The sequence below is a fragment of the Topomyia yanbarensis genome, chromosome 2 (genome assembly GCF_030247195.1).
Source record: "Topomyia yanbarensis strain Yona2022 chromosome 2, ASM3024719v1, whole genome shotgun sequence".
Classification (NCBI taxonomy): domain Eukaryota; kingdom Metazoa; phylum Arthropoda; class Insecta; order Diptera; family Culicidae; genus Topomyia; species Topomyia yanbarensis.
This window is the reverse complement of record NC_080671.1, coordinates 121,304,659-121,433,674: the sequence shown is the minus strand read 5'-3', so window position 1 is coordinate 121,433,674 and position 129,016 is coordinate 121,304,659. Positions and strand designations below refer to the sequence as shown.

Here is a 129,016-nt window from a genome sequence, read left to right as displayed (position 1 = left end):
TGTGCTGGAAACGACTACAACACAAAAGAAAGCATAGCACTAGATAGCGTACCTTCACAAGCAGTGTAACGGACTTCTCACTCAGCTACACTGGCTGTGAAAACACAGCGCAGTGATCTGCTCCGCCTGCCGTTCAACAGGCAACTGAGCTTGTTCGGCCAAATTTGTTCTTTAAATAGTCGATGATAACGTTATTCATAGAAGCGTAGCGCGCTAGGTACACAAATCTGTCGTACCGGGCTTGGGAAGCGCTATCTTCTGTGTGTAATTGTACGATATTTTGACAAGGTTGTATATTAGTTAAATTTTTAATGTCATGATATCAAAAATCTTTGGGTTTATCTATTGAAATCCATTCTTTAAAGTATTTCGGGGCGATTCGCGCAAAAAATTTGAAAATTTATCGGGAGATGGCTGAATTATTTGCGTTCAAAATTGGACCACTTTTCGTTACATACCATTTTTGTAGAATTTGCAAAGTGCACCCCAATATCGATAACAAAGATGTAGTCCTACGTCAAAAAATTGCCGATTCTTGAAATAAATCTTCATGACCGTATAACAGTATATCGCATCGTAGCTGATCTCTTGTTTTGCGGCAGCTTATTTTTTGCTTATATGACCAATTTTGGGGTTTGTAATCAACTAATTCTCAACGGCGTAAACTTATTCAAGTTCTTTCATGTACTAGCCAACGAGTTATTTCTAAGCGCTACTCAATCCCACTCGTGTTCAGTGCTAGTCCATAGCGGCATTAGGTAACGCACAGCTTTCATATTTCTTATTCGCGCACGTTGGCTGCCCCTATTTTTTGTCTGCAGCTGAAGTCATTTGTCTGCTCCGCTCACTGACAGACAGAATTATTAAGAAACTAAATAAAGTTGTGTGTGTTGTGACGCTCCGGGATCAAATTATCAGATAGTCCCATGACGATTGTTAACAATCTCTGTGGCAAACCTAAGAATTTGGACATCCATATTGCTAGGATTCTTTGAAATTTACAAATAGTATTTCAAAGCTGGGACACACCTCCAGGACCGGGTGTCCGGAAGCAAGATCTCATACGATTCCTTATAGCAGGTTTGAAAAAGTACATGACTTCCTGATTCCAAACCAGCTACAAATATTTGAATAAGTTTAAAATTATAATAGTAATGACCATTACCCTGTCAGTCTGCTATGCGGTAGAAACGACCAAAACGTTCGCTCAGGTCTACATCTTCAATTTCATCTCCCTAAAATTTATGCCTAGTGATGTACTACGATGTCACCAAGTTTCAGGTTCTAGTTATGGAAAGCACATTGTAATTTTAATTGAAATCTGGAAAGGTACTCGCGTACTATGTCGTTACCTAACGGTTAAACACTCAACTCCGCTTAATAATTCAACGTTTTCAATGTGGGTTTCCGTGTATAATAGAACTGTATGAAGATGACTTTCGCAAGCTTCAGTTTCAATATCATCTTCCGCTAGCATACGGGCGGATACGACAATATTTAAAATCAACAAATAGTGTATTTAACCGAAGTTTGCCTCCCTTTTGCTACGAAGCTTCACTCATCTCAGAACAAACAGACAAACGATCATCGCAAAAAAATCGGCAATTTATTATCACTCACCATAGATCGTGGCGACTGTTACGTTTGCTTAACTTATAGCACTAGCTTGAGCAGAGATAGAATATACACTAGTGTCCTTTTTTGTGTGCTGCTATTGCCAGATTGCATTAAAAATCGCTTTATTAATTTATTTGTTTGTATTTATTATATTCCAAGATGGAATTTTCAACTGACCTTTTCACTGCCGTTCAACGCATAATTGTCTTATGTATAGAGGGAATCTCATAGAACATGGGACGAATACGATCTTAACGGCAGTTTAGAGGGTACTTAATTTCTGAAATGACGAATTGGTGGGAAGAATCATAAGCAGGCAAATGAGAGACTAAAAAACTGTTTGTCTCAAATCACAAGTAAACTTACCAAAAACCGGTTTCTATAATTTGTTCGCAGACCTGTCTGTGTTTTCTTGTGATTATTCGACATTTTCTTGAATTATGCCCCTACTTTAAAGTTGTGAAAAAGTGCTGGATGATTTTGTATCAACAACACAATCATTATTAACCTTCCGAAAATCGCGCAAATGGCCCACTGAACGAGCAACCGCTGGTGCGCTCAGACGATTTCACTAGATTTTCCGAGCAGCGTGCACTCAGTGCACTAGCGTGACTTCCGGAAGGTTAAAAAGAAGAATCCAAATCTAACCAGAACATAAAAAGCGGATTATTACTGCACAGAAGTGGTTAAAACCGCTTCTGTAAACAATCTTCTTAGTCCATATTCTGGGATACCTTCCTGTTGGTATGAAGTTTTTACTGGTTCACCCACTATTGCAGAAGACCTGCTTAACCAAATATTTCTTGAGAAATTTAGACTTCTCTATCGTTCAGAATTATTTTAATACTTCATTTCGTTACATACCATGAAGCATGGTATTCTACGTCCAAGTTTTGTAATCCATTGCCACATTTTCGAAGAAGTGTTTAGCGCTCATATTCTGCCTATCACTATAATTCGGAATAATCAATACCTTCAATGACTTCGTTCCTTAATGATGCTTCGAATTATACACAAACACATTTGACATTTTTATTTTATTATTATTTTATTAGTGTACGAGCAGAATGTTTGTCTCACTATCGATTCCATTTCGTCGTTTCTTAAGATTGTATTTTGCATTTCTTTTATATGTAGCTGATGGCAATCGAGTATTAGACGTTTTGGAAACGCTGTGAACAGAGCTTGCCGATTAGCCAAGCTTTTTAGAACTATTCCAATGAGATATCTTTTGATTTCCGTTTGGACCGCACATATTATTTCTAATTCGCATTTCTTTTGACCCATTTTTGAAAGCGCATTTAACATGTCAACGAATTATGTATTTTTGGATAAAAAAGACATACGTCCATATTTGTAAAAAAAATCATTTTTGGTTGAATATATCAAGAGATCTATGTGTTTTTAGGTTTCCATATTTTGTCGCGAACAAACTTTACATTGGAAATTGACCTAAGAATGGGTTACGACCACCTTCAAGTGTGTTTGGAATATAATAAAGTCTGTTAAAACGGTGCCTACTTAACCCTCCGGAAGTCGCGCATGACACTGAATGAGCAGCCGCAGTTGCCCAAAGACAATTCGCTAGCTTTTCAGAGCAGCGCGCACTCAGTGCACCAGCGCGACTGCCGGAAGACTAACGGAAGATCCCAGACTCATCACCATTTCCACACAGACTAAAATACATAACACTATGAGGAAATTCATCCCCAAAATGTCAATCCGCTCATTTTTCCAGAACACTAGCTCCTCCTTTTATACACGGCCTCATACACTCATTTGCTTGTCGGTCATCCCTCGAGCCTGGTAACCATTTTTCAGATTTGGAAATATTTGAATTACATGACATTTAAAAGACCAAAAGTGGTTTAATTGAAATGAAAGATACAAAAAGTTTAAAACTAACTAAAAATGAATAAATAGTGTAAGCTCAAACGATAGACATTGAAAAATGTTAATTTAATTTGATTTGTTTGAGCACTCTGGAAAATTTATAAAAAGGTCTGGAAAAACCTGGAAAATCAGGGAATTTCATTTTCAGAAATGAGTCGACACCCTGTTCTAGTTACCTCATACAAAAGATATTACATTTTTAATTACATTCTCAAATAAATTTTTGTCGAAAAAGTGTCAAAATGTTTGTTTCTGTTAAAAATCCGGGCCCCCCTTCAGAACACCGGGCCCGGAGCGAAACACCCCCCCCCCTCCTCTCGGCGGTCCTGATACACCGCTAAGGAATTTACGTTCAGGTCATAATGACATCTGCAATAGCTGCATCCAGTACCTCAAAATCAACAGAAAGCAACAAGAATGCAAACAAGGCAGCATTAATGATGGCAACATAAACGCTTATCAAGGCTGCATAAATGATTCGATATTAACGTGTATGCTATCTCCCGTCGTGAAAAAGGGCTCCAATTGTAATGGTAAGTCACGCGCAAGGGGTTCTGATGGACAACCACTAATTTTCGTTTATTTATTTTTGTTTTTCGTCTATCAAATGAATAAAAGACACACGACTCTGGTCACTTGACGCATTAGGGCGTGTCAAAAAATTATAATTATAAAAAAATAGTTTGAATTAAAAGGTACAATAGCCTAATGGCTATTCAAATAAGAAGTCATATATAGTAGGGCCCGTCAGTAGTTTTAGTCCTAGGGGCCCGGCGCGGCTCTCGACGGCCCTGGGTGTATGAACATGGTTTCCGTAATGTGCCGTCTGATCACTGAATTAATACGTAATAAATAGTCCTTTAAATGTGCAAAGAGGTGTCTGTTTCGTTGTACCGCATTGTGTTTCATTTTTCTAGGGTCTCGTAGGAAGAAATGGGTCCAACCGAATTCTTACAACCAAAACATCATTGAGAATGTCTGAGTAGTAGTTTCTCTATGTATCCGCCCTAACCTCTCAGAATTACGACGTAAACTTCTTAATGGCAACATTTCACTTAGGCGATGCTAGATAGTGTAGCCGTACCTCGATTTTTCCATGATCCATATACAGGGGGATTTCGATTCGAGCGCTATTTCATTACATTTTCATCATCAAAAATTTCTCCACATCATGAATACTCGAGCTAATACGACCATACCTAAAGTCAACTATCACCGTATTTATACGGAGCACCATATTTTGCTGCTGCTGATTATTTATGTTGATCGATTCCCATGAGGTGAATAAACGATTCTTTGTTCTTCAGACAATGCACAAAAGATAAAAGTAACTGTTTTTGTCGTTCGATTTACGCTGGCTCAGTAGAAACAGAAAAAGTAGTCCTAATAAACTGCCGAAAACAGTAACTGCCAAGGATCTTTCATATAAATGGTGTTATGATTTTAAGACAGAAGGGGCAAATTTATGTTGAGGTAACACAAAAAACCTGTTATGGTTAGTGCTAGAAGTTGTTCAAGTTTTGTCTTCCGTTGCTCATTATTATCCTCCTGAAATACTTACAATTGTCCAACTGCATGGGAAAGACGTTTAATTGATGAATTTAAACAGTTTTCAGTATTATTTCAAGATAACGCAGATATATCCAAATTTCAACTTTCACCGTTAATTTAAACTATCCATGACAACATTACTCAAAGGACATAGAATCAGACTAATTGAAATAACTTCAGTTCTACAGTTAATAATTATGACTATTAGTGCTCAAATGCAGAGGCGACGCGTCGGTACGTTCAACCTGTTCATTGAACAGGTAAACCAAATCAGATGAACCGAAACCCATTTTGAATTTAAATTAACTGCAGTACCTCGCAAAATATTTTCAATGCAGGAAAAAAATTCAAACACTAAAGTACATTCAGCTTGGAACGATAAACCAATCCTAGCGTCTCCAGCAGAATTTCGGAAATATTCCGCCTTCATGGTTTCACTGGTTCAACCTCATACATGCACGCATCTCGTACTCTCACCACAACATTTGTAGCAGCATTGGTAAGGGCTGGAACAGAAACGTGAGCGCCATGAGCGACGGCTTTTGCTATTCTCTTTTGCACTGGTTCAATTCAAATTTTGAACCAGCGAGCATTGTAGCGATGTCCATATGTACGTTAGAGCTGTGTGCGAATCGAGAGCGCTTTTTAATTTTCAAACACGTTTCGGAGCTGTGTCGTACGTTCACAGATGTCGGTCGAACGCTTGTTTTCTTGGATAGTCTAACCAGAGTTTTCTGCCGTTATTATAAGCGCGTATGCATTTTGTTGGTACAACGATAATAATGAACCAACAATTTTTGCTTCGAGGAAATCTCCTATTTGATAGAATTAATGGATGATTTTAAACAGGTTGATACATGTTTCAACCTATCTTATACAGATGGACGAATAATTCTCGGTGTAAAAAAAGAGTCTACATTGCAAGTTAATTCAAATAATAGCATGATTTATGAATATTCAATAGTGCCTTTGGTCATGGTTGTGTTAAGTTGAGAAATCTTTTTCAGTACCCAGTACGGAAGTTATATATTTTTTACCTTTTTCTATGAAATTTCTGAATTAGATATTCTACAAGACGTTTGTTTGAAAATTGACCGATGAGTTTTGACAACACATTTGTTTCGCTCAACTCCTGCCATCAGAAAAACCCGTCGGAGGAATATCTTTTGTTGATTTTATTCGGTAGATGTTTGATCGAATCCACAAATTTGAGTATGTTGAACAGGTTTATATTGAACCCACGCGTCGCCTCTGCTCAAATGAATGGCAATAGCCACGGCACGGCAATAGTTATTAACTTTCCGTGTTTCTGTTAGCAAATCTTCCCAAAATCGAAAGTTGTGGCTGTTTAAATACGCTGTAGTTTATAAACAACATGGGTATGGAGGGGTTAACAATTTCAGTCATTTTAAAACAATTATAGCACGTTTTTGCTTCACTCACAGATTTGTTTAAAATAATCAATAATTATATTGATTTTCAAAAAAAACTCAGGCAACAAATTTTGCTAATTTTATTAAATGGTATTTGGTAGATGCATTCAAAAGTTCCAATTCAATCAAATGATTTCCTCGATTGAAAATAAATTAATTCATTAATAATTTTTGTGTGAAACAAGCACATGTTATTTGAATAAAAGAAATTGATTAATTGATTAAATCAAACATTTTAATTTAAATCAAAGAGTCAATTTATTTTATTCTAACGGGCCTCATTTCTCGTGATGTACTATATAGCAACAAAATATATTTTGTAACCATTTGGAGCATTCAATCTTGTAATATTGGGCTCATCACAAAACATCTTTTTAGAGGATATGACTATACCCTTTATTTTAACTAAAGAAACATATCAAGAAGGTACCAGCATTCACATAATTAGTTCAACCTTCAATATTTTCTTTTTCAATTCGCTTCACTTTTTAAATGAGGCATATAAATATAATATTGCAATTAAGTATTGTTTTTTAGTATTTAGAAGATACTCATTAGGGTGGGGCAAAATGATCCTTTTTTCAGCACAGCACTTTTTTGGTTCCTTTTGGGGTCCCAAATAACTGTGCAAAATTTGGGGTCGATTGGTGTTGACCCGGCGTAGCGCATTGCGTTTGAAATTTGTATGGAGATTAGTATGGGAAAACCTACTTTTTTGCATTTTAAATTCTACAGATTACAATTCTTCCTGCAGTATGCTAACAAATAGATAGAAGTAAATTCCAGGATATGCTGAACAACTTTGCCGAAGGATGTATGGTATTAGAATGTCTCTAAACCAAGTTATAGCTGTTCAAAGTTCGATACCTCGAATTAAATGCCAAAAATCAGTTTTATTGCCAACACTGCGGGTGTACCAATGATATTTCATATAGCATTCCAAAATAACATAATATATTTTAGATTCACCACATTGGTATGTTTGGATGAATTGTTCAAAAGCCTTAGCTCAATTTCATGAGCGTAGGTAGTTGAGCGACAGGGCGTAGTGAGGGCAGAGGAGGGGGGGGGGGACTTTAATATGCAGAAATTCAAAGAACTATACAGATAATGATAACATGCATATTTCAGATCTAGCGATGCATAAAATATTAGGCGGAGAAAAAAAGTTTCATTCCTTTCACATTTCTATTCTATCGATTGATGAAGATTTATTTTGTTACACGCCATCTTCTGACGAGAGTTTCGTTGACACGTTGACACATTTTAAGTGGACTGTCGCTTTATCCAATTGAGTTATCTCCATAATATTGCAAGACGAGGAGTTTAATCATGTTAATCTACAGGTTTTTGGAGCAGCGTAAACAGATATTCATATAACAAAGAACACCAGAGCAATGTAAACCTTCGGCGTAAAAGTACAATGTGGTTTACAAATCTCTAATATAGGACACACGGAATGTATTGGAAATGGTAAATGAGTATGGTTAGTATAATAGTTAAATTATAATGGTGGAATATATCAATAGTATTCCCAACATGGTGAGTATTATATGAAAGGTTTGGAAATGGTTCCAAAGATATCTGGAATGGTATTTATTTATACGGGACATCAGTTATAATATCCATTCGATTTTCAGGTCCATATATTTTGGTCTGGAGGATCCGCATTCCCCGCCATCGCTACTGCCTTTTCTTTGTTTCTATTTCTTTTTGTTTCAGCACTGCTGTTCGAAAACAACATGGCGTCGTGACGCCCTCAGGACCACTTCCAAGATATTCCTGATTTTTCACAGATTTCTACTGCTTTTCTTCTCTTTTTTCACGTTATGCGCTTATTCAATACTCCTTCTTTAAAACGACACTACTTTTCCTATTAAAGTACACGACCGCAAAAAAAATTCCTTTACAAGGGACCATTAATAAATTACGTAACGCAAACATTGCCCACAATTGACTTCCCCCAAATTGTCGCAAATGTCATCCTCCTCCCCTCTTCTATTACGTAACAAATTCATTGAAAAAAAATTGTTTTCTTCGGTGAAAACATGTTACATAACGATCTAGCTTACTTCTCCTCCCCCTATGCCACAGCTTGTTGTACCCCCTCCCCCCTAAAAGCGTTACGTAATTTATGAATCGTTCCTGAAACCTTCGCCAAATCGAAGTTCAACTTAACGCTTCGAAACGAAACCGAACAATGCAGTTTCGCTTCAAGCAAAAACGACATGAGAATACGAGCGATAAAGTTTGCAATGGCAGTAATGTAATGGCATTCTTATTCTGACTTGTTTTTTAAAACAAGTGTTATGAATCATTTTCTATGAATGCGATTTTTATTTTAGATAGCTCAAAATGATTGAATTTACTCCTATATACAGCAGCACTGAGAATATGTTTCAAATAACGTCAACTATTTGGTTAGGTTTATTCCAATAAATATATTTTATTCAACTTGTTTCTGCTCCATAAGTTTACACTGTCATTTACGTTATGTCAACTAGTCTGTTATACATACAGTTATGTCAGGATTATATGTGCTTTCTATTATTTATGCTTGAATCGTTTATCAACAAATGTGCTTGATCTGCTAGTTTATTTTCAATTTGTTTATCTTGCATTGCTAGTTTATTATCTAGAAGCAACGACTGAACGCAAGATACCAAGGTTTTTGCACATTTGACCGCGTTTCTATTATAACATAACATACAATTAGAAATGGGAGAATAATAAATTCTGGTCTATTATCTCAGCAATTGCGACTACGATAAGTTTTTTTTCGAAAAATATAGACGAAGGCTAGTCTTAAAGTATAACTTCTCATGTAATTATTGTAAATCGACAATGGTACAACTTTAAGGTCATAACTTAGGTCGCTTTTTGAATTCGATCAACGTTTCAAACCTTGAGCAAATTTGAAAATTGTTGATTTATGCCACACCTCTCTTCTCCCCACATATATTTACAAACACATACTAAAGAGACTTGTTTAAAAATATTCGCCATTAAATTAAATAATTTAATTAAAAATATAGTGCATACGCATAAGAGTAAAAGAGCGAGAATCGTGTGTTTACTTGCTTGCTCGTAACTCTGTCTTCACAACGGCTAACTGGCTTTGCTGCTGAGAGGTTTGTGTACCGATGGTAGTCGTTCCTGGTTGATAGGAGTGTAGTTGAACGTTACAGCAACTGTCGCCACTGCCGATGGAATTGAGCGATATATTACTATCGGCAGGTGTCCCACCCGTGGTCAAGACTGGTGAACTCTGCTGGTGTTGGGAATGATGATGCTGCAACTGATGATTCAAATGGGTGTGCCGATGACTTGTACTCGAAGCAACATGCGAACGAGATGAAGGTTTACGAATTTTCCAGGCCTTGAGTTTAGCTTCCATATTATCAAGCCGTCGAAGCAGATCAGCAACAATGCTCAAAGTGGAAACACGGTCGCTCGGAGCCATCGGAGCATTCAATGCACTCGGAATAAGAGCTGATGCAGTAGTGATGTTTCCATTTCGTTCAATTATCAATTTTTGCTGCAGTGCATCTTCGTCAAGTTGAGATACTACATTATCCAGGGATCCCCGTGTGGATTCCAAGTCAAGTTTACTAGTTGATTTCGTAAGGGCTACGATGGTGGAGTCTGTCTTTTTGCTGCTATTGATGTTATTATTGATATTTTCGAGTTTACTGCTGAGGCATAGATTTGCGGTGGTATTGGTGTTAGATGCCAAAGGTCTTGTATCGTTTGGAACCTCTAGCGTTTTTTGATCTGTGGTATTATCTGCAGCAGCCTGTGGCATTTCGTCTTCTTCTTCTAGCTTTGTAAAGTTTCTAACTTTCAGTTCCTGCTTAAGATCCCGTGCTTCATCCATTAAACGCTGAAGCTTGATTTGCATGCGTTCTTTTTCATCTACTTCAAGCTCCAGTAACGCGTTTTTCTCATACGCCTGGTTAAGCATCGATTCAAATTCGGCCACACTTTCACTTGCTACTCGATTAGCTCGCTCTAAATCGTCGTTCTTTTGCTCTAGTTCCCGGATATATACCTTGAACTTCTCGTTTTCCTTTGCCAGCTGTTTATAATCAGCGTCAATCTTATTAGACTCGTTTTCGCTGTTCGTAACTTTTCGTTTGTACGACTCACATTCAATTCGAAGTTGGCTCACGAGTTGGTTAAAGTCACGGATCTTTTTCTCCTGTTGTTCGACTGTCATTTCCAGCTCAGCTTCCAGTTGCCGCGATTCCTCCGTGAAATCATCAAATTCTCTTTGTACATCGTTCCGTTCCTGCTTGAGTTTCAAGCATCTTTCCTTCCAATATAAACATTCCTCTTCTACGCTAGTGAAGAGTTTTTCCTGGTCCATTTTTGACCAGGTATGTCCGAATTATACTGACAGCGTACAGTCGTAACTATAATCTTATGATTATTCCCTGAAAAAGAAAACAGAATATTGTGCAATTTACTGCTACTTATATGTAGAAAAACGCACTATGACAAATCAGTTACCTTCAAAAATTGTTTTCGAGAAAGATGTGTGCGACGCTCGGTAATCTACTATTCACAACAATGATCTATCTTAAAGATTACTTCTATTGAAATAATAATTATTTATGTATTTTTGATGCATTTTCTTAACTTTACGGTTCAAACACGCAGAAAGCCACTGAACAGAGGACACAAAAGCAGTCAATAATTTATTGACACTAATTTGACAATTGCTTTGCTGCCCTGCCAGAATGTGTGCTTTCAATTCAATGCAAGATGTAAATAGAAAGGTGCACATGTGAAGATTTGTCGTAATTCTGGATAAAGATATGAAAAGGGCATAACGCAAATGAGAACCTCTGTTTACTTTCTCTTTTGATCACAGTCGTGATTCGCTGCATCGGCCACAGCCTTGTCCAACTAACGAATTTTATTCACTACCCGAACAGAAAGTAATATCGAAATTGATCGTAGAAACGTTGAATTTACAACAGTTTTATTTGTTAACAACAACTTTTTTTGTAACATCAATGTACTTATGATGCAGTCCTTCATTCCTCCAAAATCTACAAGGGAAAAACAATGTAAATCGATGTTTTTAATTTCACAATGTATGGGAAAAGATCAATTTTTTTATTGTTATATCCCTTAACGACCCCCCTTTTCCCATGTAAAAATCGGTTTCATAATGAAATTGGATGTAGAAACAACAAATGTGATAATATTTTCATTGTAAATTTTCCAGAATAACATTGTTTTTCGTTGTACTGTAACAATAAAAAATGCTGTAATCCTGTTGTGCATTTCTATTCGGGTAGTTGGACCGACTGCCAAATGTCAAAAACTCTTCAAAGGCAGTGTAAATGCATCTGTTCAAATTAAAGTAAATTTGACATGAGATTTTGGCGTTCAGATGCTTTTTAGTTGGACAATGGTCCAACGAAAAAGCGGTCCAGTTAAAAAATATCCAACCAGCGAATCACGACTGTATTACGACTGTAACTTTTCAACATTGTTTCAATAAATATCGAAAGACTCTGATGTCGTCTAGTATATTACCCGCTCGGACGTGCCTGGCAGGATTCCCCCCAGATAGCCGGCAGCGAAATAAAAACTCTGGCAGAATTTCTGGGGGTCTGGCTGGCAGAGCGCTGCCCAGGCGGCCGGCTCAAATGCAACAACCGTTTCTGGCAGAATTTTTCGCCTTACGGTTATTAACGGTTTTTTCTGCCGGATTTCTGCCAGGCACGCACCGGCAGGACCGGTTTTGTACCGCTTCAGGTTTTGCTTGTATTTTTTCTTAATTTATTAATTTTATGTAAATTTATAATAAAAACATGTCTGGAGACAAACAAAACAGAACCGGTGAGGCGAATCTGCCTGCCATAACTGGAAGGAGTATAGCTGAATTCTGACAGCGCCATTTTGATAATTTTGACAGCTGAATTCTGGCAGCGCCATTTTGATAATTTTGACAGCTGCCGGAATCCTGACGGATTTTTGCTGGCTGCCCGTTTTTCTTCCAAGCGGGTATATGCTAAGAGTTAAGGAGCAAACGTAAAAGCGGTCTAGTTATTGACTGAACAGAAAGTAAACAAAGAGAGACTCTCATTTGCGTTATGCCCTTTTGTTTAAGTGGCGGTGGTAACAATTTGTTTGCTGATTTTCAGTGAAACATTTTCCGAGTCTCAACGGCACTTTTAATTATATCTCATCAAACAAATTGTTTGTTGAGATCTCAGCTGTTGAGATTTCGGCAAAAGATGCGAAAAAAGCTGAGATTCGGCAGAAAAAATTAAGTGTTTACGGCGTAAAAGCCAACTGTAAAAATTCTCTTTGAAAGGAAATTTCGGACAAACCGTTAGGCATAAGCAAAACACAGTTCACACCATGAAAGAGAAAACTTTTCTCTTTCTGTGATTGGCGAGTAACGGTTTGTTCAGAATTTCCGCGCAAAGCTATAATTGTAACAATTGGCTTTTACACCGTAATCACATGTTTGTCGAGATATATACATTACTGAAGTCAAGTAGGAAGAAAAGGCTAGTTTACAGTTCGGGAAATGGATCATGGGATTTCGCACGAGATTTGTGTCGGGGATTGATCAGGGAAAATTTTCCGCCGAGATCTCTCCAAACGGTCAAACCAAAAACTCTGCTCCTCCAAAAAATACCAACAGTATCAACCCTAATAAACATCGCATGATTTAAGGGGTTATATATGTTGAGGTCGGCCTAAAATCGATTTTTTTATTCTTCTATCGTAAAGTTCAGATTCTCAAGAATGTCACCTCAAATTTTTATAGAAATCGGAGCAGTAGACACAAAGTTATAGCGTTTTTCATCTTGCTCCCTTATGGAGGTGTTGCTTATACTTGAAACTTTAAATGCGATTATCTCGAAATCATTTTTCCCAAAATCAACTTTGCGGTGATTACGATTGACGAAAAAGTTTTCAACCGATCTGAAAACTTCTTTTTTTGCTTGTTCGTAATTCAACTGCCGTGTCCTTGAACGATTTCATGTTTTTCGTCAAAATTTTCATATTAATGTTATTATTTTTTTTAATAATTTTTTTCAGGTGAAAATAGTGATTTTTTTTTTGGAAAAAATCGTCCCGGTTTCCAAAAAAAGGATTTTTTTTTAATCGATCGTTCAAGGATACCACAGGTACATATACTAATGATTTTTTTTAGTTTGATGATTTCAGTTGAGCTGTTGGACAGGAATCGTAGTCACGGCAAACCTTTTTGAAAAAAAAACGCGTTTTGCGGATATTGTTCTAATTTTGACAATTATTAATATTTTTTTATATTCTCAAGCGGATTTTGTAAATTGAACATTGTACTACGCTGAAAGTATAACAAGAATTTCATAAAAATAGGACTACATATGTTTATACAAATTCAAACTTTTCTTTTTTTCTCGCATCTCAACATATATAACCCCTTAAGAGCCTAACGACATGTTCAGGGTATCATCCAAACAATATATGGAATCGTTGGACTATATGGGTTAAAATTCGTGTATAATACTTTAACAAAAGCACTGTTTTGAGCGACTTAGTGGAATGTATAATATTTTTTTATTAGGGAAACTTGCACCGAATTTTAAACCATATAAAAATACTATTTTCCTCGTCGGAAAAAAATTATGTTGAATTGTCCCGGCCGGATTTTTGTGTGGAGAATTTTAAAATCCTATGATGTTTCCCGCGGTTGGGTTTACACTTCATGAAAACTGTCATTTTTGTGTAGTATCATTTCCCGCCACGGGATTTGAAATCCTGAGCTCCATTTGAAATACACAGGGACACAAATACCGTGACACGTTTTCCGAACTATAAACTACACCGAGCAAAATTTACATTGAATTTCCATAAAAATGTCTTATGACTTTCAGACATAAGGATTTTAAATGGATTTTATAAGTCTGTCTTATGATTTGGAGGGGAAATTTTCCGAATCCATCTCTTATTATTTTCATAAGACAGTCTTATGAAATTTATGAAAATGTCCGATTGAACGGCATAGAGGCCCATTTATGAAAATTGCTGACATTTATAAGCAGAAAATATAGTAGAAATAATGATTTTCATAGAACAGTCTTATGAAATTCATCACAATGTTCGAATGAATGCCATAAGTTTTTTTTTTATGGATATTATTGTGCATTTTTACATAAAAAATAGAACATGGCTGACATTTCTCGATCGTTTTAGTAGACAAAAAATCAACAGTAAAAACAACCTTGAGAGGATATTAGGTTTTACACCAACCGACATAACCCCACAAAATGAGCCGGGTGAACTTCGTTTGACAATTCTCGGTGGTTTGTTTACATGGGAGTTACGTGAGTTTGAATGTAACAGATGGACACCAGTTGCACTCGAACTCACGCAACTGACAAAGTAAACAAACCACCGAGAATTTTCAAATATGAACGTCATTCATCATGAGTTCATTAGTGTGCTCATCTTGTAGAACTCAATTCGGGACAAATGAACCGCCAAGTGTAGATTCCTTCAGAAGATTGAAGAGAAAACTCTCATTAAATATTAAAATTTGTAAATTTGCAACGCTTCGTCAATATTTCCTGTCAAACTGGGCTTAGACAACTGGGAAACTGGACTTGACAACTTGGATAATGAGATGGACTTGAAGGATAATGAATGTTACTTCTCAAATGATTTTGATAATTATAAAATACGCGCCAGACACTAATGCACAACTTATTTCATTTCAAATAATCGGATATCTTCTGTAAAAATCATAGCCACGTAAACTGATTTAATGCTCACAATAATTTATTGAATAACATAAAAACAATTATTTAAAATTTTGCTGCAATTTGACTAAAAATCTCACTTCTTTTGTTTTAAACAGTGGTAACCGAAAAGTGCTGGACTGAAACTATTAGCTCCTGGTTGATCGTCCAAGCTAGCACTGAATTCATAAGACACAATTATGAACTTTTCACAAAAGAGACGTTTATGAAAAACAAAATATAATTTTATAGAATCAATAACAGATCCCATATGGGTTTCATGAGAAAAACTTATGAAATTCTTAAACGCATATATTGTAGCGAAAGCATAAGACTGTTTTATGAAATACATTATTTGTGCGTCTATGGAATGCATGAATAAAGATAAATGAATTCATAAGCCTGTCTATGACATTCGAAAGCGTTCAATGGCATCGTCAGAAGGCTGGCTCATATTCCGAGACTTATGAAATTCTCAGATGCTTTTTGCTCAGTGTAGTCAAAAAGGGGATAACGCACATTTTGCATTTTTCAAAGGAAATGGAAAAAAAGAACTATGCTAACTGCGGAAATCTCAACATTCAGAGAAAGCTTGCCATTGCCACAAATCACGCTGCTTGTAGTGTTCTTTGCCAGGTCTACACTAAACACCTAGAAAAGAGGAAATACATGATTGATTATTCAAAGTAGCAATCATTGTACAGTTCAAAAGATCGTTCCATCAACGACGTTCATCTGCTTCCTACGGAACTTGCATGACATGTCAGCTGCCTTTTCCGGTCAGGTAAAGCTAAGAAGGGTATGTGTCCTCCCGAAGCTACTCAAGATACTGCGCACCTTAAACTAGATCCACAATTGCAGCATCTCGACAGGTGTAATCAGTCCGATTCCATCGACGACGTTCATCTGCTTTCTACGGAACTTGTATGTTATGGCAGCGAACTTTCCCTGCCAGGGAAATGCAATTAATGTATATGTTCTTCCGAGGTAGGACATACAGATGTTGCCTCCACTGAAAACCCACCCCCATCACGGACACCATCGCCCCTCATCTTTCTACCGCTCAACCGTCAGGACATTACTTGCAGGAACATCTTAGTATCTACTATCAGAACGTAAGAGGACTACGCACCACAATTGACGAGTTGTTTCACACGCCGCTGTTTCACACGCCGAAACCGTAATGTGGCTGAATGATCAAATCAATTCACTCCACTTATTCGGCTCAAAGTACACGGCTTCCCGTAACGATCGCGATCCAGTAGTACAGGAAAAAAACGCGGTGGTGGTGTGCTTATCGCAGTATTCAACCGGCTCTCGTCCAAACATAAAACTGATAGAACCGATCTCGAACAACTATGGGTAGATATCCGCGGTCGCGATACTACATTGTAAAAACTTATCACGTTAACATCGTGTGGAAATCTATTGAATTATTTCAATCCACAAACACATGAAATGCACATGGTTTTGCCACTTGATTATCCATTCGAGTGTGAGAAATATGGTTTTCAAATGAAATTCATGCGAACAAGGTGTGAAAAGCACTTCAGAATCATAAGAAATACCATTGACACGTGGAATTTGCTTGAAGTTAATTTGAAACACCATATGAAATGCTTTTTAATGGCTTTTCATGTGAAATTCAAAGGGAAATCATTTCTTTTTCTTTTTAACATGAGAACGCACATGAAAGTGATGTTTAATTGCATATGGTTTTATCGTGTCGATTGTTTTCAGTGTAATAGTTGTGAGGGTCTTCCGATTTTCGATAACCCTAATATTGGAATTAGAGCAGAAAAAAATTATAAGCGATGACATCCAGGCGATTTCCTGAAGAATACCTAGTACTGGTTAGACACAAAACCATAATTATTGGCAGTATTGGGAAAGAATTCCCAAAATTCCTGACAATGACGATTTCTGAGTTTGTCTTTGAAAATCATTAAGTTTGATACCCATATTGGCAGTATTCGTGTTTTGTGTATAGCCAGTATTCCGGTTTCCCCGGGGAACTGTACCCAGGATGACAGATATTTCCAAAATTACTTACAATGACTATTTCTGAACTTATCTTCGAAAATCATGAAGTTTGATTCCCATATTGGCAGCATTTGTGTCTGATCAGTACTAGAGTCCCCCTGGGGATATCCGGAACTGACCCAGAATGGCCAGTGACCCCAAAATCACTTTTAAATTCCTTTTAGGAGTCTGATTCCAAAAACAAAGCAATTTAATATCCATATGGCCACTATTGAAAAAAGGTAATTGGCCACTTTCGAACCGGTTCCAGCAGTAACCCTCTTCAGGAACTTGCCTGGATATCAATACTTATGATTTTTTGTCTAATTTGTATGGTATATAATGTCTATAATCAGGGCTACATGAATATCTTTAATTGTTACGAAATTGATAACGTTTAATTATATATACTTTGTTGTAAAACGAAGTTGGTGTCATTTTTACCCGATCTGACCCAGTGACCCACCGGAATAGTTCCGGCTATGTAGACATTTCTGGAAATGTCAATAAATAAATCAAATCTAGAAATCCGTACGAGTCCAATAAAGTTAGAAGTAAGTCAATACATTTAAAAACGAATGAATGGCACCAGCTTGATTTTTTTCTTTCACTCAGGCCGATCTTATTGGTCATTCACCTTATAAACTACACATTCGTATGTAATGCCAAACGACTTTCAGTGAGATCACTTGGCAAAATTATGCCAAATTTCCGTCATGCCAAATGACCGGGTCTGGGTCAATTGGCATAAGGTCATTTGGCATAACGGTCATTTGGCATAACGGTTATTTGGCATAATGGTCATTTGGCATAATTTTGAGAATTGATTACACTGAAGGTCATTTGGCATAATGGTCATTTAACATAATTTTGAGAATTGATCACACCGCAGATCATTTGGCATAACGGACATTTGGCATAATTTTTAGAATTGATCACACTGAATGTCATTTGGCATAACGGACATTTGGCGTAAGAGTCATTTGGCATGTCGGGCATTTGGCATAATTTTGAGAAGTAATCACACTGGAGGGCATTTGCCATTTTTTCAACTACAGGGGAAACACATAATTTAAAACTGTTCGAGCAGGCAGGTAATTCGGAATAATTTTAAGCCGTGCTACTGCTGAAGGTCTTTCCGTACAAATATTCTTATGTTAAGAAAAACAGTAATTTAGCATAACGTTCGCTTGGCATAGGTATATGTAGTGATAAAGTTATTGATTACCAGGATGTTTTTTGAGTATATCCTTTCTTGTATATATTATGTATTTTGATTGTATGTTGACAATAACGTTCATAGTTCGAGGGAAAGTTAGTTATGCGGTTGTAAGCAGCTGACATGTTGATCACAAGTTTGTGCATAACGGCAACTACCTAAATATTCAAATGACTTTAAATGAGTTGGCTTACCAACTACTAAAATTGAACTTAAACCAAAATTAATTATATTTTTCTTTACCAATTAATTTACGACTAATGTGGCTACGCCACATCGCTTCAAGTCGTGTGCTGTCCGACATCGCTGTCGCTCCGTCGGACATAAACTAATTTATAGCTAATGTTTGAGTAATACGGGGAAACGAGTGCATCACAGGTTTGCTTGCGAGGGGCCGCCGCTTCCGACGGCGGGTCGGCGGCCACCTCGTCCAGCGTATCATCAACGGCTTTGCGCCGTTTCGGATCCTTGGTCTTGGTTATGCCGCATTGCACTGGCTTCGTCCCAAGCGCTAGAGCAGTGTAACAACCGATGGTTGAATATATGTAAGTTCAATCAATAAATTATCGTTTGAAAAACATGACGACATCCACAAGTGATAAAGTAAATAATTCGAAAGAACAGCTTATGATATAAAGAAAGATAATTGGCGATTCTACGTTGAAACCGCTCGCAGATAGCGCTAGAAGGAAAGTGTTGCTGATTTTATTCTGTTCTGTCATAGTGCATATATTTTATGTAAACATTGGTAAAAAATGACTTTTAAACACCAAATTACCGATCAATTTGTTGATAATTGTTTATGAAAATGAAGGAAAACCATCATTTTATAAGATGATGAGTAAACATCTTGCGAAAAGAGTGTAAAACATAGTGGTTTCTAACATTATTCGCAGAGCTATATGCGCGCTGTTTTGAAATGTAATTTGTTGAGCACCGTAGCCACCGCAACAGCATTTCCCGTTCGTCCTAAGTTAAGCTAAACCTTCATGAGATGGTGTAAATTCATGAAACTCTCCAGATCAGGCGAGGAAAGAATATATCCGGCTAATAGGAAAGTGTCAGCTTTGTATCATGCACAGCCGATCCTTCTCTCCGATAGTCTTCACTGAATCTCCTACGTAGTTCAAAATATGAAGGAGTTTGACATTGGTATTGATTGGGTCTCGGTTTCGAGTTGGAACTTTATTTATGGAACGATTTTTTATAACCACAATAATACCTCGATTACATTTCGAAGAAATATATGAGTGAAATAGTTGCAAATGGCTGTAATTTCAGAATAATTGCAAATAAAACTAAATTTCTTACTCGTTTCATTCATATTTTGGCAGTGGTAAGCTTTTTCCGAGAAGATAATGAAGATTTTGTTGTAAGCTACGACTCACTTACGGGTGAAAAAAAGCAAACTGTATCACTTTGCCAGTTCATGAGCTGAATCATAGGTGTCGCATGACTAATTTTGGCTTTGCCGCAAATCGCCAATAAGGATAAATTTAATTATTGTTACATTGTATGGAAAACCAAAACTCATTGGCGATCATAATAATAATAGCCAAAACAAAACATACGTCAGGTGGATCGCAGTTCTACACTATACTTTATTAAAACGTATGTCATAGTATAAAAATTTTAAAAATGAAACTCAAAAGAACTGCTCATATTTGAGAGAAGGCAAAATCGGTTATAAAATGTTAAAAATTGACTCGAAATATAATCAATATTAGGTCAACGACATTGATTTGGTAATAGTGATAACAACACGTTATTATTATTATTGCCCTTCAGTGAGATCAATTCTCAAAATTATGCCAAATGACCGTTATGCCAAATGATCTTCAGTGTAATCAATTCTCAAAATTATGCCAAATGACCATTATGCCAAATAACCATTATGCCAAATGTCCATTATGCCAAATGACCTTCAGTGTGATCAATTCTCCTAATTATGCCAAATGACCATTATGCCAAATAACCGTTATGCCAAATGGCCCGCTCCCCAAATGACCGTTATGCCAAATGGGAGCACGTCGTTTGGCATAAGTTCGTTTGGCATAAGTTCATTTGGCATAAGTTCATTTGGCATAATGTTCATTTGGCATAACCGTAGGTGACACATACGGTCGTTTGGCATAATGTTCATTTGGCATAATGGTCATTTGGCATAATGGTCATTTGGCATAATGGTCGTTTGGCATAATGGTCATTTGGCATAATGGTCGTTTGGCATAATTTGAAATATACATTCTGTGGAATCTGTGATCCACTCGTTTGCCCGGATTACTTAAACTTAGGAGTTGACTCCTTCTTTCAAACATGAGCAGTTATTTGAATCTGTATACCCCCGTCGGAACGGCAGCCCCTTGCAAGCGAATCTGTGATCCACTCGTTTGCCCGGATTACTTAAACTTAGGAGTTGACTCCTTCTTTCAAACATGAGCAGTTATTTGAATCTGTATACCCCCGTCGGAACGGCAGCCCCTTGCAAGCGAATCTGTGATCCACTCGTTTGCCCGGATTACTTAAACTTAGGAGTTGACTCCTTCTTTCAAACATGAGCAGTTATTTGAATCTGTATACCCCCGTCGGAACGGCAGCCCCTTGCAAGCGAATCTGTGATCCACTCGTTTGCCCGGATTACTTAAACTTAGGAGTTGACTCCTTCTTTCAAACATGAGCAGTTATTTGAATCTGTATACCCCCGTCGGAACGGCAGCCCCTTGCAAGCGAATCTGTGATCCACTCGTTTGCCCGGATTACTTAAACTTAGGAGTTGACTCCTTCTTTCAAACATGAGCAGTTCTTTGAATCTGTATACCCCCGTCGGAACGGCAGCCCCTTGCAAGCAAATCTGTGATCCACTCGTTTGCCCGGATTACTTAAACATAGGGGCTATCAGCTAGTTTAAGCACAGACTAACAGACATAACACTATGAGGGAATTCCCTCAAGAAACAGCGATCCGACAATTTTCCCAGAACATTAGCTCCACCTTTTATTCACAGTCCCAAACACTCATTTACTAGTGGGTTACCCCTCAGGTTTGGGAACAATTTTTCACTAATGGTCTATCCCCCATATGCTTGTTCATATGTCAGTGGCGCCATAATTTCAAATGTGGCCACAGTCCCAACTACAAATATATTTAAAAGGACTGTTAAAGCGGGCGAAGCTTTGTTTTTGAGTGTTATGTCTGTTAGTCTGTGGTTTAAGTCCGACGGAGCGGAGCGATGTCGGACAGCACCACGTTTAAAGCGATGTGGCGTAGCCACATTAGGCATCGTCAACGCCTAATATAACAGAGATTTCAATGTATATTTCAAATTATGCCAAACGACCATTATGCCAAATGACCATTATGCCAAACGACCATTATGCCAAATGACCATTATGCCAAATGACCATTACGCCAAATGAACATTATGCCAAACGACCGTATGTGTCACCTACGGTTATGCCAAATGAACATTATGCCAAATGAACTTATGCCAAATGAACTTATGCCAAACGAACTTATGCCAAACGACGTGCTCCCATGCCAAATGTCGGTTATGCCAAATGACTTTCAGTGTGATCAATTCTCAAAATTATGCCAAGTGATCATTATGCCAAATTCCTTTATACCAAATTACCATTATGTCAAATAACCGTTATGCCAAATGTCCATTATGCCAAATGACCTGCTCCCTTGAGCTTCCTACCTTCCTTCACTCAACCAAAATATCACTTACATTTCATATATGCAAAAACATGTAAATATTTTCCATAATACTTTTCACATGAATGTTATTATTTTCACACATAATCTGTTCTCTCTTCCGCCCTATAAAAACTAGTGTTGATTACAGATATATCTTACGTGAGGTTCAGTTACTTGCTATCGGAATGCCACATATTTTCTATTTGAAACTTATATACCTTTTATATGATATTCAGATGATTGTTAACTGAATGTATGTAGCAATCATGTTACGTGAAGTGGGTTTATCTGATATTCATGTGATTGTTAGTTGCTTGTATAATAGTATTCAAATGTTTTGTTAGGTAATGTAGCTTGGTTGAATAAATGTGCGGATAATCCTAGTAAAGTCCAGCTGGAAATTGAGCCGGTAATCTGACTGGCTCTAGTTAATAACCGATTTCAGTTACAAAACAATCACTGGAACCAGCTACTAACTAGAGCCAGCCAGAACTTTGGCACATTTTCCGGCTGGACTTACAGGTCTGTGTTGATCATTGATTTGTAATGCATTCTATACCATCTTGGAATCTTCAATCTGGAGCAGTTATAGCGGATATATATGTATTTCTAACGTCTTCACGTTTAATTAGAAAAATCACAAGTCCAGGAGCAATGTATTCGCCGCCGTACTGTTCCTTGACGCCATGTTGAATGTGTATGATTTTTTTCACATTATATATTCCCGTAATAATAATGTGTTTTACACATAAACCTAGAAGTATGTGAAGACACATAACATGTATGTGGGCCACGCTTGAAAGTTATTCATTTTGTATTTGAAATTCATCGGTGACTGTATAAGTTTTATTTGATGCATATGGATTTAATGTGCATAATCGTTTTTAAAATTTAGGTGTTTTTTCACATGAAACGTATGTGATTTTTTGGCTCAGTGTTCGATAGAGGCGCTGTAACCTTTTTCGCTTCCTGTTTGTGTGGGGGAAGAAAAGAGATATCAGTCGTCTTAATATGTAGGCTTCGATTGGAAGCTATTTTGAAATCTGATACACGTAGGGTTGCCACCTCTGGAGAGGCTTTGACCCGGAGATTTTCACTGACCTGGGGGGTGGTGGATTTTGAGTGGACTAGACGGAAAGCGATTGCTCGGCATTTTAGAGCACTTTAATCGCTATTTATTACTACGTTAAAGTAAAGCTGTAAATTTTAACGTTTAAGAACGGTTTTATCGATTTAATCTGGTGTAGCATTTCACTTTCCCGACTGAGTGTTAAGAATACAAAAGCACCAGCTACTCTCGCTGTGCAGGATAAGTCGAACGAGAATTGCTCTCCAACAGGAAAAGTAGAACAAATGATGCAGGGCTACGGCATCACATGGGAAGCACTATGTGGTGTCGGTTATTTATCACCAGAGGTCGCAACAAAGGGGCAAAACCTACCTCCCTAGCCAACAGTTAAGGGTCGCTGCAGGAGTAGCAACAACACCGGAAGAACTCGTTTGATGTTCAGCTAGTCAGTTGGATTAGAACAAAGCTGCCATACCTTGGTGTAACAGTGAAGTAATTTGGTAAAATTGCAACAAAATAACTTTTTACACCATTTTGAGCGACTTAGTGGGATGCAACATTTCAATTGGTCGGTGTTAAGTCAGACCGGACTAAGTCGCAAAACATCAAAAAAATGAGATAATGACAGCACTAGATAGAGAATATCGTCAGCTACATTGGACTTTTGCAAGATTTGAAATATGTAACAATAAACTAGTGTTATGGCAATAATTAATTTCCAATCATGTAAAGGATTCTGCGATTCAAACTTTAAACCTGTTTTTCTCGAAATCAATATTTTGTCACTTAGTCCGGTCTGACTTAACACCGACCAATTGTAACATATAGCGAAATATTACTTTTTCTTAATTGATAGTAAATTTGATTTGTTTTTCATTTTCATTGCTTTGTGAAAGAAGTAAAAAATGAAATTATGCTTCTTCCCACCAAACCCGGAGAAATTTATGTAAAATCCGGAGGCCCGGAGATTGCTCCCGAGGGGCGGCAACCCTAGATACACGTGATCGCTATACAGTTTGTAAGGGACGAATTCTTTTTTAATCTATTATAAGAAACACAACGTTATTTTTTACTCATTGATTGAACATCTAACGGGGCGATTCCCCAAATTCATTTATTAAATATTTTCCATTATGTTTGAAAAAAGGGTTGTATAAATATATAGCATGTGTATATGTTTTTAGTATTTTTCTGTTTTCATGTAGTTTAACGTCCACTTTTTACTTGCTACTAATGTTTTAAATCTTCGGTATATTGTTATTTCTCATACATCGTCATCGATGTCTAATCAAACTAATGATATTCCTACTGTATCTAACGTTGTTTCTTGCTTTTTGCGTATTTCTTTCTATACAGAAGTTTGTTCCCCGTAACTGGGGACTGTTATGTTTTTTTTCTGGCTAAAATTTCTTTGTTCATTTAGAACAGTAAATCTGTTTTTTTTTTATTTTCTGTGATAGTGTTGTAATTGGAGTTTTCGTTATTGCATTTTTAAACTGCTGAATTTACACTCCCAGAAAAACATTTGGTTTCACAAAACCTTTTATCCGTTCTAGTTATTTGCAAATTGCTGCTATTGTAACTGACTAGTATCTATATACGTTTTCTGTGTTATTTGGAAGGTCGTCTATTTTGTTTGGGAGCCAAGTATTGCAATTGGTGGTAGAGAAATGGAACCCAGAATTCTGAACGTAACCCAACAAATTCAGATTAGTGGCTTACTTCAGCTAAAAAGCTTTGGTTTCGAATCAAGCCAAAAGTCAATTGTTACTGGTTGTTGAATATTTCTACGATAGTAGCGATTGAGAATTTAAGAGCTCTCAAGGGCCAATGACCCATCAAGGCTAAAGCCCCAATAAACAATACAATACAATTTAAGAGCTGTAGAGCAATGTTGAAGAAAATAGAATATCTAGAGAAAGATATCTACCCTTCTTATCAAGCAATCGTTTTCGTTCAATAGTTATTCTGATATAACGTGTTCTATTAACAAAAACAGGGAGAGCGAATCCAATACCGTTTGATCTAAGATTGATGCATTTCCTATGCATAATATTAGTTACATAAGATGTAAATTAATGCGTGGCATAATGTAGTAGCATGAATATGAACATAACCTCACAGCGCACATACACGTCATGCAAAATGACGCCTCAAGATGCTTTTTTATAGTCAAATTTGTTTGGACCATACTTAACGTACCGTGAAAGGTGATCGCAAAAGTATTGCGTGTGGAAATTCTATAATCCAAAGCGACTCTAACGGTTGGTTAACTGGCACAGAGTCTGGTAGTGTGTTGCATTTAAATGCCAGTTTTACTTGCAAGAAATATAATAAAGAACGTTTCTTTCATATTAAACATTTGGCATGGTATTAAATGACGAACTTACGACAAAATAGTATAAAAAAATAAAATTTGACATGGCAGACATTAAACAAGACGTTCTATAAATAGTTGAAAAGTCTATCGGAATTTACATCTACGCAAATACTTCCGAATAACTCGAGACATTCAATAAGAGGCTCAAAAAACTTTGGAATGTTTATGTTTTATTTTTGAATAATCCCTTTAGACCATCATTGGGATACCTAGTATAGTGAAAACTTTTTGCCGCATCAGAATTAATTTTTTCAACGCTCTACAGATTGTTACATAAAAATCACGTTTCCCTCAAGTAATATTCGTCCAGAGCTCCAGTCGTTACACGAAAATTCGATTTATCTAGAAACAAATATGGGTAACACCATTGGAAAATTTACTACCTTACTCGGATTAACTCAAATTCAAAAATATGGCAGTGAGTGTTATTTGCTACTTTTTTTTTAAATGTTGTCTTAGTTTCGACTCGCTGATAAAATGAAAATTGATGTCCAGCTTATATCACCAATAGATAAAAAAGGTTCTTTTAGTTATCTCGCATTTTTCCTACAATACGCATTACCTTGAGCGTGAAGATTTATTCCAAGTGTAATTCCTACGGTATGATATAGCGTGCCGTTTGTTACTAGTTTGAAAACATGACCGTTTAATCACATCGAAAACATACATCTCATTCTGTTGTAACTACTACACTCAAAGCTTCAGTTAAGTTTACTTATGTCAGCTTTTTTGTATTGGCGGCTGAATTGGCGTATTTATTTTCTGCAATTTAGGGGATATCATTGACGGGAGATTTAACGCAGTGCTCAAAACAAAGGGAGGGTGTGATAGCAGCATATTTGTGAATTTTGTTACATTAACCACGGAGTTTTAATAACCATAGATAGTTTTGATTTTTTTTCAAACTAACGGAAAAGCTTCAGGCTTTAATCCAAAATTATTCTGTGTGTTGAACATAGTAGAATATTGGATTATGTAGATAAAGCTTATAGATAAATGATATGCCCAGAAATATACGATGTTAGCAGCAAATTGGACATTATTTAAATCGAGGCTAGGAAGTCGATAGCGCCTTAAGCAGTGTTAAACCTAAAAGAACATTTCCATTTTATTCGTTTCGTATCGTACATCACTTGAACAAAATATATTAACAATATACACAATTCGCTTATTATGTTTAGAGATAATCTTATTCGTGCTGCGTGTTCAAGAGTTACGACAAACACGCTAGCGAAAACAGTTATCTTTGCAAATCACAGCTTAAGCATACACAATCCATCAATCCGTTTTTCGTTTTCTCGTGATAAGCGGATATCGTAAAATTTGGAATCTATTGAAATAGCGGACACAAATGTTAGCTAGTCACAACTACCAGTTTCTAAGAAAAGCCATAACAAACTCTTTAGTAAATTCTATCGTTTTCAAATCTTAGTTATATTTTCCATAATCGTACATACAGAATGAACGCTATACTATGTATAGTGTTGTTAGTGACGAGTTGAGAAATTGTGTTCCAAACTAAAGAAAATAATTTTTCAAACCATTATTATTAACAAAAGAATTCATAACAAATTATAATGAGATAAAAAATCAGTGCAATAAAATAAACGTGGTCCATCGTTGGTTTTCTGATTCGCAAACACTATTCATTGAACAAATCACCAATTTCCTTGCTGTGATGTACAGTAAACACGACAATCGATGGACTCATAATCACAATAGCAACGAATGAATGCAGGGAACAAATGATACCACAAATTAAAAATTTTGAAAACGAAAAATTTTCAAATATGAATTGGTGCTAAAATAAAATAGAATGAAACGGACAACATCACTTTCCTACTGTTTGTCCACTCTCAGGCTAAACTTGGGATTTTCCGGTACGATTGTGACCACCTTCAACTCATTTGGGGCCTCCAGGAGATTTTTCCCGTGTGCTGCCGCAGTATCACAGTCGGTACGCCGGGATATCAACAGGCGAATGTCGGTGTGTAGCGACAGTTTACCGGAACGAGATGTTTGAAATCTGAAAAAGAACAAGGAAGTATGCATCAGTTATTTTGATTTTATTTTATAATAATTCATTATTGTATGGCTTTACACCAACATAGTTACATAGAAAAAAAACTAGAACAATTTATAGATCAATCGCTCTACTTTTGTATGGTGTGTTAGCGCTAATAACAATCCCTGTTTATGCACGGAACTAACATTTTTCTTTTCGTCGGTTGATCAAAATGAATTTTGAGCAACACATCACTCAAGTGTCATGGGCCTTAAATCTTAAATTATGCAAGAATATTCTTCAATACCGCTGTAAATAATAAAATGTTCTGAACTCATTTCTAAAAAAGCTCCAATATATACAAAACGAGCTCATAGTTTCATGACTATTTTAAGCGTCAGTCGTATGTAAATGATTGAAGAAATAGCACGTTGAGAGAGTGTCACTGAGCACTGCGCAGCGTGGCTCATAATTAGACTTTGCTGTTGTCTGCTTGCACGTGTTTAGAGTTATTCTATTCTATTCTAAACCTTACACAGCCAGTATTGAAAAGCATCCTGGAAAACCCTGCAGTTATTCTGTAGTGTTTTCCTTGTCAATATTAATTTTTCAACCTATTTTCATAAGTCGTAAATATTAAAACGGCCAGGCCTACTGCGCAGAGTTGGGTTAGAAGATGTTTCAAAATTAGACAGCAATTAAATTATTCAATTAATGAATAATTTAATTAACGAATTGTTTTGAATCCTAAAGAAGGAAGAAATGAGGACAACCGTAACGACCGTTTCAGTTCGAAGGGGGGAATAATAAATCGTTGGGAGTGACTTGGCTAAGAAGGTTTGTCACTCCTCGTGTCCTTTGGGATGGGACAGAGGTATTTACACCCTGCCCTGGCTAATAAGCCTAGGTTAAAGCGCCTTTGCTCGCTCTCATTATTGACCAGAGAGTGTCACTGTACACTGAACAGCGTGGATCATAATTAGACTTTGCTGTTGTCTGCTTGCACGTTTTTAGAGTAAGGAAACAAAATTAAGAATTAGATAATGTGACGAAACAGCTCTTACTGGGACTAAGAAAAAGTCGAATAAATCATTAAAAATCTGAAATAAATTTATCCGGAGGCATAAAAAATCTGAAATAAATTTATCCGGAGGGCAATCTTTCAAATACCATTTGACCCAGTTCGTCCGATTCGGCAAACGTCTGTGTGTGTGCGTATGTATGCGTGTGTGTATGTATGTATGCATGTGACCAAAAATATGCACATCGGTTACTCGGAAATGGCTGAGCCGATTTCATCAAACTTAGTCTCAAATGAAAGGTACAATGTTCCCATAGGCTACTATTGAATTTCATTAAATTCAGAGTTCTGGTTCCGGAGTTACGGGTTGAAGAGTGTGGACACACAACAAATTCACATTTTTACCTTTCTCCTATAGAAAGGTTATGCAATCACTCTGAACATAATCCCGTTTTTTTTACTTACATAGGTTTTCAGTGTTTTAACAGAGGCCGTAGTTAGGTGGATACGGTGAGGGGTACCCCCCACATCACTCACCACCCTTCACTCATCATGTACCCCCCTACCCGAATAAAATTTTCTAGTTCCTCCAGAATAAATTTTCCTAGTGGGTCTGTAAAACCATTGAAAAAATTGGTTTGAAATGATTTTCGGTTGAGAAACTAATTTAAAATTTCTTAACAAGTTGACAAGTAGCAACTCAAGTTCGTAGCTGTCGATTCATTTACGTATGTGTAAATCGCACTGAATATGTAATAGACATTTCCACCATTATATTAAACATAACCAGCCATGGAATCGTAGTTTGGATAAATGAGAAAGGCACAATTGCACCACTAGGTGGATTAAAACCGTTTTTTTAAACTAGCCTTATGTAACGCTACTGTTGTTATTGCGCTATAATTTGTAGGCAGTCAAATGGTGAGATAACAGAGTACTCTCAAGTTTCCTATCTCATGCCTCCACGTGAGTCCAACGATGACATTTGGTGGTTAGACCGGCGTCAGCTGGGTGCTATCAACTTTCCATAATTTTAGTAGCTGTAGCAGCGGGATGAGAGGGTGCCAACGGGCGGGCCTCAAAATCCGTACCGTAAAATTTATGACCCAATCCATGGTATGACGCGACTCGTGCCGAGGGATGATTGGGGGGGGGGGTGAGGGGGGGGGAGTTCTCAACATTTCAAATCTTAGTCCTACAAAAACTAGAACTGGGGTTCGAAGTGATTACAAATACCAAGCCACGCACGGAGCCTGTGGGGCACCAGAGCGCACCCCACAGTATTTTGCCCTCTGACAGGGTTGACTTTCTTTTCCTAGCTATTCGTGGGAACAAAACGGAAAGAACTATGCACACTGTATACATGAGTTTAAAGGAGAGTGCGGCGATAGAGGTGGAAGAAAAGAAGGATCGCGTGGAAAGCAAACTCGGAGAACTACGTAATAGTGGCTCGTTGGAGGAGTTGTGTCCTGCACTTCGTCCATTCTCAACTCTTCAGCTAGAGACGAGGATCGGACAGTGGCCTCGGAGGACACAGACCAGTCCGATGGAGCTACCGGTTGATCGGAGGACTCCGAGAATGACACAAGAGGAACACGGGGAGCTCGTCACAGCGAAGCGACGAAGAAACACTGTGGGTGTCTGCTGAGAAACGGTAACAAACCTGCTGAAGCGCTAGATTTGACAAATATTCCAATAACCAAAAGGCATCAGCCAACCGACAGCGTTCGACGGACACTGAGTCGCCCGAACCGAAAAAGATCACGGGACAGGATCCTAGACAGACACTAAAAACTTAGTAGCGCCCAACATTCAACAAAATGGCCAAGCCATACTCGATGACCATCATTCCGGTTATGTACTTTTCGAATAGCCTCAGGCATGAACAGCTGAAGATTTGGGTTAAGATTTGGGAGGAGGAGATTTTACCGGAGGAGTGGATGGAAGGTGTCGTGTGTCCTATCTACAAAAAGGGCGACAAGCTGGATTGCTGTAATTACCGAGCAATCACCCTGCTGAACGCCGCCTACAAGGTACTCTCCCAAATACTATGCCGTCGACTATCACCAATTGCAAGAGAGTTCGTGGGGCAGTACCAGGCGGGTTTCATGAGCGAACGATCTACCACGGACCAGGTGTTCGCTCTTCGTCAAGTACTGCAGAAATGCCGCGAGTACAATGTGCCCACACATCATTTGTTCATCGACTTCAAAGCCGCATACGACACTATCGATCGAGATCAGCTATGGCAGATTATGCACGAGTACGGATTCCCGGACAAACTGACGCGATTAGTGAAGGCGACGATGGATCGGGTGATGTGCGTAGTACGTGTCTCAGGGACGCTCTCGAGTCCCTTCGAATCACGCAGAGGGTTACGGCAAGGTGATGGTCTCTCGTGTCTGTTATTCAACATCGCGCTGGAAGGTGTAATAAGAAGAGCAGGGATCGACACGAGTGGTACGATTTTCACAAAGTCCGTTCAGCTACTTGGCTTCGCCGATGACGTTGATATTATTGCACGAAACTTTGAGAAGATGGAGGAAGCCTACATCAGACTGAAAAGAGAAGCCAAGCGCGTCGGAGACAAAGTACATGATAGGAAGAGGCTCACGAGAAGAAACTGAGAACCGCCCGCTTCGAGTTTGCATCGGTGGCGACGAAATCGAGGTGGTTGAAGAGTTCGTGTACTTGGGCTCACTGGTGACTGCCGACAATGATACCAGCAGAGAGATTCGTAGACGCATCGTGGCAGGAAATATTGCTTACTTTGGCCTCCGCAAGACACTTCGGTCGAACAGAGTTCGCCGTCGTACGAAGTTGACCATCTACAAGACGCTGATTAGACCGGTAGTTCTCTACGGGCACGAGACCTGGACCATGCTCGTGGAGGACCAACGCGCACTTGGTGTCTTCGAACGGAAAGTGCTGCGTACCATCTACGGTGGAGTGCAGATGGAAGACGGCACATGGAGACGGCGAATGAACCATGAGTTGCATCAGCTGTTGGGGGAGCCGCCCATCTGTCATACCGCGAAAATCGGACGACTACGGTGGGCCGGGCACGTAGCCAGAATGTCGGACAATAACCCGGTGAAAACGGATCTCAATTGCAATCCGACCGGTACAAGAAGACGTGGCGCGCAGCGAGCACGATGGATCGACCAGGTGGAAGACGATTTGCGGACCCTTCGCAGACTGCGTGGCTGGCGACGCGCGGCCATGGACCGAATGGAATGGAGGAATCTTTTGTATACGGCACAGGCCACTTCGGCCTTAATCTGTTAATAAATAAATAAATAAATGAACAGCTGAATGCTACTCGATGCCCGCTGATCGATAGCATCATGGAGCAAAGCCCAAGCAATATGAGACTCAAGTTTAGAAAGTACACATACGATCAAAGGTATCTCGAAATCACCTGTGCAGACAAAGATACAGCTAAGTGGTTGCAGGAAAACAAGCGTTTTACATCAGGTATTTTGCCCACAGCATCGACAGGTCCGATGGGAACATTTTCCGCCTGGTGCAGAATCAGAACGACAGTCTATGCACAGAACGTTGGGTGGTCATAACGAGAAGCACGGTTCTCAAAACGGTAGAGCTCCTGTTGGCGGTAGATAAGGCTTTAGTGAAACTGATAACTTCCCGACACAACCAGCTGAACTATGTAATTCGAAAGGCTAGAATGCGCCAGCCCGGTTTTCGCTGAACGTAGAAGTGCTAGGCAAGCACGTACGGAAAAAGCTCCTGTGGGTAGCCCAACACGGAACATTTCACGATGGATTATAGCTCATACGCTTTACTCTTCGACATCTCCCATAGCGAAACAAATTTCAACTGTCAAGATACGAAAACTGTTTCCAGAATAATACACCTCGACACATTCAGCATCCGGAGCGACTGCTCTTGCGGCTAATTTATCTCGAACTTGCTGTCTGCAAGAGTTGAGTGCTCTATAATTTTAGAACGCGAGGATCTTCAAGCCCGCATTCGAACACTACGTAATAACTCTTTCGTTCGACTATCTTTCATGGGAACCAACTACGGTTGCTACAGCGCTGTCACTGTAATTCAGCGAATTTTCAATACAGTTGCCAGAGCATTTGACTTCCACTTGGGGATGATCCATAAATGACGTAGCATTTTTTGAGTGATTTTTAACGGGAGCACGTCGTTTGGCATAAGTTCGTTTGGCATAAATTCATTTGGCATAAGTTCATTTGGCATAATGTTCATTTGGCATAACCGTAGGTGACACATACGGTCGTTTGGCATAATGTTCATTTGGCATAATGGTCATTTGGCATAATGCTCATTTGGCATAATGGTCGTTTGGCATAATGGTCATTTGGCATAATGGTCGTTTGGCATAATTTGAAACATACATTAAAATCTCCATTATATTAGGCGTTGACGATGCCTAATGTGGCTACGCCACATCGCTTTAAACGTGGTGCTGTCCGACATCGCTCCGCTCCGTCGGACTTAAACTAGCTGATAGCCCCTATGTTTAAGTAATCCGGGCCAGAGTTAAAAATATTCAAATTCATTGAATGAAAATTGATCATATTCAGCCGCATTCATTTTCAATATTCAGCGACGCAGCTGAAAACGTCAAACGAACAAACCGCCCATTCATCCATGCAGATTTTCATTCGTTTCCGATTATTACACGAAGCAACCGTGCAGTAACGAATCAAACGCATCAAAGTAGGCCCTGGCACAATGTAAGCGATGATGATTGTTGTTTCAGTTGCTTTACCGGCATTTGAAAACATTTTCCTAGATAATTAGTGAATGAATATATTGTACGATATTCAACAGAATGATTAACATGGATATTTGAATGAATATTTTTTCTATTCACCGCGAGTCGCATCAGGTTCATTTTCAGTCGTCAAAAACAGATTCGATTATTTTTAACTCTGATCCGGGCAAACGAGTGGATCACAGATTTGCTTGCAAGGGGCTGCCGTTCCGACGGGGGTATACAGATTCAAAGAACTGCTCATGTTTGAAAGAAGGAGTCAACTCCTAAGTTTAAGTAATCCGGGCAAACGAGTGGATCACACATTCGCTTGCAAGGGGCTGCCGTTCCGACGGGGGTATACAGATTCAAATAACTGCTCATGTTTGAAAGAAGGAGTCAACTCCTAAGTTTAAGTAATCCGGGCAAACGAGTGGATCACAGATTCGCTTGCAAGGGGCTGCCGTTCCGACGGGGGTATACAGATTCAAAGAACTGCAATATATATATATATATATATATATATATATATATATATATATATATATATATATATATATATATATATATATATATATATATATATATATATATATATATATATATATATATATATATATATATATATATATATGTATATATATATATATATATATATATGTATATATATATATATATATATATATATATATATATATATATATATATATATATATATATATATATATATATATATATATATATATATATATATATATATATATATATATATATATATATATATATTGCAGTTCTTTGAATCTGTATACCCCCGTCGGCACGGCAGCCCCTTGCAAGCGAATCTGTGATCTACTCGTTTGCCCGGATTACTTAAACTTAGGAGTTGACTCCTTCTTTCAAACATGAGCAGTTATTTGAATCTGTATACCCCCGTCGGAACGGCAGCCCCTTGCAAGCGAATCTGTGATCTACTCGTTTGCCCGGATTACATAAACTTAGGAGTTGACCCCTTCTTTCAAACATGAGCAGTTATTTGAATCTGTATACCCCCGTCGGAACGGCAGCCCCTTGCAAGCGAATCTGTGATCCACTCGTTTGCCCGGATTACTTAAACTTAGGAGTTGACCCCTTCTTTCAAACATTAGCAGTTATTTGAAACTGTATACCCCCGTCGGAACGGCAGCCCCTTGCAAGCGAATCTGTGATCCACTCGTTTGCCCGGATTACTTAAACTTAGGAGTTGACTCCTTCTTTCAAACATGAGCAGTTCTTTGAATCTGTATACCCCCGTCGGAATGGCAGCCCCTTGCAAGCGAATCTGTGATCCACTCGTTTGCCCGGATTACTTAAACTTAGGAGTTGACCCCTTCTTTCAAACATTAGCAGTTATTTGAAACTGTATACCCCCGTCGGAACGGCAGCCCCTTGCAAGCGAATCTGTGATCCACTCGTTTGCCCGGATTACTTAAACTTAGGAGTTGACTCCTTCTTTCAAACATGAGCAGTTCTTTGAATCTGTATACCCCCGTCGGAATGGCAGCCCCTTGCAAGCGAATCTGTGATCCACTCGTTTGCCCGGATTACTTAAACATAGGGGCTATCAGCTAGTTTAAGTCCGACGGAGCGGAGCGATGTCGGACAGCACCACGCTTAAAGCGATGTGGCGTAGCCACATTAGGCATCGTCAACGCCTAATATAACAGAGATTTCAATGTATATTTCAAATTATGCCAAACGACCATTATGCCAAATGACCATTAACCAAACGACCATTATGCCAAATGAACATTATGCCAAATGACCATTATGCCAAATGAACATTATGCCAAACGACCGTATGTGTCACCTACGGTTATGCCAAATGAACATTATGCCAAATGAACTTATGCCAAACGAACTTATGCCAAACGACGTGCTCCCATTTTTAACACCCCCCTCCCCCATCGTAGCATTTCGTCACAAACCTCTAAATACCCCCCCCCCTGGTACTTACGTAGCTTGACGGTAACTCTGCCCCCCCTTTTCCCCGTAAATTTTTTAAAAATTCTATTCTATTCTCCTTTAAAAAAGCTACGTAGCATGACATGACCCCCTACCCCCCCCCCCCTGTCGTCACACATCATCACAAAATACAAAACTCCCCCCTCCCCCATATCATGCTACGTCATTTATGGATGATCCCTTGACGAAAAATACGATTAAAAATAAATTCTATCCTTAAATGTAACTAGTCTAACTAGTAATCACCACTGCGACCAAGGGATCTTTTGGTGTAAATAGAAATAATCAAAGTACTAAGAACTGTCCAAGACGGGTGTCGACAAGTTAAATAATCGACTAATCAAAACAAAAGTTCAATGCTTCTTTTCACGACTTGCAGTTTTTTTACTTTGAGTTACTGTGTGCGGAACTTTCAGGAAAACTTGCGAGTCTCAAACCCATCTATCAAATTTTTACGAAAAGTTTGTGTCCAAATCAGTCCCATGTAGATAGGGAATTCCATACGTAGTTGTTTGGCTATATGGAGAGACAAGCGCAAATGACCCGTTACTCTGACGGCTCTCTGATGGAGGGACGTGATGATTCTGGTGTCTATTGTCATGAAATAAGATTGGAAGATTTGAATAAATTTAAGACTGTGAGATAGAACGCTGATTAGTTGGGAAATTGCACTCTAATTTTCAAATAGTTTCTTGTAGAAGAATTTACTACATTTTCGGTCATAAACATCTATGCATGCTCTATGCATAATTATAAAAAAATAATTCCGCATCACACTTTTAGCGACATTAACCATTAAACCTGGTCCATAGAATACATTGTCATTAAAAATTAGTCTAGTCGCATAATTTCAGATCGATCCAATGCTTCAAAGTTCGACAATCAGCTGTCTACTGCTTTTGGGCAACTAGACACATCGAGATTGTTATCTAGTTACTGCAAATTGTGTTGGATAAAAAATGAAGTACATACTTCCCTTATCAACTGCCCTGTTTTGTCTGCCAAAATGTTTCAGTTCGTTGATACAAACTGCTCAATACTTCTATCGAGTTTTAGAACTGATACGATACAATCATACATGCGATACAACCTGCAATCCAATTCGGATTTCATATCAACAAAGAATCTAACTCACCTCAGATGGATTGCATAACGTAACAACTTCATTTGTTCAGCATTACTGAGCTCTTCTACGCTTTTAACAGACACTAGTGGATCCTTGCTGTTATCGTCGTAGGATAGTATACGCTGGCGGATGAAAGTTGTCGACATCGCTGGCATATCCCGAAAGTCGTACGGTATCACGAACATTCTGACCACGGTTCCCAGAGGATTGAGCAACGTGACCTGTACTGTTCCCTGACGTGGAACCGAGTATCCTTTCCTTGGAAGACGTAATTCGCACTGTAACGAAAAGTTTACCATTAAGTGTACCTCTATTTTAAGATTTCAAAGAAATGATCACTTACTACATATGGTGTTGTGAGGTGCTGTCCCGGTAATTCGTAGAAATACGAAACTGCCGGGATGGTTTGCTGAGTCGGACAGAAGCTTCCTGATGCCCCCAGAAGTACTTTGAAATCGGCTACCTGGAATTTGGGAGCAATGCGACGTTGTAGCAGTGATTCCTCTAATGTACCCAGCAGTGGAAGACGTCCAAATTTAAAGAGATTTTTGCTAAACGACTTGATGAATGGACGCTGTACTACACCAAACTTCAGTGGTGACGACGGAACAATGTTTGCACCAAGGGAAGCGTGACCTGTACTGCTAGTGGTGATGGAATCCGATAGATAAGGGAATTCATCATCCGATAGGTGCTCGTCGGAACCAACCGATGAACGTTCGGAGAAGGAACTGCGTTCCGAAAGATGGCGGGTTCGTTGATTTTTGTAACTATGTCGAATAAATCGAGGCGACAGTGAACCGGGTGAAAGATGGTTTGTTGGGGCAGAATTAGATTTACGCACGTTCAACCGATCGATCGATCCAGTAAAGTTAAATACACTACCATCAATTGGAATCGGACTTGAGCTACTAGCAAAACCGGAATCTTCACGCGCTAAAGGCGATACGTTGAAAATATTGCTGAGATTTATTTTCGGGATGGTGAAGTACGTCGGAGATGATGGTTTGTTCTGAGATGCGTTTCCCGTGCCAGCCGTACAGCTCAGGATTTGTTTTTTATGGGGTGACACACTGCTTGCTGTGCTAACGGAACAATCGTTTTCAGTACAGCTCACGTACAGTGGGAATTTGCTTGTACTATTGGCTGGTGTTGACGTTTGAAGACGATCAGAATCTGGTGTGACGAATGGTGTTCGGCTAGGGAAGTCAAGTAACACTGGCCGGGAAAATTTTATCTGTGGAATACAAAACGGTGAGACATGAAATCGCTGAAACTTAAATGTAATTTAGGGTAGTAATTTTGAGGCATTACAGATCCATTAATTCTTTTATTTTCATTCAAATGACAACATGTAACGCTTAACTTACCGGGCATTTGCACTTTTGAAACGTATCATCATCCTCATCTTCCTCTTGATCATCACCGTCATCGACAATTAGAGTGGACTCAATACCATTTTTTGAATTGATCGTGTCTATGACATCTTCGGAGAAAGCACGTCGGTAACTTTTCAACTGCTCGAATGAAAAGGCTCCATTTCCAATTGCACCCGTCGAGCTACTGAGTGCAGCGCTGAGATCATTAACATCCTTCCGTGCACTGTGACCATTACTGTTGCCTACATTAGTGCTTGTCTCGTCGTAATGCGGGGACGATGGTATGGTAAAATGGCCCACCAAACTCTCAGACAACGTCCGACGGCAGCCGGGAGGACTGTTGTTGGTGCTACTGCTTGTGCTACTGCTCTCCGACTCGTTGAGAGCTAACTTAAAATTATGCTTCGTTTTTTGTCGTTTGCATAAACGACAGTCACCTAAATCTAGCGCGTTTTTATTGAAAGTAAAAGTATCACATTCGCTTCGCTCGCACTTTGCTGTATCACTACCAATATTGTTATTATCATTGTAACTACCACTATAGTAATTATTGTTTTTGAAATGTGCCACTTCAGGCTGCTGGTGGTCGTTGATGATTGCCGTCCGCTGGATGGCCTGCAGAAGCAGTTCGGCCTTTCGAAGACCTTTTAAATTCTCGCGTTGATGCTTTTCGCGGACCACAACGTCAGCCTCAGGCTGGCTTGTATCACAGTCATCACTAGGGTAATCACGATTATAATTACTATTATTATATTGCATTTGACTATCACTGTTTGTGCTCATCAGTTTACCAGGTTCCGACATCGGCTGCTCTTTAGAACAGAGACAACAACACCCACTCGCATCTGTCTGGGTGGCTACAGTCGTGACATTGCTACCGGTGGACATACTTGAAAAGACGGCAGTTTGTGTAGCTTTAGTGTTGTTGGCACACGGGGCTGTCTGATAAAGATCATCGCAATTCGAGTACAGTGGCGGTTGGATCAAATTGATGGACGAAGTGTATGGCGGTACGCAACAGTTACTGTTATGGTTCACGGTAGGGATATTCAGCGCTGGTGATTTACAAACCGGAGGTGTTATTACCATTGGAATCGATTCGGCTGGTCCTGACGCAAGTTCGCTAGACGCAGTTTTTTTCTTTTTCTCACGTTTCATCATTCGCTTCTTGTACTTGATAAGCTGTTTTTCTCGGTGACTAACAGCGGCCGACGAAAGATCATCGTCCCCCATTTGAGGATCTTCTTCCTCCTCTTCTCGGAAAGCACAACGATGCTTTCCTTTCTCATGACACGGTAAATCGATTCGATCGCTGACCAAGCTTTCGTTCATTTTGGCATCCATCTCATCATTTATTCTTGGAATTCGTTCTAACCGGGGCAAGCTTTTCAGGCTAACTTCTATGACGTAGTTGCCCGCAATCATGGCATCTGGGAAATTGTGAACGTTAGGTGTCTCATTAAAGCAAGCAGTGTTGTCATAACCCCGAATGCGAAAAAGAATATCCAATTTTGCTTCTGGTAATATTGGTGGGGATACTTCACCGCTGCCGCTGCTACTACTCATCGAACCTGAGGGTGCTCCCGAGGAAGATTTTTTTATGCGTGGATTGTTGAAAATTTCTGGTTCAAGCGAATTCCTGATTAGGTCGGTCCAGGCGGATATTTGCGAGAAGTATAATTGACTACGTATGGCAGCACAGAGAGATTGTAGTGTCATTGTTGATTCAGAAGATCTACGAAAAAGTGAAATCAATTGGACACTGCATAAGCAGTCGAATTTATAAAACAACTTACTTTATTTTTAATTTTAAAATCCATTGTTCTAGTAGAATAGCATGATTTTCGGGTCCAAGAAACACTTCTATGCAAATTGCATCGCCACTTGTTAAAATTGATGAGAGCTGTTTGAAATAAGCTTGCCAACGTAGACACTAAGAAGAAAAAAAATGTATATTGGATATAAAAATTATTTTCAAAGAAAACATACGAATTCATTTCGATAACTGCAGCTATGCTCTGCTTCCTCTATTGGATCCGTTTTAATGACACCGATTTTTTTCAAAAACTGTTCGCAATGAGGTCCCTCGCGAGAACGTGGTTTGGTAGTCACCGTATTACTAATGCCAGCATCGGATTTCTTCTTTGAGTTTACATTTGGGGAGAAGTTGATAAATGGTGTGGCTGCCGCTTTGATCGGTGAAACCGCACTCAGAAGTTTCATCTTTTCAAACCCACTGTAAATATGATCTCTGCTCCAAGCTTTGGCACTAAAAACCAGTGAACTTGCTTCACCGCGAGCTTCACTCACATACGTCTCCACTCCGTAACCGTCGTACTCGTCTTGATCGCCAACGGCACCGCGACGTGCGCCACTTCCAGACGCTTGAACGGTTACCATATTCTCTACTATATCCTTGCTCGAGCCAGGACATGAACGTATCTGCTGGAGTTTTAGATTGATCCGTTGAGCTGCATCAGACATGAAGGACTTGTGACATTCGGCCATCTGCAGGGGACTCTCTCGAGTGGCCCTTTCGGACGATGCATATCGTTTGCCATGATCCGTTGCTGTTCCATAAAACCCACCATCTTCATCGGATGCACCTCCACCGCCTCCCCCACCCGGACCACAACCTGGTGATGCACTGTCGCCAGAGGAAGCCCCACCTTCATCGAGGATTGCTGGTCGGCCCTCGAGAACGATCGATGCAATGCCGATCGATACCGGTATGGCCGGATGTTTGGGCGAGATGAAACTACCGCTGTGCATCTGGAAAATAGACAAAAAGATGAACTGTAGCGATTACAACAATTTCTTTATTGGCACACATGCATTAAGTTTAACCGTACACCTTGGACAAGCAATAATTATTACAACATACGATGGCCGTATACAACTTCCCAAGCGAAAGTCGAAATTAAACGAAATTAAAATTTCAATGCGCATTTTTATGTTTTTGCATATTGTTTGTAGATACGCATCATACAATTTGCAAAATGTAGATTCTTTTGCAGCAGACCCGCAATAAACAATTCGATCATCGAGCTTACTGGAAGATTTATTTACATATCAAACACATTCCCCATCCGAGAATATCTACGACTGATTTGGACCCATTATACTTATTAACTGGTAATTAATATTCAATACAATATACCAACGGAAGACTCCAATGACTATCACTACTTATTATCTAAGCTTATGTTGCTCTATGGGTCTTAGTGACTATCACACTGATGGGAAAAATGGTCATGTCACGCAAACACAAAGCGACGAAGATTTTCCCTTTCTTTCAACGGTTCGCAAGCCTTATGTGCCTCTAACCGTCAACACATATATGTATCAATTTTCTTTCTCCCCATACATAGAAAAAACGGTTTAGGTTGGGAGGCGAATGGGGTTGATATGACGTCTCCACTTTCGTACATTCTGCACTTGCCACTGCTGGTGCCGTTCTTCTGCTTTCACGCTTTTCTTCTAGTGATTTGACTAAGTAGGTCACTCCAAATTCTGCCGTATGTACAGTTCACCTTTACTGAATATTCACGACAGCACACTAAGTTTGGTTTGTGGTAGTGAAGATTCATTTGTATATTTGCAATTTCAATATGCAAGGTTTAATAAGTGTACTTGAGGAAAAACGTTATGATTTCTAAGTACTATTACGTCACACATGTGCAAAGTTTTCATTTTCTCTCTTTTCGCCGACTAAGTTCGCAACATTCCAAACACCCCTACCAGATGATTGTGACTTTTTCAACGAATCGATATTGCGCTTTCATGCTCATAATGGCTACTTTATGCTGGATAAATTATTTAATTGATTAATGGGTTTTTCCAGTTACTGAGGATTTTCTTGGAATCGATTTTTAGTGACAAAAATTAATTCTTAATTCATATGGAGAAGCTTAGATCAATACTGCAATGTCTGCGACATTGTGCATTGCTTTGATATTATGAAGTTTGCAAAAAAGCTTAACCAAACAATACCTAAAGCGAAATAAACGAACACAAAGTAATGGGTATTTTAGTTTGCTTTTTCATATCTGTTTCTTCTATGAATCTCCCACAAATAAAAAAAAAACTTTCTGGTAACACATACGATCAAAAAGTCGACCTCTACCACTACTATTCTCCGTCGTCATGGATTTTAAGTTTAGCAATCGTTTTGTCTGCAGCTGATAGTCAAGTCAGTGAAGGTGTCGAAAGGACGAAGTAGGTTGAAGGGGCATATGAAACTTGCTGCTGTGTGTCTGGTACTTTTCGCTGATAAATAACAAACCACAGTCACCTGCAGTGTTACCAAAAAAACCAAAATAATCTGCATTTATACAAACTTTTGAAATATGTTCGAAATAACTTTGTATTACAGATATACATATTTTTTGCTTAGAAAATAAATATGCATACATGTAAAAATATTTTGAGATATAATTATTATTGAATTACTTTTCCTCTGGAAGTCTGTCGAGTTCTGTAATACACAGAAACTGTGCAGTAGAAGACCGCTAACTGGGTTACGTTGTAGTTGAGGGTGATTGAGTTGATTTGAAAACAGTCGACCGACAAAATTTAATGCCTAGACCGACTAACGTTTCAATGTCGTTTTTACCATTGAATCAAACTTCCCAACTATTGGACACTTATGATAACGCTTATCAGGGCTAATTGGGTTGTAGTCGTCCTCCAATTAGTGACAGTACACCTAGGACGAAATCACAATAAAACTATATAATGATAAATTAGTTGTTTTGTCGTTTCTAAATAATCTCACCTACACACCAAAAAAATATGAATTTTATCGTTGACGTAATTGCAAGCACTATTTGTCGAAAAGAACGATGAAAATTATTTCCGAACGAAAATACAGTTTTACTTTCGGCAACCCTGGTCGCCTGATTGAACAGATCGCGATCGTTGGTTAAACAAGCTTTTTTTGAAAGGGTTTAACATATTGATGTTGTAAAAATCATGCTTGGCCTACATAAAAAGTAGAGTAGTGTGTAATTTTATTTACGCTTATTTCGATTATCTCATCAAGTTATAGTTGATCGTGCAGGTTGCAGCCAAAGGTTAACTGGTACACGCCTAACTCTCTTGATGGCTGGTCGATCGAGATAATGAGCACAAAACTGCAAGCTATGAACGCATAAATCGATCATGTATTCCCACATTTTGATGCGTAATAAGAGCCTCACTTTAAAATATTACGGTGTCATTGCAAAACTTCCCTATATTTGTCCGGTACAGATCGAGGGAAGACGAAATTGCATATTAGGCAAGAATTAAGGAAATGTGCAAATGTTAACAGTCACCAAGATATTCAGCATTATTCTACATTGAGGAATTCCACGAAGTACCATCCGAAAATCTCTCAAATGGTTACCGACCATCATAGGTTTCGATGAAACTTTACACGTTGCACCGGCCTGTAAGACTAAACATTTTCCACAGTCAATTAGATTATTTTGATTCAGAGCAATTTTTGAAAAGAGCGTAAAGGTTTCTACATGTAGCATTTTCCAAAAAAAATAATTGTTCGATTTCAACAAACCTATCTGATAACGAGTTACATGGAATGAATAGTTCTGTACGAAGAATTTTGACGGATTGCACACTGACTTCATCATGTTTGACTGCTGATTATCTAATAAGGGTTGCTTAGGAAGTGCTAAGTAGGAATTCATACCAATCCGACCCATATTCAAACCTCAACAGCATGATAGCCATCATTGCCCCCATCTCCATCGTTCACGGGGAAGGATGAAGGATAGGGTAGACGGGAAGTGTGGATGCTCCACCTACTTAACGGAAGGTAGACGACTCATCAGACTCTTCCATAGCACAGTGGTCGGAAACGCCAAAAACGGGAACTTAATTCACTAGAGGCCAAACCATCGAATATATTCACAGGGTGTCTTTGGAGGAATTGTTCGTATGAATATTCCCCACAATATGATAAGAATTGAAATTGGGCATGGCTTACTATGATCGAACTAAAAAAATTAACTTTTTATACTGACGAGATAGAAAGTTGGTGTCTTCGACAAAGTTTTAGGAATGCTCATGGTGAAGAATTTTGTTGAAGAACTTGAGCTTGTAGGAGTAAAGTTTATCGATTTATAAGACGTTTTCTATGACAACCCCCTTAAATCTAGTTTTCTTAATATAACTTTTTTCATTGTGACTTTTCGTGCAAACTATGTTCTAGACAAATGTGTAGGTAACAAAACTACATAATATTGTCGAAGACTGTATGTAAAAATACTCATTTGTTTCAAAGTTATTGAAGATTTTTACATTTTTTACACCAACTTCAACTACGTATAAAAAAGAAAGGTGCAAACCAAAATTCATGAACAGGCACTTTTTTAACTCTCTAAACTATGCACAATAAAGCTAAGAAGGTTTGGTGCGTGGCACTTTAGAATCCTATGAATAGGGTAAGCTTACTTTATCATGTTTTTTGAATTTTTCCATACAAAAATCTGCAAAAAAAAATTTCGATTTTTTCCGCAAAATTTAATAAATAATGGTATGACATTCTTTTGTAAGCATTAAATTCATTATGACATGTCTATTTGAGTCTATATTAGTTTGGAATCTCCAATGATATTAAAAACTTTACATTTTTGCTCCCACGTTTATAAAATCTGAAATATTCAGGTATAAGTGAAAATAATACTTGTAATTGAACATTCAACCAAGAATTTTAAATTTGGGGCAAAAAAATTTTTTGCTGATTTTTGTATGGAAAAAGTCAAAAAACATGATAAAGTAAGCTTACCCTATTCATAGGGTGCCAGAGTGCCACGCACCAAATATGTGGGGAATATGCATACGAACGATTCCTCCAAAGACATCATGTGAATATATTCGATGGTTTGGCCTCTAGTGAATTAAGTTCACGTTTTTGGCGTTTCCGACCACTGTGCATAGGTGTCGCGGAGTTGGTGATTTGGAACGGTATAAGGTCTAGGATTCGCTCCAAGCAAGCGATGCGACCTGTAAAGCATGGTTTATTGGGTAGTAGTTCAGTTGGTTTTTGAGAACACGATCACTCGAAAAAGAAAAGATCTTGTTTAGTTTTTGATTCTGTTTAAACTCTGGATAGCCGGCTACCGAGAGTATCTTATGTTTCCTTATCAAAAGCAATTTGAACTCCACACAGCCGACCGTGGGAGTATTGCCTGGAAAAGCTAGTCTTATTTGCATAATAGGCCGGATCACTATTTATTGAGACAGTATTCTGACAAATTTCGCTAATCCTTCTCTACGATCACTGAAAAAATGTTTCACAAAAACAAAAATTTATATTAAAAATTAAAATTGCAATAATCTGTGACGCACGGAAAATACGGTAAAGCAGCGGTTTCGTACCACGGACCCTCTAGAAATCACCCTGGGTTGCTGCGGACCCCCACGGATGAACATCAATGTTGTATGCTATCAATATGTTATTTTCAGTTTGTTAGGAAACAAGACTTGAAATTTCAATATACACTCGGAAAATATATTTTTCTTCGCGGACCCCCACAAACGACTTCACAGCCCCCCAGGGCTCCGCGGACCCCAGGTTGAGAATCACTGCGGTAAAGCACAGAATCGAGAACAATGAGATTTGGGGATGCTTTTCGTGGAATGGCGCAGGTCCTAATTTTTGCAACACCACTATAGTGGCAAGATTCGCATGCAAGGCTAAAGGATGGACATCCTAAAGGATGTCATGCAGTTCTATGCCAAAAATAACGTGCCTTCATATGGCAATTTCAGCTAGATATTAATCGGAAAGACACATCGAATTTGTGATAGAATGATTTCGGGATAATAAAGTGGCCCTACCAATCTCCTAACATGAATCGTATAGAAAATCTACGGAATGTACTTAAAAAGAAGTTATCCAGTCAAAATTTCACAAATAAGGATAGTTTGTGGGAAGCAGCTTAAAAGGAATGGTACACTATACCAACGCAAACTTATCAGCGTTTGAATGACTCAATGCCAAGACGAATGGATAAAATTTGGTTGAATGATGGAGGTTACACAGGCTACTAGTTGTTAAAAATATTAAATATTATTGGTAGGGATAAGCAGTTTTGGAAAGGAGATTATGGCCGGGAACGTTTTTTATGGACCTGGGATCGATGATAAAGTGTAAATCACAAAAAAATGTTCCGAACTTGTTAGGAAAAAGAATTAAGGGGTTATATATGTTGAGATGCGAGGAAAACGGGAAAAGTTTGAATTTTTGTAAAGGTATGTAGCCATATTCTTATAAAATACTTGTTGTACGTCTAGCCTAGTACGATGTCCAATTTGCAAAGTCCACTTGAGAACATAAAAAATAATAATAATTGTCGAAGTTATAGCAATTTCCGCAAAACACGTTTTTTTCAAAGAGGTTTGTCGTGACTACGATTCCAGTCCAACAGCTCAACTGAAAACATAAAACTAAAAAAATCATTAGTATATGTACTTGTGGTGTCCTTGAACGATCGATTAAAAAAAATCTTCTTTTTGGAAACGGGGACGACTTTTCTAAAAAAAACACTATTTTCACCAGAAAAAAATTAAAAAAATCATAACAATAATATGAAAGTTTTTACAAAAAAATGGAATGATTCAAGGACACGACAGTTAACATTCCGGCAGTTGCGCTAGTGCACTGAGTGCACGCTGCTCTGAAAATCTAAGCGAAATCGTCTTAGGACCATAAGCGCGACTTCCGAAGGGTTAAATTACGAACAAGCTAAAAAAAAGTTTTAAGATCGGTTGAACACTTTTTCGGCAATCGTAGTCACCGCAAAGACGTTTTTGGGAAAACATGATTTCGGAATAATCGCGTTTAAAGTTTCAAGTATAAGCCACGCCTCCGTAAGGGAGTAAGATGAAAAACGCTATAACTTTGCGTCTACTACTCCGATCTCTATAAAAATTTGAGATAACATTCTCACACCTAGAACATATTGTACATATTGTCGATCGAAAAGTGCTCAAAATAAGTCAGTTTGTTGAGTACAACAGAAATTACTTTCATTAAAACTCTTATTTTTAGAGGCCAAAATTTTGAAAAGTTAGAAATATTCTCCTTTAAAAATACTGCTGTCGACTATTAACAAATGTCAACAAATCAAATAATTTAATCCTAAACTGTTCCATTACTGCACATCCAGCTCGATGAATATAATTCTTAATATGATGGTAACCCATTTTCACCCTAACTCTATCGTTGTTCTATCTCTTTGAGCATGTCAATGAGACTTCTGTTCAACGTCTTGTCTCGAATGTTAAGTTGAAAGCTGATGCTATCGATTTGAATTTTCATTACGCATAAGCATACGTATTTCAATTTTCACACTTTTTTATTGTAAGTAAATTTGCTACTTATGAATGAAGCAAAGATATTGATAGTTATGTAAACCAATCTATCAGCTGTAGGTCAAGTAGTTAATGGCACTTAGCCTAATTGTTTTAAAATAGGCAAACTACCGTATGTTAAATCATAATTCTTAAATAGTGTTTTTTGAAAAGGGCCCATAAGCAACGGACGAAAGAGAAAACTTTTCTTTTTCATTATTAAGTTACCATCCGTTCTCGGTAAATTACGGTAAAGTTTTTTTTTCAAGGTGGAATTTTGACAGTATACTTTTTAGGCCTTTTCAACAACACGCGAAAATAGGTTGTAGAAATAATTTATGTTTATGTTGCTTGAACACATACCATAACAGCTCCATTCTAAAATCGGGGTTTTCTTTATTTTACACTTCTTCCCAGCTGAGAATTCCATTTCCCGAAGAACCTAATTATTTCGACCAATTCGCCTGTAATGAATCATGATGAGTGGTTCGATTCACTTTGCGGGTGAAGGATACGTATGAAGATGATAAATAGGGTACCTCTGCGTATTTCGGACCAACAAAAAATAAAATATAAAAACACTTTACACGGGAACACTTTATCGCAACCTTATCTTGTTTGAATACTCAAAGGATAGGAGGAAATTCTGACTATGTATTTGAAAAGCTATATGAATCCGCTAGCTATTACCAGGGCAGGAAATATTCGAACCGAACCTATGTTCGAATACTTTCAAAGCGCGAAGCTTTGCGTTACTGGTTCGTATTCACAAGCTTCGCATCACAATCGCTTACCATCGTAATTGCGGACATTTGGGCGATACTTTTGCATGCTCTTCGGCGAGGACAAAGGAAGCTTCTTGTTTATTTCATTGATGTTCGGAAAGATATGTAAAAGCTTTTGCGTAGTTTTCGACGAACACGAGCTAAGCTCTTGGTTCGTGTGATCGATATTTTTGAAACAGTTACACGGAGCTTCGAAGCGATGTTCGCGAACACATAAGAAAGATTACCTCGAAGTATTTCAGAATCGCGAACACCGAAGGATTATATCAATTTAGCATCGCGAGGGCCATCGCTAACATGTTCGCCGGACGATATTAGTTTTCTTTATTCAAATACCTACCTACTAGTTATGCAAAAAAAGTATATTCTAGACAGAGGCCTTGTATTAAGTGTGGAACAGGTGAAAAATAATTGTGACAATGTATAGCTTATGGAAGCTGGGGTTAACTGAAAAGTGACGTAACAAGTTTATTTAAGATACCCTACTGATATATTACCAGTAGGGATAAAATCAAGATTTCGTGACAGGGCGGGGATAAATTTTCAAATGAAATAAATTAGGGCTAGAAAATGAAGTTAAACACAATGTACACAACGTATTGAGTTGCTCGCTTATCTTAGTCATGTTCCTATGTCAGTTTCTTGAGGATCCAGTTATGTCAGTTTCTTGAGGATAAAGATGTCGATATCCATTCAAAGGAAAAAATCGATTATCAGTTAAATAAATAACGTCATGATGTGTATGATGAATCCTAGAAATAAATAGGGAATGTCAATAAACTCGACCATTCCCGATTCATATTTGGCAGTTCTGGTCGTTTTGTAAATCTTGTTTTCGACTAACAGTAAAACCATTTTGATTCAGAAGTATGTTTTAGAAGGGCGCATGTTTTTTCGTGCACTTATTTAAAAAAAACGCTTTGAATCCATCTACACTGAAGTCTTTTTTTATGCGGTTTTTTTTTATGCGGATTTTTTTTATGCGACTTTTTTTATGCGGATTTTCAAAGTTATGCGGTTTTTTTTTATGCGGATTTTCAAAGTTATGCGGTTTTTTTAATGCGGATTTTCAAAGTTATGCGATTCTTTTTATGCAGCTTCCTTTTAATTTCTAGGGCATCACCTGAAGCGACTTTTATCGAAAGATAGATCCTCGTGAATGCACATGCTTAAACAAAAGACATAAAATATTCATATTTTTATTTTAGGTTATAAATTACTAGTCTTTGGGTTAAGGATATGAGAAGTATTCTTGATGCAGTGAAAATAAAAACAGAAAATGACTGAATACCTTTTTACCTTTCTCATAATAAAACTTATGCAATCGGTCGGAATTTACACTTTTTAACCGAGGCCCGCAGAGCCGAATCTCTTATACCATTCGACTCAGTTCGGCGAGATCGGAAAAAAAGTCTCTGAGCGTGTATCTTTTTTTTACTTGGTGATAAAGCTTTTACGCCGACCCGGCACACGTTCAGTAGTTAGACCATACGACTGATTTCGTCCATCATGTGCCAGAGTGAGGGACTCTGAACAGAGAAGATAACTCTCTATTCCTCTAAACTCCACCAAGAAGTCCGACATTTGCCTGATCCCCCGGATTCCATTTGAAATGACTACTTTGGGGGGAGGCGTGTTAATGCACTTCACTTGATTCCAGGTCTAGCTGGTCGTGCTAGATTTCCCTTGTCTCGTAACCGCCATATCAGTCCTGCACGGCATGATATTCTACATGCCTTCCTCTCTACGTTGACCAGTTGGATGCCGTGGTCGATCTGGCGATTCCGATTGGAGGGTGGCTTCCGGTTCACTGGTGCCCCAACGACCAGGGTCTGTCGCGTTCGGTGCTACTCGGCGTAGCTCCCGACGGTGGAGCTAGCCTACCTCGGCGGAGAGTTCCTCGACGAAAGAATGTCTCCTGCAACCGTTGATGGACACGTTATTCTTCCTTAGATGCAGTCCGGCAGAATGCCGAGGTTAGTCCAGCGATTCCCGGTGGAGGATTGCGTCCGGTTCACTGGCGCCCCGATGATTCAAGCCGGCGATTCGCTACGGACTACTCGGAATAGTCCCCGACGGTGGATCTTTCCTACTCCGACGAAAAGTTCCCCGGCAGTGGAAGATCTTCCAAAACCGATACGAACTGCGATTCGGGGTGGAGTGACTTCCAGTTGTCAGGCGCCTCGACGAGCATCTGCCGGCGCTACTTCCCGATCTATTCGAATTAGTCCCCGGCGGGGGCCTAGTCTACTCCGACGGAGAAATTTCCCGACGTTGAAATTTCTCTCGAAATCGTTATCTCGATGCTGGTCGGTTAGGTGCCGAGGTCAGTCTTGCGATTCCAAGAAGTCAAGGTTCCGACAGCATAAGTCATTAAGTGACTTTACGCTTGTCTGGACATGCCGCAGACTCAGGTGATTCGCATTTAATGCCAAAAGATCCTGACTCCTGCGTTGCAGAAGAAAAAGAGCTAAGTAGCCGGAAAACTCTAAGCTTGCTCATATGACCCTACTCCACGCTTTTTTCTAAACTTTTTTACTTCAAATCCTTGCTTTTCCTTGAGTACTATGGCTCTTAATATTGAAAAATATTTCACACCTTATGTGTTTTTTTATGCGGATTTTCAAAGTTATGCGGTTTTATTTTATGCGGATTTTCAAAGTTACGCGGTTTTTTTTATGCGGATTCTCAAAGTTATGCGGTTTTTTTTTATGCGGATTTTCAAAGTTATGCGGTTTTTTTTTATGCGGATTTTTTTTATGCGGTACGTATCCCCCGCATAAAAAAAAACTTCAGTGTACCAGTGTGATGAGACATTTTTATAACTGTTTTCGAATATTATATCGGTTGAGAACTTTTAGAACATGATATTTCGAGAAATTTTGAAAGTGAAATTAAATCAATTGTAAAGTTATAGAAAATAGCCTTTTAAAATGAACGGACAATCGAATTATTACTAATACTTTATGAATACATTATCTAAGTTCTTCATTCAATGCAATATGTATGCAAAAAGTTAAAAACTGGATTTCCCTTGAGAACTGGGCCAAAAAATCGAAAAAAATGTGTTGGCGATCCGAGAACTAGAACAGAAATTGTAACCCTTGGACCTCTGAAGTGCATGCGTACAAAATGCTATAGTCTAATGTTTGTTTTCATTCATTTCATTTAATAATTTTCAGTTGAGCAATTCTGTCGCAAACTGCCTTGTGGAGCGAGGGTCATAACTTCCTAAATTTAAGTGTTCCTATTAATTTAGTACACTCTCTGTAACATAAACTACTCTAACGAATGAACGAATGGGAGTAGGTTCGATAAATTTTGAAAGAAGCCGTTAAATCAACCACTTAAGGGATTACACCACCGCAAAATTAAAAAAAAAAATCGAAATTGATCTTGATTGATTTTATTATTCCATATCAACATTTGAATAGGGCTAATAAGATTTGTGAACAAACTTTTGTTTTGCTGATTTCTCTTAATTTGTTATCATTTCAACACAGAAAACATTTGAAATCGATTCTACCAAGGGCAAAGATGTTGATTCATGTGTATTTTTCATAAAATTCAACTCTGTAGCGGAAAAATGAGCGAAATAAGTTTGTTTACAAAAGTCTCATTAGCCCTTTTGAAGAATTACTATTGTATTGATCTTAAATATGGGTCTTCAAAATAATATATCAAAATATGGAATGCGACAAAAAGCGAATAATAATGGAAAGACAGTATTCGAAAAAGTTCGAGTTTAGAACGACTTTCATTCTACTTGGAGTTATTTATTTCGCTTCTCATTTTCCGAGATTTCCCTTACATAAAGCATTTCGGCTATAACTGATTCAAAAAAAAAAAAAAATACGTGGGACCCTAAAGATTTCTTTCTTTTATTTTTTATTAGTAAAAGTCAAATAAGGGAAGATTACATCATGGAGAAGATAAACCAAATTTTGCCCTTTTCAGAATTGTTTTTGGATTTCCAACAAAAAAAAATCACTAGAACATTGTTTGTAAGTTCTTTGCGTTTCTCCATCAGTAATTAGTTAACAAATACAATACAAACAAGTTGGAATATCCTTCTCATTATTTATCACAAAACACATGTACAGGAGTCAGGAAATAAATTTCATAAAAGTGGAACATGTAATAAGTTTGACACTTCATTTATTAAGTGAACAGATTCTGTCGAAAATGTTTGAAAATAAATATTTTGTCTCTTGTGATTAGGTAATCAACCAATAAACTTATAAAACAATATTATAAAAATCATTTGGAAGCTTTCCTCTTGGTTTGGTACAGATGCCAAGAAATTATAATTCAATTAATGACAATAATAATGGATTCAAGTATGTAGGTTAATAATTTGTTAATAAATTCATTTGGTAAAATTAAAAATAACGTTTAACACCCAATTCATCGCATATTATTGAGTGAATATGACTAGCCGATTTAGGAATGTTGCGCAAGAACGTTAGAAACCGCAACAAGTTGAAAACAAAGGCCAACGGACTACGCCTAACTACCCCTCAGTGGATGCAAATAACTGAAGTTCGCCGTCTAACTGAACTCGGACGTCAGCAGTGAGATTCCATCCGAAAATTGTTCTTTTTCGGAAGAATTTGTTTTAGATAGGGAGATTATTAAGAGAGGGGTAATGGTTTTAGCGTTAAAAAACACTATTTGCGATTTTTTTTAGAAATTTGGGCGAAGCGAATTGATCAAAACTTTTGTACATTATAATGTATCATTTCATCCAAAAGAGTCATTTCACCAAAAAACATTTTTTCACGCTGAAACCCTTACCCCCTTAAACATACTTTATTCATCTTCACCTAAACTCCTTGGCAGGGAAAATATACTCCGATTGAAGAAGAAAAGACGAGTTTGCAATCAAAGTAGCTAGTAAACATAATTGTATTCCGAAAAAAAGAATTTGAATTTCACTACCACTACGCTCATTCAAACTCGTGGCTCATAAATTGGTAAGGTATGCGACGCACCTAATCCCTAAATCCTAAATTATAATCTTAAAATAATCCATTTTATTTATACTCAAAATAAGATTTACAGTTTATGATTTTAAGACAGATAGTCACGTAGCGAACATGTTCGCGGTGGCCTCATGATGCTGATGCTTGAAGCGATACAAAACTTCGATGTTCGCGATTCTCAAATAAACGAGGCATTCGCTTTATATGTGTTCACCGAATATCGCTTCGAAACTCTGTGGAAATGTTCCAAAAACGCAAAAACCACGAGCCAAGAGCTTACCTCGTGTTCGACGATGTGTGCTTCTAAGGTTAATGTGAACTTTTTCGAACATTGTAAAGAGCGAACTAGATGCGAAGCTCGCTTCGTCCGAGCAGAGATAAGTTTTACCCCTAAATGTTCGCAGCGATTGTGTCAAACTCATCGATTGCATGTGGTATGCTTGAGAAGGTGCTTCGTGAAGCTTCGAACAGCAATCAATTCATTTTTCGAAATTTTCCTGCCCTGGCTATTACTGAAAATACATATTTTGTTTCCCATAGCTTGCCTACCTCAACAAAAGATAATGGGATATTATATGGTTGGAAACGTAAATGATGATCAGATGGTTGCACTCGATGGTGTGTGTGCTTTGCTGCTGATATGGGAAAATGATGTTGGTAGTCAACAACGGATGGTGAGGGTAGTAATGAATGATGATTGTTGGTTGGATTGCTGGCTTAATCTGATATTCGGCTCAAATATTAACAGTAGCATTTTCGTTCCGAGCTACGAAGAAGATAAATTAGGAAGAGAAAGATGATGAACAAACGACAAAGAAAAGGCAACATGAAACACATATAATGTAAAAGTAGGAAATAACTCCGGCCTGATGACGTCGGTATTGTTGAGCCTTGCTTATCACGCATAATACCAGTCGGTGTAATTGTTTGCACACGCATTGTATATACCTAATAATATTTCTGGATTTCTAGCAAAGCGCCCAGCTGTGCAAAAATTAGGTTACCTTATTCGTAACATTCTGCTATTACAGTACTCAAATAATTATATGTTCAATATTTAACGCCTTCATGCCCATGTTGTTCATAAACAAAGTTTTTAAATAGGTGTAACTTTTGCTTTCAAAAAGTTTTTCTTGCTAAAATAAGTAACGCTGATAACTATGGGTATTATCTTTTATTCCAGCAGTAAAAATTATTGGTATTATTCGTAGAACACATGCTATTGCAATTAGGTTGGTTGGACTTCGCTGGAGCAGTGCTGCCAAAAACAATTTCAAAATAACTATTAAAAATAAAATTTGATATATCGTCATTGTCTTATAACTGATAAATCCTACCAACTTAGCCTACCATGGACTACCTGTTCAGAGCAATTTGGCTATTGGAAATATTGTAGCCGAATTGTATTGAGTATCGAAGGTGAAAATTGGGTAGTTTTGTACACTGCGACAGAAAACTATTTTGATCAAAACTAATATTTTTGCGTTTCTTGACCTCAGCATCTTCAAAAAAAATAGTTGTAGAATCCTATATACGCTCTACGTTTCTGTATATTACAAAATACCTTTATTTAAAGGGTTGGCCAATTCTAGAATCCAATGCTAAGCTGCTTTTCGCATATTTAAAGGTAAAAAAACTTGTCTTGTTTCGTTAATTTTAATTTTCTACGTTACCAAATCGCTAGTCCAATAAGTGGATCCCCTCGTTACTACAGCATCGAGCTAGCTAACGGAAAATGTGTTTTTGAGTTCATATCACCGTTGACTGTGAAAAATTTTCGATTGAAATTTTATGACAAGCTATACTGCCCATGATCGCATATTTGTCTCATCTTCTATGGGATTTCCTATCTTTATGGGACTGATTTGCGATCGTGGGCAGTATATTGATTAGAGAAATTTATGAAAATGCCGACCCGTCAACACCGCTTGCCGACTTGCAATTTTTTCATCATAGTCAGTTGAAAATAAGCGTAAATCAACCATAATTCAACTAATTTAGCAACCAAAACACACCACGACCATTACTTGTTGTAAGTGTCGTTTGGGCAAACGATTCGCAACATATTTAACCCCCTTCAAGAGGTTGTGTTTTTATGCAGGAATATAAAAAACTCGAAATTTTTAAAGGTATGGAGCAATAATTGCATTCAAGTATTAATTGGCTATGGCCCTTTCCCCCAAACACTCATTTTGATTAGGTTTGCAGTGATCACGATGGAAATGCTGATATCATAGAACTGAAAAAACATTAGTATAATGGCTTTCCTAGTTCTTGAACGTTTATTTGTATAAATGTATTGTTTTCTTCAAAAAGGAACGTACTCCTCAAAAACTTAATTATCTTCACAATAAAAATTTAAACGACGAATCATTGAAGTGCTAACAATATTAATTACAAAAAACTTAAAAATAAACAGTTTTTCGGAAATTGTGGTCACGGCAAAGCCAGTGATTAGAAAACACTATTCCGAGATAATCGAGTTAAAAGATTCAAGTGTAGTGTATGTGGCTGCGACGAGGCACGCTTCACAATTCTGTAACCTTCTCGGATCTCTATCAAGTTTTGGGAAAATGTTTTTTAAGGAATTATTATCATTCTCATCATCATCGTGGCCGAACAATCTGGATGTTCCGAATTATGAGCGAATATGTTATACATTTCCCGACTACTTCATCTTGGGCCGCCATTTTTACAGGTTACGAACTGAGCATAACTTTAGCTAGTCTCTCTTCCGGTATTCGCGCTACATGCCAAGCCCACTGTAGTCTGCAGTGTTTTATTAGATTTCCGGTGTTAGTGTATTTCTACACTTGAGACAAATCGTAGTTCGTAGGTTGACAATTTGATCAACGAGTTTTATTTTCAAATAAAGCCATAAAATTGTAAATAGATATGTAGAGTAAAGAGCCTATTTTGGCCTACAATCGGTGGATTGTGAATAATTTCGCATCAGCACCTTTGCTTAAAAAAAATTAGTTTTTAGCGTTTCGAATTCTCCTCATCAGTAACTAGCACCGGTCTTTGGGCTAGTTAGATGATAAGTCTAGGCTAGCAACAAAGCTGGCACTAGTTGGACGCTCAATCCTAAATCCAAAAAGTCATACGTTTTGCACGAACTAAGCAACTGGCATGTTCTGAGTGATGTCTCGGAAATACAAGCACAGAAGCTTTGGTTGCTGATGAGAATGCGGAATCCAAAACAGTTTTTTGGCTTGTGAACCAAAACGCCTGGCACTATGCAAAAAATGGTTTTTTTCGTGCAAGAGGGTACAATACCTAACTTAAAAATTAAACCTTTGCTTCGTTCCTAAGAACAAATATGGTGACAAAAATGCCCTGAGAATGGAGTAACTCGAATCGAATGACCCAAATGCATCTTTTGGATCAATGCATTGAACAAAGATGGCAGACGCTGTTCTAACCAATGGCTTCAAATGAACAGGATGATAATGGAAATAGCGCTAAAGGAGGCTCATTAGGCTATTCTTTTAAGAAGGCTAAAAACATTCGAAAATATCATCGCATTGAATTGAGCTCAACTGAGCCGAAAGCTGAAAATGCAGAACACAAAAACTAAAAGGCAAACATTTGTGAATTTTGGCTGTTATTTAAATTTAACTTTTTTCATTTTTCTTGTAGCTTCTGACATTACTACGAGATGCCAATCAATACGAAATGAATGTGGAGAAAGTAACCTCGGAACAGAGCTTCTAGCTTGCGACAGGTTTGCTTGAATTTGAAGAAGGAACGAATCTCAAATTATATCCTACTATGGTCAAACCGTAGTTGTTAGTTGTATCATTCATTTCAACAGCCCAGCCGCAACATCATTTTCCATGTATTTTCAATTTCATTGGTCCTGTGAATATTAACAAGAAATTTCAACATCGCAATAAGTTTTAAATTTGCTCTCATTAACAGCAAAAATAGGTCTCTGCGTTATGTCTCAGGACAATTTTTCTGCTCTCGATTCGCATCTATTAACGGTTAAAATGACAAAAACGATAACAACCTGAGCAATCATTACGTGCAACATAATAGCATCAAGTTATGTCTTGAACTTGATGTCAGACTGCTCAGAATGAACGCTTGGGTGGCTTTTTCGTTGTCTCTAGTTACCGGGGGAACTCTGTTTGGTACTTTATTTAGGAAAAGGTTTATGACTAATGAAAACTCAAATAACTAACATTTACTTTTCAATTAGATAACTACTGAAGTTTATACCCATAAAAACATGAACACAACTCTCTCCATTACCTTCTTACGGCTTTGCCCTGCTGATACATGTTCGTCGCAAATCAACATCGCTAACATAAATTACACAAGTAAAATTACTGATGTTGACTAACCCTGAAAATAGGCTACGTGATAGTTTAATGTTTAGTTTTACACCGGCTGACAACATGAATAATATACATTCACTATGCCCTTTCAACTTGTGCGCCACACGCGTAAGTACTTACAATCTGAAATCACATGTACAACTGACTGGTTTGGCCGCCCGCAGATAACCTTCCTCCTCATTACTCGCTCATTCTGATCTACGAGAAAGAACCTGAGAGAAAGCATTGCTCAAGCTTGGTGATGTATGTACAGCAGCATAGCCGAACATGTAGCAGCATTGATTTTCACCGAGTGCCCCCTCTGAACAGAAGAGCTACACAATCACATACATTCGTTATCACTCATCGACGGACGGGATTAACGTATCGCGGTTATTTTACGTTATTAGTGCAAATTTTTGCTGATAACACGCAGCTGATCACGCTGGTCGGTCACAGTCCATCTGATCGGATCCGGATTACGCTAGTTATTATGAACTCCGATCCTGATCTTGGACCTACACCGATCATGATGCCCTTTTGGTGCAGCGTACCGTATGCCTGATATATCTTGCACCACAATACAAAAAAAGGTTCCTTTATGCTTCACCTGTGCATACAATACAATACCCTGTTTTTGGATGCGTTTATGCTATAACTCATAGCATTGAAGGCTGTTAAAAAAAGAAACCGATTTTCTTAGTTTGACAGTTGCACCATGACGAAGTATTTTTTTTTCCGCGCAAATGTAGCAAAAGCACGTTCCAATCCCCGTAGAAGTTTCCCGATGCACCGTAAGAAGGGTTTTACATCGGGAAAAGAAAAGATAACTATTCGCAAAGGTGTCCATAAGTCGTCCGCTCTCAGTTCAGGGGTGGTATATGTCCCCATTACTGTAATACTGTGCGATAGATCTCTATAGGCTTCCAGTGCTCATCAGGTATGAGCTACACGCAACAAAATCATGTATAAAGAGTCTGATCGATTAAAGAACTCTACAAACCGTTTTTTCTGCTCTCAAATTTCAAGTTTTTTTTTGAAAAAGCCATCATTACATTTTCCGTATATGAATTTGTATTATACTACGTCGTTCTACTGATGAGTCTCTCAAAAAACTCAGAACTAAATTTTTTTAGATTGCTTTCAATTTTTACTTCACTAAACGGCGCAAACATTATCACGCATACGGTACAACCTAAAGATCATGCAACACAAAAGTTGTCGGACTTGTGTGCACACAATGTCTAGAATGATAAGCGTGATCTTGCCGTTGATCACATTATGTTATGAAACAAAGTTTAAAACAATGATTGCGGCGTTGATGTTGAAACTACATAAATAGAATAAAAATAGCATTTGGGCGAAAATAGGCGCGTCGCCCTACAAACTACGCCTGATCTAAATCTCTAAAGCCAAATCTAGCCAACAGGCATTAATACAATAATACAAGATGCATGTTTGCAATCGTCGTTCTAATGTCTGTGACGAAAAAAAAGTTACTCTCTGCTAAGACAAGGTGATAAGATAACGTCGTAGAATCCAATAAAGGTGCATCGTGAGCTCCTTTTTTAACACAATTAGAGCGGGATCATGCGAAGCGCTGCTGATCGTTGCTGTTAAATTGCCTCTAATTGAAATTTACTAGTGACATGGGTTACACATAGCTGCTCTGTTTTATGGCACATTTGGATAAACTATTCCAAATTACATCAACGATTTGAATTGTTTATTTTTGGTATGGGAATTGTTCCATTGTTCATCCCAGTCCCTATGTTTATCTCATTCTCGGCTGATTGAACTTCAAACAAGCACTATCTAAGCAGGAAAATACAGGATTCTTATGAGATTGATAAATGCTTCAGCCTTTATCTAACTATTTAAATATTCACAGTAAAGTTGCTTTTAAACATTCTTTTTTTTTAAATATACAGGGTGTTTGATTCATTGCCAAGAATCTCTTGAGAAGTGACAGAGAATCACACTGGGGGAAATTGTTCTACATATAGGGTGATGAGCCCATCTTGGCCATGTTTTTATTACCACCCTACTCATTTGAAGCCGTTGGTTTCAACGTTTTCAGGGCATTTGTGTTATTATCTTGGTTCTTAACAACGAAGCAAAGCTGTTGATACCAATTTATACGCATTCCATTGATTGTAGGCCGAGTAATTAATTAATTAATGAGGCACCCTTCTTAGCATGGTGAAAATGGGCACTTTACCCTACCATCAAATCTTAACATTACCTGAGATGTTGAACTGTTATAAACTTATATGTTTAAAAATGCCATTAACTCAAAAAGTATACTTTGTACCAGTAGTTTTTTTTCAAGAGCTGGTCTCGACAGGGTTCCCCATCAGAATCACTCACTACAATTGCAAAAGAGACGGGAAATGTTTGTCAGTTATTGGAACTAAATAACCTGTTAGAGGTGAAGTAGCCAAAAGCTAGTTTTTTTGATAGTGTGTTGACTAATTTTCTCAAAATAACAAATAACTCCACTTCCTACTATCCACTGGTTTCGATCCTACCTCACAGACCGAGATATAGAGGTTGTCATAGGAGATTGGCAGACCCCCACTTTCATATCTACGTCAGGAATACCACAAGGAAGCCAGCTGGAACCGTTAATGTTTTTGCTATACTTCAATTATGTTCGTCTAGCTCTGAAGATCCCATAATTGTCCTTCGCGGATAATCAAGAGTTTTCGCCTAATTCGTTCAGTTGAAGATTGTAGATTTCTCTAACAGATTTGTAGATACCTAATTTTGAAGAAAGTTTTTAAAAAAGCACCTAAAATTGCACCAAAAGTTTTAATGACTCTGCCGCTCTTATAACCCCAGAATTGTACAAACTAACTCACCAAACTTCTCCATTTGGATCTCCAGGAAAATTAAAACAAGTGCTGAAAAAACTAGGACAGTTCAGGAGAACTTCAACAGCCATGAATTTTACCCAAAATCGGCCCATTTAAAAAAATCAATTGTCGCCACCAGTAGGGGGCGTTTTAGCAAATTCATTTCGAAGAAGAAAAAGGTCCTAATACTCTGACCATTCATTTAATAAGTGAGCCCGATGACATTTTACACATGATGTCATATAGGGGAGACCGGGGCTAGTTGGCGGTGTTTTCAGTTTAAAATTTTTACCGCTTTGATGTAGGTAGATCTCGCAAAATAGAACATGTGGCATGAAAGAGCAGACTGTTGGCAACATCTCTGATTTCCTTCAAAAGTGTTTGATGCATTTTCTCCTTTTTTAGAGACACAAATATGTGACGTGGAAAACCCGCCAACTTACCCCGGCCCAGGGGTAAGTTTGCGGTATGTGAGGATATGCCAAAAACTAAGCAATCAAATGGAGATTCAATTACCTAAAGGGTCCTTTCGGAACGTGCTGATGACTTTTTTGCACTGTAAATAGTACCGCCAACTTGCCCCGCGTGCAACACCGCCAACTTACCCCAACCGCATATTTTATTAAAAACTATTTAAAAAATAACTTATTTGTGGATAGATGTAATATCTATATGGATACTGAAAGCTCTTTTCACGTTCTATCGAAAAATATAATCATTCGGGAAAGAGATTGAAAATCACCCTAAATACCGCAAAGTATTTAAAATTTAGAAAATTTACTTGGTATGCTCGAAGACACAATATCGCCCACAATTTCAACAAAACAAAATATTTTGCAACAAAAACACATCGGATAATATGTTTCACATTACTTGAGGTGCACAACGAGAGGCAACGCTTTATGTCTAATAGAAACGGAGAAAAGGGGCTTCCGCCAACTTACCCCAACCGCCAACTAGCCCCGGGCTCCCCTAATAAAACCTCCTTATCACCCGTCAGGAGCTGACTGATTTCAGTCGGTTTTGCAACATGCTTATATATTCCCAATCACTCGCTATCATCCTTCATCAAGTAAATGCACTCAAACAACAACAGGGGCCATCCATATACCACTTGAACAATTTAGGGCAGGGTAGGGATCACAAGAAAATCCACGCTTGTTCATGGAGGTGGGGGTGTGGGAAATGTCCCCATGAACTTTTCATTATATTATTATAGGAAATGAAACAAATTTGTTTCGTCATTGATGTTAGCGCTTACCTTTAATTTTTTCAAGATTTTGTAATAGTCAAAGTGCTTATAATAGCATAGTGAGTGAGTATACATTAGGGCATTGCAAAAAAAAATTTTTTTTTGAATTCTCAAAAGCCCCCCCTCTCATATTGTGACAAATGTCAAAGTAAGCTCAGATGCCAAATTTCACATCATTTGTACAATTTCAAACCCCCGCCCACTTCGCTTGAAATTTTCGAAATTGGTAATATGGGAAAATATGGAGGAAAAATATATTAAATGCTATAACTTTTGAAGTAGCAATCAGAAAATTACAATTTATACCTCTCTTTAAAGTAAATAACCTTAGTATTTGAAGGAAGACATTCCTGTTTCTAGACAAATAAAGGAAAGTGGGGTACTGGGTTATTTTGGCCTCAAAATTCCCTATTTTTAATAATTTTTCTGCTTTGTGATGCAAATCATAAAAATTTTGGAGTTTTTCTAATGTGAAAAAATCTCAGAAATCGAACGGAACCTTTTTGACTTTTGTCCGAATACGGGAAGTTGGGGTTATAGGGCCTTTTGTCATTAATATTAAATTTTATCATTTTCTCGTGAATATATCTCCATTATTCTTCAATCAAATCTCATGAAATGTACCTTGTTAAACGTTAAAAATCCTTAGGAACACAATAAAAATAGATTCGTTATCGGTAAAATTCAGAAACATCAAATTATCTGATATATAGTCTCGATTTCACATTTTTATCATAAAATTGCACATATTAACTCCGTTTAACAACAAAATTCTTATTAAATTTACTACTTTTATTGTAAAACACGCTTGAGGATCGCATGAGAAAAGTTTCCATCCTGGAAAAATAGGGGAAGTTGAGGTATTAGGACATTTAACGAAAAAAATGTGATTTGTAGAGTTAATGTCCAAAAATTTTATGTTTCTGAATTTTACCGCCAACGAATTCATTTTTGTTGTATTCATAAGAATTTCCCGCGTTCAACAAGCTACATTTCATGAAAATTGATTGAAGAATAATAGATATATGCACGAAAAAATTATAAAATTTAATATTAATGACAAAAGGTCCTATAACCCCAACTTCCCGTATTCGGACACGAGTCAAAAAGGTTCCGTTCGATTTCTGAGATTTGTTTACATTAGAAAAACTCCAAAATATGTATGATTTGCATCACAAAGTAGAAAAATTATGAAAAATACGGGATTTTGGGGCCAAAATGACCCAGTACCCCACTTTCCCCTATTTTTCTAGATAGAGGAATATCTCCTTTCAATAACTTAGGTCATTTCCTTTAAAAAGAGGTATAAATTGTAATTTTCTGATAGCTACTTCAAAAATTATAGTATTTAGTATATTTTTCCACTATATTTTCCCATAGTACCAATTTCAAAAATTTCAAGCGAAGTGGGCGGGGGTCTAAAACTGTCCAAATGATCTGAAATTTGGCATCTAAGGTTACTTCGACATTTGTCACAATATAGGAGGGGGGGCCTTTGAGAATTCAAAAAAAGTTTTTTTTTGCAATGCCCTAGTATACATTCATCTGTGAAAATTGAAAACATCGATGGCAACTATAATCAAAAAATCAGAAGAAATAGTACGAAACCATACCCGACAGAAAAAAAATTCTGCCTGAATCACTAGACTCGATATTTTGTAACTTGGTCTAATCCAAAATTAGTGGATTTGAATGCTTGCGATTGAAATTACGAGTCAATTCAAGAATCCATAGGTTACTTCAATTTTGTGTTATTAAGATGAATCTTTAAACCGTAAATATGTCGTTCAGAAAGGAGATATTTACATAGAAATTTCACAAAAAAACTAAAGAAGTGTTTGACATTCTGTGGTTGAAGTTTGAACGATTTTCATAAAGTCCTTCAGCATCGTAGTAGTCTAACACATTGGTAAATTTTCTTAAAACTTATTTTTTACGAAACTATCCAAAAATATCTTAGAAAGTCCACGTGGATATAGCAGGAACGGAGTAGGGGTGCAAGAAATGTATAGAAACTCGCGCTTTTCACGTTAGATTACTTCCTTAGTTGTAAACCAAATCTCATCCATTCTTCGGGCGACAATTTTTAACACGGACGTCCGTTGCAAATTTATAATAAGATTGTGTTTGAAGTAGTATGGGTACAAGAAATGTATAGAAACTCGCACTTTTCACGTTAGATTACTTCCTTAGTTGTAAACCAAATCTCATCCATTCCTCAGGCGACTATTTTTAACAACGACGTCCGTTGCAAATTTATAATAAGATTGTGTTTGAAGTAGTTTAAATATAATAGAATATGCAACCGTTGAATACAATACGTAAGAGACCATTCATAAATTACGTAACGCAAAAATTGCTCAAAATTGACTCCTCCCTCCCTCCATGTAACAAATTGTCACAAATTTCTTCATTCCCCCTCCCTTACTACGTAACAAATTTCATGAAAAAAAATTTCTTCGGTGAAAACATGTTACGTAATGATCTAGCTTACTCCCCTTCCCCCTATGTCACAATATGTAACAACCTGTCGAGCCCCCCCCCCCCCTAAAAGCGTTACGTAATTTATGAATGGTCCCTAATCAAACTAACATATATTAGGTTGTGTTGGTTCGTACGATTTTAAGTGTTGATTGTCAATTAAAAAAAAACACAACAACTAGTCATTGCATTTGTGATAATTATTTACGAGTCAAAATGACTGCTATACTGCGTCACAGTGATTTCGTTATCTCGCTAACCAGTTACGGCTATCTTTCTACGATGAACCATTAGTTAGGCTATACATACAGATGGCTAGACTCACTTTCTCTACACTCCTGATGGTTCAGCCCTCAGGCTATCATCTTGGCGACTCCCTACTACTTTTGCTAACCAAACTAGCTTTCGCAATAAACTTGTCTTCAGTCAGTACGTGGAATACTGAAGATGCTTTTGTGTGGTTACCTCAAGTTTGGTCGTAATTAGCTCGGCTTACCTGTAACGGTACAAAGAAAGAAAGGAAAATTTCAATTATTGAGGTTATACATATTCGCGAAAAAGTAGAACTCAAACAACAATTGTCATCTGTTTATGGTTTTGTTTTTATAGCGCGCAAATTTCTGCTCAAGAAGAGAGGAAACGCAATTTGAGTGACACATATGACGGATTCAGTGAACGTTGGGGTTAAACAAACAGTGAAGCACGTTTGTACGATAAAAGCGATACGCAGATGAAATCGAATTTGCCTGCTATTGTATTTAATATGCCAGACGCATGTCTAGAAAGGGCCGGGCACCTGAATAAGTAGAGCATCACCTCAAGCATTATTAAAAACAAGAATAGTAATTAACTAATTATAGGTAGTGACATAGCTAACCATTTCAATTTTTAATAAATGTTTCAACAAGCAGCAGAACATATGCTATACACTAGAGTACCTGAGTAAACTTGGATGACGCTGCGATTGGACAACCTCTATTCATACGGTTGACTATAATACAAAGAGACGTAATATAAACGAATGCTGGATGATATAACTCCTCTATAATTTCAGGAAACACGTTCCATGTAATCTATCATTTCTTTTTTTATTTCAATAAAAGTAAAATGCCGCAGAATGCACTAAAACTACCACATAATGCACATAAAATACCGACCCGATTGAACTTTAAAATAGCGTTCCAATCACTGATTTGTTTTGTGTATAAAGTACGATTTACACGATACATTAGTTTCCGTCAACGGAACAGAATCTCAACGTGACGTCACCTTTCCGTCAGGATAAATTGAATGTATCTGTAGGACGCGCATTCACACATTTCGTGCGTCTAAACTTTCCGTGCCGTTGGTGTTGTGTGTAAGCGTCTCTAAGGGATGTAATCAATTTTGATGGGGCTGTGTCGATGACTGAAGACTGGCGGGTCGTGCAAATGGAGCTTAAGTCGCCATGATTAATTGTGATAGGTATCGACCGTATAAACTTCCCATCGGAGTATCTGGTACCCACAATTGTTTCGACATATACAAGCGAGTGGCCATCCCTAGTATGACTCCGTTGTGTCTACTCGAATTTTAGTCCCACTCTTTGTGTTACGCTCAGATAATTGTGAAAATGTGTGTGTGTGTGTTCGCGGGTAAGCTATCCGAATAATGTGTATTCTATATTGTTCAAATTGAAGCTACAACAAGCTTGTTCGCAAAATAAAAAAATACGTTCTTTAAATAATTCAGTAAATTAGGAAATACTATGAAGAACTGGAAATTAATTAGGAAACAAATAAAATTAACCATAAGATACGTAATTATACGGTAGGATGTTGAGACAAATTTTTCCCACGAGTATGTTAACCTTTGTGACTAAATTTTCCCGGTCCTCGTAGTGAACGGATAGGAAGAGAAGAAACAGAAGTAACACATTTTTTTCACGAGTTACAACAATATGTTGATAATGTGATTAAACGCAAATCACAGCTAGGAGAAGTACTCTCGATAACTGGAATGGTGTCTCAAAGTTAAAAACGATGTTTATCGACTACTAAGGGTTGATATTACTTTTCAATATTCCACTCGAATTCCCTTCGCCAATTATGACCGGATGTGACGGTTTTTAACGCACGACTTGCATCTAAGCTACAGTTATGCAACCAAAATTCCTGCTAAAAGCAGCACACTTAGCTGACGAATCTTGAATAGATTATTTTGAGACTTGGAAGGCCGAACATGTGCCATTTTTTCTCAGTTCATCAAGATCGGAAAAATGTCTGTGTATTGAATAATGTCACTCATTTTTCTCAGGAATAACAGAATTGCTTTCCATAATTTTAGATTCTAATGGAAGACATAATACCGCTTTTGGCTGCTCTTTAATATTTGTTTATCGGATCACCGGTTTCAGAGATATGGGTTAATGAATGCTGTCATGTGTAACATTCCAATATAAAACGGCAACATCGTGATATAAAAATGATGTGAACATTTTCAATTGATATACCATTCTACTCAGTTACTCGAGATCGGAAAATCTGTGTGTAAGTATGTGTGCGCGCACGCATGTGTGTTTGCATGTATGTGCATGTGTGTATGTGTCAAATGTCAGATGACTGAACCGATTTGCACAAACTTAGTTTCTAACGAACGTTATAACGTACAGGCTACTATTGATTTTTTTGTCGATCGGAGTTCAGGTTTCGGAGTTATAGATTGAAGTTGATTAAAAAAATGGATGCAACATTCTTTGGATTTTCAGTTCTAATGACTAACCAAAGTCACTTTGGCCACCTACGACTGTTCTTGTGTTGATGCTATCATATAAAGAAAAGTTATGCAATCATACTGAAAATTTTATCCGGGGTGTATCTATGGGGTGCTGTTGGAGAGTTACACTTCCGCTTTTAATTCTCCCCTTACACCTCCCCTACATCCCATCACACTCCTCTCAGAATCGCCCTCCCCAACGCCCCCACACCCTTCACCAACCATGCATACCAAAATAAGTTAAGGGATTCTGTTGGGAGTTACACTCTCACTTTTACAGCCTCTTTCCATCACAGTTCCCCCTCATACTGCTACACCGCCAACCTCCCCGCATTCTCACAGATCCCCTTCACGTGTCGTAGTTAGTTAGCATGAAGACTTCGGTGAACTAATGCTGATTAAACTAATTCAATACTTTTCTATGTTTCAAGTGTTTCAGCGTCGAAGCGTAGCTCATCAGGTCCGTGGCTACCTAGCACTACTATATACGTGCCAAGTGTAGTAACAACAGGGATACCAGGTGTACCGATTAATCTGTATTTCAGAGATTTTGGTGCACATATTTCTACAGTTTTCTGTTATAATGCACAGATTTCCACAGTTATTTGTCGTATTGCACAGACTTGCGGAGATTTTCCAATTTTTTGCCCTCATAGTAAATATTTTTGTGTTGTTTTGAGACAAAACTTAAGTTTTTGTTAACCCTCCGGAAAGTCGCGCAAATGTTTCACTGAACGAGCAGCCGCTGGTGCTTTAGGACGATTTCACAACATTTTTAGAGCAGCGTGCACTCAATGCACTAGCGCGAGTGACAGAAGGTTAAGTACAGATTTTTATATATGCAGCGCACGGATTTCAAAAATTATTACTTGACGTCCCTGAATAGCAATGTATTAGACACATTCACAATTATATTTAACATAAGCCATCAATCATCCAATCAAAGCTCGTATAAAGGGGAATTTGATACGGCTATATACGATAGCATAACTGTGTTCTTTTATGTTTTAGAATATGTAAAAATTAAAAGGCCTTGGTGTTGGATTTTGTTGACGCAGTTCGCTACTGCGTGTTGAAATCTTCTTCCTTGGCGGTGAAATGTCAGCTGCGCAATACGCCGCAATTCGGGAGCCATTTGTTCGGCCTTCACTTGCGTTAAAATTCTCGTCCCTGTGGTCATTGAATGCTTACTGCTCTCGGTATAATGTTCTTACTTGTTTCCTTACAGGTCACTGTTGTTAATCTGGCTTCATCATTATATGCTTCACTTTTGGTGGTGCTGGTTATTGGTTTGGAGGTAGTACACGTTGTCGTCGCTAGTTCGTTATCGGTTGATTGGGCAGTTATTCCTACATTAGAGCTTGGTTTTCTGTAATTGCTGGATTTTCACTCGTTGGCTTTGGCGCATGTTTTCCCGGTATGTACCGCTTGGTTACATAACTGACATGCTTATAGGTTGTGCCTTTTAAGGAATACTGTTTAACTATTATCTAGGATGGATTGGCTCAATGGTCTTATAAATATTATTTGCAAGAAAGGCTACATATTCGATAGGCTAAACGATCGAGGCATTAAACTTCCCAATATAGGGCACTCTTCAGTGTTCAGTTTATGTCGTGATTCCATCTTTACTGGAAATCACCAAAGCGAAGGGCGATCAAACGGACGGATGAGATATTTATTCTATGACAAATCGTTAGTGCGAATACCGCTACCGAACTTATAATTTTTTTTGGGAATTGGCAGGCAAAATACGATTCAGTGAAAGGAGACATGGCTGACAATGCTAAAACATGGCTTTTCAATAGGGGTGATATAGCTGCTTCGTTTAACGCTCGCGAATCACAATCACATAAACCGGCAGGGTTGCCACTATTTTTCAAAGAAAATCTGGCAGTTCAAATAAAATTGTATGGCAAAATCTGTCACTTGACAGCGACCTCAAAGTCATCGAAATTTGGTATACATTTTGGTCTTCATAGAACATTAATCGATTTTTGTTTGGGAAAATATGATTTCCAAAATTTTTGTGCTACAATCTTTATAATTTAAAAATCTGGTAGAATAAGAGGTTTGTAGTTTTGCTAGAGGCTCAAAAAAAAACTCCAGCTGTGCCAGATAAATCTGGAATAATAGTATACCTTCTGGGGTGTAACGTAGAATTCAGAATATCTGGAAAAATCTGACAAAATTTAAAAAATCTGGCAAATTGTCTGGTTTGAACAAATGTCTGTTCAATTGAGAAAAATCTGGAAGATTCCAGATAAATCTGGAACATTGGCAACGCTCCGGAGAGATATCCGGTGGTTTATGACACTATGTGGATTGAATTTGGGCTAAGCGTTTAAAGATGTTAGAAAGATTCAAAGGAATGGGGCAAGCTACTTGCTTCGCGGATTATTTTGGTATTATTGGAGTCGAACACAGTGCAGTGGGAGAGGTCTTTATTATGTTTCAAAAGGGAGGCTGTAAGAATAAAACTGACTTTAAGATCTGCCATAGAACGAGAATGACTGAGGTAGAACTGGAAGGGGCACAGTACGACATAGTTCATATGTCGTACAAATCTGGTGATATGTGATCATTATGTTACTCACAAGGTAAAATAGGTAAACTGAATTACTAGCTTCTTTCGTTTTATGATGCATAGCTCATCGGCCTTTTAAATGTAACGCTTGTACGAAAAAAAACGCACATAAGAAGCCTATCCACAACTGGTTTATTTTTTTTCGAAATATTGTTACAGGATTGGATTCACTAGTAGAAATCGTAAACAAATGTAATACACCTTATATAAAACGGAAAAATTACTATGTGCTCCAAAAATAATACTTGAAAATCTTATCAAGTCTCAATTTATTTATCTATCCAGTTGCCGTTGTTATGAAATTTTATCGACTGAGGCTATAAAATAATGATACTGTAATAGACTGATCGCAGCAGCTACCCAGCGGTATGAATTTGATGATCGGATAGTATAACGCATATACATATGTAAACTACCATCATATAACCAAACTCGAGAAGCATGGTTACGTACGGTATTTTCTGCTCATTTTGTTACCCTTTTCCATTACAACTAATAGCCCATTCACTGGTCATTATTCTCTTACTGCTGTTCAGTGCAATCATGATTTTTATTCACCAGAGCGTTTGCAAGTGCATGGGCTTCCTGATTTCGCAGCAAATATCATGCATTTGCAACAACGTGGGGTGTTTCTTAACGTCAAAAATTTACATTACTTAATAAATAAATCAATAAATAAATAAATGGAATATCAAAACAGCATCCTGATTTATTGTCGGTTTACGCATAATTGTACCACATATAGGGAATTCCACAGAACGTAAGACAACTATGCGTATAACGGCAGTATCGGTCATGCTTAAAACTTGTATCGTAAGTGAAACACGTTACGAAACACAACGATTTATTTTGCAATTCAAGAGCCACTCTATTGGACCAATAAATTCGCCAAAACTATTGCACTCCACCTAACAATGAGGTACCGTTGCATACTGTGAAATGTTTAACCCACCTGAATGTGTATTAACGTGAAGCGCGAAAACATACTTTCAATTTCTATTGAGGTTACTCGTGCCTCGAGCATTGGAGCAGCATTGCTCTGCGAAACATGTATGTGGAGAGAGAGCTTGGGAAGAACGTGTCCACTAGGCCACACGAGACTGTCGGCCGGATCATGCAAAATGAACCATGGAATAGAAGAAACAATAAAAGCACGAAGTCACTAGGATAGTGCGAGTTAAAAATAAAACACTACATACTATATGTTAACAGGAAACACTGTGAGAGCATCTGATTTTTAGTTCAACTGTCCGATTGGCAGATTTAACCATCGCCAACCCCGACTAATGTTTTCACTTCGAAATTTTCGGTATTATTCTCTGGAATACACGATATGCTGGGTATTTTCAATTCAAGCTATATAGCTTGAAGTAGAATGTTTCGTGACACGTAAAAGTTTCATGGCTATTCAAGGTGTAACGGATTCCTTTAGTCACAAATGCAACCCTAGCTTTTGTGCAAAATAGTAACTTTTATGTATTCTGTCGAGTCTGTATTTTGAATAGTTATTGGCAGTAACATCTATAAATAAAATAACTTCATTGCGTTTGGACGTAGTAAGAACTACACTCAAATGTTACACGAAGTTTGACGCACCTTAAAAGCGGCTCTACAATCTCAAATTTTGTTCTACTCCAAAAGAAACAGATAGATCGCTTAATATTTATAAACATCACGTTACTTGTATAGCAAGTAAAATTTGCCTTGTTCCAACTCCGAGTTACGTTTGTATACAAATATCTTGACGCTGGGAGCAGTAGCTAGAAGCAAATTGCGAGTTAGAGGATGGGTCAACTTGAGCAGATGTACTATGAACCGAAATAGTCTCGGCTAGTTGTAATCGTTACATCACCACATTACAACTACATCATGAGGTTTTTTTTATAAATTTCTTTAATTATCTATACAAAAAATGTTAACATTGGAATCCATACCAATTTTTAGAGTCCATCGCATTAAAATTTAAATTATCTAAATTGCGTACTTATCAATGTTGAGGTCGTACATTAATGTGAGCGAGTTAAAAAATCTTTCAAAAGTCACTTTTGGCGACCAAGACGGGTTTTTATGGATGGATCAATGACAGAGTTTGGCCTCGAAAAATAAAAGCATATGCGTTTGAAAACAACCTTCACGGTTCTATTAATGTGTTCGTTTCCAATCGAGCATAGCTGCTATTAGAGCGAACGTACAACAACGAAAAATTGAATGTAAATTTTTGTATTAAAAAAAGATTAAGTTAACAATACTAACAACATTGACATTATATGTAATAAGTGAAGGATTACTGCGTCTTTTGCTTTTTCTGATTTGCCACCAAGTAACCTCGAAAACGTGAATATAATCAACGTAATAGAGAAAACGAGTTGGCATACATTGCACGACTGGCTGGGTCTATATGTATGTGTTTTTATTTCACCACCGATGATGGTTGGTTAGTCTGACTTTGATTTCCTTCTTGCCTAAGTCAATTTACGTTTTCGGTACAGTCGTACGGGGCCAACGAGAATGTGTGTATCAACATAGGGTAAAATCGTTTTTCAATGCCTGAAGCAACCTTGGTGTATTGAACAATCGAAAACGGACAGTTGATATCCGACAAAGTAGGAGTATAAAACTGGCTCAACGTTATATGTGAAAACTATGGTGTAGGTACCTAATAAGATCTCCGAAAATGCTCATATAGTTAACGTAAAGTAGTTTCGCAAACAACTCAAAACTGATTTGAAACCATTACGGTAAATCAGTCATCTAAATTAGACCTTATTTTGCGATGTGTAATTTTGTCATGACAGTATGCGAATTGCTGACCTTGATTTTGTCGAAAAAAAAAATACTTTGAAACTCTCTAGCATCTCATCTGAGCTACAGAGTGAATGTCAAAAATATCAGACAAAAAACCTAAAATTTCAGCGCTTGATTGCCGAATTTAGTCATTCAAAACTCGAGACCTAGGGTAATGAGCATATTTTGGCTCTAATGAGGACGCACTATCTTCGTTCCTTCATTCTTAAGATACAGTATAATAATAAAAATGATCTGAAAATGATTCGTGTTTGAGCGGAATGAAGTTCAAAACTCAAAAACACTTTCGTAGAAAGAACCGCCAAATTTTGTTTGAATTTAGTGTCTAACTGGCGCCAATTTTGATGTTAGTTTGAATATATTTTCTGTCAGCAAGTTGGTGTCAGCTACTGACGAGTGGAACACGAAACATTCATATCCAACTACTCTAAGTTAGATCTTGTGCCCTTATACGCAAATTAGTTCATCCATTTTTTTCCTTTGGGCAAAACGTAACTTAACCAACATATGACTTAATTAAGGGGACCTCCTCATCAGTGACACATGAAAAAGCTGATTTTTACGATTTTTGAGCATGAAAACATCAACAGAAGCGTGTTTTTGAACATGTAAAAAGAATTTTTTTTTACTCAATAAAAAATAGTTTCTTGAATGTCAAAAAAAAGGGCGGATTCACGATCTCGCGGAGCAGCTCGTCGCGGACAACTCAAATTCCGTGCACGATTCAGACTATAATTTTCACCACGAACAATAAAGGGCAATACTTCCTTATCCGGAATGCTTTTCTACACAGTTTAGACTATTATGGTGATTGCAGGTTGGAATTTTAGTTATTCAAGTCATTTTTTAAATAAATCATCGATTTTCGGCTTTTTTAACAGTAAGTGCGGCAACAACATTGTAAAATGATTTTTTTCAAATTCATTAGTTCAGACTGGGCACAATTCAATAAGTGTTTTACATGTATACATGTATACATAGCTGTTATGAGGTATCCACTAGTAGGTCAATAGCACTGTTATCTTGCACCGGACAAGCCCAACCCAGAGATCGTGTGGAATTCGGCGAAAGAAGTTTCCTGGTTGTATGTTATAAGAAGCGACAACAACATGACCCTCTTCTTCATTTCCTGCAACTCATATATTTTTAGTTCTTATCATCCTTCTTATCCATTTGTAATAAGCCTGCTTGCTTCTTTTTCTGGTAGTTAAAAAAATAACGAACGACGCGCCTGTGCGATTACTAGTATGTTCGTCATGCAAAGCAATGTTTTCACTTATAGTTAATGCTTATTTTGGGCCACTCGAAACTGAAATGTTCTCGTCGCAAATACAATCGATACCTTTTTAGTTGTAGCCTATGTTTGTTTACTATTTTTAGTTATTTTTTTTAAGATTAGTTGGTCCTTTTTTTGCTTGTTTTTTTTCTCTATCAATAATATTTAAATTACGTATATTGCTAGACATTTTCTCGCTATGATATTCCTAAACGTATTGCTAGGTACCTAATGAGTCCCCGACCAGAGACTCCTAAAGCCTCGAAACGCGCGCGAATTTCAGCACAATCGTATACCTATACCTACCCTCAAACTCCTTTCTCCCATGACACTTGTGGATTGCGCAGGGGAGTGGATTGAAGTCCTTGTAGCGGAGAGGGATCAAGCTAGAACGTGACGCAGTATGTTTTATTTAAAAAAAACCATTTTTAAAAATTACTTCGTTGCGTACTAGGGGAGGGGGGTAACAAATATTTGTGACATGGGCACAGGGGAAATTCAATTTTGAACAATTTTACGTTACGCAATTTATGAATAATCCCTTATTGTCACGGAGCCACTGTAGAATCTTTTTCAAGAATTATTTAAAAAAAAGTTATTTAGTCTTCATTCTAGTACCCACTCACACACCCTAGATACACATCTCAGAAAATTTTCAAAACGATCGCTCAACTATAGCGCCTTGGAAGATGTCCGAAAGTTTAAAAAATGTGAATTGGGCCCCCTGCCTACTTCAATACATTTACAATCAGACTTTCAATAGCTTTTTTTTAAATTAAACAATGTGAGTTTTACGGCCCGACACAGTAGAAACCTCCCTTAATACGTATATTTTCAGCACATGTATGAGTTTTAATACAAAATAATAAAAAATAATGGTTAAAAATCTTATTTGGTTGTTGTGATAATAAATACTAACTAAGAGTAGATACAAAAGAATGAATATTCGAGGAAATAAACAGGAATTACATACATTTTTTACAAAATTCAAGACTATTTGAGTGAAATGTCACAATTAATCTTCTTAAGAAAGATGTATTTCGTTTAAATTCACTATAATAATGAAAAATAGTTGCTTTTTACCATCAATCAGATACTAGTATTTTTAACTAACTAACACTGAAGAAGACTATAAGTAGGTAATAGTTGGAATAATAGTAGGGTAAGGTGGGACAAATCCGACTTAGTAAATGGTTTTGGCTGTAAAATGCTCATTGACAACATTGATATTAGTTCGCGTAGTGCTTCTGATTTTCGGTAACAGAGGGGGGTCAGCTTTACCCAACGGTCGGATTTGCCCCACCTTACCCTATCTGATTAATGGTGAAAAGCAACTATTTATCATTATTATTATTATAGTGGAATTAAACGGAGGCCATCTTCTGTCTTAAGAGGATTAAAAGGAATTACATAGTTTTCCGATATATTATTTCCACGAAAAATCTACTGACACTGGGAAAATCGAGACATGTCCTGAACTTGTACTAGCGTTTTCAGTTGGAAATTTTATAAAAAAAATAACTCAAACAAGCTATTCCACCCTACATTTTTAAAGTCCATATGAAGCAATATCGCACAAAATTTTTTTGTAGTACTGTAATGTTCTTCCACATTTTTTACGTTCACAACTCCGCACAGCAAAAGTTGCAAAAAACAGACAGAAGAGAGGATACGTATGGGGCATTTCATGCAAAATTCACCACCCCAAATTTGTATTCCTAAATAATATTCGAGTCGAATATTTTTGACAGCTAAACCGAAAAATAATAGGAAAGTAATTCGAGGTGATAAATTTTGCCTGGAATAGACCTTATGCAAAAACGCGCTTTTTGCAACATATTCTAAAGGTAATAGACGTACTGAAAGTTTGAATTTATAACTTCGTCAGTAAAAGTGTAGTTCTAAATGGGTTAAGAGATAGTATAACGATTCCTATATAGAAAACCTCAAAATTCTCAAGACGAAGCAATACGTCCAATCAATGATCTTGATTCTGACCATAGCATTTCAGCGAATACATTGAACAAACAAAGTAGGCGCTCAGTGGTGTAATAAGGTCTGGTGTCAATATGAAAATGGGCCCACAACCTTTTCTGAGTAACACACGCGCCCCTCACTTTGGTTAAGGTTGAATAGAGAATGGGTAAAAATCGAAAACGAAAAAAAGAAGCTTTTTCCATATCGTGTGTTAAATATTCATAAAAATCAATCAGCTGTACTGTAACAACATTCTATATACGCTGATTGATTTTTATGAAGAACTAACACACGGTATCGAAAAAACTGCTTTTTTCGTTTTTGATTTTTGCACATTCTCTGTCCAACCTTAAGTTGGCAAAAGCTAGCCGATTGAAAATTGAACCGTTGGCAAATACAATTGGCATAACAATCAACTTAATTTTCAGAAAAAAAAATATGCCTCATGTTCATAATTGTCTGCATTCGTTGAGTTTCACATTATAACCTCTACTGTACAAAGAAACGAAAAAGCCCCTTCCCCAAACTTGTTCCAAGGGCAATAAGAGACACGCAAGAAATAAAATGAAAAGCGAACGAAATAGGCTCTGTTGATGTCTGACCTTAAACAGTTTGAACACCTTTCGCACCGTCAAAACTGGACATCGGCCCTGACTGTGCCAACAGCTCTAATACAGTTCAGCTCGGAAGTTCCACTACGGCACGTTGTTATCGTATCGAATTAAAAACAAAGGTCAATCACGAAGTTCGATGCCAGTACCATAATGGCAGTAGCAGTAAAATACACTTATGTTCAGTTCATTGCACACATCTGGTATCTCTCCGCTCCAGATTAACCACATAATTTTTTTAACACAATGGTTGCCTCACATTCAACAAAAGTATGCTCAACCACAATTCGTATCACGTCACCACCTCACTTCGTCCAGCGATATTGCGTATCCACTATTTGAAATTAAGTATCAAGTAATCATGTCTCTATCTACTTTCCGAACCGAATCAAGTATCATAACAATAGTAGATCGTACGGACAGCTGTTAGCTATAAACTGCGCTGCTAGTACTGCTAGTTCTAGATCACTAGCAGTTGTCGCAGAAACATGTCCGGGTTTACACTTCGACCGCACGAGCCTGACTGACTGGCGTACATCGTATGCTCTGTTCGACCGTCTGCTGCTGAAATTACCGAAGGAGGAGGGGGTGCGAACTGTGAGGCAGTAAAGTAAACGAAATCGAAAAACCTAGCGCAAATACATATCAACATCAACTCACCGCAGAACGGCAAACCAGCTGAGAGACGGAATGGTTGCGGAACAGTCCTGGGGGTTAGCAGAACTTGCTGGGCATTCAATACAGAACCACTACTTACAGCAGCGTCTTGTGCGATACGATACGAAACTATACATGTGGGCATACATACGTTTTTCCATAAATCCATGACCATAGGCATTTTTTTTTTTCTTCGAATGTTTGTTGGTATAGGTGAACGGCAATGGAATCGCGACCAAAATGGTACAAATTTTATTTTGGCTCAAATCTATTCTTAACGTATTGAATATAATGACCTCTCAGGTGTCTTCAGGCCTTCTATTATTTTTCGTTTCATTGTTGCAGTTGAAAGTGGATTAATTGAAAACAAAATTATTCGAAAATATTACATCTTAAGACTTTCAATAAATCCTTAAAGAGAGTGTGTAAGAGTTTCAGCGTGAAAAAAACACTTTCTTTGCAATTTTTTTAGAACTTTGCCTGAAGCGAATTAATCAAAACTTTTGTACATTATAGTGTATCATTTCAATAACATGCAGTAATTTTTCTATACAAAAATATCGACAAAGGACTTGGTGACGAAGCTTTTTGTAGAACGTTTCTGGAAAAACATGATTTGCAGTGTTACCTGCCATTCACAAACTACTTAACCGATTTCTGTCAAACTTTGCATACACATTCTATGTAAAAAACACCTAACCCCTACGTTGTTAGGTTTTTTTTACATAGAATGTATGCAATTTATTTCTGGCAAGTTAAACTCCATTTTCTGTAAAGTTCCTGAACCTTTCTCTTTGACATCAAGGCGATATTGTAAGCCATTTGAATGCTACGCGAAAGCAACCAAAATATTATTCAATAATAATCATAAACTATATAGTTGAATCAATTTAGGCCTTCTATAAAACCGCGAATAACTTATGAAAAGGTCGTAATAAAACAAAATAATTGTTATTAAAACAAAATTTGAAATATCTCGAGAGCTACTACATTGCAGAAAATTTTTATTGCGAGCATTTTGATTTTAAATGTCGTTTAGAATCATATTCAATAGAAAAATTGTATTTTTGGCAGCAAATATTATAAAAATATGTCAAAAATTATAAATATTAGATTGTTGAAATTTAATGATGGGGAAACACGAAGAACTTTTGAAAAGGGTATAATTACACAAATTAATCGTTTTTGTTGTAGCAAAATTCCACATATCTTGACAACTATTTCATTTTGAGATTTTTTTTTTAAATGCTTATTGATTTGAAATTATATTTAGAATCATATTCTGGATTAAAATTACAGTTTTGTGTGTAAGTTAGTATGGATTTTAAAAACATGTACTAAGTTATCGTTAAAAAACTTTTACCAATAAGTTCCCCATCATGCAATCACATTCAAAATGTTTATTTTCTCTTTAGGTTTTTATCGACAAAATTGAAAAAAAAAATGTTTCTTTTTTTTGCAATTTAAATTTTTAACATACATTTTTGGTATTGTGAAAAAAGACAATATTTTTTTCAATGCAGGTATATAGGGGAGAGAGGGTAACAATGAAACACATTTTTTCTACAATTTAATTTTGATGATAATACATGTTATTTGTGTAATCAAAAGTGATACATAGTGCCACTATGTTGTTAACTAATACATATATTTTTTCCTGCTGGTAAAATTCACGGGAAATAACATTTTTTGGATAATAAACAGTTGGTGGTAAAATGTATCAGTGTGCCCCATGGGTAGGAACTATGAAACACGATGTCGTCTATAGTGAAATATTCTACTTATAAATTTTATTCTTTTGTTTTGACGAAGAATGATCCTAACGCTTTGAATTAAAGTTATATTGAGGCGAAAATCGTTTGTTTACGAAAGAATCCACTATATCATCGCGTAACATCGAACCACCATATATGCATTAGGGTGGGGCATTGTTATATGGAAAAACGTAATCATAACCTCATCAACCGAGCACAGCACTTCTTTGGTTTCATTTGGGGTCCCAAACAACTGTGCAAAATTTGGGGTCGATTGGATTTGACCCGGCGTAGCGCATTGCGTTTGAAATTTGTATGGAAATTAGTATGGGAAAACCTACTTTTTTCCATTTTCAATTTTACAGACTACAATTCTCCCTGCAGTATACCAACAATTAGATAGAAGTGTAGTCCAGGATATGCTGAACAACTTTGCCGAAGGATGAATGGTGCTAGAATGTCTCTACAAGTTATAGCTGTTCAAAGTTCGATAGATCGAATTAATTGCAAAAAATCATTTTTTTTGCCAACACTGCGGGTGTGCCAATTACTTTTCATATAGCATACCAAAATAACATCATATACTTTAGATTTACCATATTGGTATGTCTTGATGAATTATTCAAAAACCTTAGCTCAATTTCATGGGCGCAGGGGGGGAGGCTTCTACATATAGAAATTCTAACTGAAATATCTGAAATCTTGTCGAGTTGAAATGTTAAGATGTATTATTTCAGAACATTTGCGCAATGTCCTATGCATAATAATAACGATGAAACGAAACATACTGTATCCCTCTGAATTGACTTGACATTGGCTATATCATTTGAAGTAAAGTTGTAGACTGAATCAACTGATGTCGAGTTGATATGTCAGAGGAATGCATTGATTATATTTCAGTTTAATAACACTATGATTTGATAGGATGCTCTTTTCGATGTTGTTCGATCACCTGAAGTAAAAATTGCTGTTGAACTGGGGCTCTTGTGGATTGTATAAGTGTTGCAAAATAATTCATCTGAACATTCCAATTCAATAAGATTTCAGTTATTTCAGTTAGAATTTCCATATTTAAAAGTCTCCCTCCCTCTCCCCTCACTACGCCCTATTGCGAAACTACCTATGTCCATGAAATTGATCTAAGGCTTATGATTAATTCATCCAAACATACCAATGTTGTAAATCTAATGTATATGATGTTATTTTGGTATGCTATATGAAATGTCATTGGCACAGCCGCAGTGTTGGCAAAAAAAATGATTTTTGGCAATTAATTCGATCTATCGAACTTTGAACAGCTATAACATGTTGTAGAGACATTCTAGCACCATTCATCCTTCGGCAAAGTTGTTCAGCATATCCTGGACTACACTTCTATCTAATTGTTGGTATACTGCAGGAAGAATTGTTGTCTGTAAAATTGAAAATGCAAAAAAGTAGGTTTTCCCATACTAATTTCCATACAAATTTCAAACGCAATGCGCTACGCCGGGTCAAATCCAATCGACCCCAAATTTTGCACAGTTGTTTGGGACCCCAAATGAAACCAAAAAAGTGCTGTGCTGAAAAAACGATCATTTTGCCCCACCCTAATATGCATATTAGCTGCAATCCTGAAATAAGAGACAATTTCTACAAAATTTGGCCAAATTTACTAATTTTGCACTATATGAGTAGTATTTAGTGTGGAAAATCGGAACCCATTGACATTTTGAGACAGACCACAAAAACAAACAAAAATCACTGTTCCCCACACGCCATCGTTTCACAGTTACCCAATGGGTCTATTCATGAAAATTGTGAAATCACACAGAACCATCAGTAGTTACCAAAAAACTTTGTTCGCGGCAAATGTTGAGCATAAAATTTGCAATAAATAGCAATAGACTAAACATTTATTCAATGAATGGTAATTCATAAAGATGGAATAATCTTTATCATTGCAAATTTACTCTGGCTATCACAAAACAAACAAATATCCATTAAAAGAGATAGAGTTATCAGATCTCTTCCAAAATATAGCAACACGTGTAAATAATTATAAATTGTGAAATATGAGGGAATTAGACGATTCCGATCATGCATTGTGATTTTATTGCGAATGTTTCATAGTTCCTGCTGATCCACTGTTACCCTCTCTCCCCTACTTTCGTGCAGAAGTATTCAGGAGTATATAAAATACGGTAATCGTACTTTTTTTTGGAAAATGCTACATGTAGCAACTTTTAAGCCCTGTTAAAAAAATATCTTGAATAAAAATAATCTTATTGACTGTGAAAAATGTTTAGTCTTCCATGCCGGTGAAACGTGTGAAGTTTCATCGGCATCTAAGATGGATTTCGAATTCAAAATAGATGGTGGAGAAAAGTCAATGGCTACCCCGCTCATGAACGATTCTCCCACATCACAAATGTAAAGAAATGAAGACTAAAGAAAATGAAGATTAAAATCAAAAATAAGTAAACTAAAGTATTGATTCTGAAATCGGATCTAAAAACATTATACAGAATATCGAATTCTGACGAGTCTTTAAAAAAGATCTATGAACCAAAAACAAGTATTAATTTCTTAACTCGCATTTTTATTAGAAAGCACTTTGTTTAAAAGAGAAATTTAGGGAAAACATTTAATTCCGCATCAAACGTCCTATTTAAGATAAAAATCGGTTGAAAAATGACAATTATTATTTTTTTTTTCCAAATTAGAAACCTACTCGCATGAACTTTTAAGGGGACCGTCTCATATAAAATTTTCAAAAAAAAAAATTATTGTTTTGCTCGATTGCGTATACATTCAAAAGTATGTGTGCAAACTTTGAGCTTGAGATTGGAAAAAAACGGAAGATATAAATATCGTATCGTATACTGCCCATGGTCGCATATTTGTTCCGTTTTCTATGGGATTTCTTAACTTTATGGGACTCATTGCGCTTAGAATTTTTTTAATGCCGAAAGTCCCGAAAAATAGATCAAATCAAGATTTTGAGGGTATACAAGATTTTTCAAACATTGTTTTGTGTTGCATTCGGCGAGATCTACAACCGATACTAGGTCACTTGGAAAGTAAAATATCCCTGTAGCACCGTTTTATTATTCTGACTAGTACGATATGTTCCGTAAAAAGGTTTGAATGATCATAATGGACAACTTTCTATACTACAACAATGGCTTATCTCGTGTTTTTCATAGTAATTTGACAATTTTTGAAATATGTAGTGTTATATATATTTTGGGACCACTCAGCCAAAATAACAAGGTTTGTCACTTGCTGCTATAGTTTTCGTGGTTAATCCTCCTATAAGTAAGATATTAACGAATTACTTTTCTCTTCTCAAGTATTTGTGAATTTATTGGATACGGTGTAGACCCGTTTTTATCATCCCCTTGGTGAATTTTAGGCTGATAAAACGGGGACATTGATAAAATCGGAACATATATTTTTCTTTCAACAAATTGAAGCACTTAAAATATTCTTCTTTGGTTCCTTGATATAGCCTCATAGCATTTCCTGATTATTTACCTTAAACTTCCCTTAAGGGGGTCTGACAGTGCAAAATAAAATTTAAAAAAAATACATATTTAGGATCTCTAAGATAAGAAAAATATGCCCAAGAAACGATTTACTCGATCAAAGGTTCGTCTGCTAGAGCCCATCAAACTACCAACTATCAATTTTCATATGAAGCTGACAAAATTGGGTCAAAGAGCTGATAAAATCGGGGAAGATAAAATCGGGTCTTTACTGTATTTCTTTTTGAAAAACAATAGTTTTTTTTTCAAATCACCTATAACTTTACTGGAGACAACCAGAGACTAGTGAACTTTATGGAGTTTATAGCTGTATAGTATTTCTAATTACAACTAGAACTGGAGGCCGTTTTTGCCCCTTCAAAATTTAATACTTTTAAAACGTTTGCTATCCAATAACTTCTAAGTCACAAGAGATAGACCGATGGTCTCTTCAGAAAAGATACGTGTTGATAAGTCGAACAACTTTCTGGAACATGCTGAAGCTTCATCTTCCATAATTAATAAGTTTTTAAAGGGTTCGGGTTTTTTTTATTTCGTTTATTTGACACGGCTCATAGCGGTAGCTTAACAGAGCCGTGGATCTTAAATAAAAACAATTATTATTGATTGTCCGTTGGATCACGTGCGCGCAACTTTTTATTATACCTTCTTTCGCAGCTCGTCTACTGCTTCATGGGGACCAATTAATTCTCTCCTGTCCTCCACATCAAGGTCACCATCGTTAAAAGTGCCTTTGTGCTCGCGACCAGATGTTCATTCCTGCTTCTTGCACTTACGGGTGACCAATGTAAATCCGTCGTCATTCTTATTATCTTCATCACCGATGTTCCTTACAGTGGTTTCTGGGGTGGTGGATGCTATTTTGGCAGTTGTCAATATGGACTGAACAGCTGCCACAAATTTGGCAACCGTTTGTGGTATTGGAATTGAAAACTCTTTTTTAGGTTGGTTTATCGTGAATTCGTTGGCAATCGGTAGAGATGCATTCTCCTCTGTATCTTCCGCGCAAGGTTGTCCGTGGTGTGCTGTTTGATTACAATACTTGCACGTGGGAGTCTGCCCCTCATGGGTGCATAACGTAGTTTGATTAATAGTTGCTTCGTGGGTTTTGAGTTTTATTGTCAAGTGGGAGGGGATAGGTCTTTCGATCCGCATCCTCACCATAAGAACACCGTTAGGTGTACCCGAGAAGAAATGTCTCCACGTATCACGTGTAACTGATTCTACTTCTCCGGATTGCGACATGTATTTTGCGATTAGATCAGGAGGGGTACGTGGTGATAGGTCATGTAACTTTACATCTACATAGTCTTTTTCTATATACACGGGAATCTTAATTCCAACTTTATCACTTTGAGCCACGTGCTTCAAGTTATTCAATTCAATCTTATTGAACAGAATTTAAAGTCAACGACCGCTGTGTTGGGTCGTAGCAGAGATTTTTCGTCAATATTACTCATGATGGCAAGAATAAATTAAATGTTTCCTTTGTTCTCGAGACAATGCACACTAGATCGAGAGGTTGCTAGTTTTTGTTCACTTGGTTCGATTGTACGTCTGACTTGGGCAGAAGTAGAAAGTAGACTCCTGGGTTCGGGTTTTGACAAACAACGGCCAATAACTTCGTGTGTACTATAAATAAAGATTTTTGGTCTTCAGTAAAGCTGTTCGCAAAAACAAGTTCTTTAACATTTCTGAAGATTTTATCTCGTGTTTCATACTTTGAAATTTTTTTAGCAAATATATTTTTTCAAGGAGAAATAATCAATTTAATTATATTATCAAAATGAAGATTCTGAATAATCACAAAACATCTCAGAAGACAACATTGCTTTAGGCTTCTCCGATTTCGCGTGAATAATCTCTTACTTTTCCAATAAATTTGAACAGTCAGTTAATGGAATTTCCACGCCCAAGCTCTTACTGCATGCATACCGCTTTGTAACTTAGAAATCGTTAACTGCCGGGCCTGGAAGACACGCGTGCCTTTTTGAAAGTTAAAATCGGAGTGAAACAATTAAAAAAAAACTCTTAAATCCTTAAAAAAAGAGATAGCAAGTACAAACGTTCCGCAAAAAGTGGGTTTTTGATGAAACTACAACTTTTCAATAAATTGCAAATGTTTTAAATCAAATAAAAAAGTTTAGCAAAAAACTATTTTTAAGTTAGTATCTCGATATGTACCTCTGTTTTACTTTCAGTTCTTTCTATTAAGAGATAGATATTTTACATGTTCGACAGTTTCTAAAAATAAGTTCCTCTACAAACTTTCCATATATCCCTTACCATTTAAACAATAAATGATTTGTTTTTATATTTGAATATATATCCCCTTAAATAAAAAGTTTGTACCATTATAATTAAGTACTCAAAAATGAAGAAACCTTTCCGAAGACATCAGGGTGTTATATCCAATAGTTTCATCGCAAATATCAATGTCCAGCTCTTTTTATTTCGTCCCACTGTGCGGCGCGCAAAAAATAAACTTCATCAATCTATAGAATTGAATATATGAAAGTGAAGAATTTTTTTTCTTATGCGATTTTTTTTCTCCACCATTCTGTTCTAGGCATCGCTAGCACTAAAATATGTATGTCAGCATATACTACATGGTTCTTGAATAGGTATGTTGTCAAAATTTGTGTGGAAAAGAGCATATTTTGATATGGTATCCATACCCGATCAAACAACCCGTTGTTTGTTTGATCGGGTACATGGAAAAATCATAATGGTTATGTTCGAGATATTATACTAGGCAATGGTATGGTATTATTGAACGAACCATATTGGAAACCAGGAAGGAAGGTTCTTCCCAGATTGATTTGACAACTTTCGCAATCGATTTTTAACTTATACGAAAGTGACACTAAAAATCATCCCTAGTTAAAAGGTCAACATACAACGATTTGATTATGTGATCAACGTCTCATATCAATAGACCAAATAGATAATTTGTTAATCATATCTCCCAATTAATACCATTGACAATTAATTCGAAAAGATTATTGCTCAGACACATCCAGACAATCGGTGTCTTTAAAGGACGTTGTCATAGAACTGGTCATACCAAGTGCACCGACCACAAATATTACGAGTCCGGTTAAGATTATCAGAGTTTTAAGAATTCCGTAACATTTATATACAACATAAGAGAGACAAGCATAAATCAATTAACAGTAAACATCAGCACTGAAAGGGTAAAAATGTTACCATTTCCACTACAGCTCTATCGAAGCTGCCTCGTGTCGACAGTTGCTATATCTTTATACAATGAAAACCAGCCACAATCGAAATAATTATGGTGCGGTATACAACACAGCCGTAACTACAACTGAAAAAGACTATGGACAGCTGAGCAACCTGCTAATAGTTGTTTGGCGATATATGTAGTAGCGTAGGTTCCACTTGAACACAGAATAAGTCTCAAGGATACACTGATAAATAATTTTCCATTCTTGGAAGCGGATTTCCCGTCTATACATAGGAAGTAGTTTGTTTCGTAGAATAGGTGATAAATAATCTATAGAATGTTTTTTTGCTAGCGTAGGAAATAACGAACAACCTTTAATGTTTTTGCGATCTATTAACAGTAAGTTGATTTTTCTCCGCATCGAACAGTTAAAGATTTGTTCTTTGTTTCTGGTAAAAAATGGAAATGTAAAAATGTTTTTATTTATTCTTATTATCCTTCGTAGACTTCCATTGGTGAATATAATGTAATACATTAGACGGCCCCGAAAAAACGAATTTTTGATTTTAAAAAATAATTGACCCACCGCTGAATCGATTTACAGTGTTTGCTCCAAATTTGAACTAAATTAGGTATGTCCAACTACCAAATTAATGTGCTATAATTTGCATGGAATTTACTTGGAGAAAAGGAGTTTGACAGCGAACTACAAATTTGCGGTGTTGTAACTATAAAGCCCCAAACAAACAATTGTTTCAGCCAACCCACTGTCATGGAAGACATCTATGTACAGTCGCCATCATTGCCATAAAAATCGAAACAATGAAATGGAAATTTTGATCGAATTATTAAATGCTGTATATGCTTATGGAGTGCCAATTTTTTCTGGTTCGTGCGGTATCTAATTATCCCGAAAAATACGAAACGTCATTAGGAACGCTTGAATATTGTGTATTTTTCCCTCATATTTTCCCATAGTGCCAAGGGCAAAAGTTTCAATCGAAATGAGTGGAGGCCAAAAATTGTCCAAATGATATACAATTTTGCATCTGAAGTTACGTTGATATTTGTCACAATATGAGGGTGGCTTTGAGAATTAAAAATGAGTTTTTTACAGGACCCTAATATATAACATTTAATGATTTGATCGAAATTATCATTTCATTGGAGAAAAGTATACTGCCCATAAAAGCATAAGGGTTCCATATGGATTTTTGTCGAAATTGAGTTATCTGTTGGATTGTTGCCTGTATCATTACTGAATCATAATGCACTAATAAGATTACCAGGTTTGTTTAGAAAATATCGAAAAAAAATACCAAAACATGGTTGTCCCATCCATAAGTCTCAACGAAAATGCAAATCTTAAACAGCGTTTTTCTCGGCTTGCTGTTTTTCCATATGGGACTCTTATGCTTTTATGGGCAGTATAGCAGGGAATTAGGGCCATTTGTCTCTTTTTCGGGTTAGAGAAATTTCTTTAGAAAAATCTCTAAGCCTATATGCGGTGTTGGGAATCGAACACACGTGAGCTGCGTACAAGGCATTCGATTTACCTATTACCTAGCCCCTTATTCCAATATTTTTATATGGACTAGGTAGTAAACTAGCTGTTATTAAGAGCTTGTAAACTTAGCGGTAAGAAATTATTTTGCAGCTGATGGGTGGTAGCTATCTCACGTCACGCATATCCGTTGTCATGGTCCATACGGAGCAGTGGACTAGTCTTGTTCATGCATGGCAAATTTTTTGAACTTTTTTTTCGGAACACTGCCGAATCAAGTGGTAATTAAATCTACAAACCATATGCAAAATATGAGTTTTTTAGAAGTTTCTATAGTGAAATATATCCCACAGTTACTCTGCAAACCTCAAAACTTCAGATATTGTAGCTTTTGTAATAGCGAACAACTTTATTGAAAGTTGCATAATGAATGGAGGTTACCGGACAAAGTTATTTACTTTCGAAAATCAAAAGAATTTTTAAATATGTCTTATTCGAAACATGTGCGAAGAAGAGAGGCAGCATATAACGTTATATTAGAATATCTTTTTACCACAAAATCGGATCAACTTGCACCCTTCTGCAATGCTGATCCTTACATCATCAGCTATACATAAATGCTATATGTGGATTTTAGGATACATAAGATGATGCTGGCATTTTTTACTGAATTTATCGTTTTCCTTTGCCGATATTTCATATATTTTCACAAATAAATTTAAAAATTCTTGTGAGTAAACCCCAGAAGCATCCAAATAAGTTTGTATTTGGAATAGAGCTTCTGTAGCCAATTATCATTCGATTGAGTGATGTTCCGAAAAAAAGGAAAATTTTGTGCAGGTATAATTACTATACTTTCAGCTACATCCAGTTTCCAGAGTTTGGAGAAGTGCCGTCGTCGGGAATCATCACTGTTATTGGCGTTTCGTCTCATTGATATTACGCATAATGCGAGGAAATTTACAAATTTCTTCAGAACCACATTCGAATAAAACATCGAATGAGTTGCAACAATCAATTGGATTTTCGGATGGGGAAGTTACCTTTTTTGTTACTTTTTAATATTTGGCTCACGATATTTCTGGAAGGACCCAAACATGTTGGAAGAATTAAATATTTCTTTAGGCTGAATTATTGTTGAAAAACGTTTCAGTCTTAAAAAATACTAATTTAGTAGAAAATGTAGGAAGTCTCGAAAAAGACATTGTTGAAAATATATAGGTACTCTTGAGAAAGACTGAATCAAGGTGCTTAGAGTTCATTAATTTTTCTCAACAAGTTATCCGCGACAAGGTTCCATAGAAGTGGTTACAGCACACGACCTGGAGAAAATTTGCAGATACTCAGTTTCCTTATCTCTACCTTTCTTAGCAACGAGCACACATGTCGGTTGCTAAGCATTGCGTGTATCCAGTTCGTAATATATGAAGGTACTGCATGACCTGGATTCGAAAGGCACCTAAACTTGACTGATTTTGCGAAACTGCTTTGTAGACAGCATAGTGTAACAGGGTGGTAGTAAACTTTCGTATTCCTGAATGTCATGTAAACAAGCTTTCTATATTTTTGCACAACAGGAGGCATGAAATGAAAATTTATGAAAATTCGATTACATATCAGCCTAAAATCTTCAATTCGAGTTGAGATTCAATTGTGAGCTACAAGCAGTGATGCCACAAGTACAGAATTATGTAGAAAGGTACCGATTTTTTTGAGTATTTTTGGTACAGATTCTATACGGTACAGATTACAGATTTTTGTAAAAAGTTAGATTTTTTAACGTGACACAACAACGTAAAATAATTAAAAATAATTAAACACTGCAAACCCAGTAAACAGCCGGTAAATATTGTGTTTAGCCGCTGACAAAATGGCGGCGGGAAGCTGAGCTGGAGCTGTCGCCATTAGGATGCGCGATATGAGGAATATGTCTGTAGCAAATCAAATAGTGCATGCCAGAGTAAACAATTCAGCAGATTTTCTCGGCTATCATAAAGAAATCATCCCTTTGATTTGCTACAAGCAGGATACTCGCATATCGCATCTTAATGTCAGTTTCAGCTCGCCGGCCCAAATTTAAAATATGTGCATCAAATGATTTTATTTTTCAAATAAAATTGTTATTGTTTTAGTACAAAATCCAGCACAGATTTTTCCATATTAAAATACAGATAGAAAAGACTTTTCAACTCCCGGTACCGATTTAACTATGGCAACACTGGTTTGAAGGTTTCCTAGTGCAAAAACATTAAAACTAGCGCTTGTGTAATACAAACAGAACAATTGTCCTCTGTGTATCCCAGTAGTGTCTTTTCAGCAAACGAATATTCACTATTTTGCTTTTTGGGCAATTATCTGCCCATCAACGATTTCGACAGCGCCGGTGGTTGAGTTGTAAGCGTGACCACCACTCATTTCAGTTGGTCTGGGTTCAATGCCAACCGAGAGATTTTTCTGAGGTGAAAAAACCTGTGGTCACGTCCTCCTTCGGAAGAGAAGTAAAGCCGTTGGTCCTCGGTCTATGAGTAGATGGGTCGATATCTAGTTCAGATAGTGGAGTCACCTCTCTGGCGTCGGTAATGAAGAAGTAGAATCCAACTTCTATACTTACTAACAAATATCCTTCTCCCGTGATACTTGTGGAGTGTACAGTAGTATATACGGCCTCTAGCAAAAGCAAGTATTGGACTAACAGTCCTTCCCTTTCCTTCCGCGATCTACGTTCGAGCCTTGCCGGCGCCAGTATTGATCAATAAACACTTTAGGGTTACTAGGAGTTGCACATTGAAAAGATGTTTCGCTACTCCCAAGCATAATTATCTACTGATTCCCTGTACAACTTCAGCTAGTTCAGATCGATAACGGAGTGGTCGTGGGGGTGGTCGCACAAGCTCAACCTCAATTATCTACCAATCCACGATTTGCGTCTAAACCTTGAAACATGTGCCAATTTTTTCTCGAGGAAGTTCTGTTCACATGAGCCATATTACTTTGATAAGGCGTAGAAGAATAGTGAAGTGAGAATGGAAGCGATGAACGTTTTCATAACAATGCGAAAAATTATTAGCTCGCAAAACACGTAAAACGCTACAGCGCTCGTAGTGGCACATAGTTACGTCAAGGTCAGGAATACAATCGAGTGATATTTTGAATTTGATTTGCCCAATGAATTTAACTTTTTAGCACTGTTTATATACGTCCGGTCTTGACCAGGTGGATCCTAGTTAAAGCGCTAGTGTCAAAGGCTGCTTAGTATGTAGAATCATTGCAGTAGCATCCTTCTCATAGACAACCGAACTTTGTAGATAAAATACTCAAACAATTCGAAAATAGAAAAAATATTGAAGATTATACTAAAGAATAGTCTCAACGTTCTAGTAATTTTTGGAAGTACAGCCCATCAATGACAACAATTCGCGAACACAGAAGTCAAATGAACAAATCATTTACATCTTAATAACTCATCATGAGGGGCGTTTGTTTTTGCATAGACTATATTGGGAAAACTTTTTATAGTCATATTGGGTAATAGAGTTCCCTATTTTTACACATTTTTGTTTCTTAACATCGGGTTACTGTTTCCTGTCGCCATTCAGTGGTGTGTTGGACGTACTGCTCGTGTGCCGATCACTTAGTTCTCATCGTTGAATGGCATACATATATATCACATCCAAGTTTAAGCGTCAAACTGGCTACCGCCTAACACGTGCCGTATAGGCGAACAATGCGCATGCTTAATACAAGCACATATGCGCAGTTTGCGCGAGCTGAATAAGGCAATGAAAAGAACTGTAAATATTTAATAAGCACAAAGGAGTTTCGACTACATCACATAAAGTGACAAGAGGAAGAGAGTGTGATTATATATTTTGAAAATCTTTCAATCTGAAATGCCATTGCTTACTACAAGCTTATTACACGAAAAACTATCAGTTACGTAAGAAATGTACAGCCCCATAAAACTAACCGTTTCCATATGATAAGCTTCAACGTCGTAACTTATATGCAAATGACACTACTATCTTTTGATGATCATTGTATATTGTGTGCAAGACTAGTAACCACCACATGCACATATTGCACACTTACGCTGGATTTATAATTAATCGCAAACAACTCCTTAATAGGCGATGGTGGTGATGATTGCTACTCAACCACAGTGCGATGACAGATGTATAAGGTTTCAACTGAAAACCAAACTACACGTGTCCTTTTTCAAGTACACGACAAAAGTGAGGTATCAGAAAATCTTGCGATGCCAAAAGGGTATAGGATATTTTTTCCAAACGTAGTGTAATTTTAACCATAAATTTTGGAATTGATAATTTGTATCAAATTGTAGTAATTCAGCTTGCTCTCCTTATATGGTCTGGAAGTACAAGGAATGAAGCACTGGTTCAGTCGATGTTTGAACGATTCCCAGGACGAATTCTTAGTATCTGCAGGATCGTACCACTGAAATTTGCTACCGCTCTTATAAATGTACTTTGTTATGGACTACATCCAGGTATAAATACCTCGGACTAATGTAACGACCGCCCGTGTATACTAGAAAAGACTAGAAACAGAACTTCGGAGGCTCCATTTCAAATGGTTTGGAGCTTTAACTGTTACAAACGAATCCTACCAAATCTTTATAGCATTGGACGTGTTGCCATACAATGCCGGGGCATACGTTGCCAAACTTCTGTTTCTAGAATTTATCTAGTATGTACCAACGAAAAGTAGTAGTATAGATATACTTTTTGCTCATCCTGGTTCAGGTTCCAATGTCTGGAAGAGCATTACATTTTGAAAGTTTATAACTCATATCAAAATATTCTGATAATAAATTAAATCAGTATGTACTAGTTGAAAAATGCTTTGACCCTTATGATTTCTGAGAAATTAAAATAACCCAACTGTCAAGTTTGCGGACAGCCAGCCGTGAATACTTGTTTTTACAACTTAGTATACTACAGACTATCTAAAATCTAAAATCTCTAGTATGAACATTAAGATGACATAGCAGCCTAGCTTCTGACATTTTCAATTGAAATACCCGATAATAGCTTTGATAGTAAAAATGTGTCCAACATAGTTGACATAGTCCAAAACGTACTGCCACATCTATTTGTTGTGATTGAGTTCAGCCAGACCAATCGCAACTAGAGTGACCTCGTTGAACAAAGCGTAGTTTTATGCTTCTTGTTTGCTTCTAAAACTTTAGATATGATGACTGCTATATACTTATTAATACTTTACTGCCGTCACTGGCGCATCACTTAGGTTTCGATCTCCGTCTCAATTCGGAATACAAATTGCCTAACCCGCGCATGACACGACTTCAACCGATTTCCGTACCAATATCATCAGCAGCAACAACGTGTCAGCTGCTTCAGGAAAGAAACGCATACAGATGAAAACGCGAAAACCGTGCAAAAAGATGTAGGTAACTATCGGACGGGGGATGTGTTCATGATTTCATATTCGCCATGAAAACCAGTTTTGATGGAGACCGTTTTCACTGGTTGAACTGGTTGGGTTGTCTGGCTACAATGTACCTTGAAATTATTGTGCAGCAATTATTGTCACAAGTATAACATTTTGGAGGCCTAATCAATACTATTTCTTTCATTACCTACATTCTGGGATTTGCCCAATGCAAATTGTTCATGGCGAAAACCAATAACGTGATAAAGAATTCACGGAGTGAGTGTATATAACTTGTTGAATGTATGAACAATGTTTTAACGTCAGCTTACCAGTCCCCTAGAATTCTACATTCGCTTTTGTACTCGCCAGTTGTAACTATCAATAAATCAGAACTCTAAACGGTCCCATCCCAAAAGTCCACTTTTTATGTGTTGATACAAAAAGGTAACCTGTATATCGGATATACATTCACTGCGCGCATGCCTATTTATTTCTTTCTTTGTTTACATTCGCCTTTTCGTATCATATTGCTATAGCTGTGTATCGTGTAGGACAAAATCTATGCGCGAGAATCTGTATACAGTGCGTTGGTGTGTGGTTGGATCAGCTGGTTCGTGTTGCTATTACCACTACCAGCACGCTGTTGGGGGACGTAGGATAGTGGTACACACAAACGGTATGTTTTCATTTCGTAATCTACATATATAAAGGGTAGCGCAATACAGTTACGGGTGGACCGTACGAAGGGCGATGATGGTATTGGATATAAACCTGCTGTATTTGCAGCCAAGCAATAGGAGTGTTGCCAGAAACATGTTGGGCAGAATCGTATAACCAGGAAAAGCAAGTTTTATTTCAATGACCATAATATATATTTTCGAAAGATCTATTCACATGTTCTAAGTTATAATGCATTTTTCGTTGTACATCGCTGCTAGCTGTTTTTCAAAAATAATGCCAGTATTGCAAACTGTCATGTTGGATTTATTTGATCTTTTCATTTGTTGTTTATAGCTACATAGATGGCCCGTGTATTTTAGAATTATGAAATGGCGACATTGACAAAGAAAAAGCATTTATCTTTCTTTTTAATAAACCAAAGATGCTAGAATTTTCTTCAATTTCTAAACAAAACCCTTAAGCATTTCTTATTTTTTAGCATACATTTGTTTCAGTGGGTTTTCCTGTGTAAACATTGAAAACCCATTGTAATCCACCTAGTGGTGCAATTGTGTCTATCTCATTTATCCAAACTATGATTTATTAACTGGTTACGACCAATATAACATTGTAGAAATGTCTATTACATTCTTATCAGTGGCGGATACAGGAGGAGGGTTCCGAAAATTTTCAACTAGATGAGAAATTTTAAATTAGTTTGACATTGCTTTTAGTTTCAAACTCAAAATCTTTTCAGACAAAATTTGACCACCAATACTGACTTTCATTTAGTGAGGTCTGAGAGAGGGGCAGGAGGGGGAGAGCAAGGGGGAGGATGGATGAGGGGGGCAACACCCAACTGCATACCTTCCATTTGAGACTTGGTTAGTGTAAATTGGTTGTCATCACCAAAATGGCCTCAGATCTGGAATATGCCCGAAACCACGAGACTTCCGGAATTATCGATAGTGGAAAATATATTCCAAGAATCTTTGCTTCGCTATCAGTGATCTAGGCCAGCGAATCGAAGTGATTTGATGTTCATTTCAATAGATTTTTATCTATAAGATACTAACATTGCACTGGTTTATATGAGAAATTCCCATGTGACCACAATAACCAACCAGTGACTCCGGAACCAAAAGTTAGAATCAAATGAAATTCAATAGCAGTAAATAAGAGTATTATATCTCTCATTTGAAATCAAGTTTATAAAAATCGGTTAAAAGTTCGCTGGAAAATAGGTGTAACATTAGCTCAGGAACTTGGCGAGTTCCCTGGGGGCATCAAGAAGCGTCATAGGTGGCCATTGTGGTCAAGCTACTTGGAATGGTCTTTAGATATCTAGACCCGCAAATCAGTAGTGTTTGAATATGTATTACATCATTCAGACATCATGGTGGTACTAGTTTATATTGGTATTTACTGTGTGACCGCACAGTAATTCCGGAACTAGAAAAGGGATAAACTAAAAAATCAATAGCAGCTCAGCAGCGTTATACCGTTCATTTGTAACTAATTTTGTGCAAATCGGTTCAGTAACATTTGAAAAAATTGAGTGACATTATTTGACACACACATGCACAACAACGGCGTATTCGTCTGTAGTTGTTGTGCTCCCCCCACGATGGACACCAGGGTTGTTAATGCGATACATTTTTCACGATAATTTATCGGCGTTACTCGTTAACGATAATGTATCGTCATCGGAAACTCCGTTGACGATAATGTATCGTCGCCTTCATCGTCATCGTCGATAATTGTATCGTCGCTTTCATCGTCATCGTCGGTTCATCGGTTATCGCGATACATTTTGCGTTACTTTCCCGTTTATTGCAGTTGAAGTTGATGCGATTAACTTTCAATTGTTTAGAAATAAATACCTATTGAAGGACATGTTGTTGGCAGTTGAAAATCAATAGTTTTGGACATTTTCTATGCACAGCGGGGTCTGACGATGCGTCAAAATGAAATTATTTCAACTTTTCGGGAAAATGTATTATGATGAAGGGAAAGTTGTTGGCAATTGAAAATCAATAATTTTGGACATTTCAATACGCAGAAGGGTCCGACGATGTGTCAAAATTGAATTTTTTCAACTTTTCTAGTAAGTTGGTGCACAGAAGAGTCCCAGGTGCACAGTGTTTCCAAGCGGCAAAAAGGTGACCAAAATTGTTTTGACCATGAAGAAAACAAATTTTGAGCTATTGTGCAATTAGTAATTTTTAGCACGCAAAAACATATATTGAAAAAACTAATAAACCACTATTATTAGGCCATTCACAAATTACACTAATTTAAGTCGTGTGGTGATTAACAAATTTTATTATAATTTTAATTTAAACCAGAAGATTTCGGATTTTAAAAAGGAGAATATACATACATATTTCCAACGTTTGATTTCCTTTTCTAGTTAGGAAGCATTTAGCCCCCTCCTCCGTTTCTTCTCTCCACTATGTAACAAGATGCTTCATGCTTCCTTCTTTTACCCTTAAATATGTAGTGTAATTTATGTACGGCGTCATAATAGAGTTTTATTCGTTTTTTGAATACAGTGAAGACCCGTTTTTATCAGCCCCTTGGCGAATTATAGGCTGATAAAACGATGACATTCACAAAATCGGCACATATTTTTTCTGGTTCTGAAGAGACGAAGTCGAAATGCAAACACCTGGACTAACATTTTTTTTTCTTTCTTTTTAATAAACCGGAGCGGTTAAAATATTTTTCTTTAGTTCCTCGACAAAGCCTCAGAACCCGTTCTGAGCATTTAGTAAAAATTTCCATTAAGGAGGTCTTACAGTACAGTATTATTATTTTTGCATATTTTGCATCTCTAAGATAAGAAAAATATGCTAAAGAAGGAATTTACTCGAATTTGACTTGAACGTAAACTAGAGCCCACCAAACGATTTTGATAGTGTTTGTTTTACAGATTCGTATTGGTATTCGTCTGCGGAAATTTGCGGCTTCCGCACCAAAATATTGCTTTTTGGGCATTAAAAATTAAAAATTTGGGCATTAAAAAATTCTGTATTTTCTTATGCTGAACAACATCTTGGCACATTTTGAAATTCTACAAAATTACCAGGAAAAGTATTCTGAAAAAAGCAATTTTCAGGGGTATATCAAAGAAATCTCCACAAATGTAAATTACAATCGATAGATAGACACATAGTCTCTTCAGCGAAGTTAATACTTAAGATATTCTCAACAACTTTACCAAAGAATTTTTTTTTAATTTTCATAAACATAAGCAAAAAACTTTCTTCTCAGCTTTAGACTATCAGCACCGGTGCGTAAGCAAATGCGTGTGTATTTTGATTACGCTAAACGATAATATTTTATTTAGACACCCGTTTTCGCACCGGTCGTTGGTAAATAGGTTGCCAAAATAATAACCTGTTTTTACACCGGTAGTTGTTATTATAGTTACGTTACACTTTTTTTGCAATCATGCAATTAAATAATCGTTTTTTCAATGATATGGACTTTATTCAGTGAAAAAATATTGCTAGAAAGAAAATACATTTATTTATTGAATTCAATAAAACCATTTCAGTAACAAACATCGTTCTCTGTTCTAAAAATATTTTATTGCAATGATTGTAAAATTATTCAAACTGGAAATGTTTATTGAGATTAAAAGTTAATTATTGTTTCAATGAAAAAAATGCTCATACCATTAATTTTGCCGTTTGAAGCAATAAACATTGTATTATTGAATTGAATAAGACATTTTTTGTTCAAATATGCTAAAATTCTCTATGTAATAAAAATTCTAAGAAATGTTATGGGTTCGGAACGGACAATGAATTCTAATAACTAATGTTTACCCAGAAGTTATTGTCTGAAGCACATACTACGGCCGCTCTGAATCAGGAGTGTAATGAAAAGGATCTCATGCTAGATATTACAAACAAACTTGCGGAGAAGGAACCTTTACGACCATTCAACGATTGTTTTGCGGAAACAGTTTATACGAACGATCAGTTTCGAATACGCTTTCGTTTTAATGTATTTCGAAGCCTTTGAAGAGGAGCTAATATTATATTGAAAAGTCAGAGAAAGTTGGGTTTTACCAAATTATACGGAAGCCATCTGACGTACGTCCTTCGGACGCTGCAGTCAAATATATTCGGATGGGAGAAAAATTGCGCGTTAATGTATGTGAGAATACTGCCATACCCCAGGTAATAGACGTTTACACTGATTTTTACATAAATTTTGTAGCCCAAATGTCCATCAGCTGTGGTCATATTGTAGACAGCATAGCCGGGTAAACATAACTGGGTTTTAAGTATATTCAAGGCAATTTTGAATCGCAGAATAGTGGGCTTATTCATGAATACTTGGTACGCTGGACTGTAACCATTCGAAATGAAAACATTACTGTACAACTTGGGCAGAACAGTATACAGTAAAACAAAAATAATTAAGTGATAGTATTTTATGTGTGGCTTCAATAATAATATCAACTTGCGTAAAATGCGTTGTTTTCCTAGGTTGATACACGGAGCACGTTGTTATAGTAATCATATCTCATCTAACTAACCTAGAACTAGAATCAGGAATCAGTAGCGACTGGTTCAAATAGCACGTTCCCCATGTTGATCGGAGATTTGTGCTTAAAAGACAATTATCAAAATTCACGTTGAGAGGAAGTTCCAAACCAATATTCACCAAACACATCTAGTGCTCGTGAACAAAAGGAGTATCGTCAACTCTTTCGTGACTGCTGTGAATTGCGCTGAACCAACAATAGTTTCTCCGGAATTTCCCCTCAATGTAGATTTTGACCCATACCAAAAGTAATTTTACTTTTGCTATTAATAAATGATATCCAATTCAGATTGTATGTGTAAAACATATAACTATCATTTTTAAGCAAACAACAATTAGTGTCTGTGGTATTATAGAGTCCCGTACAGAGGAATGCGCAACGCTGCCTAAAATGATGCCATCTTCTTTGTTTCTGGCACCCATAATTTTTGCTGTAATTTTGAGTGACTTCAACCGAGTTACACAATAAATTAATATGGAGTGAATTGAAAACCCACTGTTTCGTGGCTTATAGCACTTTATTCTTGATACTATTCCATGTGATTTGTTTTATATTGTTACAAAAAAGCATAATAAACTGAATACAGTGTCTTGTTTCGACGATTGAAATATTTTGCCCTGATATTAACTAACTAATACATTTCTTGCATGTTCTCCGAAAGAAGATTTTTTGTTTACTTTGCACGATAGGTAGCCATCTGACTGTTCGATAGGTAGATTTGGGTTCACTCTGTGCGAGCCTTTATAACATAAACAAGGCCTTTGGCAACAAGTAGCCGCTAGCCGGCGCTACTATCGGCCAATAGGCTTCCAGTAATCGATATATGAACTTTGCGTGCACCTATGGATAAAGTAAAGTTCAATCGGAAATTCTGATTGGTTCTAATTCGTATTCCTGCGGGGTAGTGCCAAATTTCGCTGCTTACCAAATTGGTCAACAAATCCACATCTATGTATCCACAGTTTGCATAAAATTGTCGGAGTAACCCAACAAACATTTCGTGGTTTTATAAACGTTTTAACAGTTGCTTTATTCAGCTCTAGCTGAACATTGGAAGTATACGTATAATCATATATCGTTTATTCCACCCTTAAACATCCGGGATTTGGAGAATTTATTCAGCTTATCTGATTAAGACACATGAAAGAACAATTCTTCAGCACGTATACAGCCTGAAGAAAACCACAGTACAGCTTTATCAATAAACCTTTTCGTTACCGCTATTCAGCTGAGAGAATTATCAAATTGTTAAAAAAGACATTTATTTCAAGTTACACACGCCATAAATCACTTTGGAAGCCATATTCTTTTATTAGTGTCACGTTACAGTTAGAGAAAAATTGTATTACCTTGTTGGAAGTCATATCACGTACCTGGATCCGAACCAGCAACCTGTTGAATACTAAGCACTTACCTTACTGTCTGCACCAATCTTGCATACATCGAATGCATAAGATTTCACCGATGTACCGACAAGTCTAGGCTGCTGAATAGAGTCTGTACAAAGGCTACAGTAGCCTTCTATAGATTTGAGTGAACCTAGTTGGCTTGGGTTCGAATCCCAACCTACGACAATTTTTTATTTCATTTTTTTTAATTAATAATTTTTAGAACATTCGGGAATTTTAAATTAGATAATTTATTTATTTCCAAAATGATGATTATAGTCGTTTTTGTTTCCAAGATGAGGATTTATGGTTGTCACAAAACGTTTAGATAAGTAAAAATGGGTGTTATATGAAAGTGGTGGTAACTGAATGATGGATTGAAGTCATTTATAATTCTAAGGTGGCAATCTCCTCAATTTATTTACCACTCCCTGCCAAATGATGTTCTTTCCATTGTGATTTTTTTTGGTAAGCGGACGTCGCTGTTCGAATTCAATAGTTTATTTATTTATATCAACTAAGTTCGCCAGCGTGAATAATCATTTCATTGTACCTTTGTTTGCAAGTCGATGGATAGAAAAAAATCATGGTGACAATGCTGGTGTCAAAAATTTATAGCGACGTTGGAACAAAAAGTTTCTCTTGTGTTCAATATGAGAATATTCATGTTTCAAGTAAACAGACCGTTTCGAATTAAAAGGTAAATTTACATAAACGAGGGCGCGTGTGATTTGGTAAGCTTGTACATTGAAAAACTGTAAATCGTGTATTTCCCGTGGTGAAAACTCAGTAGATATAAAAAAAACTAAATAAACTTTCTTTATTTCTTTATTCATTTATTGATCTATAGCTCCTTAACTGTAATATATGCAAAACATCTCAATTGGAATATACCGAAATAATAAAAAAAAATCCTTCACTTAATAGTAAAAAAAATATTGTGTGTGTGTTGGGACTCGAACCCAGGTCGGTTGCCATTCCTCATGATTTGCTAATCGCGCCAATTTTTGTAGTAGTTACAATTACCTTTGTTAAACACATAATTCAGCTAAAAGTCAAAGGTGGTATAACGGCAAATGTTTAGATAAGTAAAAATGGGTGTTATATGAAAGTGGTGGTAACTGAATGATGGATTGAAGTCATTTATAATTCTAAGGTGGCAATCTCCTCAATTTATTTACCACTCCCTGCCAAATGATGTTCTTTCCATTGTGATTTTTTTTGGTAAGCGGACGTCGCTGTTCGAATTCAATAGTTTATTTATTTATATCAACTAAGTTCGCCAGCGTGAATAATCATTTCATTGTACCTTTGTTTGCAAGTCGATGGATAGAAAAAAATCATGGTGACAATGCTGGTGTCAAAAATTTATAGCGACGTTGGAACAAAAAGTTTCTCTTGTGTTCAATATGAGAATATTCATGTTTCAAGTAAACAGACCGTTTCGAATTAAAAGGTAAATTTACATAAACGAGGGCGCGTGTGATTTGGTAAGCTTGTACATTGAAAAACTGTAAATCGTGTATTTCCCGTGGTGAAAACTCAGTAGATATAAAAAAACTAAATAAACTTTCTTTATTTCTTTATTCATTTATTGATCTATAGCTCCTTAACTGTAATATATGCAAAACATCTCAATTGGAATATACCGAAATAATAAAAAAATCCTTCACTTAATAGTAAAAAAAATATTGTGTGTGTGTTGGGACTCGAACCCAGGTCGGTTGCCATTCCTCATGATTTGCTAATCGCGCCAATTTTTGTAGTAGTTACAATTACCTTTGTTAAACACATAATTCAGCTAAAAGTCAAAGGTGGTATAACGGCAAATGTAAAGGTAGAAACAACCTTTTGAAGACATGTAGTGCAGCTTAATGATTAAAGGTAATACTATTGATAACAGCATCGTTTATTCAACTCGCAATTCAGTCTAATTAAGATGGTTGAATGAAAGCTTTAATATTGTCGCTATTACATTTATTAGCAGTATAGTTCAGCCTAGTTGGAACTGGCGAATACTGGATTTTAAATAGGCTGAATAAACTGTTAATGTTTAAATAGTTCAGCGAAAGTTTTATTCAGCTTACATAACCTTTAATCTGCTTTAAATCAACACGTAGTCTTATAGTTCAGCTCCTAATGTTTGTTGGGAAGTCAAAAACTATTGCAACGAATTAACAAAAGTGGCTATCCTAGAATTATAGGACATTTCCATATTGTTCGACGCGGAATACTTTTAGTAAATTTATAATAAAAGGTCTTGAAACAAGCAATTTCATTGTCCAACAATAAATTATAAAGTTAATTAACATTTCGTGTTACTGTTTCTAAGAACAATATTAGAAATGTTAAAATGTATTAAAAATATCATTTTTATAAGTTAAGTACAACCACCCAACCCCGTCTACTCCCGCCCTCCCCTTATTTACAGACTAAGTGAATTGAATTCCAAGTGCATTCACGTTCATGCATTTCACTATACTGCCTATGATCGCAAGTCAGTCCCATGAAGATAGGAAATCCCATAGAAAACGGGGCAAATAAGCGATCTTGGGTAGTATACAGTCGTGACTCGCTGGTTGGGCCACAGCGTTGTCCAACTAACGAATTTGATTCGCTAGTTGGACCGACTGACAAATGTCAAAAACTCTCCAAAGAAGATGTTGGCAGTGTAAATGCATCTGTTCTTATCTCTAAATATTGTCAGATTGATTGTCAAAGTAAATTTGGCACGAGATTTTGACGTTCAGATGCTTTTTAGTTGGACAATGGTCCAACTAGCGGAGGTCCAACTAAAAAGCGCTCCAGTTAAAAAGTGTCCAACCAGCGAAACACGACTGTACACCACAACACAATATAATCCCTCGAAAATATGATGAACCACCGGATGAAATGAGATGGTGATGATGTAACAGGTGTGATCTGTGTCCTGCCATGCGTACCTATTAGCAATTAAATCCAGCGTTTTTTAACTAAGCGCTGCAGAGTGTGTGATAAACCATTATCGTTGTGATCTTCTTTTTACTACTGGTCCTGAATTAAAAACTTTGCGCGAGAAAAATACACGCATTTTCTTTCTTTTCGAATCTTAGTTTCCACAGTCCCCACAATTATCACCATTTGTTCGCAGCGATTTTCGTTGGACACTATCATTAGCTTTCGTATTGGCCTCCACATATAAAAATTTTCGGGCTTTTACAAGCTTCAAAGCCAATGAAATTCCGCTTCTTGCTAGCATCCCATCAATCGGATCCTGGGACACATCATGCCCAGCTTGACATAATGCTACATCTTTCAGTTCAATCCAAGCTGCTTAGATGCAATAATTTTTACTTCCACGCAGAAAACATACAGCATAATCAAAACTGTGGGTAATTGAATACAAACAAATACTGTTCATTGTATCAAACGACAAAATAATTGGTGTGAATCGAGGTTTGAAAGTATATTTTCATTAAAGTTACAATAAACTTTTAATTTCAATAATTGTTTTAATTTCTGTAAACTTTAAAAAAATGTTATTCAATTCAATCAAATAATTTATTGTCTCACAACAGATAGTTTTATTTATTGAGCTCAATCCATAATTTTATTTAAAATAAAAATCTTTCACGAGTCGAATCAAAATTCACGCAGAACACTTCTGCATAACATTTATCGCGAGATCCTATTTTTTACATTTTCCTTTGTTTTGCCTCCTTTCTGCGAATAGCAACGTTGGCGTTGGTTGGAAGAAGTTACCAAATATAGACACTCGCTGTAAACCGAAACGATAAGTTTCCATTTCCCAACCTGTTTACCAACCGCCGGTGCGGTGTCGTGTTATGATGACGGTTAGTAAATAGCTTATACCCACGCCCGGTGCTGATAGTCTTAGAGGGATTAATCACCCAACTAATACTTTTTAAATGCAAAAAAAAAATATAAATAAACTTTGCTGAAGACACTATAACTAAAAATGTTTTTCGTGGTTCAAAGAATTTCTTTCACTTTTTGCCAATTTGGATCCTCGTGTGAATTAAAAATGTCCAAAACTATCGATTTTCAACTGCCAACAACCTGCCCTTCAATATAAAAAGTTCGCGAAAAACTGAAAAAAATTCTATTTTGATGCACCGACGGTACATTGAAAATACCCAAAACTATTGATTTTCACTTACCAATAACTTCTTCAATATAACAAACTTTCCTCAAAAGTTGAAAAAATTCATTTTGACACATCGTCGAACCCCCTGTGTATTGAAAATGTCCAAAACTATTGATTGTCAACTGCCAATAACTTGCCCTTCAATATAAAACTCTCCCGAAAAGTTGACAAAAAATTCCATTTTGACACATCGTCGGACCTCGCTGTGCATAGAAAATGTCCAAAACTATTGATTTTCAACTGCCAACAACATGTCCTTCAATAGTTATTTATTTCTAAACAATTGAAAGTTAACCGCATCAACTTCAACCCCAATAAACGGGAAAGTAACGCAAAATGTATCGCGATAACCGATGAACCGACGAAGACGATGAAAACGAAGATACAATTATCGACGATGACGATGAAGGCGCCGATAAATTATCGTTAACGGAGTTTCCGATGACGTTGACGGGTGGTTAACGTTATCGACGATGACGATTAATTATCGATTAACAACCCTGATGGACACCATAGCAGTAAACGGTAAAAAATGGACACCCCACATCCAAATGATTTCGCACTTGAATCAGATCATCTTCCATCACTAGCAATTGAAGTGATTTGGTGTTGATTTTCTAATGATTCATGACTAGTACCAAAGTGATCTGATCTTTAAGAACTATTCAATGGAAACCACCTTTAAATTGAAATGTATATTTGTTGAATTCGCACTACTGTATAAATCTATTGAATTTAAATGGTTCCGCTTTTGTTTTAAATGTCAAAGCGCGAGCACGCTAACATCTCTTAGAAACAAGCAAAAAGTAGATAACTTGTGGTATTCCCAGAGTATTCTAGAGCGTAAGTATTATACAGGATTTGTTGTAGTAAAATCTTTTATGCAATTATTTATTTTCAGGCAAAGGAATCGAACGAAATTCATAGATCTTATGAAAAACGTACAGACTTTTAGGCATTATCCATCAGCAGCAGTATGCAAAGCATTCCAAATTTAAGTGATTTGTTGTTGATTTCGTTGTGCTTTGATATGATCTATTCTAAAAGGATTAGCACATCGCATTGTAATGTTTGACAAGTACTGCGAATTCAACAGTAAATCACTTTACATCAACGTGAGAATTTTTCACCGTGTACAATCGGATGCTGGATGCACTAACCGACTCGTTGGCAGGTATGCCATTATGCCAGATTTAGCTGGCACAGCCAGAGGTTCCAGACAAAAAGACAAATCATTCTGCTAGATTTTTAAGTTTTAGAAGCTGTTACATACACATTTTGGAAATTTGGGTAATTATGTCCCAAATTTTACAAAAATCGATTGATGCACATTCTATGAAAACTAAAATGTATGCCAAATTTCGATTACTTTGAGGTCGCTCTCAAGTGCCAAATTTTGCCAGACATTTTTAGCTGAACTGCCAGATTTTGTTTGAAAAATAGTGGCAACCCTGCTCGTAAGTCGGACGAACGCCGGTTGTTAGAGGAGATTTTAACGCTTGTGCAGTGAAGTGAAGTAGTAGCCTGACCAACGCAGGAGGTTAAAGTCTGTTGGAAGCCCTAGCGAAGGGGGATGTAAGACTGCGAAACAAAGGTTCCGCTAGCACATTCAGTAAAGACAGTGGGGAATCGATCGGCATAATATTCTGCAGTTCTTCGCTGATGGATAACATGAATTGGCGAGTTAGAGAGCAGTACATACTGGCGAGCGCAAGTGGAAATAGAACTTTTTTTGTAGAAGCACTTCACGCTGACAGCCTCACTCCAATTCCGAATGCCGATGGACTGTCGGAAATAGCAGCGAGGGCATGTAAAGTAACAATGCCGAGGAAACTGAAACCGAGAAACTACTGGTTTCCGGCGTACTAGTGAATCGAAAGGCTCAACATCCTCCGGGCAGCCTGCCTTAAATCCAGAAGACGCGTTCAGAGGGCAAACTCTCAGGCAGTCAGAGAAGAGTGTAAGGCAGCATTCCTGGCGGACAGGGTTGAGGTAGTGCAAAGCAAGTCTACCTGCTACAAGGAGCTGTGCGGAGAAGTAGGTGCTAACCCCTGGGGCAATGCTTATTATCGTGAAAAGTCCTTTCCCCCAGCACGACTCAACCTGATCGTCACTTACAGCGTACATCAATGCAGACGGTGGAAATGCTGGTGACAATCGAGTCTCCAACGACGAGCTCCTCCGATCGAAGAAAGTTCTCGGACCGGACGGTATCCCCAACATGCCACTGAAGACCGCGATGCATCATTGCCGGGATGATCCCCATCTGCATCACTCTGGCTGAGGACGTGGAATGCTACCAGCGGAAAAATGCATGAAATGCAAGGAGGCTGGTCCGAGCGGACTCGTTGACTAAGTGGCAGCAATAGTGGTATAACGCGGAGAAAGGATGGTAGACCCACCGACTGATCCCACATAGCGTGGGTGCATAGAAAGCATGGAGAAGTGAATTTCCCTTTGACGCAGTTTTTGTCTGGGTATGAATTGTTCTAGATGTACCCAGTACCAAAAAATTGCTCGGAGCGAGAATCTGATTTTTGTCCCGTGCTTGTCCCATCCAAGAATGAAGCTAACACAAAACTGAACGCGATTATCTAGGAATGGAGTTTCTTGAAAGGGACCTTTGCGGTGATCACGTTCATTATCTCCGATATAAACCGATTTTCATTTTTTTCAATGTTTGTGTTTACATTTTTGTGTACCTGAACGGTTCATTTTTATCCAAAACTTTTCGATTCTTTGCAATAAATTTTTGTTCAAAATTTTGGACTGCCTAAACATCAATTTTTTGTCAACATAGTTTTTATTGCATTTTTTGTGAACCAAATCAAGTTGAGTAGTTTATCTGGGAGAATGTCCACCACACGCCTCTGTGAAAACAAATGCGCTTCGGGGGAGTGGCCATAGCTCCGACAATTTTAATACAACTTGCTTCTATTTTCTTCGGAAGTACTACCAACAAACTGACTTTCGCTTTTTCAAACAAAAATAGCATACAACCCTTTAAAAAATTGCGAACATAGATCACCTTTTCATCTCAACTTTGTATAAAATCTCTTAATGTATAAAATCGCCCAACATTGGCACGATCTGGCAGAGATGAGGAGTTAGATGTAACTCTCTGCTCTGACGGTATAACGCATTAATTGGCAAACTAGCTCGTACGCAACAAGCTCGAACCGTCGTTATCATAAGTACATCGTCTTTGATCATTTAAGCGTCTAGATGTAGCATCCTGTTGCGGTTCTGTGTAATAATGTGTGTAATAATTCAATTTTAAATAAGTGGTAGTAGAAAATTGGATTTAATTGTGTGCACTTTGCTAGGTCGTAAATTCCCACTCTTTTTGGTCAAACCATGATGCGTGCATTTCCGCTCCTTTTCGGAATTTCAATAAATTAAAAATTGAGTCACTTACCACATCAGGTGTGAATATTGACAGTTGAGAAAACTTTTTCTCATTCCTCAAAAATGGGAAAAAAACTTCGATAAAAATCAAAGAAAAAACACAATCGCAGAAGTTCTCCCTCTTGAACAATGTTTTGGCTCATTGTATAAAGTCTTCCAGTTCCCATACTAAGTGAGTGAAAGCGAAGTTGGGGAATACTTTTCGATTGCGCTGAAGGATGCCTGCTAAAAGATCTTCACGGGTGTCTCTTTTCAATCCCTTCTAATTCTTTCATTCCCAGTTTCTCGGCAGGAGACTTTCGTTTTATTGTCGAACCATATAGCCTTCATCAGAGTAAGGTATTCCATTACATTCCGTGGAATTCTGATGTATTGATAATGCTAGATTTCCATAACCCTTATTCGCGGGTAGTTTGCTGGCCAAGTCTGAGAACAGTATCGATTATAGAGAAAATACAGCAGTATTTTTGCATCATCGACGAAATTTCTGGCCAAAAAAGGTTAGAAGCTGAACTATGATTTTCAAAAAGCTACGGCGAAAGTTTAAAAACCTAAGTCGGATTAAACTGAATTTGAATAACAATATATCGTCGAGGGTGTTGTCGTTCTGTAATCTGAATATTCCCTCGGGGTTGTTGATATATTAGCTCATCTAGAAGTCCTTGAGAGTGAAGAATATATCCGTATCGTATCGTATCGTCGTTATTTTCCTTATCCTCAACCTTATCACTTCCCCAATACTCCCCATCAGGGAAAATAATGAAAAGACGAAGGCACAAATCTCCGGCCACCATGGGGAACCTGCCAGTCGCTGTTGATTCCTGAACATTATGTGACTCGAAATAATAAAATTCACTAAAATAAAATTTATAGAAAAGGGGATGGACATAGTGTACTTGACAAAACGATTGTCTTGTTCGCAGCTCATCTGAGCTCGTTTCCAACTCCTTCATGTACTGATTAGAAATGTTCCTAACCCGTAAAAAGATATGAATGACCCTCAGATTAAAAACTTTTAATCAAAATTAGAAAAAAGAACATTACTTAAGTTTCTATAAAAATATTAATACCTGGTTATACAATTTGCAACATCGCTGGTAATAGTATATTGTGTTATGGAAAGATTTAGACAATACGTCCAATATAAAAAATGGGATTATTTTCTATTTAATATAAAGTAAGTAGGGGAACCCGGGGGTATTCTGACCTCCCTAAGCAGATCGATCTTTTAGGTGGATAGATGTGAAGAAAATTATCGGGAAAAGGTCCTAACTGTTAGTTTGAAACTTCAGCTACATTCTGATGCCATAAGAGATTAACAGGAACAAGACAAACTTCAGCTCGATTATTTCCATGGAGGGCCGCCTGGGGGAGGTCTGATTTTTCCAGCATTTGTTGTGCTTTTGCTGCACTTTAATTTTTTTACCAAGTGGTTTGCCCGTTTTAAAGTTATCCGTATTGGAAAAATATATATTTTCAATCAAAAAATGTCACAAATACTAGCGACAGCAAGTTTCCGTCTTCGGCAGTTTAACAGTCCAAACAATGTTCTAGAGCATTCATGTGATGGAAAAAATCTAGAAGAAAACTTATGATAAAAAACTGTGGTAAGAGCAGAGTTAAAAAATTTCGAAGCTCTTATGACTACTGAAAATGAACCTGATGCGACTCGCGGTGAATAGAAAAAGTATTCATTCAAAAAATGGGTGCTTTTCGTTCAATTGAATATCGTACAATAATATTCCTTTCACTAATTATCTACGTAAATGTTTTCAAATTTTGGAAAATTATATAAAATAATAATTATCATCGCTTACATTGTGCCTTGGCCTACTTTGATGTGTTTGATTCGTTGCTACACGCTTGCTACGTGCAATAATCGGAGATGAATGAAAATCTGCATTGAATGAATGGGCACTTGTTCGTTTGACGTTTTCAGTTGTACCACTAAATATTGAAAATTAATGCGGTTGAATATGATCAATTTTCATTCAATGAATTTGAATATTTGTAACCTTGGTAAAGAGACCTTTTACAAATAATGCCCCATATCTCAAAAAGCTTAACAGATAGAGTTGACGTCTTCAATTAAAATATAAGTAACGAGTTTCTCTACTACTTTGCTAAAGTAAGTATTTGTCTATCTGAATTATTGAGGAAAATAAATTTTGTAACTCACTATTAGGAAGATTAAGCATCAATACGATAGACAGAAAGAAGGGGAGTTCTATTCCAAGAAACTTTCTCAAAGACATCACATTATTAAAGTCAACAGTTTTGACGCAATTTAAAAAACGCCCTTTTTACTGTTTAGGACCAACGCACAGTGGGTAAATAAATTTCTCAAAAATGATGGGTGGTTCACAATCGGAGACATTCCCCTGCCAACTTCTTTCAAATCAAGAAATCACATTGTGAAGAGAAATGTGCAATTTAATAGCAATTATTGTACTGTATATATAGTATTATTCTTATTTTTGACGGTATAATGTAAAAAATGGTCGAATAACGGATTAACATTGCAAGCAGGTAATCACTGCCATTAAAACAGCGATAAAATCCCCTGCTTTAGTAAAACATTCAATCAAACTGGGAACGCTGGTGGACATCATAACGTCGTATCCACGTATACAAACATCGCCTATACACCAATGTGTATTCAAACTGACACCTTCTGCGTCATGTACATTACCACATTATAAATAGTGCAGTGGCCTTCCCTAGTCTACCCAACGCGAATACAAAAGAAACATAGAAACACATAAACATATAGCAACCGTGCGGAGACTATGTACAAAGGCTAGCAATGATATTCCACATCTACCCCATTCAGCCTTACCGTGTAAACCCACTGATTTTTGAATGCGATGAGTCCGTTTTTGCTACGCAATAACTTGTTACGCACTTCACTCGCCCTCCCAAATTCAATTTGCCTGGTGTAAACGAACAACTTAGTGGGGTCATTGAAACCTCGACAGTTGAATCCTGTGAATAGTAGGTCATCGCAAACAATGGCCGTACTACGCAACGAGAAATTGTGTTAGGACATGTTTGGAGATAAATTTCCGCTTGTGTATGAGCATGAGACCAAAAGCTGGATAAGCAGTTGATTCATCAATCAAGGGCATTTGCGTAGTTATGAGTCACTATAAGTTTAAACTGCACAAGTAAATTGATAGACATCCGCTCAATACCTATTAGCATGCCATGAAAGATTATTATAATCTCAATTACACGGTGCTGCAGTGTTTTTGCACATGTCAAGTGGCCTAGTGTAGGTTGTAGAACTGGTCGAGTAGAGTACTGCATAAAACCATGATTGAGAATTTTTTTTTGCCTTGATATTGTTTAATCAGTTAAATTTCAAGAGCGTTTTCGGTAAATTACTTCTGATAAAAATTAAGGAATGTTGACTTTACTACTTGATGTGTGTGCATAATTAAAAAAAAATATATATCTTTTCTTAAACGCAAAGTATCGAGGCAAGCAAGAAACTTGTGTAGAATTGTATAAGCTTCAACATTGCCAAACAATTGTAATATTTAACTTGCACGTGGAACTAGCTATAGTACATTATGAACAAATGCGCTTGGATCGTTATTGTAACCTTGTAAGCATTAACACAGGTAGCAAATATTATATGAGAAATAAATGTGTTTTCCTATTGTACGAAGATGGGTAGCTCAATATAAAAGTAGATATAGGAAGTACCACCTTTACTCCATTATGCGAGAAATCTTCACTTGATAAACTTAAATTATTGGGAGAATTCACTGAATGTATGATCCAGCGCAATATTTTCTTGTTCGTTTACTGTTGTGATCCGTGTTTAGCAAGTAACATCTCCGGAATTTCTATCAAATGGGAATTTTGAAAGTTGGGTTTGATCCTTTTTCCCTGATATTATGAGAAGTGTGTGGAAATAAAATGCGATTTGCGATAACGAACATAGACCCAAAACTCATAGTTTTTCTCTTTCAACCAACTTTCTTAGCAGGTAAGCATAAAAACATAGCATAGCAATAAGTTTAGTCAACACTTCTCTATACCTCCCTGTTTATAAAATGTCATAGGTGCCCGAAAAACAGTGGAATCTGGTAATATAATTGTTCCGGCTAAAAATGAGACTGCGTAAACACCTAAATTCATGTGAATACACCGCTCAACTAAACCCATTAATTTTTTGAACGTCCTTGTAAATCGATTTCTTAACAAGAAAACCTGATATAGTTTTAACAACATTCTCGGATGATTTTACGATTTGTAGTTTTCTACAAAATTGTAGACAATAAAGTTCCTCATTAGATGCACACTTTTATATTTATTTGGATATCAATAGCCCACTACTGGCATTGTAAAACTTAAGTTTTCAATCAGAAAACCTAAAAAAGTTGTTCTAGACCTCCCGACAAGGACGACAAAGTTTGGTTACAAATGAAAGGAAAAAAATCCATCCTTTCATATACTGAAGTTTTGCAGATGCCGATTTTCTTTTATATAAAGTTGTTCAACAAAGACACCGTGATTGATTTATTGTACTCAAAGGAGGTAATGTTCAATCTCGATCATTTATCTTACAAACAAGATGAGTTAGACTAGCTATAGGTAAAATGAAATTCTTCAGTACGCTATCTAGGAATAGCACCGTGCTTCGCTATGCAACGCAACACTAAGACTCGATAGACTAAGGAAAAATAATGTTGAGTCCAGTAACGCCGAAGACAGCACGTTTAAAGCCAAATAAACAACAACAGTTAAATAGAAAACGCGTCGAAATTACTACTGTGTAGAGCAAGTACAAGTTTTAAATTTATCCGTTTTATATTAAGGGGAGGTTATCCCCAAATAACCATAAGCATAAGGCCATTGCACAATACTGGCTATACATTTGCACTAATATTGCATTGCGGCTCCATTATAGCATTACCCATGCAATGAAGCTCTATATTAGCATCATTAATGCATACATGGATAGCCGAAATATAGCATCATCGTTTGCTTTGTATATGTATATAAAGCTGATATAATGCGTACATGCTTCAAGGATCTGCAAAGCATGTAAGCTTTACAAGAGAAAATAAAAAACCCATATAATGCTATCGTAATGCTGTGGGTCTGTTCGTTATACAACTCATCTTAAAGATTATATTCGGCATATTTCATTTAATTCGAACATACGCAATATAGCCCAGGAAGCAAAAGCAGCGCACTTACCGTAAAGCACGAGGCAAGGTACCTCTGTTCAAGACTTACTAAAGATAATATTCATTACAATGCATTAGGAGGGAGTCAATTACGTTTTTAAACGGAACATTTTATTTTAATATTTTTCCTTTTCGTTCATCATCAAACCGAAAGGAAACATAGGAAATGGTTTCATAACCATTGCGGAAAATGTCAGCTAATTGAGGCTTTCTAATAGCATGCGTAGTGGCAATGTTAGGCTATCAAATTTGACATTTGCCCGCTGGTACTGTATAATAGCATTAGTACCGCAAAAACGGGCTGTCAACCTCTGCACAGTAATAACAAAATCTTTAGCCTTTTCTGGCATAATATCAGCATTACATGTTGTGCTATCTTATGACAAACGCCATTTTGGGGTAAACTGAGTTAGATATGCCACATTACTTGTCTAAATAATCTCTACAAAGTGACGTTTTCAGAATTTTGATATTCTGCTTGGTTACTGAGACATAGAAAGAAACGTGCTGAGAAATTTTAAATTTTTTGCTTCAAATGACTGTGTCTGGGGTTGGCTCAAGTTATCTTGATGTATAAGATATTTCCACTGGTAAAACCATCTGAGGGCACAATCATTTTCAAAACAAAAATACACGAATTGTGAGAAAAATGCAGTTTGAGTTTTAAACATAATTGGCAACACTGTAACCAAAAATAACATTTTTTCTGGATTCTCTGACTCATTTCCTTCAAAATGGATCTCACCGATTGTTTATAGACCAAATGAAGCCAAAGATATGAATAAAAGTTAATAATTGATGATTTTTTTCTATGGAAAATTTTCCATGCACGATTATGACACGCCATACATATTTTGTCATTATAAGGTTTAACGGTTCTTTAAGGCTGCCCTACCTTATAATGTTTATTGGTTACCTGAGTCATCCAAAATTTTCAGATTCGATTTTTTTGCCTTTGCATTTTTTGAAAGGTATAAGGTGTCCACCATATTGTGTTAAACGGGTTTTTCGATTCGCGCATCAAGAGTTTCTCAATGCCATTGTTCGAAGCGGTGTTCTGACTGCCGGGACCTTTTAATGGCATTATGCACGTTCCCAGAACGCTTTGTGTTGCACTGTACTTGTACAGGTCTCGAGAACGTATTTCACGGCTTGATCTGTAGACATCGCAGACTAATCGTGAGTTATCAAACAACCACAGAAAACGGTGAAAAACACAAAATTTTGCACAAAATTGTCATAGTCACGTTTTAGTCCGCCATATTGGTATCGCCATTTTTGTTTTTTTTTTTTTAATTTGATGCATATTAACCCAAATTAGTGCTTCCAAATCATAAAACCTTTTTTTCTATATTTTGGTTGAAATACCACCTATTTTAGTGGGGGTCTATCATATCCGATCCAGACATTTTGATTTTTGAAAAACTGACTTCAGATTCGTAATCAGCGATCTCGAAAACCGATAATTTCATGTAATTTTAATAAAATATTGACATTCTACCACGAATAATCGATCTCAAAGTTTGAGATCGCACGTCAAATTTAAAGCTTTTTTAGGCCATTCATACAACAAATTTAATTTATTTTTGAGCCTTATTATTAGTTTTGCGTTTCAGATCGATCAAGGGGCAGCAGACTGTACGCAGTTTTGGAATTCCACGGCCACTTACATTATGCAGAACATCACCGCGGGCGCCATTTTGTTTTTTTCGTCTTAAAAAAATCACAATTGAAGGTGAAAATATAAGCTTTTTGAATCCCAAGAATGTTTTTTTTTTCATTGGGCCCACAAAAAAAACCCAAATTTTGCTTATTTTATGGTCGTTTGAATGAGTGTATTCATAATTTTGAATTCCCTTAAAGATCTGTCAAAATTATGAATACACTTAATAAATTCAAAACACAGTTTGAAACGTGATTTGCATGAATCAACAAAGAGAACGACTCATATATTTGTTTTAAAGTTCGAAGCAACAAAACAAAACCGAGATTTCCGTTCATTCTACTTTTTAATTTTAATTTAAAATTAAAAAACTTCAAATGCTTTCTCTTGGTCTGTTAGGTTGACTACCCACTTTAGTTTAACTTCGCAACTTTTTAAAAACAACACACTGAACTGCTCGAACAAAACTCATAACACAAGTCTGGTCGTGCTTTAGAAATGCTTACAGAAGCATGTTGTAACATGCCTTAGTGATAAAAAAACGCATCGGGTATATCCGAATTGTCAAACGAGTGTGCCAATAAAACATAGCTAGCTTCATAGTCGCATTACCCTAAATACCTAAAAGCCGAGGGAAATATTTTGACATAAGAGTTCCACCCGTCTCGTCAAACCAACGCATACACAAGTATAACAATAAATCTCTTTATCCCAACGTTAACTCACAAACAGCACACGCATGTCGCACCCAGCATGAACACTGCATGTTGAACTCAATCCAAAGTCAAACCACCCGAATACATGGCAAATCATTATACGTACATTAGACTGCCCAGAAAAATAATAAATTTTTGAAAACTCAATCGCTGCTAGGCCCCATGCACAACAGATTCAGACATCACTTCGTTAAAAGTTTAATAACTTCTTTCAACAAAGCCGGATTGACTAGCAGTCTTCGAAAAAGTTATAGACAATTAAATTATCTTTCTTATTTTCACTTACAGTGATGATACGATGCATACAGTGCCGCCGTGGTTTTTCTCCATGTAAATTGTCTAAAAATCCCATACAAACTTCAGGAGCGTTGGTCCGGTAGCTAGACTTGTCCGATTTTCTTCAAATTTGGAGCAAGTACTCCTAGTGGGACCAGAAATCGAGTTAGGGGTGTGCCGAAAGGGGTCTTATTTTTGTCACTCTAGTGTACATCACATACACGACTCTAGCCCATCTCATTTCTCTATATTCGTTCGTGTGTGCATGATATGATCACACCAGGGTGAAGAGCGCACGATAAACTTTGCACAAAGCAAGTGAACGGAGAACAGTGACCATATCAAAATATTTAAGAGCATATTTTGATAATTTTTGACTGTTCTTAACAACCCGTTGTTAATATGTTTATATGTTGTGTTGAAAGACGAAAGTGGTTGTGTTCGATATTATACCAGCACGCAGAAAAAAGATTTGTAGGTTCAATAAAATTATGCATTAAATTCAATAAATTAAATTATTGGTCGGGAGACAATAAAATTATTTATTGAATTCAATAAAATTTATTTATTGTTTCAATAAAACAAAATTATCGTTCCGTTTTTCAATAATTATTTTATTGAAATTAAAAGAAAATTATTAATACTAAAAATGTATTTGTTGAAAGCAAAAATTTGTTGTTGCTCTAATAAAAAAAATATTTTCAAACCAATAAGTTTGTTTGTTAAAGTGATAAACAATAAATGATTGGATTTAATAACACATATTTTTGGTTTAAATATGCTATTTTTTTCTGCGTGAGGGAATGGTTGTTGTATTGTTGAACGAACTATATTGGAAAGGGTTTTGAACCGCTTGATAAAATGGTTCGAATATGGTACACATTTGTGGGGGTATTCAGCACATCAGTGAAATTTTCAGCATTCGATTCCTACAAGAATGGAGCAGACAGTACGGTAGGTGGTTAATATTAAACAGGTTGCGAGTTCGAGTCCCCCAGTAACGTGATCTGACATCTCCAACAAAATGATGACATTTTCTGTAGCTGTTGTTTCAAAAATATTATTGAAGCGATAAAAAATAACAAGACGGTGCAAAAAGATTGAAGTTGAGTAACTTTAAATAATTTCTTTTTCATAATTTTCCTATGTTAATTATCTCAATTGAATAGAGGTAACGAAAATGCTTAATATTAAAGCTGAAACGTGGTTTCCCTCAGGTTGTACAACTGTTGAAGAATTGTGTCTTATTTAGGTAGGCTGGATAAATTCGAGTACATATGCTTAAAAGAATGGAATAAACGATTTATAATTACTAGAAAACATCAAATATTCAGTTAAAGCTAAATAGAACAACAGTTAAAACGATTACAAAACCGTGAAATGTCTGTTAAAATTATAATAGGAAGGCTAAATTATGAAATCAGCTGAGTGTCACCAGATCTACACTAGACTTACAGGTTGTCACTGCCATTTTGCAATCTTATCTACAATACCACAAACAATAATTATTACACAGGCCAGACAATACGAAAATCGGTAAACTTTTATCTTTCTACTTTTTGCCTCCAAGGCTACTTGTTTCACGAGTTAGTGACATTTCATGTTGCGGTAATAGTTTTTAATGCGTATTTTAGTGGACATATGCTGTAACTATTCTACATTGTGTTCTTTTTAAATAGTACGAAACATGCGGTTATGATACATATGACACATTCTTTCGTGACGTTTACAACGATTTGGCGAATCTTCATTCGACAAATATGTCATTATCAAATGAACGCCTACATAAAAACTCAATTCAATCAATCTAAACCATAGCTGGAAAATGTCATGGTTATGACCAGTCATCTGGTGACTGGTCGCATGTTTGCTCGTGACATGTACAAGTTGCGGATTCTTGCGACATGTGACACAAGCGCGTGTACTATGACACGATACATTTTCCCCGTGACATGTCATAAAATTTGTACATTTTTGAAAACAAAACTGGTTTGTCAAGCGGCTGTACATTTACTGAACTGTGACATGTATTTTCGTTTGCGAACGGTCGCGACAATAGAAAAACAGGTTTGCTTGTTATGTGACATGTCGACAATGAACCGGTATTGAAAATGGGTAAAATAATGGATACCGTACTTTGGCGGATAATTGGAAATATAGAAAATGAGATAATTGTATTTCTTTCAACATTTCATAAATTAATATTGTTTGTTATTGCGGTTTAGAGGTGTTGAAAATCAATAGTTTTAGACATTTTAAACGCACACTGGGAAGTAAATGCGTCAAAATCGAAAAAAAATTCAACTTTTCACAGATAAACATGGTTTGTTATTGCGAGTTAAGAGGTGTTTAAAATCAATAGTTTTAGGCATTTTAAACGCACATTAGGAAGTAAATGCGGCAAAATTGAAAAAAATTCAACTTTTCACAGATAAACATTGTTTGTTATTGCGAGTTAAGAGGTGTTGAAAATCAATAGTTTTAGACATTTTAAACGCACACTGGGAAGTAAATGCGTCAAAATCGAAAATTTTTCGACTTTTCACAGATAAACATTGTTTGTTATTGCGAGTTAAGAGGTGTTGAAAATCAATAGTTTTAGGCATTTTAAACGCACATTAGGAAGTAAATGCGTCAAAATCGAAAAAAAATCAACTTTTCACAGATAAATATTGTTTGTTATTGCGAGTTAAGAGGTGATGAAAATCAATAGTTTTAGACATTTTAAACGCACATTAGGAAGTAAACGCGTTAAAATCGATAAAAAATCAACTTTTCACAGATAAACATTGTTTGTTATTGCGAGTTAAGAGGTGTTGAAAATCAATAGTTTTAGACATTTTAAACGCACATTAGGAAGTTAATGCGTCAAAATCGAAAAAAATTAAACTTTTCACAGATAAACATTGTTTGTTATTGCGAATTAAGAGGTATTGAAAATCAATAGTTTTAGACATTTTAAACGCACACTGGGAAGTAAATGCGTCAAAATCGAAAAAAAATCAACTTTTCACAGATAAACATTGTTTGTTATTGCGAGTTACGAGGTGTTGAAAATCAATAATTTTAGACATTTTAAACGCACACTGGGAAGTAAATGCGTCAAAATCGAAAATTTTTCAACTTTTCACAGATAAACATTGTTTGTTATTGCGAGTTACGAGGTATTGAAAATCAATAGATATAGACATTTTAAACGCCTATTGGGAAGTGAATGCATCGAAATCGAAATTTTTTCAAATTTTCGCAGATAAACATTGTTTGTTATTACGAGTTGTTTACTATTTTTACCTGCAACCGTCGGCGCGGCGGCGCTGGGCACACCTCTAATTTTAAACGCATTTTTAAATTTCCATTTTGTCGAAATTACTACCCGTTGTGCATTTCAAATGTTCAAAACTTTTGATTTTCAAGTCCTAATAACTCGGAAAAACAAGCAACATTCATCTGTAAAAAGTGAATTTTGCGATTTTGACGCATTTACTTCCCCATGTGCGTTTAAAATGTTCAAAACTAGTGATTTTCATATCCTAGTACAGTAGGATTCCGTTTTTGGCAACAATTTTATTTTTTGCTGTTGCCAAAATCGGATCCGTGCCAAAAATTGGACCTTATTTTTAAAGTTTGGATTTTCAATTTACGACTTCAAAAATGTTTCAAGGATTTTTAACCATGTGTGAAATGGAATTAGATGAAAGGAAAAAATAAGAAAATTCAATTTTATTCATATGTTTATCAAATTCAGTCTTCGCACAGTGATCACCTTCCATAAAAAAGTCGGTCAAAACCTCAAAAGGGATCCGAATTTGATAAAAACTTCACATTGGGGTAATTTTACGTCGCTGAATTCATGTTTGGTGTTAATTTATTATTTCTTTTTACCAGAAAATTTTGGCACCTGGGGAGGTTTGCAAATTCAACATTTACGAATATAAAGTGCACTATATCTGAAAATGCATTTTCAAAAAGACATCGTAAACTATTTGGGAGCTATCAGTTTTGTATTCCTAAATACGGGCTTTCGATATGTATTGCAAATTTAGTGCCAAGTTTTGTAGTGACGTTGTATTATGCGGTGTAGCGCATTCATCTGCATTCGACTATAAAAATTGATTCCGTCTAACACTAGTTACACTGCTACCACTTGTATTATACATAATCAATACATTTCTATACTTATTGTTATCATTAAATACGACACATATAGTGTGAAACATACTTACGGACATTATACATGCGAGCCACAACATAGCTCCTGCGCCACACACACCCCTCTCCCCTGCCTAACCATGTATCTGACATGAGCAAATATGAAAATACCTTTTTCAACACACTAACCTTGCTGGTGTGCCACGAAACTGCTACTTAAGGAAGCTAGAATATTTTCCTATACAATCAATCCGAGTTTTTGACGGAATGCCATCTGTAGCTCCTATTTTGTGCGAAAATATCGCCTCTCTTCACTTGGGGTTTCTTTTCGAAACATTTCTTCTCGTTTTCATTGCACTTTTTCAAATGCACTTTTTTCACACACCACTACAAAAACACTCACGAAACTTTAATCGTTTACTAACAAAACTTCAAATTTTCTGCCAATGCGCAGATGACCAAAGGAAAATGTTCGGAAACTCTCATTTGTGCGTTTGAATTTTCACTTCAGATTTCAGTTTTTCCTAATGTAAACAAGCAAGTCGGTGCCTAGCAACGTGGCTTCCGCATATCTTCACCTAAACCTTTAAATGCATAACGCTTTTTTAAAACAACATTGCGAAAAACATCACAAAATTATCACAGTAAAGTATTGAAACTGTAAAACAATTTCAATAAAATTAAAATAAAAATGATTTGGGCTTTTGAGGATTAATATATGGGAGTTTGGAAATAAAGTCAAATACAATGTCAATTGATACAAAAAATATCTATTGCACATTTTTAAAAGATTTATTATGTACAACAAGAATGTTGACAAAAACGGAACCCATTTGTTGCCAAAATCGGAGTGTGCCAAAATGGGAGTATGCCTAAAACGGAACGTGACAAAACGGAATCTTACTGTAACTCGAAAAACAAAAAAAAAATAGCGAGAAGTTGAAAAATTTTCCATTTTGACGGAATTACTTACTAATGTGTGTCTAAAAAGTCCAAAACTATCGTTTTTCAACTTCACGTAACTAGCAATAACAAACAATATTTATCTGTGAAAAGTTGAAAATTTTTCGATTTTGACGCATTTACTTTCAAGTGTACGTTTAAAATGTCTAAAACTATTGATTTTCTACTCCTCGTAACTCGCAATAACAAGCAATATTTATCTGTGGAAAGTTGAAAAATTTTCGATTTTGGCGCATTTATTTCCCAGTGTGCGTTTAAAATGTCAAAAGCTATTGATTTTCAAATCCTCGTAACTCGCAATAACAAACAATATTTATCTGTGAAAAGATGAAAAATTTTCGATTTTGACGCATTTACTTCCCAATGTGCGTTTAAAATGTCTAAAACTATTGATTTTCAACACCTCTTAACTCGCAATAACAAACCATATTTATCTGTGAAGAGATAAAAATTTTCAATTTTTGGCGCATTTACTTCCCAGTGTGCGTTTAAAATGTCTAAAACGATTGATTTTCAACACCTCTTAACTCGCTATAACAAAAAATATTTATCTGTGAGAGAGATGAAAATTTTCAAATTTTGACGCATTTACTTCCCAGTGTGCGTTTAAAATGTCTAAAACTATTGATTTTCAACTCCTAGAAACCCGCAATAACAAAAAATATTTGTCTGTGAAAACTTGAAATTTTTTCGATTTTGACGCATTTACTTCCCAGTGTGCGTTTAAAATGTCTAAAATTATTGATTTTCAACACCTCTTAACTCGCAATAACAATGTTTATCTTTGAGAGTTGAAAATTTTTCGATTTTGACGCATTTACTTCCCAGTGTGCGTTTAAAATGTCCAAAACTATTGATTTTCAAAACCTCGTAATTCGCAATAACAAAAAATATTTACCTGTGAAAAGTTGAAAAAATTTCGATTTTGATGCATTTACTTCCCAGTGTGCGTTTAAAATGTCTAAAACAATTGATTTTCAACTCCTCGTTGCTTGCAATAACGAACAATATTTATCTGCGAAAAGATGAAAATTTTTCAATTTTGACGCATTTACTTCCCCTTGTGCGTTTAAAATGTCTGAAGCGATTGATTTTCAACACCTCTTAACTCGCAATAACAAACAATATTTATCTGTTAAGATATGAAAATTTTCAAATTTTGACGCATTTACTTCCCAGTGGGCGTTTAAAATGTCTAAAACTATTGATTTTCAACACCTCGTAACTCACAATAACAAACAATGTTTATCTGTGAAAAGTTGATTTTTTTTCGATTTTGGCGCATTTACTTCCCAGTGTGCGTTTAAAATGTCTAAAACTACTGATTTTCAACTCCTCGTAGCTTGCAATAACGAACAATGTTTATCTGTGAAAAGATGAAAAATTTTCAATTTTGACGCATTTACTTCCCAGTGTGCGTTTAAAATGTCTAAAACTACTGATTTTCAACTCCTCGTAGCTTGCAATAACGAACAATGTTTATCTGTGAAAAGATGAAAAATTTTCAATTTTGACGCATTTACTTCCCAGTGTGCGTTTAAAATGTCTAAAACTATTGATTTTCAATACCTCTTAACTCGCAATAACAAACAATATTTATCTGTGAAGAGATGAAAATTTTTCAATTTTGGCGCATTTACTTCCCAGTGTGCGTTTAAAATGTCTAAAACTATTGATTTTCAACACCTCTTAACTCGCAATAACAAACAATGTTTATCTGTGAAAAGTTGAAATTTTTTCGATTTTGACGCATTTACTTCCCAGTGTGCGTTTAAAATGTCTAAAACTATTGATTTTCAAAACCTCGTAACTCGCAATAACAAAAAAATATTGATCTGTGAAAAGTTGAAACATTTTCGATTTTGATGCATTTACTTCCTAATGTGCGTTTAAAATGTCTAAAACAATTGATTTTCAACTCCTCGTAGCTTGCAATAACAAACAATATTTATCTGTGAGAAGATGAAAATTTTTCAATTTTGACGCATTTACTTCCCCTTGTGCGTTTAAAATAAATGTCTAAAACGATTGATTTTCAACACCTCTTAACTCGCTATAACAAAAAATATTTATCTGTGAGAGAGATGAAAATTTTCAAATTTTGACGCATTTACTTCCCAGTGTGCGTTTAAAATGTCTAAAACTATTGATTTTCAACTCCTAGAAACCCGCAATAACAAAAAATATTTGTCTGTGAAAACTTGAAATTTTTTCGATTTTGACGCATTTACTTCCCAGTGTGCGTTTAAAATGTCTAAAATTATTGATTTTCAACACCTCTTAACTCGCAATAACAATGTTTATCTTTGAGAGTTGAAAATTTTTCGATTTTGACGCATTTACTTCCCAGTGTGCGTTTAAAATGTCCAAAACTATTGATTTTCAAAACCTCGTAATTCGCAATAACAAAAAATATTTACCTGTGAAAAGTTGAAAAATTTTCGATTTTGATGCATTTACTTCCCAGTGTGCGTTTAAAATGTCTAAAACAATTGATTTTCAACTCCTCGTAGCTTGCAATAACGAACAATATTTATCTGCGAAAAGATGAAAATTTTTCAATTTTGACGCATTTACTTCCCCTTGTGCGTTTAAAATGTCTGAAACGATTGATTTTCAACACCTCTTAACTCGCAATAACAAACAATATTTATCTGTTAAGATATGAAAATTTTCAAATTTTGACGCATTTACTTCCCAGTGGGCGTTTAAAATGTCTAAAACTATTGATTTTCAACACCTCGTAACTCACAATAACAAACAATGTTTATCTGTGAAAAGTTGATTTTTTTTCAATTTTGGCGCATTTACTTCCCAGTGTGCGTTTAAAATGTCTAAAACTATTGATTTTCAACACCTCTTAACTCGCAATAACAAACAATGTTTATCTGTGAAAAGTTGAAATTTTTTCGATTTTGACGCATTTACTTCCCAGTGTGCGTTTAAAATGTCTAAAACTATTGATTTTCAAAACCTCGTAACTCACAATAACAAAAAAATATTGATCTGTGAAAAGTTGAAACATTTTCGATTTTGATGCATTTACTTCCTAATGTGCGTTTAAAATGTCTAAAACAATTGATTTTCAACTCCTCGTAGCTTGCAATAACAAACAATATTTATCTGTGAGAAGATGAAAATTTTTCAATTTTGACGCATTTACTTCCCCTTGTGCGTTTAAAATAAATGTCTAAAACGATTGATTTTCAACACCTCTTAACTCGCAATAACAATGTTTATCTTTGAAAAATTGAAAATTTTTCGATTTTGACGCATTTACTTCCCAGTGTGCGTTTAAAATGTCTAAAACTATTGATTTTCAAAACCTCGTAATTCGCAATAACAAAAAATATTTATCTGTGAAAAGTTGAAAAATTTTCGATTTTGACGCATTTACTTCCCAGTGTGCGTTTAAAATGTCTAAAACGATTGATTTTCAATACCTCTTAACTCGCAATAACAAACAATATTGATCTGTGAAGAGATGAAAAATTTTCTATTTTGACGCATTTTCCTCCCAGTGTGCGTTTAAAATGTCTAAAACTATTGATTTTCAACACCTCTTAACTCGCAAAACCAAACAATGTTTATCTGTGAAAAGTTGAAAATTTTTCGATTTTGACGCATTTACTTCCCAGTGTGCGTTTAAAATGTCTAAAACTATTGATTTTTAACTCCTCGTAACTCGCTACATTTATTATCAAAAAGTTGAAAAAGTTCAAAATAATTGAGTTTATATAGCGTCTACCATTCCGTTTATCTGCCACTGCACGGTACTTAAACGATCAAGAATAAGATACAGGTCAAACAAGCAAACCATAACAAAATGTTCATCTTTGTACAGGTTCCTAAACTTTGTGACTGGTATCGCCTTACGCGCGACAGGTAAATTATCCTCATGACCAGTCTCAAGACCGATGACACATTTAAATTCCATGACATGTCACGAGACCAACCATCGAGGCTTGGAAGCTAACCTGTTTGAGACATAAGACATTTTCAGCAGAGCGTGAATGTACGGGTGGCTTGACATGTCGCGAAAAATGTACACAGGTTCCAACTATGATCTAAACTGAATATACTACTTTTCACTTAAATTGGGTTCATTAATATCGTTGCAAGTACATAGTATTATGAGCTGAAAGCAATGCTTGATAATATTTTTAGCGTTTCAGTTCACTTGTTGTTGTGTTGGACAGTATGCGGACAGTTCAAGCATGAGCGAAACAGATGACAGAGGGCATTAAATTTTCTTTGTACGCTTACTGCAGACGTCTGGGAGGAAACTTAACAGCATGTTCTGTCATTGTTGTCTGCTAAAAAGGGTACCTGAAAATGGCTCGATGTTCGGTATTGTCTTCTTCGACGACGGATATCAGAATAAAGAAAAGATCCCTCTTCATCACCGTGCGATCAATTACGAACCAAACGTTATTGTCCTAAAGTGCATATATTTTCCATCAAATTTCCAATGCTGAACAATAATGCAGGGAAATATAGAGCAAAGAAAAACACATTGGTCAGCGTTCCTGATTACTTTAAAAAATATGAATTCAACGTTTCTGTAATAGATAGTGAATTCTAAATGAAAGTGTTCTCTCGCTTTTTTGAAATATAATATTAGCAATGGAAAATTTTTGATTTTTAAAATATATTAATTTTTGTACTTTCGACCCGCAAGGGATACTTATACAATCGATTATCTATTAACCAATGACACAATCTGCTTCAGATTTAATATTTAGCTTATTCAAACAATTGAATGTGTTAAATTTTAATTACATTTGGGCGATAAATTTCATCATCATTTGGAACAAAAAAAATAATGACATGGCTATGTATTGATATAGACTGACTGATTTAAAGAGTGAGTTACTCGTGAGATACTCTGACAGCTGATTATGTTGACAGTTGACTGTCGGATCCCTCGTTTTTATTTTGCCTTTGCCTTGCTATAATCGAAAGAGTGTATCGTATACCTACCACCCTTACAGCTCACAATACAAACAAAAAGCGAAAAACAGCCAGAACTCACTGCCATGTAGGTACCATTGCCAATTTATAAGCAGAAAAGAAAAAAATAATTAGACGATCAATTGTTAAATATAAAAAAGAACAGATACGATTGTCTGGCAATGAGTTTAATAAACCCTTGTAATACATAAGAACAGAACAGAATATAGAGTACCATTTAGAGTAAAGAAACTACAAAGATCATGAAAAATGATAAAACACTTACCTTACTAAAATAAATTCGGAATAATTCGATCAAACGAAGATAATGTTATATAAATCCATTTCTCAAGCACGAAAAATCTTCTTTAACTAGTTTTATGAGCATTTTTTCTGAAGGGAGTTCTGGTATATAGTGTATACCGTATTCACTTTTTTAACACTCCCGTTGAATGTTTTTTCAAAGAACCACACTAACACTATTGAATCAATTTTTCGACTTTCGATTTCTCTATTGTTCTCCGAGCCCAAGCCCAACACACAATCGGATCCAATAAATTTCAATAAACACAATTCAAAATGTCGTCCTGATTTGGCGATCTACCACCACTGCTCAAAATCGTCACGAATATTTTGCTCCACCCTAATGACAGTGATTACACTTTCAACTTGAGAACAATGTCTGCGTTAGATATACAATTGATGAACCCGAAAAAGTCATTGAAAAAAATATATTATATTCCATTTATTTCACTAAATTTCTCTGCTCAAGCTGCTTTTTAGCATTTCCTTTTCAACTTCAACAGTTGAAACAATTTTGCAAAAATACACTTCAGAACAGTTCACCTAATCAGTTGATGCAACAAGGATGTCGGAGTCCAGCACAAATTGACAAAAAAAATACACCCAGGATCGTTTGTAGAGCGGATGCGTTTGGCGAACGTATTATTCCACCACTATTTATCGAAACTCGAACCGCTCACCACCGCAGTCTACAAATTACTGTATGAACTGAGCACTTCGGTGGTGAGTGGTGCTCGTAAAATTGTAACTGAGTGCACGGGTAAAGTAGCTGTGAGCGTGCTCCTTGTGTATGTTATTTTTGGAGCAGTGACAAAACAGCTGACAAGTGATCGTGTACCTGCTGTACACTCACATAACGAATAAGCTATTTTTTGATAAAAAAATACACAAAGTAAATACTGCGCCCCGTCATGAAAACAATACCACTTGCTGATCAGAAAGAAATTTCCTTCAGGTGACGTGGTGCTGGTGACGTGACTATGAGAATAAAATCCAATATATATGTTATGTCGTGTGATGTACTGACAAGATGAATTCGAAACACAAAAAAACAATACTTAATTTAAGTTAGGTTTTGTGCCCTTAATGCGCTAATTGGTTTAATCCAATTTTCCTTTTTGGGAATTAGGATTGCATATTCGTTGATTTTAAAAAATACATCACATGTGATCTTTCCCCAGGTCTGGACCATTTTCACAACAAGAAAATATATTGTATGTGTAGTGTATGCCCGAATAGAAATTTACAGTAGGTAGTATGGTATAACTACACACCCCTTTATACACAGACTAGCGTAGTGTCAAAAATTGCAGGCAAACGGACTGTCAAAAAGTGCAGCCAAACGAGCATGATGGTTTTGAGAAGGGAAGTGCAAGAGGAAGCACATGCAAAGCTTATGGGAGCTTCCGTGATGCCAGTTTACATTCATGGTTGCTAGTTTTACTATTTTCTCTCCGCAAGTCTATTAAAATGTCTGTAATGTAAACTGGCATCACGGCAGATCCCATATAAGCTTATTGCATGGGCTTTCTCCCATGCTTCCCTCAAAACAGTCATGCTCGTTTAACTGCACTTTTTGACAGCCTTTTGGCTGCATTTTTTAGCACTTCGCAAGTCTGTGTAGAAAGTGTCTGTAGTGATTACTGTTTTAACATAGTTCGACATAGAATTCTCGCAGTAGATTTTTTTTTTCGAGAATTGTCCTACTGGAGCTGTAGAGCTAGGTTCTCGGAAGGGCTCCCCGTTACAATCACATACTACAATTTGCAGACGAGCCAGGCAATGTCGCCCACTAAAACACTGCTTTAGGCCAATTGTAGCGGGCCGTGATTCTGAATGTGATATTGATTGTACGGTTCAGATATGTGCGGGCGTAGGGGCTCGCGATCGTGTGTATCATCGCGAAGAGCTCGAGCATTTGTACGTTAACGTGCTCGATCGCGTGTGCGTTTGTATGTCGCGTGTGCTAACGTGTATGTAACTTCGCGTGTATAAATTCAATTTTATAACCGTGTGCTTTTCGCATATTCGCGTGTGTTCTTGGATAATCGCGCGCGGACCGTGAATCTAATACTTTATTTTTGGTGTACGGCTAAGACGAAGAGGGTGAAATCTTCCATATCACTCGAGTTCCCGGTGATGTCGCCATGGAACATGTTGTCTAGTGGATATGTGCTTTATTTTTTGATTCGATCCTACTAACGTGATCGATTCATGAGAGCGCGAAAACGGACTTTGTAGGTTCGCGTTTGAAACTTCATAAGTGCTAAAAATTTCTCCTTATTACCGGGGTGTTATTAAGTTTGCGCGATCGCGAACGTAGGTGTGCGCTGTTAATCGCGAAGGGCTTAAGCGTTCGTATGTTAATGTGTTTGTCACGTGTGCTCGCGTTCATGTGACTTCGCGTGTACAAGACTGGATCTTGTAACCGTGTGGCATTTCCTATATATGCATGCGTTCTTGGATGGTTACGCGGACCTTCATTCTGATAGTTTTCGGTGTACAATTCACAGTCTGAGAGGGAGTAAGTTACCCCATATCACTGGAGTCCTCGGTCATGTCGCCTTGTAACGTGGTGTCCAGTGGATAAGAGCTTTCTTTTTTAATTGATCCAATTGAAGGCATGGACCTAGTATGCTGATATCAAGGATAGAAACATCCGGAAGTGACCGATTCATGATCGTGCGACCGCGGGAGTGTTTAGGTTCACGCTTGACCCCGCGTTTGAAAATTTATAGGAGCAGAGATATTCACTTTATCACCGGGATGTTATCATGTTTACGAGATCGCGGGTGTAGGTGCCGTGGATGGTCGCGAAGGGCTCAAGCATTTGTATATTAACGTGTTTGTCACGTGTATGTGACTTCGCGTGTATAATTTCGATTTTATAATGATGTAGTGTGTATTCTTGTTAAATCGCGCACGAACCGTGAATCTGATGCTTAATTTTTTGTGAATGGTACAGATGGTAGAAGAGCGTCCGTTCACCATATCACTAGAGTTCCAGGTCATATCACCATGGGCGTCACTTTTTTGATTGGTTCAACTGAAGACTTAGCCCAGACTGCTAGGACCGAGGTTAGACTTCCGGACGTGACCGTTTCATGATTGCGCGAGTGATGGATTAATGTTTGAGACCGTGTTTGGAAGTTTAAAGATGCTACGTTTACTTAACTACCGGGGTTTTTTTCGAGTAGGCGAAATCGCGGGCGAAAGTATGTGTGGATTATTGCAATTGCATGGTCGCGTTTGTGGTAGGGTTTGTGTTATCGCGTAGGCCACAAGCGTTATACTAATAAAAAGAACCATAGCATGCCGAATAAAGAAAAAAAAGATACTAAGAGCTTGATTAGAATAGTGTATGGAAAAGCAAACTAATAGATGGAAAAAAGAAACAGGCTAATGAAGTAGAATAGAAAAACACATGTAACATGCAATCAAACTCGTCTAAACGCAGCAAATGTTGTATCTTTACCATTAACGACAATTGCATTGTGTTAGACTTTCATCATGCTGTGCTGGCCGGGAATGGATGATTCACGTGCGTCTGTAAATTCCCTACCCTATACCCTAATTTATCCAATCCGACTTTCTCGAATGAATAGGACGAAATGCGCATATTGAACACCGAAAGTATTATACGCCAGTTCCACCTCCAAATGTCATAAATACTCAGACTAACACATACACAGATAGACGTAGGACTAGTACGTAATAATTGTAAACTAATACGAAAAATACGATTATTACAAAACGACAGCTAATAGGTTTCTACTTAGGTATTTATTAAATTAATTTAATTAAATTAATTTAATTAGTCTATGCACGATGACGACGTCGACCGATAAATGGACACACAATGACTCCCACTGTGAGCCCCGTCCACGAATACCGCCATCAAATTGTGGAACAATATTTGCAAACACGGCACACAGCAAAAGTCAATGCACGTTGACCCGCCAGTCGGCCACATCACCGCGCACAGACCAGTGGTTAAGCGTTTGTATGCGCTGGTGCAGAGTATGAAGAAACATAGAACATAAAAAAGGCACATAAGCCCTCTCGGTCTCCTCGATGCACCACTATCGAGGCGTAATGCAATAATCATCTTAAAGCAGTTGTTCTTTAGCGCTGATGCACGCAATATGCCTGATGCTGTTTGCAATACCGTCAAACCCCTCAACCTTGGGGAGGGAATTCTCGCAGTAGATTTACATTCAAAGTTCCTGTAACAACAAATTTTACTGTCGAGCGAAAAAATGGTACAGTAAATTCACATTAAATGCTACTGTTTCTGAACGAAAAATATAGATTTTTTTTAATTTTAAGATACATAACCACACCCCTTTTTTACTGGAATAGTCGATTTCACATTAAAATTTACTGTAGAAAGGTTGATTTTTTTGTTTTTGTATTGTAGCGATACATTCGACTTTTTTGTAAATTATTGTAAAATTGCTTTACTGTTACAGTAAAAATTATGGTTTTGTTACTATACATTTCTATTCGCGAGGAAACTTGCATGCTTTAAATTACAAATGCGTTGCGTTGTGTTGCGTTGTGACGATGATTTTGGCGGATTGCACACTGACTTC

General features: G+C 36.8%; 2 protein-coding genes across 5 annotated transcripts; both read right to left on the bottom strand.

Moving 5' to 3' along the window:
• Positions 1–8,908: 8,908 nt before the first annotated feature.
• On the bottom strand, positions 8,909–11,189 carry LOC131679745 (nuclear distribution protein nudE homolog). The gene is made up of 2 exons (XM_058960490.1): positions 11,007–11,189; positions 8,909–10,930 (listed from the first exon to the last, which is right to left on the bottom strand). The coding sequence occupies exon 2, from the start codon at positions 10,861–10,863 to the stop codon at positions 9,568–9,570; it is 1,296 nt and encodes a 431-aa protein (XP_058816473.1). The 5' UTR covers positions 10,864–10,930; positions 11,007–11,189; the 3' UTR covers positions 8,909–9,567.
• A 15,533-nt stretch (positions 11,190–26,722) lies between these two features.
• On the bottom strand, positions 26,723–125,106 carry LOC131679716 (protein Atossa). 4 transcript variants are annotated; one of them, XM_058960453.1, is made up of 8 exons: positions 124,405–125,106; positions 64,293–64,463; positions 39,911–40,693; positions 39,718–39,854; positions 37,913–39,656; positions 36,886–37,779; positions 36,552–36,820; positions 26,723–27,665 (listed from the first exon to the last, which is right to left on the bottom strand). In XM_058960453.1, the coding sequence occupies exons 3-8, from the start codon at positions 40,691–40,693 to the stop codon at positions 27,479–27,481; spliced, it is 4,014 nt and encodes a 1,337-aa protein (XP_058816436.1). In that variant the 5' UTR covers positions 64,293–64,463; positions 124,405–125,106; the 3' UTR covers positions 26,723–27,478. The 4 variants fall into 4 exon arrangements, with proteins under 4 accessions (XP_058816436.1, XP_058816437.1, XP_058816434.1 ...); XM_058960454.1 differs by lacking the exon at positions 124,405–125,106 and adding an exon at positions 75,969–76,504; XM_058960451.1 differs by lacking the exon at positions 64,293–64,463.
• Positions 125,107–129,016: the final 3,910 nt, after the last annotated feature.

Excerpts from the sequence above, each read along its gene's own strand:
- LOC131679716 (XM_058960453.1), bottom strand. The coding sequence starts at position 40,693 with ATGCACAGCGGTAGTTTCATCTCGCCCAAACATCCGGCCATACCGGTA. Across the intron at positions 39,657-39,717 it reads ATTTTAAAATTAAAAATAAA|ATCTTCTGAATCAACAATGA; the intron begins GTAAGTTGTTTT and ends ACTTTTTCGTAG. Across the intron at positions 37,780-37,912 it reads TTCAAAAGTGCAAATGCCCG|ATAAAATTTTCCCGGCCAGT; the intron begins GTAAGTTAAGCG and ends TGTATTCCACAG.
- LOC131679745 (XM_058960490.1), bottom strand. The coding sequence starts at position 10,863 with ATGGACCAGGAAAAACTCTTCACTAGCGTAGAAGAGGAATGTTTATAT.